This window comes from Urocitellus parryii, chromosome 8 (genome assembly GCF_045843805.1).
Source record: "Urocitellus parryii isolate mUroPar1 chromosome 8, mUroPar1.hap1, whole genome shotgun sequence".
Lineage (NCBI taxonomy): Eukaryota > Metazoa > Chordata > Mammalia > Rodentia > Sciuridae > Urocitellus > Urocitellus parryii.
In genome coordinates, this window is record NC_135538.1 from 114,555,619 (window position 1) to 114,679,145 (window position 123,527).

Sequence of the window (123,527 nt, forward strand, 5' to 3'; positions counted from 1 at the left end):
TAAACAACTTAGAGGAAAGGTTAATTCAACTCATGGTTTCAGTCCATGCTTGGCCAATTTCTTTGCTTTGGATCTGAGGTGAGGCAGAACATCATGGTGGAAGGGAGCGGCCAAGGAAAGCTGCTCAGCTCACTGGCAATAGGGAAAGGGGAGGGAGCGGGAGGGAAGGAGGAAGAACCAGGGACAAAATATATTCCTAAGGACATGACAGCCTCCCAAGGACTCACTACCTTCAATCCACTTCCCAGTAGTCCATTCAGCTATTGCTATATTAATCCTCTGATGATATGGGAGTCCTCATGACCCAGGCATTTCCCAGGAGCCCCACCTCTGAACATCACTGTATTAGAGACCAAGCCCACAACACATGAACCTCTGGGGGACAACCCAGATCCAAAAGGTAACAGCAAGTAATTCAAAGAGGGAGGTTTTTAATGCTATTGGGGTCACACAATCTCAGTGCTTAGAGGGGTCATAGGGATATCTAATTACCTACCTACTCCCTTATTATTAAATATAATTCAGGGGGCTGGGGATGTGGCTCAAGCGGTAGCGCGCTCGCCTGGCATGCGTGCGGCCTGGGTTCGATCCTCAGCACCACATACCAACAAAGATGTTGTGTCCGCCCAGAACTAAAAAATAAATATAAAAAATAAATAAATAAATATAATTCAGGCTGGGCACAGTGGTGCATGCCTGTAATCCCAGCAGCTCAGGAGGCTGAGGCAGGAAGATTATGAGTTCAAAGCCAGCCTCAGCAAACAAACAAACAAACAAAAAAAAGAGTCCCTAAGCAACTCAGTGAGACTCTGTCTCCGAATAAAATACAAAATAGGGCTGGGGATGTGGCTCAGTGGTTGAATGCCCCTGAGTTCAATCCCTGGTACCAAAATAAAAATTAAATTCAGCAAATATTTATTAGACTGCTCCCATATCTTAGATACTACAATTCAAAGTAATCTATTGCTGCATAACAACCCATCAGAAAATTTGGTGACTTAAAACAATAATCACGTTTTTATTCACGATTCTGGGTTTAACTGAGGTTATAGCATCTGGAGATTTAGGAGAGTCTGGAAATCAAATGTAGTTTTACTTACATGCCTGACACCTCGGCTGGGATGGTGGAGATCTGGAGGCTGGCCAGGCATCTCTTTCTCTCCACATGGTCTCTCCAGCAGACTCAAGGCAGAGTGTCCAGAGTGTCACTTCTATCAAATTCTACTCTTCAAAGTAAGTGACATAGATTTTTTTTTGATTCAGTGTAAGGGGGAAATACACTTCACTTCCTTTTTTTTTTTTTTTTTTTTGGTGGGGGATACCAGGGAATTGAACTCAGGGACACTTGGCCACTGAGTCCCATCCCAGCCCTATTTTGTGTTTTATTTAGAGACAGGGTCTCACTGAGCTGCTAAGCACCTTGTCATTGCTGAGGCTGGCTTTGAACTTGTGATCCTCCTGCCTCAGCCTCCCAAGCCATACACTTCATTTCTTGAAGAGAGGAGTAGAAAACAATTGTTGGAGGCTGAGGTTGTGGCTCAGTGGCAGAGTGCCCACCTAGCATGCATGAGGCACTGGGTTTGATCCTCAGCACCACATAAATATAAAATAATGTGTCCATCTAAAACTAAAAAATAAATATAAAAAAAGAAAAGAATTGTTGGCCATTTTTAATCCACCACATTATGGTCAGTATGAGGATAAAAGATCAGGAAGATATGATTTCCACCACCGAGGAGTTCCCCAACTACAGACAGACGTTAGAGAGGGAGTGTCACGGTCTTTTAAATTACTCAAGTAGAATATACAAAGGTGATAATTAGAAGCAAAGTTTTATGGAAAATACAGATGACAGGACAGGTTGAAAATATCATAGGTCAAGGAACGCTACTGAGAGGAAGGAACATTTGTGCTGGGGTTATGGCTCAGCAGTATAGCACTTGCCTAGCACATGTGACACACTCAGTTTGATCCTCAGCACCACATAAAAATAAATAACATAGAGGTATTGTGTCCATCTACAATTAAACAAAAAAAAATTAAATGGGGGCTGGGGATGTGGCTCAAGAGGTAGCGTGCTCGCCTGGCATGCGTGCTGCCTGGGTTCGATCCTCAGCACCACATACAAACAAAGTGTTGTGTCCGCCAAAAATTAAAAAATAAATATTAAAAAATAATTCTCTCTCTCTCTTTAAAAAAATTAAATAAAAAAGAAGATGTAGGAATTATCATATATGTTAGAAAAGGAAGTATATAACACCTATAAAGAAGTCTTGCCAACAAATGGAGTCTTATCAACCCTCTAGATATAACTCTCAGAACACAGGAAATATAGGGAGTAGAGCAACATGTTAAATGATACTAGGAAGATGCAATCAGCAACATCCAGAGAACTCAACAGGACAAATGGGCCAATTTCTTCAACAAATCAGATAAAAACCAAAACTACAACCACAAAAAAGACAAAGGAGGCAGGGGAAACCATAAACTAAGAGTCTCAGGAGTCATATGAACACTGGACATGGTGGACACACCTGTGGGAGACCAACCTTGCACGTGACTGAGTCTCACTCCCCGGCTGGGTACTGAGGCGCTCAGACACAGAAATGTGGCAGAGCTTTCCCCACCCTTCTTGGGTTCGAGGGTCGGAGTTCGATGGGTGTGTCTTGCTACAGCCCCATGGGTGGAGCTATGCTCACCTGTTCCTTTGTAATATAACCCCTTGCCCTGTTTAGGGTAGAATCTTCCATGGAAGTGCCCCTTATATGTGTCCCCTTCTCTTATGGTGCCCTTGGGTGTGGCCTACCCAGGTGTCAGTCAACCTGCTGACAGTGGACATCATGAAGATAGACTCAGCCCCCTGAAACCTGACCCCTTGCCTCATTTGAATAGCTTCTCCTCAATAAAAGGGGTCAGCACGTGTGTGTGCGCTCTCTCTCTCTCTCTCTCTCTCTCTCTCTCTCTCTCTCTCTTTCTCTCTCTTTCTGCAAACCCTTAAGATCAGAGGAGCTGCCACAGTGACCCCAAAGAAAAAGGTATTTGTGTCTCTTGTGGGGTTATTTTGCACAGCCCTGCTAGCCCAGTTCAACTGGAGTGACCCCTGAGCTTTTTAGTCGCAAGAACAGAAACCTGGGGCTAGGGATGTGGCTCAAGAGGTAGCACGCTCCTGGATTCCATCCTCAGCACCACATACAAACAAAGAAGTTGTGTCCGCTGAAAACTAAAAAATAAATATTAAAAAAAATTCTCTCTCTCTCTCTCTCTCTCTCTCTCTCTCTCTCTCTCTCTCTCTTTCTCTTTAAAAAACAAGACAAACAAAAAAACAGAAACCTGGCACACACCTGTAATTTCAGCAACTCAGGAAGCTGAGGACAGAGGATCACAAGTTTGAGGCCAGCCTCTGCAACTTAGCAAGACCCTAAGCAACTTAGAGAGACCCAGTCTCAAAAAATTAAAAAGGGCTGGGGTGTGGCTCAGTGCTAAAGTACTCCAGGTTTAATTCCCAGTATATTAAAAAAAAAAAAGTCACATGAACAAATGCAATGTGTGGGCCTAATATGAATCCTAGTTGAACAAACTAACTAGAAAAAAACATGAAAAAACTTCTACTTATGAGTAAAATGTAGCAGGAAGTGACAATTCGTCACTCCTTCTATGTCAAAAAAATGAATTATAAAGCTATCAGAGGATTGTGGAGGTAAAGAAGAATAAAGACACTAAAAGTTAAGAGGGAAAAGACTCTTCTGTATTTAAATGGAGATTACTTGTCACTTCCTTTTTTGGGGGTCTATTTGCTGAGTGTGGGTGAATGCTTAGGACCAGGCTTTCCTTACAAAGAGGTACTCTGCTAGAGGAAAGAAAAACCAAGCATTGCCATTTGGGCTGTCATGCCAAGCAGACTGCCGACCCCATAAAGGCATTGGCTGAATGTCAGGGCCACTCAGAAGACTAGGATTGGCCTGCAAAGGCAAAGTAAAATTTCCCATGGACTCAAAATGCTTAGAAGAAAAAATCCTAGTAAAGGAATGGGCTTTTAATAAGCATACACAGGTCTTGCCTTTAACACATTTGAAAACAGGTGGACTGAGGATAAACTAAAGTCAGAGCATAACTCAATTCCTGATAGAATCGATGATCAGTCCTTACTTTATTTGCTTAATAGAAATATGTGTCTCCTCTGGGCAGAAATAACATTGACTTCAGTTTATTTTTTTACACAACATTCCGCATATGATTTTAAAACAGGGGTCTAGCGATACAGTTCAGGATTAGAGCATGTGCTTAGCAAGCACAATGACCTGGGTTTGAACCCCGGCACTTAAAACAATCATAATCCATATGAAGAAGTAGGGGGGGAAAATCTGATTATCAGGAAACAAGGAATAGTAGAAGGGATCTCATGGATAATTCAGGTGTGGGAATTATCTGTCAAGGACTTCAAAAACAACAAATATAAATATGTTAAAGAAAATAGAGTAAAAGATGGACAAAATGAGAGAAAACATGGATAATTTCAAAAGAATTGTAATCTAAAAAAATAGACATTCTAGAATTAAAATACAAATATTAGAGGGCTGGGGATATAGCTCAGGTGGTAGAGTGCTTGCCTTGTATGCACAAGGCCCTGGGTTTAATCCCCGGCACCACAAAAATAAATATGTAAATAAATAAATAAATATTAGAAAATAAAAACAGAATGGACACACACAAAAAGATAGAATTAGATAACTCAAAGACAATGTGTAGAGAATATTCAAAATGAAGTACACAGGGTAAAAAAAATAAAGAAGTAAGTGTTCAAGACCTATAGGACAAAGGCAAATAATCTAATATATGTGTTATGGAAATTCTCAAAAGAGAATAGGGAAAACACTATTCAGAGACATGACTGAGAATTTTCCCAAAACATGAGAGATAGCATCCCAAAGACTTAAGATTTGGCAGCTCCCACGGAAGATAAAAAAAAAAAAAAAAGAAAGAAAGAAAAAGAAAAGAAAAGAGAAAGTCATAGATAAATTGCTGAAAACTGAAGATGAACAGAAAATCTTAAAAGCAGCCAGAGAAAATGACACAGGAAGCAGTAATGCTTATTGCTGACTTTTCAGTGAAACCTCTGAGCCAGAAGACCATGGGGGTGAAAAGGTAAAGTTTCTAAGCTGCAAAGCCTGAGTTAAAATGTAAAGGACCAGGCATTGTAAACCTGCTTCTAAACTGCAAAGCCTGGGTTAAATTCCTGTAGCTGTAAGGACAATGCCCGGAACTGCCCAGTAAATATTCCCCCTGACCCTCTGGTTGTTTAATAACCTAGGACCCTGTGTAGCCTGGCACGTAGGCATTCAAGGCCCAAACCAATCAGTTTGAATGTGTACCCCGCTTAGGAGTGACCAATCACACCCCAGCCCACCCTGTTCCTGCCAATGAATGTACTAATCAAGTCTAAGAATTGTTGTTTGATTTTCCCTGGTGTATGGTGATTTGTTAAAGGAGACTGTGATGTGTGTAAAATCCCTGCCCTCCCCAAAAAGTGTGCTTAAGCACTGCTCAACCCCTGCCCGGGGCTCTGGGCTGCTCTCTCTCTCCTTGAGTGGGCACAGAGCCCCAGCATGCTGGATCAATAAATCCCCTTCTGCCAATTGCATGAGTGGTCTCTTGGTGGTCTCTTCCTCCGACGCTTCGCCGGTCCCTTACAGGGGATATTGTCCTTCAAGCTGTAGAAGATTCGTCTATCTTCCAGATGTGAGATTGCTAAGAGTTGACTGAGCTTGAAGATGAAACACACATTGCTGATTCCTCAGCTTCAGGCCAAAGACTTCAAAAAGTTGTGTGTGTGCATCATCAAAGGAAAAACAGCAGCTAGAGACAGTGGTGCACACTTATAATACCAGTGATTCAGGAGGCTGAGGCAGAAGGATCACAAGTTCAAGGCCAGCCTGGACAACTTAGCTAGATGCCGAGGCAAAATAAAAAATTGAAAAGGCTGGTAGTTCAGTGGTCAGGTACCCTTGGGCCCAATTCCCAGTACTGCGTGGATGGGGGAAGTGGGGCAGGGGATGTGAAAAAATCGTCTGACTCACCACTCAACCTCTCTCTACCCAAATATGGTCCATTTATTTATCATCTTATTTATTCATCCATGGATGAATGGATCAAACATTCAAGGTGGTCTTTGCCCTTGAGGTATCCCACAATTCCAACAAGACAACAGATGGGTAGAAGAATAAAATACAATGTAATATGTAAAACTAAAAAATTAATAGAAGGAGGGGCTGGGGATGTGGCTCAAGAGGTAGCGCGCTCGCCTGGCATGCGTGCGGCCCGGGTTCGATCCTCAGCACCACATACCAACAAAGATGTTGTGTCAGCCGAGAACTAAAAAATAAATATTAAAAAAAATTCTCTCTCTCTCCTCTCTCACTCTTTCTTTAAAAAAAATTAATAGAAGAAAATAATACTAAGGAAGGAGGAGAGATCCTGGTTTCCCTAAAAAGGGTCTTTAACCTTTTTTTTTTCCTTTAGACCACATTTCACATCACAACAGACAGACACACATATAATTGAGATAAAAGTTCAAAGAAATAATACTTTTCCCCATATTATCTGATATTCTCTGAATTTTCTATTCTTTTCTATTTTACTGTATATAATGGTAGGGGGGAGATTCATTGTTGTTTTTGGTAATAGGATTGAACTTTGCTTTACCACTGAGATACATTCCCAAACTTTTTTGAATACGTTTTTGTTTTGAGACAGGGTCTTGCTAAATGGCTGAGGCTGGCTTAAAACTTGCAATCCTCCTGCCTCCGCCTCCTGAGTCACTGATATCACAGATGTGTGTTTCTGCTCCCAGCTGTGTGTGTGTGTTTTAATGGTCATATCCCATTGTATTGATTTCATGACTCTAAGTTGCTCAAGATCTATGGTTAGAAAAACTGTTCTAGGGGGCTGGGGATGTGGCTCAAGCGGTAGCGCGCTCGCCTGGCATGCGTGCGGCCCAGGTTCGATCCTCAGCACCACATACAAACAAAGATGTTGTGTCCGCCGAGAACTAAAAAATAAATATAAAAAAAAAAAAAAAAAAAGAAAAGAAAAACTGTTCTAGAAGTGGTTAAACCTGAACTGGATTTTACTTATTGCTTTAATAAAAATTTTTTTAATAGTAAACATAGTTATACAATTTTAAATACAAAAACTTAATGAATCTTGCTCCTTGCCCTGTTTCATCCAAAATTCCTTTTTTCTCATGCAGATAACCAGTATACAATAAATGTTTATTGTATTCCCTAAAAACTTTCTTTAACAAAAAACAAAACAAAACAAAAACAACAACAACAACAAAACAGACTGGAAGTATAACTCAGTTGGTAGATTGCTTGCCTTGCTTGCACAAGCCCTAGATTCAATCCCCAGCACCACACACACACACACACAAAAAAAAAAAAAAAAAACTATTTGGGATATTTCCAATATCAATAGGAATCTGAAGTTTTCTGTATGTTTCTTTGATTTTTTTTTTTTTTTGGTTCTGAACTTTAGGCCAGTTTTTATTTTAAATAGTTTTATTGAGAATACTTGGCATATAATGAATGACACATTTTAAAATACCAAGTATTCACTTTGATAACTTTTTAAAAATTTTTTTCTTAGTTGTAGGTGGGCACAATACCTTTTTATTTTATTTATGTGGTACTGAGGATGGAACCCAAGGCCTCACACGTGTGAGACAAGCGCTCTACTGCTGAGCCACAGCGCCAGTCCCACTTTGATAAATTTTGAAATATTTTGTATACACCCATCAAATTCTTACCATGACCAACACAACTAAGATATCCATCACACCCCAGAATTTCCTCAGGCCATTTCTAATCCCTCTCTCCTGGCCATCCTCAAACATACCTCCATTCTCAAACAACCACTGATCTTTCTGTTGCTATCGACTGATTTTCATTTTTTGGAGTTTTATATAAGTGTAATTTATTTAGAAAAGCAAAAATGGACTCTTTCTTTTCCATTCCTTTTGGAAATGCTTATAAGAACACAGTAATAAACAGAATACTTATTATCTATTGATTACATACTATGTGTCATTTCCTTGCTCATCTAATTGGCAGGACAGCTCTCTGAAGTAAGTGATATTTATCATTTTACTGATGAAGAAATAAAAGCACAGACAAATACCTTGTCCTAGGTCACAGAGTTAGTATTTGAATTTACAGTAGGAGTTGTTTATAGTCTGACTTCTGTCAGCATAATTATTTTAAGATACATACATGTTGCTGCACGTATCAAGGATTCATCACTTTTTCTTGCTGGTAGTAGTGTGTTTTATAGATATATCACAACCAACTAATCCATTCATCTGCTTACCGACAACTTGTCCTGTTTCCAATTTGGGGCTATTAGAAATAAAGGTGCTGGGCTGGGGATGTGGCTCAAGCGGTAGCGCGCTCGCCTGGCATGCGTGCGGCCCAGGTTCGATCCTCAGCACCACATACAAAGATGTTGTGTCCGCCAAGAACTAAGAAATAAAATATTAAAAATTCTCTCTGTCTCTCACTCTCTCCTCTCTCACTCTCTCTTTAAAAAAAAAAAAAAAAAGAAAGAAAGAAAGGTGCTATGAACAGTAATGTCAAAAATCTTTGTACGAATATACACTTCCATTTCTCTTCAGAATAGAATGCCCTGATACATAGGATATGTGTATGAATAACATTTTAAGAATTTTTTCCAGGGGCTGGGGATGTGGCTCAAGCGGTAGCGCGCTCGCCTGGCATGCGTGCGGCCTGGGTTCGATCCTCAGCACCACATACAAACAAAGATGTTGTGTCCGCCGAGAACTAAAAAATAAATATTAAAAATTCTCTCTCTCTCTCCCTCTCTCTCACTCTCTCTTTAAAAAATAAAAAAAAAAAAAAAAAAAGAATTTTTCCAGCCAGGTGTGGTGGTGCACCCTGCTGAGAGCCACAGCTTAGTGGGATTGATGCAGGGCATTTTTGCCAGAAGGGAGTAGTTGAGAGGTGACACCAGCGAGCCATTGAGATGATGATGGTTATGTTAAGCTATGTATTCAAATGTATATTAGACCCCTGCTGTCCACCTGGGCTCCCGCTACTTTGGCGGGGATTCCTGGAGAGTTCCAGTTGGTTGGGGAAGTTCTGGAGGAGGGATTTCCAGTTGGTGGTTCCTGGAAGGGCCACGTGGGTGGCGGTCCGGGAGTTCAAGCAATAAAGGACTTCCTGTTTTGAACCTACAGGTGCCTCCTGGCGGCTTGGTTATTTTGTGCCTAGCCAGACTGCAGCACATACCTGTAATTCCAACGGATGGGGAGCTGAGGCAGAAGGATCACAAGTTCAAAGTCAGCCTCAGCAAAACCGAGGCGCTAAGCAACTCAGTGAGATCCTGTCTCTAAATAAAATCCAAAATAGTGCTGGGGATGTTGCTCAGTAGTCAAGTGTCCTGAGTTCAACCCCTGGTATCCCCCCATCACCACCAAAAAAGGATTTTCCCATATAGTTGTACCATTTCATATGACTACCAGTGTAAAGGTAAAATTTCTAAGCTGATTCTAAGCTGCAAGAGTCTGAGTTAAAGTGTAAAAGACTGGGGATTGTAAGGTTTCTAAATTGAAAGGCTTGGGCTAAAAATAATAATAATAGGCCAGGTATTGTTAAAATTCCTCTGCTACCCCCGGAACCTGTAATCTCTGTAGCTGTTAGAACAATACCTGAACTGCCCAGTAAATATTTCCATTGATTCCCTGGTTGTTTATTAGCTAAGGGCTCCAAATAGCTCAGACGTAGGCATTGCAGGACCTAAACCAATCAGTTTGAATGTGTACCCCACTCAGGAGCACCAATCACCCCTGTCCAATCTGTTCCCGCCAATGTATGCACTAATCATGGCTCAGGGTTGTTGTTCAATTTTCCCGCGCCTAAAGATGATTTGTTCTGATGTATGCAAAGCCCCCCACCCTCTCCAAAAAGTGTACTTAAGCTCTGCTTGACCTCTGCTCTGGGCTCTGGGCTGCTCTCCCTTCCTGAGTGAGCCTTGAGCCCCAGCATGCTGGTTCAATAAAACTTCCCCCCCCTGCAATTGCATGAGGCTGGTCTCTTGTGTGGTCTCTCGCTCCGACGCTCCGCCGGACCCTTACACCAGCAGTGTATAAAAATTCTAGTTTCCCCATATCCTCAATATTTGTCATGGTAGACATTTCCTGATGAAATGTTTTAACTGGCATTTAATTACATCTCATTGTGGGTTTAAGCTGCTTATTTCTAATGACTAACAATGTTGAAAATTCTTTCATGTACTTATTCAATGGTTCTATATTTTTCAATTTTATTTCTTTCTTTCATGGTTTTACTGTTTTTATTTTCTCTCTGATGTTTGTTATTTCTTTGCTTAATTTGGTTGGGTTTCATTTTCCTTTCTTCTTTTGTATTCTCAAGGTAGAAGCTGAATTCATTTATTTGACTCTTTCCTTTCGTATATTGGCATATAGTGTTATAAATTTCCATCTGTTGGACATGATGGCAGTAATCCCAGCAGCTCAGGAGCTGAGTTCAAAGCCAGCCTCAGCAAAAGCTAGGCACTAAGCAACTCAGTGAGACCCTGTCTCTAAATAAAATACAAAATAGGACTGGGGATGTTGCTCAGTGGTTGAGTGCCCCTGAGTTCAATCCCTGGTACCCGAAAAATAAATAAATAAATAAATTTTCATCTAAGGATTGGGATTGTGGCTCAATGGTAGAGCTCTTGTCTAGAATGTATGGGGCTAGGTTTGATCCTCAGCACTATATAAATTTTTTTTAAAAAAGTATTGTGTTCATCTACAATTAAAAATAAATAAATTTTTGCCTAAGTATTGCGTTAGCTACATTTTGCAAATTTTGCAGTATTTCCATTCAGTTCAAAATACTTTCTGATTTCAACCTTGATTTCTTCTTTGGCCTCTGGGTTTCTTAGAAGTGTACTTAGCTTTCAAATACTTGAAGATTTTCTAGATATTTTTATTCATTTCTAATTTAATCCCGTTATGGAGACAAAACATACTTGATTCCTTTGAAGTGCAGATGTGTAAGTTTTACATGTTCTGGTGCTATGTTTTTAGATGCTTAATATTTAGCATAATTGTGTCTTGATGAATTAGACCCATATATTCACTATGAAATTACCATCTTTGTTCATGGTCATGTTTTTGCTCGGAGATTTACTTTATCTAATAAAGTTGACATTCCTCAGTTCTTTTGAACAGTGTTAGCACAGTATATTGTGTTCAATCCTTTGATTTCATCCTATTTGTGTTTTTATATTTAATATGGATTCCTTGTAGGTAGCATATAATTAGGTCTTGCTTCTTTTCCTTGTTTGAAAATCTCTAACTTTTAGTTATGAAATTTAGACCATTGACATTTAACATGATTGTTGATATGGTTAGATTTGTGTCATCGTCTTGTTATTTTTTAATTTGAATCATTTTGTTCTTTGTTCCACTTTCCCTCTTTTTCTGCCTTCTTCTGGTTCCTTGAGAATTTTTAGTGATTCAATTTTATCCCTTTTGTTGGATTAATAACTATAACTCCTTGTTTCTTTTATCAGTTGTTTTGGGGTCTATGATATACATCTTTAACTTTCATAGACTATTTCAAGTGACATTACATTATTTCATGTATAGTACAAAACCTTACAATGGTAAACTTCCATGTTTTCCTTCACAACTTTTGTGCTATTGTCATGCATGTCACTTCTTCATATGTTAGAAGCCCAAAGACATCACTGTTACTTTTCTTTTCTTTTTTTTTTTAAAGAGAGAGTGAGAGAGGAGAGAGAGAGAGAGAGAGAGAGAGAGAGAGAGAGAGAGAATTTTTAATATTTATTATTTTTTTTAATTCTCCGCGGACACAACATCTTTGTTGGTATGTGGTGCTGAGGATCGAACCTGGGCTGCACGCATGCCAGGCGAGGGCGCTACCGCCTGAGCCACAACCCCAGCCCTCACTGATACTTTTCAACAGTTATCTTTTTAGAAAATTTAAATAAGAAAAAATAAATAAATATTTACCTACATAGTTAACACTTCTGTTGCTCTTCATTCTTTCGTATAGATCCATATTTTTACTTGATATCATTTTCCTTCTGCTTAAAGATATCTTTTTTTTAAATATATTTTTTTTTTAGTTATACATGGACACAATATCTTTATTTTGTTTACTTATTTTTATGTGGTGCTGAGGATTAAACCCAGGGCCTCCCATGTGAGAGGTAAGCACTCTGCCACTGAGCCACAGCCTCAGCCCCTAAAGGTATCTTTTAACATTTATTATAATGCAAATCTTTCAGATTTGGAGGGGAGGCTGGAAAAAACATTTCATCTTTGTTTTTGAAAGATGTCTTCACTAAGTATAGAGTTTAAGTATTTTACTTAGTTTATTTTTAAAAAAATATTTAGTAAATATAGGTTTAAGTATTTTACTTAGTATTTTTATTTATTTTTTTAAATTTTTTTCAGAAGGCTGGGGATATAGCTCAGTTGGTAGAGTGATGAGCTTGTCTCACACATGCACAAGGACCTGGATTCATCATACACACAGACACACACACACACACACAAAAAAAAATTCAGCTGTAGATGGACACAATATTTTATATTTTATTTATTTTTTTAATGTGGTGCCAAGAATTAAACCCAGTGCCTCACACCTGCTAGGCAAGCGTTCTACCACTGAGCCACAACATTTTTTTTCCAGCCTCTCCTCCAAATCTAAATATTAAAAGATACCTTTAGGGGCTGAGGCTGTGGCTCAGTGGCAGAGTGCTTACCTCCCACATGCTAGGCCCTGGGTTCAATACTCAGCACCACATAAAAATAAGTAAACAAAATAAAGATATTGTGTCCATGTATAATTAAAAAAATATTTTTTAAACAGGCAAGTGTTCTACCACTGAGCCCAACCCAACAGTTTAAGTGTTTAAAAAGGTTATTCCACTGTCTTATGGCTTGCATGGTGGGTAATAAGAAAAATGATGTCATTCTTTTCTTTGTTTCTGTATATATATATATATATATATATATAGTATCTTTTATCCCCGGCCACTTTAAGGATTTTATATTTATTATTAGTTTTAACTAATTACATTATAATGTGTTTTAGTGTAGTCTTTTTATGTGTGTTCTGCTTGGGACTTATCAACCTTTTTGGTTTGTAGTTTTTATCAAATTTCTAAAAATTTTGGCCATTCTTCAAATATTTGTTCTGTCCTTTTCCCTTCTCCTTTAAGAACTTCACTTACATGTTTCTATGTCCACTTGAAGTTGTCCCATAGCAAACTGATATTCTTCATTTTCTTTAGACTTTGTTTCATTTCAGATAGTTTCTATACCTATATCTTCAGGTTCACAGACATTTTTACTTCTACATTGTCTAATCTGGTATTAATCCCATTCAGTGAATTTTTTCATTTTAGATAGTCTTCTCTAGAAATTCCCTTTGATCTTTTTTATATTGTTCATATCTCTACTTAACATGTTCCATATTTGCTCTAGTTATTTAAACATATAAAATAGAGTCATAAATTTTTAATGCTCTTTTTAACTAATTATATAATCAATGCACTTCCTAGGTCAGTTTTCAAGTGACTGGTTTTTCTTCCCATTAAGAATCATATTTTTCAGGGGCTGGGGATGTGGCTCAAGCGGTAGCGCGCTCGCCTGGCATGCGTGCGGCCCGGGTTCGATCCTCAGAACCACATACCAACAAAGATGTTGTGTCCGCCAAGAACTAAAAATTAAATATTAAAAAAAAAATTCTCTCTCCTCTCTCACTCTCTCTTTTAAAAAAAAGAATCATATTTTTCAAAAAAAATTATATTTTTCAAAGAGAACAAAATCATGGCATCTGCAGGTAAATGGATGGCGTTGGAGAAGATAATGCTAAGTGAAGTTAGCCAATCCCCAAAAAAACAAAGGCCAAATGTTTTCTCTGATATAAGGAGGATTACTCACAGTGAGGTAGAGAAGGGGAGCATGGGAGGAATAGATGAATTCTAGATAGGGCAGGGGGTGGGAGGGAAAGGGAGGGGGCAGGGGATTAGCAAGGATGGTGGAATGTGATAGACATCATTATCCAAAGTACATGTATGAAGACACAAATTGGTGTCAACATACTTTATATACAACCAGAGATTTGAAAAATTGTGCTGAATATGTGTAATAAGAATTGTAGTGCATTCAGCTGTCATTTGTTTATTTTTTTTCTTTTTTTTTTAATATTTATTTTTTAGTTCTCGGCGGACACAACATCTTTGTTGGTATGTGGCGCTGAGGATCGAACCCGGGTCGCACGTATGCCAGGCGAGCGCGCTACCGCTTGAGCCACATCCCCAGCCCGATTTGTTTAAATCAATTAAAAAATATTATATTTTTCAGCCGGATACGGTGGCACAGCCCTGTAATCCCAGTGGCTCAGGAGGCTGAGGCAGGAGGATCACAAGTTCAAAGCTAGCCTCAGCAAAAGCAAGGTGCTAAGCAACTCAGTCAGATCCTGTTTCTAAATAAAATACAAAATAGGGCTGCAGATGTGGCTCAGTGGCCGAGTGTCCCTGGGTTCAATTCCTGGTACCAAAAAAATAAGTATATTGTTCCACTCTTTTGCATAACTTGGAACTTTCATTGGATGTTGGACCTATCATGTGAGATACTCTCAATCTTGTTGAATATTGGATATATCTGTCTTCCTATAAATATTTTTTCCCTTTGGGTACCAGAGATTGAACCCAGGGGCACTCAGCCACTGAGCCACATCCCCAGTCCTATTTTGTATTTTATTTAGAGACAGAGTCTCACTGAGTTGCTTAGCACCTTACTTTTTGTCCTGAGCCACTGGGATTACAGATGTGTACCACTGCACCTGGCCTATAAATACTCTTGAACTTTGTTCTGGGACATGTTTAAATTATTTGGGAACAGTTTGATCATTTTAGGAACTACTTCTGTGCTTTGTTAGGTGAGACCAGAGCAACATTTAAACTAGGGCTAGTTATTTTCCAAAGCTGAAGCAAACTGTGAGTTCTCTACCAAATTATCTGAATATTGTGTTTAACATAGTCAAAAGAGCCTCATACTCTAATTAGTACACACATACACACACACCTATTGGGGATTGAACCCATGGGTGCTTTACCTCTGAGTTACATTCTTAGCCCCCTGCCCCTTTTCTTGTGGTGCCGGGGATTGAACCTAGAGCCTCACACATGCTAGGCAAGGGCTCTACCACTGAGCTACAATCCCAGCCCCAATCCTAGCCCTTTATTTGTTTGTTCATTTATTTATTTATTTAGAGATGGGATCTCACTAAATTACCCGGATTGGCCTCAAACTTGTGATCCCCCTGCCTCAGTTCCCCAAATTGCTGGGATTACAGACATATGCCATCATGCCCAGCATTAATTTGTATTATTTTTTTAAACCTGTAGATAAAACTCTTTTGAGCTCATGATATAGACTTGTTCAAATAAAACTTCTTATAAGAATAATACTTGTTCTTCAGTAAAAATCTATTAAATAGAGAAAAGTGGTGATGGGAGAAAGAATCTCCTATACTTCTGCTGCTTAAAGAAAATTTTGTTAATATTCTGGTGTTTCTGCTTTACTACAAAGCATGGGCTTTGTCCTAGTAAAAAAGATTCCCTCTCCCCTCCCTAAATGTTATAGAACTTAAAAAAACAAAAAACAAACAAACAAACAAAAAAAAAAAAACCCAGCAAACTAGAAGGTAACTTGGCTAAATCTAAAAGAAAAGAATCCATTTTAACATGCATTTCTTGTTTTCAAGATGAATATGATCTGGGAAATCCTGCTGGCTGCCTATACATGGCTCAAGCCCTCTTGGTAGCTCCTGGGCCTTTAGATTTATTTCTACCACCCTTTTCTCCAACTTAATAAACTTGAGAAACTGCCTGGGAACCACCAGAAACTATGGCCATTCCTTCACCTTCTCATTTTTTTATTTAGGAAACCTTGGTCTGTAGTTACTCTCCAGTCCTAGGGCAGACTGTTTGGGGGCCAGGCTGTGACATTGGTTTGCCTCTTTATTTGAGGGCTATTGTCATGTGCTGAGCCTTAAGCTCATCTGGGGTTGTCTCAGGAGGAGACCAGCATGTATGCTAGGAACTAGAATACCATGCACCGAAGGGGCTGCTTCAGAGAAGAGGGCTGGTAGTAGGAGGCAGGACAGGACTCCACCTTGCCTTGATGGGGTACCTGGGAAATCCTGAGGATAGGAGCCTGAAGGAAATCATTCTTCTGGCTGCAGATACCCATGGCTCTTTTTTTTTTTTTTTTTGGTGAGGGGGATGGGGGGGGCGGCAAACCTGGGATAAAACTCATGGGCACTCCACCACTAGCCACATCCCTGAACTCAGAGGCACTTGCCACTGAGTCACATCCCCAGTCCTACTTTATATGTTATTTACAGACAGGTTCTCGATGAGTTGCTTAGTGCCTCACTTTTGCTGAGGCTGGCTTTGAACTTATGATCCTCCTGCCTCAGCCCCAGAGGTGCTGGGATTACAGATGTGAGCCACCACACCTGGCATACAGATACCCATGGTACCCTTAACCCACTACACCCACTGAGGTTTGTCCACTGGTTTTCATGCCCCCTGGTATTTGAGTGTCTATGACATCTCAATACATTTAGTATAATGAGTGCTCAGGAGATAGCATCTGGAAAGATCCCCACTCTCCCAACTCCTATTACTTTGGGCTGCCCCTTGTCTCCCAGGTAATTCATGTGTTCACATCAGGGTCCTACAGACAAACCTAAGTAATAACCCTCATGTATTAACACTTTAATGTGCGTCAGACTCTATTCAAAGCACTTAATAAAAGCAGACACATTAATATTCACAGAATTCCTATGAGAAAGGGTGATCATTACCCCTGTCTTATAAATGAGGAAACTGCCCTGGATACTACCTGAGTTCCCTAACTTGAACATTGTGTTTACTGCTTAGCATTTGCTGCAGCAGGGGCTCAGAATGAGCCCAATAGTACAAATTTCTGGCCTGGTAAGAGGAAAAGGTAGTGCCACCAAAGGAGGAAGAGGCAGGGTTGGAATGAAAGATAACTCATATTTATTAAGTGCATGCGATGGTGCAGATACTTACAGGCACTGTATTTAATCTTCACTTCCTTCACTGCATGTCCTTTAGATAGGGACAATTATCCTGTTTATCCAGGGGAAGAATCCAAGACCAGAACTTCACTCAAAGTCAGACCTATTCATTATCAGAATTCAAACTGAGATTAGATTCCAAAACTGAGAACTTTTCTCTACTCTATGCTGCTTCTTCAAACTGGGGAAGGGTGGCCTTGTGAATGCACTATTTTAAGTTTTGCTGAGTGTTTTGCATGAGGGTCATTTTGTTTGCTTGGTATTAGGGATTTAAGCCAGGTGCACTTTACCACTGAGCTCCATCCCTCAGTCCCTTTTTTTATTTTGAGATTGTGTCTCACTAAGTTGCTGAGGCTGGACTTGAACTTGTAATCCTTCTGCCTCAGCCTCCAGAGTACTAGGAATACAGTCATGAGCCAACACTCCTTGCACATAAGGCTAGTTTTAAAATGATCATAGTAGTGGGTAAATCAGGAAAATGTTTGGAAGCTCAAATTCAAGTTTCTTACATGCTCTGTTCTTGCTATATCCAGTTCACTGGATGCCTCTGTCTCTCTGTCCTCTCTTCAGGTTCCCAAGACACATGCCCAGACACTGATAATTTTTACATTCCTTCTTGGTTTTTTTTTTTTTTTTTTTTTTTAAAGAAAGAGACACACACACAGAGAGAGAGAGAGAGAGAGAGAGAATTTTTTAATATTTATTTTTTAGTTCTCGGCGGACACAACATCTTTGTTGGTATGTGGTGCTGAGGATCGAACCCGGGCCGCACGCATGCCAGGAGAGCACGCTACCGCTTGAGCCACATCCCCTTCCCCGATAATTTTTACATTCTTTGATAACATTCCACAGATATTCATTGAGTACCTCCTATGTATCTAGCACCTTTCAAGATCTGGAGATACAACAATAGACAAAAGTCAAACATCTCAGCCTTTGTGGGGTAGACAAAATAAGCATGCAAACACAAAAACAAAGTCCTCTCTCCCTCCCCAAAGAGTATCAGGTGCATTGCCAGAAGATATGAATCTTCCATGGGCCCAAATAAAGGCACATATTGAAAAACTGGTGTCTGAATTGAGATAGTAACTAACGATAGGGCAACACAAATATTTGAAGTCAGATAGTTTCAAATTATTTGTTTTTTTACAAAATTGAATAAGTTCTTCCTGGATTTGTGGCCAATGGTCATTAAAGTAAGTTTTGATGGTTACAATGTGATTTTTTTTTTTTTAATGCACTAGGTCCTGTGTTCAATCTGTAGACCAAATAAATAAATAAATGGTTAATGGTGCATATCAAATTGCTGCGGTACTTAAATTCCACTGGATGGCATTCAAAACTGTGATGTAACAGTTTTATGTTAAAATTTCAAATTCCTTTCCAATCCATATAACTTTTAATTTCATTGCCCAGTGGCCCTGGCTAGAACCTCCAGCACAGTGTTGAATAGGAGTGGCAAGAGTGAACACCCTTTCCTTGCTACTGATCTTAGAGGGAAGGCATCCAGTCTTCCATCATTAAATATGAGGTCAGCTGAGGGAGCTTCACAGATGCCCTTTACCAGACTGAGGAAGTTCCCTATTATTTCTAGTTTGCTGAGTGTTTTGCACAAGGGTAGTTTTTAAACAATTATTTTAGTGGGTAAGGGAGCAAAGCGTTTGAAAGTTCCAAGTCCAAGTTCCTTATGAGCTCTGTTCCTTCTATATCCTCCATACCGGACACAGTGCCTGCACAAAGAAGGGACTCAATAAACATCTGTGGAGCAAACTATCTCCCACCCCATGTCCCCCTTGCTTTTAAACTCCAGTGATACTCCAGTGTTTGTGGTTCCCCAACCTCCATGTCCCAGAACTGGAGTTTCTTTCTTCCCTTCTGTGCAGATGGTGTCCATTCATATTTTCCAACTCTGCCCAGTTTCACCTCATTCAAGAGATGCCTCTCTCCTCATCAGCTCCTGAAATCTGAGCTGAGTGGGCCTTTTTTTTTCCCCTCTCATAGTACCTCATCCAGAACATTGTGCATTGTATTTCATTATTTTATTTATACATCCATCTACCACTAAACAGAAAGGTAATATAGTATGTGGTTAAGAGTCTAAATTCCTGAGCCCGACTGTTCAAAAACCTTCCCTTTTCCTAGCCTGTGTGATCTTAGTTGAGCCTCAGTTTTCTTATCTGTCAAACTATCATCTAGGGTTGTTTGAGGAAAGACAACAGTGTCTAGTAAATAGCAATTATTATATAAGAAGTTATCTATTAAGTATTGCAGAGTGTAACCTATGAGGGTGAATGTGGTAGAATGTTTGAAAAGAGAAAAGAAAAAAAATGAATTCAACATTGCATAGCAGGTAGAAATCAGGACTCAAATGTATAAGTCCTGTTGTCCATTTCTATATATTTCCTAAATTGATTTTACTTTTGACCCTGAGCCTACTGAGCTGGAGAAAGTTAATCCCAGTCATTATAGAGCTCCTTTCTCTAGAGTCACATAAGTCTGGGAAGTTTACACACTGCTTGGAAACCAGGGGAAAATTTTGATTTTCAGTTCATTGTTTTTATTGTCAAAGTCTGCATGGCCCCCTGGACATCCTAAGTACACCAAAACATCTTTGCCAGTCTGGGGACTCTCCTAAGGGCACTCCATCTTATGATGTTTATAATTTACCTTAAAAATACTTTGGCATTCATTTTTGGAATCCAGGCAAGGAAAGCATATTCTAGTTTAAAAAGCTATCCTGGTACTTCCATAGCCTTAAATGGAATTCAAAACATTCTGTTTTGGTAACTCACACAGAGGGGATGTGCTATAAATTTTTTTAAGCATTCCCCTAGTATTGGACTCCCAGCTTACTGCTTCAGCTTCTCCTTCCTCCTTCTTTTTTAATTGGCATTTGAAATCAGTAAATCTACTTCTTAAATACTTGGGGGCTGGAGGTATAGTTATAGAATACCTATCAAGCATGTACAAGGTCCTGGATTTGATTCCTAGTACCACAAAAATATCTCCACAAAAAAAGAAACACTTGAGAATATTAAACTTTTAGCATGATATGCCAGTAAAAATTTATACATAGGTACAGCTTAAGTTCTAATCAACAATTTCCATGTCAGGAGAGGTTAGCAATTTGCTTGTTTTTATTGTTGTACTGGAGATTGACCGTAGGAGCTGTCTACCACTGAGTCACTTCCCCAGTCTTTTAAATTTTTTTAAATTTTGAGACAGGGTCTCACTAGATTGTGAAGGCTGGCCTGGAACTCCTAATCCTTTTACCTCAACCTCCCAAATTGCTGTAGTCATAAGCAAGCATCACCACACCCAGTGGTTAACACTTTTTTTAATCAGAAAGTGGCTATCACAAAGTAATTCAGAGTAATCGGATGCCACAGATTTCACCAACAACAGCTCTTTTCTAACACCCATGACACAAATAACAAGCAACTCTTTTCATCAGTGAAAACCCATTTCTGATAATACTTTTGGCATAAATCAGTCTTGAAATAGCATAACAAGGTATAAGGCAGACTCCATCGCAGATTGCCTGTTGCTCCTGACGCCTGGTGACAGGGTTCTGACTCTGGGACTTGAGTAGACCTTTCATTCACACTTTGATCACAGCACCCAGAAAGACACAAAGTTAGGGCTTACAGAAAGAACTTACAGAACAGGCCATGGAGGCTATCTTGGCCCTGTCTACTAATGGATGTTTACCAAATGAGCCTGTAGCAGATTCTAGTCTGGAGCTTGTTTTCTTTATATCCTGAGAGTGAGGATCTGGGAGAAACAAATCCTTACCATTGTCAAGTTTCTTGGGCAGGTGTTCTTCCCAACAAAGAAAACAAAGAGGCTGGAAGAGGCTTGGTGAAATCAGCTCAAGTTACTTTGCAAACCTTTTCAGCCTCAGCAGAGCACTCCAGGGAGCAATGCAAGGACACAGTCTATCTCAGGGATCACCCATCTCTATAACTTCCTCTTTTTCCACATTTCCTGCAACCTACTCACTGCCTCTATTTCCACTCCCGCAAGCCCAGGCTTTCATTCTTTTCTCTCTTCCACCTCCTCCTCCAACCCTTCACTCAAGCACAATTTCCTTTGAAGCCGAAACTTTTTATAGACTGAAGCCAGAAAGGGGGTTATCCCAGAGCAGCTTCAGTTCTCAACTCTCTCTAGGGATCAGGGGCTCAAGAGGTAGACTTACCTGCTTGGAATATGCTAGCTGCTTTGGGTGTATCCACTGCCCTGACAGGCTATGCTGGATATTCTCCATTTAGCCCTCCAGATCCACTCTCCGCCCTCCTCCACCCTCCAGTGCCCTGGGGAGGCTGGATTGCCTTTCAACTGCCAGTGGGTTTTGTCAGCAGGAGACTGAGAAGATGAGAGAAGAAATTGGGTATTTATTTCTCTTGCTTTGGCCCTGCTTGGCTTATTTGTTGGGCAGCCCTTTCTTGCTGCTACAGCTTTATTATGTGTTGAACAGTGTGTCGTCCACCCCCCCCCCCCAAACAAAAAAAAAGGTAAGTTGGAGTCCTTAGTATACCTCTGAATGTCCTTAGTTGGAGACAGAATCTTTTCCAGGGATTGAATTCAGAAGCACTTAACCACTGAGCCACGTTCCTAGCCCATATATATATTTTAGAGATAGGGTCTCCATGAGTTGCTTAGGCCCTCGCTAAGTTGCTGAGGCTGGCTTTGAACTCGAGATCCTCCTGCCTCAGCCTCCTGGAGACAGAATCTTTACAGAGGTAATAGAGTTAAAGTGAGGTTATTAAGATGAACAACATTCCAGGATGACCAGTGTTCTTCTAAGAAGGAATGCAGACACAAGGAGAGATATGCACACAAGTAAAACAATGTGCAGAGACACAAGAAGATGATGGCCATCTACCAGGCAAAAAAAAAACTGAGAAGGTTCACTTTCACAATTCTCCAAGGGAGACAATCCTGTCAACACCTTGCTTTCAGACTGCTAGCCTCCACAGTGTGAGACAATACATTTCTATTGCTGTAGCCACCCAGTTGGTGGTACTTTGGTGTGGCAGCCCTAGCAAAGGAATACAAGCTCTCACTAAGTTCTGATAAAGTCTCCTTCCCCTGTCCCTTCAGGTCTAGGAGTGGTAAAAAACTCCCACTGTTGCTTGTCCCTGGATGCCTCTGCAACCCTTGTTGGTTTACCTTAACCCTATCCACACCTCCATCCCTTCATTAAATATGGGATTGCCATGTTTCCTGATACTCAGACCTAGAATATGTTATATTTTCCCAACATACTTCACAAAACTATCACAAAGGCAAGACAAAGTTCCACTGGGGTTTCCCAATTATGTAGACAGCTACTGGGAATCTTATTCAAAATAAAGCGATATGTTTTCAGTTTCTCCTGTTGTTTATTTCATCTGCAGGATGGAGGAGAAGCCAAAAGGGGAGGTACTACTTCGGATTTAATTCAGATAAAAATTTTGGACAGTATAACAGTTTGTGATAATCCAAAGCAAGGAATGTTGGACGGGAGGATCCACGTCCAATTTTAAACAGTGGGATTTCAAAAATGTCAATGAAACATTAGGGAAAGTTCATAAGCACAGTCTTAAAGATTAAGTTAGCTCAAGAGGAATAAGATCTTCTCAGAAAATTAAATTCTGACACTGCCCATGAGCTGCCCAAAATATGATGATTCATGTTCTTTGATTAATTATACTTTTAAAGGAACTTACAGAAAAACAACCTAAGGTAGGTATGTGTGTGTGTGTGTGTGTGTGTGTGTGTGTGTTGGGGAGGCATGTGTATAAAACAAGACAATGAACACCGAAGAAAAGCTACAACTTTTAAGAATAATTTCTGAACCTGTCCTGGTGGCATACAACTGCAATCTCAGTGACTCAGGAGGCTGAGGCAGGAGGATCATAAGTTCAAGGCCAGCCTGGGTTACTTGTGAGACCATTTCAAAATGAAAACTAAAAGACGTGGGGTGTAGCTCAGTGGTAGAACACCCTTGGGTTCAAACCCCAGGACTATACACACACACACACACACACTAATTTTTGCAAGGGTAAAATACATAAAAAAGGTAATTTTAAAGCAAGAAATAGGGGGAAAAAGATGGCTTTAGAATCGGGGAGAAAACCTAACATTTCTAGAGATCTTAAAAGAAGTGTGGGTAACTGAAGCACAGTGAGAAAATTGGAAAAAAGAGAAATGGTCAATTCAGAGAACTTAATCCAAAGAAAGCAAAAATCAGTGAGAAGAGGTCTGACTAAATGGTGGTGAGGCGAACACATCCCTTTTTGATGGATCTGCAATAACCATTTGGATTTTAGCCCAGTATTGTCCCAGTATTTTCTCTCTCTTTTCCTGATGTTTCTTATAAACTGCAGATTATTTATTCTTTTATTAGACAAATATTTGAGCATCTACTAAGCACTCAACACTGTGTAGATATTGAGGATAGATACATCAAGGAAAATGTACCCAAGCTCCCAAACCTTCCAAGTTTGCTTTCTGGTGGACAGTTCTTTTCTAATTCTGGAATTTTCCCTAGCCACCAGCCCTTCTCTATCTTCATTAAACCATCTAGGGTGTTCCTAAACTAGAAAAATCCTCAGACTCCAGGGTTTCCTTTTCTGCCCCAGCTCTCCTTCTGTTCTCAAATTTAACTTAGAAAAGAGACTGGACTACAGTCTGCCTTGGCCAAAAGAGGCTGTCCTGTTTCACAATATGCCTAGAAATATTATCATTCATGTTTCATGCAACAGATATTAATTATCTAAATTTCAAATTTGGCAAACCTACCTTTCCAGTCTCACCTATTTCATCCCTTCAATCATTACAGGTCCCAGCCCCCACCCAAGTTTCCATGTCTTTACCTTTTTGCTCAATTGATTTTGTCATTCGGGAATGCCTGACATCTCCTTCCCCACCTATGGAAATCCTACACATTGCCCAAGACTCAGCTCAAAAATTGCCACCTCCCTTACTGGACTTAAGTTATTTACCATCCTTGACTTGTACTTTACTATTACACTCCTATCTTCCTTTCTTAGTCAATTGATTACTTGTTTGTCTTCTCTGCTGAGGTCCCACTTCTTACAAAGCCAAGAGCTTCCACCTTGTCCACTTGTAGTACAATCATGTGACACATCATAAGATTTCAGTTAACACCAGACTGCATAATAAGGGTATTCCCATAGATTATACCACCTAGTGATTTTGTAGCCCCTTTAGTTTGTGTGAGAACTCTCTGATTTTCCCAGGACAAAATTGTCTCATGGTGCATTTCTCATAACACATCTCTGTCTTTAAATAAACATGCACTTTACTGCAGGGGTTGGCAAACCAAGGCCTGAACTAAGAATGGTTGAAATGCTTGACAAAAGATCAAAAGGAAAGTATTTCATAATGTTCGAAAAGTTCATGAAATTCACTCTCAGTTTCCATAAAGAATCTCTGTAGGAACCCAGATACCCCATATTTTCTATGACTGCTTTTAAGTTCCAGTGGCAGAGCTGATGAGTGGAGAAAGATTAAGATCCAGAAAGCCTCAATGTCGACTATAGTCCTTTTCAGAAACACTTTGCAGATACTGCTTTACAGTAAGGGTTTGATGATGGAATCATTGGGTAGGGACAAGATTCTGCATAGATATTCTAAGTTTTTTTTTTTTTTTTTTTTAAGAGAGAGAGAGAGAGAATTTTTTAATATTTATTTTTTTAGTTCTTGGCGGACAGAACTTCTCTGTTTGTATGTGGTGCTGAGGATCGAACCTGGGCCGCATGCATGCCAGGCGAGCGCGCTACCGCTTGAGCCACATCCCCAGCACCCAATTTTTTGTGTAATGTAGGTTCTAACCATCTTGCCTTTGTTATCTTAAATATAAAAAGAGATAATGCGTTTAGAAAAGTATAAAAACATCCTATAAATAAAACTTTATCATGTACTGAAAAAGACAATAATGCGGTAAAATGAGAAAATAAGCGTTTTTATTCTCCCTTCCCTTCTTCTTTTACAACTTTCACTTAAACTTGTAATTTAAAAAATTCACTTTTAAATACTTTTTAAATGATAAGGTAACAGGTTCCAGTCTCAGGTTGCTCCCACTTCCTTTTCTTTCTTCCATGTAATTTCTTTTTTCCATTTCCTTAAGTAGTGTCTTAACTGGGGCTCACATTAGCTCAGGGAAGGAACTGGGACATGCCTGATTAATCCATTTCACAGGCTAGAAAACTGAGGAAGATCTCGGTTGACTGCTCTGACTCAGCAAGCAGGCAGCCCTAAAGGATGCGTTCTGTGTCTTTTTCTAAGGGTTAAGTCTCGGTAAATAGAACAAGACTAACCAAGCCAGGTTTCCAAGCTTGGATCTCAAAACACCATTTAGCACCTGCCCTCCCGGTTCCTCCTTCTCCTCCACCCGCTCCCGCCCCCTCCCGCCCCCAGCAGCACCCTCATCGAGAGCAGGTGGTAGGCTCCGTGGCTAACGCGCAGGCGCGCGGCGCCGTGGGGCGGGGAGAGGCGGGGATTGGGGCGGGGCGAACGAGGGCTCGGTTTTGGGCCGCGGCGGGAGCCCGATTCGCCGCCACTCCAGTGCGCAGGCGCCTGGCGGTTACCGGTCTCGCCATGGAGCGGAAAGGTGAGCGGTGGAGCGGCCTCCGCCACGAGGGGCAACGGCCGCCGGGGCGAGGCCCGGGTCAGCGCCGGGAGCCTCGCCAAACCGCCGCGGTCCGGTCCTCGGGCGTGCGGCGCCCTTCCTCTGAGGTGGCGCCGACCCCCACCCCCAGTCTCCGGGCTGCGGGTCCGCGCCCCTCAGCCCGGGCGTCCTCCGGCGCTGGCGGTCACCGCCCCTCGTTCCCCGCCTGGCGGTCTCGCGCCTTGGGGCCACTCCTGAGCCCGACCCTGGGCGGGCGAGGCCGAGTCCCGCCCGCCCGCTCCCAGATCCGGCCCGAGCCCCCTCGGGCGCATCCCGCCCGGGCGCTGCGGTGCGCCCCGTGGGCCGCCAGTCCCCGGGCCGGCCGCCTAGCCAAAGCCGCGGCGCTCGCCCCGCAGCCGCCCCTCAGACAGGCCCTGCAGCCGTGCCTGGCGCCCCTGCTAGGTCTCCACCCTCACCTTGGTCGCCTCTTTTTCTCCACATTCGCCCTTCACCCATCCCTCTCTCCTGCAGTGCTTGCGCTCCAGGCCCGAAAGAAAAGGACCAAGGCCAAGAAGGACAAAGCCCAAAGGAAGTGAGTCTTGTACCCCAACGCCCCGTTCTTTGGATTTCCTCGCTCACCTCCTCTGCTCTAGTTTCGTGTCTTGAACGTGCACCGGGTTTAAGCACTCCGCGGCCCCCAACCGCATGGCCTCAGGGCTGCTTGGCGGGTCGCTCTCCGGCAACCATGTGGAAGGGAGCTTCTGTTGCGGAACGCCAGGCCTGAGCCTTAGCTGCCCCAGGCATGCTGGAAGGGCTGCTGCAGGAGGACCAGAGTCCGCTCGGAACCTCTCCTCCCCAAATCCACGGAGGAGTCAGAAGCTCCCCAAGTTTGGGGCCCCCTCCTGGAGCTGGTAGATCATTATCAGTCTGTCGGTGAACTCTGTCTCTTTCCTTTACTTCTCAGCGTCTAACTTGCTTCCTACGTCCGCACGGTAGGCCATCAGGAAATTCTTGAATGGATTTTCCGTATTTACTTTTGGTTCTGCCAACCACACTCTCCCTTTCCTAAAGGAGGGCATGGAGCGTGCCCCTGGTTAGTCAACTTTCTGAGCCTGCAAGGCGCATCGCCTTCTTTACAGTTTGCGGGCGGATCACTCAGTCGGTGTGTTACCTCTTTTCCTAAACCTGAGTCCTCGTGAAGTCCTTTTGGAGTTAATCACAGTAGTGCCGGGAGAGTTCTTCACCTAACATCGTTGGTGATTCTGGTTCGGGTGTATTTCAGTGCCACGGGTCCAGTTTCATTTGCAGGATGCGTAACAGTGGATTAGACCTATTGTGGGGAACACAAAAGTTGGTCACAGCCTGGTATAAATGCTCCCAGTGGATGGCAAGTGAGGCTTAGTCTTTTAAGAACTTTTATCTTGTATTAATGTTTAATAGCAAAGGCTTTTGGAAGTCAGCTTAGACAATCGTATGCAGAGAAAAATTTCTAGGTCTTAAATATAGATGTGTTATTTTCTGCACCATTTCCATTTGTTTGATTTCTTTTTTTTTCTTTCTTTTTTTTTGATGCTAACGTTTGGGGAGAGCGCATAATTACTTCTCTCTTTCAATAGAGCTAAAATAGTAGGTGACCTCACTTCTTGCTCCATTTGTATTATCTGTCTTATGAAATTTTTTCTTTTGTAAGTACTTGGTGACCAAGGCATATGTGAATGTGTTTGTTTACCTTTTGACTATCTACATGAAATTCAAAACCAGTTTTTAATCCCAGATTGACTGATGGAAAAAGCAAGGAGCTAACCTACTTCTAGAATGTAGGAGAAATTTAAGTGTTATACTTTTTTTCTGTTCCTTAGTTTTGTTATTCTATGTGAAACTGATAAGAATGTTATAAAATGTTAGTTTTTACTGGTGTAAGGAGGTGGAGATTATCATTCACTTTTTTTTTTTTAAAGAAATACTTATCTCTCAGGCCTTCTCTCTTTAACACTCATGCTATTGAGAATTTAATCTTGATAATTAGTCTGAATTATACTGTAATTTGGGAGGTGAGTGTATATTGTTGACCATACAACTTTATAAAAACATCAGATATTTGTTACTTTGGATTATCTGTATCAACCATGTGCTTTATTTGTAAAGCCTAGTTTGTATGATGTTACTCTTCACTGTTATGGGTAACCTAGAGTTATTTCTGTTCTTAATTATTTCCATACTGGGACTCTTTTGCAGATATGAATTATAGATAATCCAGTAGTTATTTTACTGAATATTGTGTTTTATACAACTTTGACTTCTGAAACTATAAGAATTGCCCCCATTTACTTATCTCTCAAAAATGCTTTATTTTTGCCTTCTATTAGTAAGTTTTTCTTTATAGTTTTACCTCTCTTTCCCTTCTTGTTTCTCCAGCCTTCTTTTAAGTAGCTGAAATTTCTAATTAAAGTTTGTTAGATTATTGTGTCAGAAGTTCAAGCCCCACCTGACTCAGGTAACTTGACTCTATTCAGTGACTCCTGACTACATTCCTGATAACTTTAGTTGTTTTGCAAATACTTACAGATTAGTCAGGAAAAAGTTCTGAGGAAGAAACATGCCATGGAGTTTGGACTTGGATGGGAGAAGATCTGGTTTTGAATTCTGATTTTGCCACTTTTTAGCAATCTGACCTTGGACAAGTTTGTTAAGGAAACAGTCTTATATACTGTTATGATTGGTGGCTAAGTCACAATGAAAACTGGTCAGGTCCTATAGGTTACAAAAACCAAGCATTCATTTGTAAAATTTTAGAAGCTTTTGCAAGTATATAACAGTAACTAGCATCCCTAGTAATTTAGTCATGGTAGGGTATAGGTGGAAAGGATTTCAGTCCATTGATTTCTTAGATCTTAAAAACTAGAACCCACATTATTGAGATGATATGCCTGGGGGTCATGGAGCTGGTTGCAGTTGAGTGTGGGCTCCTGCCTTTCAGTCCAGTGCTCTTTAGGGCATTTCCTTTGGGTTCTTTCACTGCCTTGAAAGGTTTGAATTTTGGGAATTGTTTTACTTGATCAATTCCTTCTTCATTTCACTTCTACAGAGTTTTTACTTACTAATATTAACTTGTTGGTGATAATCTTCATTTTATTTTATAGGTAAGGAAAATGAAGCTTGTTAGATTATACCTCTAGAAAATTGTAAAACTAGGATTTGAACCCAGTTCTTGTATGTTCTATAGCCCTGGTTATTAACCTTGATATCTCCAGATGACAATTCCTTTTGATGTGGCTGAGAGTAAATAAGGTAGAGGCTGAGTGAAAAGAAGTTTTTGAATAAGACACCTTGGGATATCTGGATGTGTAGTCACTCTTTCTTGACCCATTGTTTAATATCTCTGAAAGAGCCTAATGTTCTATCTCCCTTTGAGCTTTCAGTTTTCAATATGTGTACTAATTGCTATAAGGCCTTTATCTAATCATCATAAGCTTTTATGATTTAACAGTTTATAAATGCTTTTGAAATTTTTTGATGGAACATAATTTCAGAATGGATTTCCTACCTTGTAATTTTATTGCTTAGGAAGTTAGTTTGAACAGTGATTTTTCACTTTCTTTGAAATAAAATAATGTTACAGGTTTAGTATAAATTTAGTATTAAAATTATTTGAGCAGGAGAAGATCTTTTGTTCGTTTGAGCACTGGATGTGTGGATTTGGGAGGGAGATGGTGGTTTTACTTCTTAATTTTCCAAAGATATAAACTGTTATATTGAAAACTTAGAAGAAAAAAGTGTTTAAAAATTCTTAATACTTTTGTCTAATAGGAAGTAGAACCAATACACTTGAAATTATTTTAAAAATTAAATAGTATTGGATACTCTTTATATTTAACAATGCACCTTGAAAATTGATTCTGTAGTAGTTCCAAATACTTCAGCCTTACTATATTATACTAAAGTCCATATATTTTTTAAAAAATATTTTATTTACATTTTAGTTTTCGGCAGACACAGCATCTTTGTATGTGGTGCTGAGGATCGAACCTGGGCCACACCCATGCCAGAAGAGCGCGCGCTACCGCTTGAGCCACATCCCCAGCCCCTAAAGTCCATATTTCTAAAAAATTTTTTTAGTTGTAGATGGACACAGTACTTCTTTATTTTTTTTATTTATTTTTATGTGGTGCTGAGGATCAAATCCAGTGCCTCACACATGCTAGGCAAGTGTTCTACCACTGAGCTACAACCCCAGCCCCTAAATCCACCTTTTCCCCCCTAAATCCACCTTTTTTCTAAGTTTTAAAAAAAGAGACATAGGAAATAATCTTGGGTAGCATTCCATTAAATGGTTATACTAGTATTTATTTTGGTTCCTGTTAATAAACCTGTATACTTTTTTTGTTCTGAGACAGGAGTCACTATGTTCCCCAGGTTGGTTTTGAATTCCTGGGGCTCAAGTGATTCTCTTGCCTTAGCCTCTTGAGGGTAGATGAAACTATGGATGTGCCACTTGCACAGCTGAATATGTATATTCTTACTAAGACTTTTGTTTTGTTTGTTTTGTTTGTTTGTTTTGTGGTACCATTGAGCTACAATTCAAGCCATTCTTATTTTGAAACTGGGTCTCACTAAGTTGTTTAGGCTGGCCTTGAATATGCTATCATTCTGCCTCAGCCTCCTGAGTAATTGGGATTACAGGCCTTTGCCCCAAGTAAATAGTAAAATGAAGGCCACAGAGAGATTTGAAGGACTGCTTTAGGCAGAACAGTGGAAGTAGAAGTGTTCTTGGTTTTGCTGCTTAGAAACTACTCGCAACAAGAAATAACTTGAAAAAAATCTTTCCAAATGTGGCAATCTGTAAATCATCTTATTTTAATTTTATTTTGTTTTGTCTACCCTCATCCTTTCTCTTTTTTCTTTTTTTTGGTGCTGATGATCCATCCCAGGGTCTCACAGTTACCAGGCAACTGCTCTACCACTTATCTATATCCCCAGTCCTTTTTATTTTGAGATAGGGTCTCACACAGTTGCCCAGACTTGCCTTCAACTTGAGATCTTTCTGCATGAGCCCCCCAAGTGCATGGGTTTGCAGGTATATGCCACTGTGCCTGGTGGCTCATTTTTTAATTTTGGGTTATTGGTCCTGTTTCTTTATTAGGACTATCTCCTTTGTTACATGGCATAGTTGTATTTCTCATCTTGTTACTGATTTTTTTTAGATTTTGTATAGTGTTTTTTTTTGGTGGGAGGCCACTGGGGTTTGAATTCAGGGGCACTCTACCACTGAGCCACATCCCTAGCCCTATTTTGTATTTTAATTAGAGACAGGGTCTGACTGAATTGCTTAGCACACCTCGCTTTTTGCTGAGGCTGGCTTTGAACTCAGATATCCTCCTGCCTCAGCCTCCTGAGTCAGTGGGATTACAGGTGTGCACCACCACACCTAGCTCTTTTGTTTTTTTATTTTCAAAATTTCCAATATCAACTGTCAACTTTCTTTAAAAGTTGCATTTTAATTGTGTGATTTTTTTTATTGTAATTAAATATGTACTTACAAATTGCATTTCAAGAACTCTTGTCAGATATATTTTCTTTTATTCTTCCTCAGTAAGTGTATATCTTAGCAAATTTTATGTTTGTGTTTCTATTGCAGTGAGGTTCAGGCTTGCCAAATTACTCGAAACCTACAACTTATTAAAGTGCTAAAGTTCGGGGGCTGGGGATGTGGCTCAAGCGGTAGCCCGCTTGCCTGGCATGCGTGCGGCCGGGGTTCGATCCTCAGCACCACATACCAACAAAGATGTTGTGTCCGCCGAGAACTAAAAAATAAATATAAAAAAAAACAAAACAAAAAAATAAAGTGCTAAAGTTCATAGGCATTCCCTTGTTAAAAGTGAAGAAAAGAGAGATGAACTAGAATCAGTTTAGACCTTATAGAGTAACTGGCAGTCCTCTGCCCTGACCTTAGGTAGCTATTTGCCCAAACTCCCCAACTCTTCTCTACCACTAATGCTGGTTTGGGGACTAAATTTATTATTATTATTATTATTATTATTATTATTGAGACTGAGAAATACCACTTTACTTTCACTTATTAATTACTGAGAATTGTGAATAGTCATCATTACACAGAATATAATGTGAATATTACAAAGCATAATAATAAAATAATACTCTTTCAAAAATTGGGACATTGTCACAAGAATTGGTAGGAAGAGTAATTTGGCAGAAGTTAATAAATACTAGAATTCCATAAATCAGTCAATCAATAAAGGTTATCATGCATTTTTTTAGCATGGTTTATTCATTTATTTCTATGAATTTTTATTTATTTATTTATTTATTTTTAGTTTTCGGCGGACACAACATCTTTCTTTGTATGTGGTGCTGAGGATCGAACCCGGGCCGCACGCATGCCAGGCGAGCGCGCTACCGCTTGAGCCACATCCCCAGCCCTATTAATTTTTTTAAACAAACACATATAGAGCACTTACTAAGTGTCAGGCAGCCTGCAAACATTTCACTGAATTATCACAAATTATCATTTATTGTGAGTGTTATTCTCTACTTGGTTTTACAAAGAAGTAAACAGGCATGGAGAAAGCTGTAGACCAATGCTCCATAGCATGAGGTAGAGCCACCATTTGAGTCTGTTTATGTGAACCCAGACTTTTCACACTGTCTTGTCTGCCTCATTGTCTCTGACTACAAACTTGGGTCTTTTGCCTGGAACACAAATTTATTTTTGTATTGTCTAAATTTATTTTTATATTTTTTGGTGCTGGTGATTTTGCAACCTAATCCCCACTTCTCAATCCACCAAAATGGTAGTATTTTAATGCTTCTCTCAATGTAGTTGATGCTAAGGAAGTAAGAAAATTCAGATGCATGAGAGGGGATTTTAGAATTCTTCTCTTCAGGTGCTATGTAATAATGTTTTTATTAAATAGAAGTGTGTGTGTGTATGTATATATATATATATATATATTTGTAATCTTTTTTTTTTTTTTGTGAGGAGAGAGAGAGAGGAGAGAGAGAGAGAATTTCCAATATTTACTCTTTTGAGGAGAGAGAGAGAATTTCCAATATTTACTCTTTTTTAGTTCTCGGCGGACACAACATCTTTGTTGGTATGTGGTGCTGAGGATCGAACCCGGGCCGCACGCATGCTAGGCAAGCGTCCTACCGCTTGAGCCACATCCCCAGCCCCTATATTTGTAATCTTATAGAGATTATTTTTCTATTGAATTTAAGATGCTTTCAGTTTTAAAAGACAACATTTTATGTACTGCTAAGAAAAAATGCTATCAATTATTCTGACATAGCATTAACGATAAGATGTGTCTTAATTTCAGAGATGTGAAATAATATGGAAGTAATCCAGCTACAATCAGTGTTGTTTCATCTGCATCTTCTTTCCTAATTTCCTGTTTCTTATTTTAAAGCAAATCCCAGACACCATAAGATATGGACTCTTAATTTTAAAGACAACTTTAATACTAATAATCACACCTTGGAATTTTTAAAAACAAATCGTTGCTGAGTCCCCTGCTAATTTTGTTTGTATACTTCTTATTTTATTCATTTCTTTTTATGTGGTGCTGAGGATCAAACCCAGGGCCTCACATGTGCGAGGCCAGTGCTTTACTGCTGAGCCACAACCTCAGCCCCATCCCAGCCCTTTTTTATATTGTTTTTAGAGATAGGGTCTCCCTGAATTGCTAAGTGCCTTGCCAAGTTGCTGAGGCTGGCTTTGAACTGGCAGTCCTCTTACTTCAACCTTCCAAGCTGCTGGGATTGCAGACATGCGCCACCAGTTTCCATCATCTTTTAATCTATGTGTTCTCTGTGGTTCTTTTCCATCAGGAAGCATCTATTGTCTGAATTTATCTTTTGTGTGATGTTAATGGCCGTTGATCATTGCTTAGATTCATTAATTTATTTAGTGTTTCAAAATAATAATATTCCTTAATTTATTAATATAAAGAGAAACTTTACCTCATTCCTTTGGTTACCCAGAAGAACAATTTGTCATTGGTTTCCCTGCGTCCTCAAAATGACCAATAAAAATTAATTTGATTGTAAACCATGGCTCAATCCTTTGAACTTAAGTTTTTTCCTACAGTTTTACAGAGGTATAATTTACATATTACAAAACCCATATAAAACATGCAGTTTAATGGTTTTTAGTGTATTCCCGGACTTGTATCATAATTTTAAGATTAGAATGTTTTCATTGCCCCCAAAAGAAACCTTGTACCTATTAGTAATCATTTTCCATACCTGTCCCCACTCCATTCTGTCCTGCATCCAACGCTAGGCAACCACTTTCTGTCTCTTTGAATTTGCCTACTTGGGACATTTCATGTAATGGAATCATATATAATAGGTGATCTTTTGTGACTGGCTTCTTTTACTTGGCATTTAAAAAAATTTTGTTTTGCATGTGTAGCTGTTATTTTTATTGATCCCCTACCCCTTTTAGCCAGTTTAGAGTATCTTCAGGATGAGTCCTGAGTCCTTTAGACTCAACCTGAGGCATCTTTGATAGTTTTTTTGCTGCTTGTTATGACAGTAAATTCAGATTTACTTTGTATATTTTCTTCCCCAGAACATAGAAGAGCCTGTTCTAATAATCTTTTAGTGAGAAGGGCGTTTGGAGATCACAGCCTGGGAGTTTATTCCTGTTGAGCTTATCATTTCTAGGCTTTTTGTGATTATAGCTGGGAAATAAGTTGTTTTTTTCTTAACTATTTTGATTTTACGTCTCTTTCTTTATCTGATGCTTAAAAGCCCAGTTCTCAACAGCATCACTGTGATTACATTTTAAAAATTTTTTTTTTCCCCCACAATATATACCTAACAGTCTAGAATGACAGTGCCAGCACTGACATTAACAACATGATGTAGAGTTATATTGCTGAGTTTTATAATTGCCTGGATGCATTCCATGCTGGGTAATTATGTTACAACCTGATTACCCAGATTCATATATTTTTGTTTTCATTTTACATTATCTTTGGCTTCTTTAAGATTCCAAATCTTACAGAATTATTTGTGTTTATCTGTATTGATAACTTAAAATGAATATCATATGATCTTATGATTGTGTTGGTTTTTTTTCCAGAGTATGGCTAATAAAACATGCTGTTAGACAAAAGGGAATGGTGGTTGTTAGAATGTGTGGAATGGGCTTCCTTCTTTATATCTGAAGAAAGATGTCTTGGCTCCTGCTGCTTATCCTGTGAAAAAAAAATGAGTCTAGTTTTACCATTTCTTAAGAGAAATTGTTTGAGAGAAGCTGAAAATCTTTATGTAATTCTCCATATTGTTTAGTGTTCACAATTTTAGGGCAGGAGGTTACCAGAGATTGAACCCAGGAGTGCTTAATTACTGAGCCCATCGCAGACCATTTTATGTTTTACACAGTCTCACTAAATTGCTAATGCTGGTTTTGAACTTGTGATCCTCCTGCCTCAACCTCCTGAGCCATTGGGTAATTTACAGTCATGTACCACCACACCCAGATAGTGTTCACAATTTTTTAAAAACCCCTTGTAAACAGTGTGGGGACAAGATTTGTTTATAGCCAATGGTTTGTAACCTTAGAGTCTTTGGGTGAAAGTTAGGCATTAATAGACCTGTCTAAAGCAACCTCTCCCAAAGAGATAGTAGTAAGCATTGTTGTGGAGGTTCCCTGTGGTTCTTTGAGTCTTTAACTTGATAATTTTTGTAAATTTGATAAAGACCCACAAGATTAGTTGTGAAAGACCATAGTATTCAGCTTTCTAACCAGTTTAACAAGGAATGATTTCAGAAAGTTATAAGAAGCCACAAAATAATTTAAATATACTTTGTCATTTTTGGAGAAGTATTGTAGCAAAATATTCCTACTGGATACAAAAGTCAATTGGCAGGAGCTAGATAATAAAAATCATGTTTATTTTTTTCCATGGTGTGCCTTCTTTTGTATAGAGGAAGATTAAGTTCACATATAATTTGCTATTAGGTAACATGTCCTGGTGATTTAAATGCTTAAATAATGTTGAAGATTACATATATATAAAATGATAACATTTTATATATATTTTTAGCTATGTATGTTGTGAATCAATGCATGGAGATTGGTGTTAGTACCATAAAATATTATGCTGGTAACCCTTATTTAATTTACTCAAAATTCTAAATCCTTTTTTTAAAGCATTTTAAAGAAGTCTGCCAGTCCTTTTGGGGGTGATCTTTTGTTTCCTGGAATAGTAGATTATCCTTATTCTTTTTGTTTTGTAGTGCTGGCTTGTTTTATAACTGATAATAAATGTGCCTTATGGACAACCATCTTATTTATTTTTTTTATTTTTTTGGTACTGGAAATAGAACATATGGTCTTTATCACTGAGTATCACTGAGCTACAACTTCACTAGTGTTGTTTGTTTTGTTTTTGAGTCAGAGTCTTGCTAAAATGCTGAAGCTGACCATCCTTTATTTTTATATTTATTTTTTAATTATAGGTGGACACAATGTCTATTTTGCTTTATGTGGTGCTAAGTTTAGAACCCAGTGCCTCACGTATGCTAGGTGAACACTTTACCTCTGAGCCACAACCTCAGCCCAGGCTGACCATCCTTCTACTAAAAGTCTCCCAAATTCCTGGGACTAAGGAAGTACACCACTGTGCCCAGCCTTGTGTACTTTGCTTTTAATTGTGGTGTTGCTCTTCAGCTTATGGCAGTTTTCGAATGTCAAAATTTGATCAAAATGCCAGGTTCTCTCCCACTGGCTGCATATGAATTTGGTGGTTATCTTTCTTTTGTGAGTTCTTATGGCTTTGAGACTAGAGTTAACAGGAATTGTATTTTGCATTTTTTTTTTTTAAACTAGTGTGGAGAAAGGTAACCCATGCTTATGTTTGTAGGTGGAAGGGCAATAAAGACATATGTTCTCATATGCTATTTACCAAAAAGAGCCTGTCCTTTTGACACATAGTCTCAAGTTCCAACCTGCCTCTGTTAGTTGAACTTGAACAGTATCTTATTGTCATGAGTTACCTTTAGTTGTTGATGGCAAGGTTCTGAGGATGAAATGTATGTTAAGTGCTGAGCTGAAGTAAAATGCTCCCTTCCTCATGCTTTTTGTTCCTTACTTAAATGGGTTTCATTTGGCTTTGGGTAAATTAGGTAACCCATGCTTATGTAGGTGGAGATGATACCTTTTATTTTGTTTATCTATTTTTATGTGGTTTTGAGAGGATTGAACCCAGCACTTCACACGTGAGAGGCAAGCGAGCGCTCTACTGTTGAGCCATAACCCAGCCCCTACCTTTGGCTTTATGTGATGTTTCTTATTCCTATTCATGTATCAAACTCATCTGTTGGTATTCCACAGATATATATCAGGTCTGAAAACCAGATATGGATTATATTTAATTATATTACTTGATAAATTTTAATTTTGATTACTTGATAAATTTTAATTTTGATACTGCCAAACCCTAGCTTCAGTTCCAGGATTTTTTTTCCTTGCAATATTGGGAATTGAACCCAAGGAGCACTCTACCATTGAGCTACATTCCCAGTCCTTTTATTTTTTATTTGAGACAGAGTCTTGCCAAGTTGCACAGGCTAGCCTCAAGCTTGTTAGTTTCCTGCCTCGGCCTCCTGAGTAGCTGGGATTTCAGGTATGTGCCCACAGGAGCCTGGCTAGTTCCAGAATTTCTCAGTTGAGAAACTTAGATTACTTGAAGATGTTTCAGAAGTTAAGTTCAGATAAATTTAGGTACAAAAAGGATTATGTCAGTTTGCAGAAGAAAGTATCTTTCAGGAAAATATATATGGAAAAAGTAGTGGGAGAAATTTAGCATTTATTGAATTTCATCATGTGTGGGTGCTAGAACTAAAATAGCATCTAAAATAGCATCTCATTAAATCTTTGCATCAGTTTTGAGTGTGATACTCTAGATGGGATATAACGATGACTAGAATATAGCCAACCCCTCCTCAAGGTGCTTTTGATTTCTTAAAGGAAGTAAATATACAAATAGGATTTTCTTTGGTTTGCCATAACAAGCTACCACAAACTGGATGGCTTAAATAACAAATTCATTATCTAACAGTTCTGAAGGCTAGAAGTCTAAAAATCAAGATGTCAGCAAGATAGGTTCCTTCTGGGAACTGTGAGGGAGAATTGACTTTTTTTTTTTTTAATATATTTTGGTTGTAGATGGGCACAATACTTTTGTTTATTTATCTTTATGTGGTGCTGAGGACCGAACCCAGAGCCTCACCCATGCTAGGTGAGTGCTCTACCACTGAGCCACAACCCCAGCCCAGAATTGACCTCTTTTCCTTTCCTTTACTTGGTCATCTCCTTGGGTCCAAAATTTTCATTTTTTTATAAGGATACCAGTCATAGTAAATAAGGCCTCATCCTAATAATTTTAATTTCATATTTGGATTCTATATTTAAATAAGATCACAGTTTTAAATACTGGAGGTTAGCACTGCAACATTTTATAATCCATAACTAACCAACCCTAGAAAATACTTCTCAGTATTAGGAAATCCTACTGTTCCCCATCCCCTAAAGAAAAAAGAAAAGACTGAAGTTTACATGTAAGTAAACTAAAATTTCTAAAGAGTTATTTTCTTTTTATTTTTATTTATGCTTTTTAGTTATACATGACAGTAGAATGTATTTTGTCATATTATACATACATGGAGAATAACTTCCATTCATGTGGTTGTACATGATGTAGAGTTACACTGGTTGTGTGTTCATATATGAACATAGGAAAATCATGTCTGGTTCATTCTCTAAGTGTTATTTTCTAGTGAGTTTTCAGTTTATCTTTCTTTTTTTTATTCATTTGTATTTTTTTATTGGTACATTATAATTGTATGTTACAGTGGGCTTTGTTGTTACATATTTGTACATGCAACACCTCCTTTTCCCCTCCCAATTTTAGTGTGTCTTTTATCTAAGTTACTTCTAAGATTCAAAATATCTTCAAATCAGTTCTTCCTTATGATTTTCAGTTTTATTTTTAGAACCTCCGTTTTTGAATCATTCCATATTAAACTCTAGCATCTTTCATTTTCTTACTCAAATGTCACAACCCTATTTAAAATAGTGTGAGCTGGGTTCTGTGACACATGCCTGTAATCCCAGTGAGTTGGGAGGCTGAGGCAGGAGGTCCAAAAGTTCAAGGCCCTCAGCAATTTAGCGAGAAGTTGTTTTTTGTTTTAAGTGGATGTGGGAAGGACAGAGGCTGGGCATGTGGCCCAGTGATTTAGTGCCCCTGAATTCAATCCCTGGTACCAAATAATAAAATAGTATGAGCACACTCTGTGCCCTTATATTAATTTTTCTCTAGCCTTTTTCATAGCCTGATTGTTAAAGAACATGTATTTCCTGGAGAGACAATATTGAGTTATGATTCTGATATCCCAGCTTTTACTGTTCACCATCTGAAATTCAAGATAGTTTTAGATAAAATAGGCCTTTTTTGTCCCCTCATGCTAGAACGTAAACAAAATGAAGGCAGGAACATTTTTTTGCTCATACCTGTATTTTCAGTGATTAGAAAAGTACCTAGCAGACTCAGTAAAAATAGGTTGTAAATGAACAAATATTTGCTTCTTTTTCCCTTATTTCCTATACACATTGCTAAAATTTGTGTTCAGGCACAAATTTAAGCACAGGATTAGCATATCCTCACAAATCCTTATGAGAGGGTAGGTATTATTCCTGCCCTCATTTTACACATGAGGCAGCTGAAACACTGAGAACTTCTTTCACTAGTAGTTTATCCAAAGTCATGGAGCTCTTCTGGTAAACTACAGAGCCAGGATCAAACGCGAGTCTTCTAATTGCAGAGACCTTGGCTATAACTACAGAACCACTTCTGCATTGTCTCCTGCATCTTTGCTTTCCAGTACTGCTATGTTTTACCAAACCTTCTCAAGGAATATTTCTAAAGCACTTCTTTTGTAGGGTCACTCTGACCCCATTTCTTCTAGTTCCAGTAGGGAAGGTAGTTGGAGGTAAAGGTGTAATGGGCTTCAAGTGAAGAATGATGAGTAATAACTAAAGGTGAAAGAAAAATGCCTTGTATGTTCTGGACATTTCGGTATGGTAGTGAGCAAAGAAAAGTTGGCTTTGTGAAGCTTACATTCTGTGTGATTGTGGGGGAAAAGACAATAAAATGTCAAGTGTTGGAGAAAAATAGCAGAGTAAAGGAATGTCAGGGAGCCTGTGGCAAAGAGAGATGTTTTATACAGGAAGGTCAGCCAAATTATCTGAAAAGGTGTGACACTAACAAAGACCTGAGGAGATAAAAGAGATGGGGTTGGAGGGAAATGAAAAGTCCAGATCAAGTAAGACATTAGGGTCTTTGTGGGGGGGGAATATGTTTTGAGGGTCATGGTTGCCTAATATTTGTGCTTTATTAAGTATTATCAGTTTTGTTTTTATTTTAAGTATAATGGAGTCTAAAAGCCTGCTTCCTGTGAAAACAGGGCTGCTGGGATTAGGAGATGATAAACAGTGCCTTCTAGTGGCTCTTATCATAAATGTAGATAGTAAGCTTTCCAGAAAATAAACAGGCTCTACAAAGTGAGTTGCTAGCTGAGTCCTATAAATGGAAAATGTGGGTGCCTGGAAAAAAGCCTTAGAAATATTCAAGATCAAGTTAAAAACATCATGTTCCTTTACCCCCATATGTATTTCATGTATTCTCTTAGACATTCATTTACATAACCACATTATAATTACATTAATACAATATTATTATTTAATCCAGGTCATATTCATATTTTGTTGGTTTTGTCCCGATGCCATTGATATAGAAAAAAAAACCTTTTAATTTTTTTCTGGTCTAGTATCCAATCCAAGATCTCATATTTCATTTAGTTTGTATGTCTCTAAATCTAGAACAGTCTAGTTTTGTTTTTTTTTTTTTTTTTTTTTTTTTTTTTTTTTTTTTTTTGGTGAGGGGATTGAACTCAGGGACACTCAACCACAGAGCCATATCCCCAGCCCTATTTTGTATTTTATTTAGACACAGGGTCTCACTGAATTGCTTAGTACCTCACTTTTGCTGAGGCAGGCTTTGAACTCACAATCCTCCTGCCTCAGCCTCACGAGCTGCTGGGATTACAGGTACATGCCACCATACCCAGCTCTAGAATAGTTTTGTAGCCTGCCTCCTTTGTTTTTCCTGACATTGTCATTTTTAAAGAATACAAACTATTAATAGAATGTTCCTCAGTTTGGGTTTTTGTGTTTCCTTATGATCCAGGTTGTGATGTATGATATTACCTAATTAATTGCATTTTCCTTGGTGCATCATACCACTTAGAAGCACTTACCTAGTATTGGTGGTGTTATCTTTGATCACTTAGTTAACATAGTACCTCAAAATGGGGATTATTTAATACTTACATTTTCCCACATGATTATGGTCAGCATTCAGTTATTTGAAGGAACTTTGGCTTTTCACCATTAATATATTTTTCATCATAGTCACCATCATTGGTATGAGTTTATGGAAGTTATTGTATTCAAAGAGTTTTAATTCATTATACTCATTTTGATGCTCATTCATTTAGCTATTTAAAATCCCTTCAAGTTAACTCCTTGTCCTTTTTGTCATGTCTCCTTCATTTTTTGAGTACTTCTATACTTTCTGGCACAGCAAGATGGTCTAGGTTCATTTTTTTGTTGTTTTTGTGGATGAACCTTTATTTTTATTTATTTTTATGTCGTACTAACAACTGAACCCAGTGTCTCACGTGCTAGGCAAGCGCTCTTTACTAAACCGCAACCCCAGGCTAGGTTCATCTAGTACTTTGCCTGCCTCAACCCTGGGATCAGTCATTTCCTTGAAGAGCCTTGCTTTCTTATAGAGGAGACTTGTATTGAGAAAACAAGATTCAGGCATGGTTTTAATTAGAATTTTACGTTGGCATAGCAGTAGATTTTGGTGCATCCGATCTTTTTTTATCCAATGAAAATCTTATAAGGCAGAATCTGTGATAATTATTCTTGGGTTCATTCCTTGGTATTCTATACTGAATGGGCTACAAGAACAATGCTAAGCAATGTTGTAGTGAAGCTCCATATTTACATTTTTAAAAACTTATTGTGGAATGTGAGATTAATAAGTAATCTAAATAGTTGAATATATGAAGATATATACTGCTTTGGAAGATTCAGGTTTAATAAGTTGTTTCTAAATGTATAAATCTCACATTACACTAACAATATTTTGTAAAGAACCAAAGCAGATTCCAGACAGTATGAAAAAATTAAAATGTAGCCAGGCACAGTGCCTCATGCCTATAATCCCATCTACTCAGAAGGCTGAGTTCAAGGCCAACCTGACAACATAGTGAGATCCTGTCTCTGGAGTAGAGGTGGGCAAACAGAACATTCTAGAAAAATGTAATAATAAGGATGGTGATGTAAGTTTGCCCTACCAGATATTGAAATATGAAGTTCTAATAATTAAAATTGATTGGTTTTTAACCTTGAATAGCCAAAACAGTGAAACAGAATTAGAGGATCCAGAAAGAGAACCCAATGCATGGGAGTTTAGTGTTATTAAGGTTATGTATTCAGATGAATAGAGAAAATCTACTGAGTTCAAAACTTCTTTGTAGTTTTTTTTTTTTTTGGTACCAAGGATTAAATTCAGGGGCACTTGACTACTGAGGCACATCCCCAGCTCTATTTTGTATTTTATTTAGAGACAGAATCTGACTGAGTTGCTTAGCACCTCACTTTTTACTGAGGCTGGCTTTGAACTTGTGATCCTCCTGCCTCAGCCTCCTGAGCCACTGGGATTACATGCGTGCAGCTTCTTTGTAGTTCAAGTCTTCAGGGTATATCCCACTTAAGGGTTAACAGGGTACTTTGCCAAGATGAATTGTTTTTTTCAACTGCATTTAATTTTAGAGTTTGCTTTTCCTATTGTTTTTTTCTTTATTTAGTAATCAAAACATATTTTTTCAGTAAGTCCTCCCTATCCTTATCCTAATCCTACCCAGTGCCTAAAGGTAACCATTTCATTCATTTCTTTTTTTTTTTTTTAAAGAGAGAGAGAGGAGAGAGAGAGAGAGAGAGAGAGAGAGAGAGAGAGAGAGAGAGAGAGAGAATTTTTAATATCTACTTTCTAGTTCTCGGCAGACACAACATCTTTGTTGATATGTGGTGCTGAGGATCGAACCCGGGCCTCACGCATGCCAGGCGAGCGCACTACCGCTTGAGCCACATCCCCAGCCCCATTTCATTCATTTCTGATATCATTTTTGCATGAAAATAAGCAAGTATAAATGTTGTTTTTCCATCTTTCTTCAGTTATTATGTAGGAAGCATACTATATGTACATTATTTTGCATTGTGTATGTGTGTATTTTACCAGTATATCCTGAAATCCTGTCATAAGTTGGTTTTATTTTGTTTTGGTTTTGGTACTGGGGATTGAACCCAGAGGCACTTAACTACTGAGCCACATCCTCGTCCCCGTTTTCTTCTTTTCTCCCGCACCCCCTCCCGCCCTTTTAATTTGAAACAGCATCTCCCCAAGTTACTTAGGGCCTTTCTGAGGCTAGCTTTGAACTTATAGTCCTCCTGCCTCAGCCTCCTGAGCTGTTGGGATGCATGCACCCCTGCACCTGGTTTCATGAGTTATAAAGATCTTTTTTGTGTGTAGATTTCCAGCTATTTTCAAGTTCTTATTTTTAATAGAGACCCCAACAGGAAATGGTAGTTGATACATATGTCTTGTGTGTTAACGATATAAGAGAAGTGACTGAGAGTACAGCCATATGCAAAGAAATGGCGTGTTTACTTCATGTTTTAGCTTTCAATAAATATTTAAAATATAATTTTGTGGGATTTCTATAATTTTCTGAGAAGAGCTTTAGCCAACTTTTTTATTTGATAAAACTACCAGTGTATAGTCACCTTGAATTTATAGGACTTTTACCATTCTTTGAAATTCCATTTCTCTTTACCAGGTTTGCAAAGTTCAAAAAGTTAATATTTGAAATTGAAAAGGAAGTGGTTCTACATTGTTAATAGAGTATAAATTGGTATGAAAGAATTTAGTGAATATGTATCAAAAAGTAAATTGCACATACCCCTTGGCCAGTTTTCTCTAAATTTGTAATATTGATTTTTATATATATATATATATATATATATATATATATATAATGAAAATGGGCATGGAGAGCAAGCTATTTTTAAGAATATTTAAGAATACTTTATCACTACTAAAGTAATAATTTCTAAAATGTTACTAAGTGGAAAAGGAATACATACCTTGGACATTGTTTTGTTGTTAGCCATTGTTTAAAAGTAATTACGGAGCTGGGGCTAGGACCCAGCAATAGCATACTTGCCTGGCATGTGTGAGGCACTGGGTTCCATTCATAAATAAATAGAAATAAAGGTCTAATCAACAACTAAGAAAATATTTTTTTAAAAAGAAATTATGTATGCATGTACACATGCACACTCTTATATACAATAGTGAATAAATTGGCTTCTGGTCCCTTTCAGAAAGGGAAAATGAGGGATTGATAAACTGAGGTGAGAAAAAGACTCAATTTTTTAGAGTGAGCAACAATCAGTCAATCAATCAATTTTATTTATAACTCAAAGTAGTAGTTTATTTCTTCCTGATGTAAAATTCTGGGATATAACCTTAGCTGTTACATGACTCTGCTCCCTGAAGTATCAAGGACCAAGCCTCTTTCTAGCTTGCTTCTGCCATCCTAGATTGTGGTTCTTATCCTTAAGGGCCAAGGTAGCCTTTGTGTTCCCATCATGAAAAGAAAAAGACCAATTGCTAGGGTTCCAATTGCTTCTTTAGAGTTTTCCTCTTGCTAATCATGTGGGCATAAATAGCTTAGAGAGTTTGGGAAGTAGGTTCTCTCTGGTACAGTATCCATGTGCCCAGCTTAAAAAGTTGATTACTGTAGAAAAGGGGGAGAATGAATAAGCAATCTAAAGAACTAAAATGTTCTAATAATCTCTATGATTTGAAGATTAAACTAAATGGCAAACACATTTTAGTTCCCTAAGGTAATAAAGCTTACTGTACCTTAAAAACTCAGACATACATCAGTTTCTTAGAAATGTTGCTACTTTGAATTTACCTGAGATCATACAAGAGGATTTCAAAGTGATTAAAGGACACTAAATTTTAGATTTAAAAAGCGATGTATAAAAATTTTCAGGTAGGTTTTATTAAAAGGACTCCCTAAGACCATAAAAACGCAGAAAAATTTGAAACTTAAGAAATTTTCCAAACTAGTTTATGAAAAATTGTTCTGTGAAGTGTCCTCCTGAAGTAGAGGTTTTGCAGGATCTTAAGCTGACTCCTATTTTTGTTCTCACTGATCTTTTAGTTAAAGAGTTCCACCTATTGTCCTTAGGTAGGGGCTTCTTGCAAATTTAAGGGCTTTTCTCCTAGTCTGTTGCTATTATTGCTGCTTTCTTACTCCAGAAGAAAATTCCTCCTCTCCTACCCCTCTACATTTAGGGAACTCTTTACCTTACTTTCTAAAATTCCTTTCTCACCTTAATTACTCATTACTTTATAGCATTTTATTCTATTTGGAAATCAGCATCATTTTTCATATTTATGGAAGAGAGGTATCAGACCTGAATGAAAGGCCTATGCACACTTTTTGTTTAGGTTGAATAGGTATGGAGCTGATCATGATGCTGATTCTGACTAAATGCCAAAAACTAAACAGTTCACTCTGCAGTATCATCATCCACACTAAAAGCCCTTGTTTTCTCCAGTTTTGTTCACTTTAGAGAAAAGACAACCTTTTTTCCCCACTACAAGATAAATACCAGCCTGTCTACTGTGCAGGATAGGGTATCAACTTCATTTATACAGTCCTTTGGTTAATCTCTCTTTTAACCGTTCCTCTTCTTAAACTCTAATGCCATCATACCTATACTTTGAGTTTTATCAAGCAACATAAGTTGGTGGTCTCTCTCCTCTACTACAGTCTATACTTCTCTGTTTTGGAGACTGGGTCTTGCTGTGTACCCCAGTTGCTTGTCTCAAACTTGTGAAACTCCTGCTTTTGTCATCTAAAATAGTTGATATTACAGATGTGTCTCTTTTTCTAGGTTTCCAGCACTTGCTGTTTTTTTTCCCTCTATTTTTGTGGACTTATACCTTTACTCCTTTCTTTCCATTTTATTGGCTTTGAACAGGGAAATGATGTAAATGCACTTGTTCAGTCCATCATCTAACTTGTTTCTAGCTTTTTGCTATGGTGACTATCACTGTGTCCAAATCTTTGTGCACATCTTTTTTTTTTTTTTAAAGAGAGAGTGAGAGGAGAGAGAGAGAGAATTTTTTAATATTTATTTATTTATTTAGTTCTCGGCGGACACAACATCTTTGTTGGTATGTGGTGCTGAGGATCGAACCCGGGCCGCACGCGTGCCCGGCCGAGCGCGCTACCGCTTGAGCCACATCCCCAGCCCCTTTGTGCACATCTTAAGTTTTCTCCCTAATTAAAAAAATAAAAAAGATATTTTGAAATAATCAAGATTCATAGGAAGTTGCAAAGTTAGTACAAAGAGGTATCCTATATCCTTCAGCTGATTGCTCCCACTGGTACTTCTTAATGTATTGATATTGGACTACAGTATCAAAATCAGGAAACTGACATTGGTATAAAGTACATGTGTATATTAGAGTAAATATTTAGAAGTGAAATAGTTCAAACTTGTGATTATTGCCAGATTATGTATATGTCTTATTTAGAACACTTGTTATAAGTAATCAAATTCAATCTCAGTCTATATTCTGGGATTAATAGATAGGGAGCTGTCCATGATGCTGGGCTTCGAATATATCTCCATAGATTTGCCTTTTTCTACCCCTAGCCAATAAATGTTTTAACATTATTTTCTTGTATTTTTTTTTTAACTTCATTCTCAGACATTATCTTCCTTATTTGACGGCAGTCATTGTCTCTGACAACTCTGTGGTCCTTACTGATTAAAAATTCAAAAATAGAGCTTTTTCCAGCATTCATCTTTACCTTTGGAGGGATTCTAGTTGATCTTGTTGACTCATGGTGGGGGTAAGTTGGGTAGGGCCATGTGGTTGGCTGCCTTCCTAGATTGGAAGGAGGCAATTCCTGATAGGAAATAATGCCAGGCAGAAAGTAACAGTCTGGTCTCTTCTGCAACAATAAAATTTCCCAATTTTTTAAATGATGTGAGTTTTGTGAGCCATTCTCATTGGAAAATATTCCAGCAGTACAGAATTATACAGGACAATAAAGAAACTCACGTTATATTCCCCCATATCCCTTATACATTACTTTTTCCAAAGGAGAATCCTGTCAACAGTTGTTCATATCCTTGAAATTCCCTTGCATTTTATTTATATATGAATATATGTACCTATGTACTTTAAAGGGAAGGGTGATAAATTAACTACAATATTATTCAGCTTCTTGTCTTTTTCATTTTACTAGTGTGTCTTAGAGAGCTTTTTTTTTTCTAATGGTAGTACCTTTCCATTAGGATATGCCATAATTTACTGCTGTGGTTTACAAATTATATTCATATTTCCTGCTTAACAGAAAAAAATTGGAATTTAGATGTTGTATGACATCACAGCATCTTTCCAAGGCACTGTTAAAAAGTTCCTGCATAGGGCTGGGGTTGTAGCTCAGTGGCAGAGCACTTGGCCTAGCATGTGTGAGGCACTGGGTTCAATCCTTAGCACCACATAAAAATAAATAAAGGTATTTTGTTAATCTACAACTACCCCCCCCCCAAAAAAAAGTTTCTGCATAGAATTTTTGGGTTATTTTTTCTGTTTGAAAGAATAGATACAAAATTTAGCATATATGATTATACAACCTGTATAACTCTACATCATGTACAAGCAGAAGAATGAGAAGTTACACTCTATTTATGTATGATGTGTCAAAATGCATTTAGTGTCATGTATAACTAATTAGAATAAATGAAAGAAATAAAATCCAAAAATAAATATAAATAAATATATATTTAGAACATGGTTGCTTGTTATCCAAAATGTCTGTATATACTTTTCATTTATGTGAACTGTTTATTTCCCATAAAGTAGAGAAGTAAGTTAACTATACTTTCATGCAGATACAAGTTTGTTCAAGAATTAAAACAGGTAGTTGTATTCCCTCCTATATCCATTTTATAGTAAGAGAGGCCATACAAAGTAACTCTTTGTAATAACTTGATGGGTAATGGCACTAAGATTCCCACATGTGAAGTCTTAGTGTTGGGTTTTATTGAACCTGAAAACAATCATAGCTTATGTTTTAAATAACATACTTGAGATGTACCCCCCCCAAACAATTAATATAATATAAACATTTTAACTCATCACCCAGCTTAAAAAGTAAATTACCACAAAACTGATATCCATGTGTATCTCTCCTCTTCCACATAGCCTATATTATAGTTCCCCTATAGAATTAATAAATCCTGAGTTGTTTTTTCCTCCTCTTCCTGTGTTTCTATGGCCATCCCTAAAAGATAATTTTTATGTTTTTAAACTTTGATTTAAATATTCTTTAGCTTCTTGTTTTCAGTTAGTTTCTTAATATTTATGTAATTTATTCATGCTGATGCATATAGATCATTTATTTTTACTGTTGGGAATAATATTTCCTTGTTTCAGAATGCAGACTGTACTTATCCATTCTCCTGTTGATGGACATTTAGTTATTTCCAACTTTTGGTTAGTAAAAATAATGCTGCTATGAATATGATCATACAAACTACTTCTTGGTTGATTCATAATAACAAAAGTGAAAACAACATAAAAGTTCATAAATTGTTGAATGGTTAAATAAAATAATGGAATATTATTCGGCTATAAAAAGGAATAAAGTACTGATACATGTTCTAAAATGGGTCAACCTTGAAAACATTATCTAGGTGAAAGAAGTCAGTCACACAATACCACATAGTGTATGATTCTAATTATATGAATATCCAGAAGAGACAAGTTCATTGAGACAGAAGGTAGATGAGTGGTTGCTAGAGTCTGTGAGATGTGGATAATAGTGGCTGTTAGTGGTTTTGGGGTTCTTTGGGGAATGATGAAATGTTCTAAAGACAGATCATGATAAGATTGTGCAACTGAATATAGTAATAAAAACATTGGGCTATACATCTTAGATGGATGAGTTTATGTTGTTTGAACTATAGAAGTTAAGAATAATTTACAGTCTTTTTCAAAATCAACCCACTAGTAGATTGTAAGCCATTTTGGAGGGTCACTAATAGAATTTATTTTTTAAAAAAATAGGAGCAAAAGGGTAGCTCACAGATCTTATTTAGATGTTATCAATTTCATGAAACATATAATCAAATAAAAATAGTTTGGGAGAGGGTTGGTTCTGGGGATTGAATCCAGGACCACTCTACACACTAAGCCAGGTGTTCCCTTTGTATTTTGAGACAGAGGTCTCACTTAGTTGCCAAAACTGACTTCCAACTTGTGATCCTCTTGTCTCAGCCTCTCATAGCTGGGATTATAGGTGTATACCTGTAAGGTGCCAAGCTTAAATAACCATGCTCTTGATGATTACGAATGCATAGTATTTGCACACAAGAGGTCCTCAATAAAATTTTGATACTTAGGTTTTACTATTTATTTGGGTGACTGGTAATTAAGGTGAAAGAAGGGTAATTAGGAATGAGGATTATACCAGAAATGGAAACCATAAGAATCCATAAATATAAGAAACATTTGGACTAATTTTAAACTTTTCTGTGTCAGCTCTCTCAATGTTGCCCAGGCTGGCCTCAAACTTGCCGTCCTCCTGCCTCCTGAGTAGCTGGTATTGCTGTTGTGCACTACTGTGCCCATTACTTTTTTCCCTCCTCTCCCTTTTGAACAGGAATAGCAAATTCTTGAGGCATAAAATAGATAATGAAGGGTTTAAAAGCATAGACTGTTTTGGAATTCTCCTTTTTTATTCTAGGAAGAATAATCTTTAGTTTAATGTTAATTAACTTGGATTTCCAATAGCATTTTTTTCAGATTTTTATACAGTCTTTTAATGCTCATCAGAGTTTAAAGAGTGGTCTTGAATTCTTTAATGTTGTCATTTTATTTTTCTTTGAAGATCTAATGGTAACTGTTTCCTGAAATTTTCTTATTGTTTTTGTTTTGATTTTTTTTTTATGATAGGCTTTTTTCAATTGTTTGATTTTCTTAATGGACCTCATGTAAAAGGAGGCATTGCTTAAAAACCTGGTTAATTTTAAAAAGCTAAGACTATGCAAGGGTCAGAGGAAACTACAAATAATATCCTTAAGATTAAAAAAAAAAGGAGGCAATACATCATTGAAACAAAATAGGAATCTTAAAAAAATGTTCAAGAGGAAAAAATGATAATTTAAAAAGTTAGAAATTTATTTATTTATTTTTTTAAAGGTTTTTTAAAATTTTTTTTTTAAAGAGAGAGTGAGAGAGGAGAGAGAGAAAGAGAATTTTTTTAATATTTATTTTTTAGTTCTCGGCGGACACAACATCTTTGTTGGTATGTGGTGCTGAGGATCGAACCCGGGCCGCATGCATGCCAGGCGAGCGCGCTACCGCTTGAGCCACATCCCCAGCCCAAAAGTTAGAAATTTAAAAGACAAGTTAGGAAGATAAATCTGAAGAGTAAAACAAAAACTAAAGAGGTAAAGAAAAAAATTAATGGAGCATGCCAGAGGGTTCAGTAGCTGCAAAGATAGTTCTAAAGAGAATAGAAATAAACAAGAGGATTAAATTTTCAGTGAAATACGGGAAATTCCCCCAAATTGAATATGAGTCTAATTTGCATGGGAACACAAGGTACTTAGCAAGATAGACTCCCCACTTTTTTTAAGTTGCAGACGGACACATAGTATCTTTATGTGGTGCTGAGGATCAAACCCAGTGCCTCACACATGCAAGGCAAGCGTTTTACCACTCAGCTACAGCCCCAATCCTGCAGGATAGACTTTTAAAAAAACCATTCAGAAGGGCTAGAGTTGTAGCTCAGTGTACAGCACTTGCCTAATATGTGTGAGGCACTGGGTTTGATTCTTGGCACTGTGTATAAATAAATAAAGATTCATCAACAAATTTTTTTAAAAACATTTTAATTTCAGAAAACTTTAGACCATAAAGATAAAAGAGAAGATCTTTAAAAAATAACTTTTCAGAGAGAAAAACAAGCCCTCTTTCCAGGACTCAAGAAGCTAGAGGTCAACAGAGATGTATTTTATACTTAAACTAAAAATTAAGGATGAGGATAAAATAAAGATTTGATACATCCTAATAAATTTACCTCCCATGCACCTATTCCGCAAAGTTACTGATAAATATACATGTTACAAACGAGTAAATTAAGAGAGAACTGTGGGATCCAGGATTGGAAAATCCAAAATACAGGACAGTGGTAACTTTAAAAATTTTTTTAGTTGTAAAAGAACTTAATACCTTTTTTAAAAAGTATTATTTTGTTTAGTTGTAGTTGGACATCATGCCTTTATTTTATTTATTTATTTTTATGAGGTACTGAGGATCGAACCCAGCACCTTACATATGTTAGGCAAGTGCTCTACCACTGAGCCACAACTCCAGCCTCCTGCCCTTCAAGATTTAACACATACCACAAATAGAGGATGGTTACACTGACCACCAAAATCTAAATCATTAATCATGCTTGCCTACATGTTTCTTATTTCTCAATAGTCCGTATAACTGGTTTTGTATTTTTTTCTGCTAAATTGAGTTTTTGAAAAGGTAAATAAATATTTTTAAATGGGGATTAAAAATTTTTTCCCCAAAAATTTAAAAAGGAATGCTAAGCCACGAGCGCTGTTGCATGCCTATAATCTCAGCAACTCCATAGTCTGAGGCAAGAGGATGCCAAATTCAAGGCAAGCCTCAGCAATTTAGAGATACAGGAAATAAAAAATTAAAAGGAGAGCTGGGCATGGTGGCATATGCCTATATCTATATCTCTAAATAAAATACAAAAAAAGGGCTGGGGATATGGCTCAGTGATAGAGTGCCCCTGAGTTCTATCCCTGGTACCATAAACAAAAAATTGAAGGGACTGGGGGAGAAGCTCAGTATATCTTCCCTAGGTTTAATAGGGATTGGAGGAGAAGGTGGGGGTTAGAATATTATAAACAGAACTTAGTGGCATATGTCTTCCTGCTACTCAGGAAGCTTAGGTAGTTGGATTGCTTGAACCAAAAGTTCAAGGCCAGCCTGGGCTACGTAGCAAGACCCTATCAAAAAAGGAAGAAGAAGGAAGGAGGGTGGGAGAAAAGAAACAAAAATGCTGTATACCTTGCTTTTTAGATTTAGGTCGTTTTGCCTACTGAACTTTTCAGGGCATAAAAATCATGATAAAATTAATTGATGGCCTATAGAGAAAGGAATCAATAAATTTAATATATTATGAAATGAAGTGTTCTGAATTAGTAGCAGATAAGGGATGTACAACCCTTTTGGAAAGTCCTTAAAAGTATTCATGGGGCTCGAGTTGTAGCTCAGTAGTAGAGCGCTTATCTTGTACATGTGAGGCACTGCATTCGATTCCCAGCACCACATATAAATAAGCAAATAAAATAAAGGACCATCAACAACTTAAAAAAAAATAAAAATAAGAAAAAGTATTCATGGCCAAGACTTAGAGGGAAAAGCCCCAAAATGTTAATAGTTGTTCAGATTAGGGGTGCCTTTAAACAAGTGTTTTCCAGCATTTCTACATTTTATTTGTTATTTTTACAAATGAGGGAATATTTTGACCCCTATCTGGTAGTCTAACTTTAGGAAAATAATTATAGATACAGAATAAACATTATCCAGAAATATTCAACACCTTTATTTTTAGTAATGAAAAATCAGATAAAAGTTAAATGTTCAGGTAACTAGAATGTGCCAAAGTAAATGGTGGTATTTCTGAATGAACTGTGTTAAGATTTAAGAGATTACCTAAAAATAATGAAAGATAGAATAGAAAAAGCAGGAAACAAAATGTTTATGCAGTATATGATTACAGATAAATATTTTTATAAATTTACAACAATACTAGAAGAAAATCAGTAATTTCTCAGTGACTATATTTAGATATTAAGATTCAGGTAATTTTTCCTCTTTGTACTCTTGTATATTTTCCAAATTTTATTTAGTTATCAGGTATGAACTAACTTTAAAAACTAGTTTTTTTCCTAACACAAAGTAAAGCTATAGCTATGGTTTTTAGGCTCCTACTTGATAAGATTTTTTTTATATGTTATCTGAAAATTGGGGGGGGGTTTGCTAACGATATTTTCTTCAAGCCCTCTTCGGTTTATATGGAATAAATGTATTTGTGTCATTTCTTAGATCTGAAACTCAACACCGAGGCTCTGCTCCCCATTCTGAGAGTGATATACCAGAGCAGGAAGAGGAGATTTTAGGATCTGATGATGATGAGCAGGAAGACCCTAATGATTATTGTAAAGGTAAGTTTGTTAGGGGATACACAGTAAGATTTCCCATTACTCGTTTGGATATTTTGTCTATCAGAATAAGCACAGTTGTAATGCTTTCTGCTTGTTACATCCTTTTCTTGAAGATACAGGAATAGTGTTTGCTCTTGATTTGATATAAGGCATCAAAGTCAAATTTTATATTAAATGTTTATTTCTTTTTTAAAATCTTAGTACATATTGCCTTAGAAATTTTCAGACATATATTAAATAGAAAAGAAAAGCTGTGGGCTGGGGATGTGGCTTAAGTGTAGCGCACTCACCTAGCATGCATGAGGCACTGGGTTTGATTCTCAGCACCATGTAAAAATAAATAAAGATATTGTGTCCACCTAAAACTAAAAAAAATAAATAAAAAAAAGAAAAGCTGTTTTCAGTGCTGTAAACAAGTATAATATTTTGATGTGTGTATATGTATATATACATATATGTGTGTGTATACTTTTTTAAATACCTTATTACTTTTTTCTCATTTCATGATAACTACTTAGATAAGTTAAACTGGAATCACAGGTACATAAACTATGTCATCAGATTGCTTCTATCTTTTCTGTTTCTTGGTGAGATTTCTCAGCATCCTTGAGGTAGGAACTTATAATCAAATATATTGTACTATCTAGGATAAGAAGTTGCTTGCTTAGTTCATATTCTCAGCAAGCAAAGATAAATGTTAAAATATCTTGATTCCTGCCACTTTGGGCAGCTTTCTCAGGCCTTCCTGTTTGTTTTTATTTAGAAAAGTAGGTCCTTCTATTTTCTACTTTTCAGCTAAATTAATAGAATTCATTATTCTTCTCTCCTAAGAAATATCCTGAGGCTGCACCTCTAAATAGATTATGTTTAAGTAAATCTGTTGGGGTTTTATACACACATACACACACAAAAATGTGTGTGTGTGTGTGTGTGTGTGTATATATATTTATTTTAGTTATAGTTGGACATAATACCTTTATTTTATTTATTTATTTTATGTGGTGCTGGGGATCGAACCCAGTGTCTCCCATGTGCTAGGTGAGTGCTCTACTGCCGAGCCACAACCCCAACCCCAATCTGTTGGGTTTTTGAGTGGCAAAAATGATCTTATACAAAATCTTATTTTTGTTTGGGGATGGGGTTCTTTTGAAGAGCATCACTTGCTCAATTTAAAATCTTACTAAGATTTTATGGGTCTAGGAAAGATAGTAGAATGAATCAGACATTATTATCCTATGTATATATATGATAAAAACAACTGGTGAGATTCTACATCATGTACAATCAGAAAAATGAGAAATTGTACTCCATTTATGTATGATGTATCATAATACATTCTACTGTCAGGTTTCCAAGGAATCTGTATACTACTTTCCATATTGGCTGCACCAATTTGCAGTCCCTCCAGCCATGTATGAGTACTTTTTTCCCCCACATCCTCGCCAACACTTACTGTTGTTTGTCTTCATAATAGCTGCCATTCTGACTGGAGTTAGATAATATCTTAGAGTAGTTTTGATTTGCATTTCTCTGATTGCTAGAGATGATGAGCATTTTTTTCATATATTTGATGATTGTATAATTAAAACAAATTTAAAATCTTAAGATTTGTTTGTAACATAAACTCAATAATACTGTGACTAATTTGACATATAAGGTTTTCTTCTATTGAATTGATTTTATAGGAGAAACTTTTGATAAAAGGCATATAAATGTTCAAAAATGGGATATAAGATACCTTTTCTTACTATTTTATTCTCATCCTGGTTCTTCTTATACTCTTTCTCTTTTTCCTTCCAGGAGGTTATCATCTTGTGAAAATCGGAGATCTGTTCAATGGGAGATATCATGTAATCCGAAAGTTGGGCTGGGGACATTTCTCAACAGTGTGGTTATCATGGGATATTCAGTAAGTTTTACTGGTCCTTAAAAATATTTTAGTTAAATGATACCTCCATGTTTTTGTCTGATTTCCCAGAGATGGTCTGGGCTCCAGTCTGTCTATCTCTTGATGGGTTGGTTTATTTCTTTTCCATATATATGTGGTAGAGTTTAGGGGCGTTTTTTTTTTTTTTTTTTTTTTTTTTAAAGACTCATTTCTTGAACAGAATTTTATGGTTGAAAGTAATCGTTTTGGGGGACAGGGAGGTACCAGGGATTGAACTCGGAGGCACTCACCACTGAGCCACATCCCCAGCTTTATTTTGTATTTTATTTAGGGGGAGGGAGTCACTGAGTTGATTAGTTCCTCGTTTTTGCTAAGGCTGGCTTTGAACTTGTGATCTCCTGCCTTAGCTTCCCGAGCCACTGGGATTATAGGCGTGTGCCACCATGTCTGGTGAAAAGTAATCTTTATGTTCTTGGACAAATCATGTTTCTGGTCATCAAGAATCAGTAATATATATTCTTCCCCACCTTGGGCACAGGAGATTGATTAAATTACTATCAGCAAAATACTTGGAGCTCCCAAATTCAAAGCCTTGCCAAATATTCAATTGTGTATAAATTAATAATTGTCTTCTCACGCAAGTATTGTTAAATTTTTGGATAATGTTAGACCAACCTTTGTGAAATTATTTTTGTAACAGATTTGGTCAATTATGTACTTAAAATTTTTCTTTATATAAAAATTATAGATAATAAAAATACCTCTGTAACATTGAATATTTAACTAAGCATATATCATCTTTTATTTACTTTTATGACTTACAAGATTTTATTTTATAAATAAAGTGTTTTACATCCTATAGACCAAAACCAATTTTTCTTTTAACTGAAAGAAACTTGTCACATTTTCAATACTTAGACAAAACATCATTAGGGCAAAAAAAAAAAAAAAAAAAAAAAATCCCTCAGTATGACTACGCCTGGCTGAGGGATCTTTGATGAGACAGTAATTGCTATCTGTGTACCTTACTATATATATATATATATATATATATATTTGAGTTTGTGTGTGTGTTTGTATTTTTGTCATTTCTGGGCAACATCTCCAGCCCTTTTGCATATTTTATTTGGAGACAGGATCTTGCTAAATTGCTTAGGGTCTAGGTAAGTTGCTGAGGCTGTCCTTAAACTTGTGATCCTCCTGCCCCAGGCTTCCAGGCCACTGGGATTATAGGCATGAATTACTGCACACAGCTTGTCATTTTGTATTCATCCAAGTATTCCTTTTGGTGCGCGCACGTGCGCTCGCTCGCTCGAGCTCTCTCTCTCTCTCTCTCTCTCTCTCTCTCTCTCTCTCTCTCTCTCTCTCTCTCTCTCTCTTGTGCTGAGGATCAAACCCAGAGCTTTGTGCATGCAAGGCAAGCGCTTGACCAACTGAGCTACATCCCCAGCCCTCTTCTGGCTTCTTATAGGAAAGTGTGGTATAGCTTTTATCCTTTTAACTTTTGCCATATAGATGTATATGCAGTAATTCTGATTTGATGAGGTTTTTCCTCTTATTTGTTCTAGTTTCTTGGTTTTACTTGGAATTCAGGGGGTTATTAAGAAGGTAGGTTTAGCTTAGAGAAAAGATTCAGTGACAGGTTATCTGAGGATAGATTATTTTCTTCCTGTAAATGAAATCTGGGCAGTTTCTTTAATAGTTATAAGCAATCCACAGAAGTAGCTCAAGCTACTTTTGTCTACAGGGAAATATGAAATAAGTATTTGTATTTGTTTACTGTGTCTCAGTTATAATAAAATCTTAGCTTCCAAAAGTGAGAGTAGGCTGGGTTCAGTGGCACCTGTCTGTAATCCCAGTAGCTCAGGAGGCTTTGGCAGGAGGGTTTCAGAGTTCAAAGCCAGCCTCAGCAATGGTGAGGTGCTAAGCAACTCAGTGAGACTGAAGTGCCCCTGAATTCAATCCTCTATACCAAAAGAAAAAATTGAGGGCAGCATGTTTAGTCTTTTTTTTTTTTTTTTTTTTTAGAAAGAATTTTTAATATTTATTTTTTAGTTCTCGGCGGACACAACATCTTTGTTGGTATGTGGTGCTGAGGATCGAACCCGGGCCGCACGCATGCCAGGCGAGCGCGCTACCGCTTGAGCCACATCCCCAGCCCCAGCATGTTTAGTCTTAATTGCTTATGTTTGTTTCTTAGAGGGAAGAAGTTTGTGGCAATGAAAGTAGTTAAAAGTGCTGAACATTATACTGAAACAGCTCTAGATGAAATCCGGTTGCTGAAATCAGTGAGTATTATATTTATGAACTGCAAAAAGCATTATAAAGTTTTATAAGATACTAAGTGGTAGACTCTTTAACATGGCAAAATTTTTAGTGTACTTCTGATAGCCTAAGGAAGTTTAGAGGAAGAGGACAATATTTGCACATTCTAGTCATGTAGTTGGGAATTGTTAGGACATGCTGTTATAAGAATTCTCCCTACATAGAGAGACACCCCCAAAATTTTTCAAACAGAACTTTATTGAGCATGTTTTGTATACCAGATCATGGTAAGAATACTCCCTATACACACAGACACCCTAAAATTTTTTCAAACAAATAAAACTTTATTGAGCATGGTTTATATGCCATAAATATTTATGTCTTCTACTGTGGTTAAAAGGAAAGTTGTGTGATTACATTTGGAACATCTATTTTATGTTTTAAAATATGTAACAAAAAATAAATACTGCATTCATTAATTCCATCTTAACCTGGAAACTTGAGCAGATTTTATCCAAAAAAATTATCACTTTGTTACAAATTAAGAAGAAATCAGTGTGATAAAAATTAGAGAACCTAGATTTTGTTTCATCTTTATCCTGGTATCTTCTTTATCACTTCTTCTTTATTTTTTTTTTTTCTCTTTCTGCCCCTCAGTGTTTCATTCATTTTATGAATGTTGGACCAGGAAATCTCTAAGGCAGTGTGCCAGTTTATGATGAGAATAAGGAGCATGTCCCCAAAAGCAATTCAGTGTACTATATTTAGTTTGTTTGTTTGTTTTTCTTTTTCTTTTTCTTTTTTTTTTTTTTTTGTGCTGGGGATGAAACCCAGGGCCTTGTGCATGCAAGGCAAGCATTCTACCAACTGAGCTATATTCCCAACCCCACGGTACTGTTTATTTAAGAAAGTTTTTGGATTTGAATCCTGTGAAAGCTCCTTAATTCCTCACACTTGGTAACCAGCAGTTGATTTGGAGGCAGCACTTCAAGTCACAAAACAGTTGAATTAGAAAATTAGTGTATATATTTATAGGAGCCCATTCTTGGAGTTGGGTTGCTACAGGTATTCTTCCTCTACCATTTGGCTTATTTCCGTGCTTTTTCCCTCTTGATGAATATTGTCTCTTCCCTTTGTACAGGTTCGCAATTCAGATCCTAATGATCCAAATAGAGAAATGGTCGTTCAACTACTGGATGACTTTAAAATATCAGGAGTTAATGGAACACGTATCCTTTTAAGAACTTATTCTTAAATAAATCAGGAATTGACTTTATCTCAGAGAAAGGAACTGGATTTGTACAAGTTGCACTTATGTGATTTCTTAGTAAATAAAATATAAAATTACCTTCTTTTACTGAACTTTTCTGATTTATGTCTATTTTTGTGTGGCATGCTTTTTCAGGATATTCTTTTGGGTTTCCATCTTAGAAAAATCAAAGCAAATCCAAAGGAACCATTTTTAAAAAAAAATAGCTTTGTGTTACTAAATAAATATTCTATGATCTTTACCACCTATCACAGAAATTTTAGGGGAAGTAATTTTTTTGTGTGTGAAAACTAATAGATAAATAAGATTTTAAGTCATGATTTTATTTTTTCACCAGATCTTAATATTGAAGAGACTGCAGATATAGCTTTTGTTTTGAATATGATTGTTTGCATTCTGTTGTAATGGAAAAACTGACTTATTAAATGGTTTTATATAGATTTTTAGAATTTTAGTGTTGGAGGGAACCTTAACTGATTTTCTTTATTTATGTGTTTTTCGTTTGTTTGTTTTTAATTTTAAATGGACAACATGCCTTTATTTTATTTGTTTATTTTTATGTGGTGCTAAGGATCGAACCCAGTGCCTCACACATGCTAGGCAAGCGCTCTGTCACTGAGCTACAGCCCCAGGCCCCTGATTTTCTTCATAAGTTAACTGATTAATCTGATGTGCAGTGAGCTACTTGAAAGGTTATTAGTTAAGAAAGCCTGTCAGATTTTTCAAAATCTGAAAAATTCAGATTGGAGAATCTAAAATTATTTAAGTAGCTACCTAAAAATGGATAAGGAAGCCAAGAGTGATGGCTGCTAGGGAGACTGAGGTAGAAGGATAACAAATTTGAGGCCAGCCTGGGCAACTTAATGACACCGTGTCTCAAAAATAAAATTATAAAAGATTTGGGGCTATAACATGGTGGTAGAGTGCTTGCCTGGCATGCCTCAGGTCCCAAGTTCATTTCATAGTAATATATGCACACAAGCGAAGCATAAGGAAAGATGTCATACATCATTCTGTTTTTCATGTCTGTTTAGCTTTTCTGGACACACATTCTTATTAACTGGTGGGGGTTTTGTATTTGTTATTGAGATGGGATTCAAATGGCTGTGTAGTTTCATGTGCCTGTGGGAAGAGGTTTGGACAGATAAGCAGGAAGAAAGGATGAGGAAAGAAGAGGTATTAATGTGAAAAGGCTTATCATTCTGAAGTTTTGAATCAATCATTCCCTTGGAGAAGTACAAATCAGAAACCCACGATTGCTAAGTAAAATCCCTGACATTCATCTTAAAACAGTATATTACCTGTTGTGGACACTTTGTAGGTGGTTCCATGTGTGTGCGTGAGAGTGTGTAGATGGTTTGTGTGTGTGTGTGTGTGTGTGCCTGTGTGTTGTTTCAAAGTAATAAAAAGGTTATATAAAATCTATGCAGGATGTCATGATAGCCATTAGATTCTGTCTTTTTATTCAGTTTTATAATGTTTGTCAAATTGTGCCAGATTTCTTTACTTATTTGGTAAAATCACAAGTAAAACTATAGAAATATTCTACATATTCTCCTTAGTAATATTGAGGACCTTTGTTGAACTATAAGGAAAAAGTCTTTTTTAAGAAAATATTCATTTAGTTGTAGATGGACACACAGTATCTTTATTTTTATGTGGTGCTGAGGATTGAACTCAGTGCCTCACATATGCAAGGCAAGCGCTTTACCACTGACCTACAGCCCCAGCCCCAAGAAGAAGGCTTTCAAAAAAATCATCAATAGATGTGAATTTCAAGTTTAAGGTATTTTTGAAATATTACTATGTGATTTCTGTTCACTTTTTAATTATTTTCTCCCCTGTACTTAGCCATTTCTCTCTGCTCTTCCTCCTGCATATCTCCCAGCTGTCTTTGCTACTGCATTATTTGCTACTATTAGAAATTTAAAAAGATATTGATCAGAGCTGTGTTAAGGGTTAACTGATTATGTCATTCACCTGTCTTTATCTCTTTTCACAGCATAGCACACCTACAGATGAAGCTGTATAACGGCATTTTTCTTTGTGTCTGAAAACTGCTTTTTTTCTAGATCATTCTTCTTTCTCATATTAAAATATAAAAGATCCTGAACTAGATACTTAGTATTGACTTCAGTATTAAATAAGTTAATTCTATTTCCATGGCCATTAAGAAGAATTTATAAGGAATAATAGCTGGTATCTATATAATGACATTAAGCCAGTGAGTCATTATTGGCTACCTATACACCTAAGTCTTCAAGATGCCTTTTTTTTTTTTTAAACTATGTACTTAATCTCTATTGCTAACTCCTCTTATTCTTAGTGTACCCTAAACATGGCTCTTTTTCCCCAGTATTTCTTATTGGTGCAAATTGTTGGATATAATGATGGTATTTGTTGTTATATATTTATACATGCACACAGTGTAACAGTATAATTTGTGGGGGGAGGGGTGGGGTTTTCTTTATGCTTACTCTTTGAGTTTTTTGGATCACTTCTGGAGACTAGATTATGTACTCTAGTCATAAACATAGCAGCAGCTTTTGGAAACTTTTGATTTTTATTTAGCATCATCTGGAGAACGTTGAATAAATACAGAGATTTCATTCCCAGAGATTGATTCTATCTGGACTCCAGGATGAAGACTAGGCATGTATGTTTCAAAAAAAAAAAAAAAGTCCTCCAAATGGATCTAATGGGCAGCCAGGCTTGAGAACCACTGCTTCAAGCTGAAAACACAGGACCCAAGTCCAAGTAGTGAGATTGTGTAGAATATTTGGAGCAATCTCCAGAAATAACCCAGAAACGACAGAACATGACCCAAAATGAATCAGTCGAGAATATTTGTTTGTATGCTGTATTCATTGACTACGACTGAGTCGCCCAGACATTCTCCCGGAACCTCAGTAGGCTTGTGTCTGCGTTTCAGATGAGTCACCACCAGTGGCATTATCAGGTAGCAATCATCTCTGCAGCAATGTCCTTTCCAGTCACTGACAACAGGAATTCTCAAAGACATGCACTCCATTCAACCTTTTTGAAATTAAATCACATGCACTGTTAATATTCATATTGCGACATAATAAACTTACACTTTATACAAAAAAAAAAAAACAGTATAATTTGGCCAATATCATTCCCCAGTATTTCGAGTTTTTATCTCTCTCTCTCTCCCCTGGCCCCTTTCTTCTGCATTACTACTCTTCCTTTGATTTTCATGATCCTAACCATGGCTTTACTCAGTGATGTTATTAGCCTTTTGTTGTTTTTTTCACACCTTCTCCTCAATTTGGGGTGGGGAGTACCGGGGAATGAACTCAGGGGTAGTCAACCACTGAGGCACATCCCTAGCCCTATTTTGTATTTTATTTCGAGACAAAGTCTTATAGAATTGCTTAGCACCTTGCTTTTGCTGAGGCTGGCTTTGAACTCAGAGATCCTCCTGCCTTTGCCTCCTGAGCTACTGGGATTACAGGTGTGACACTCTTCCCAGCTCCTCAATATATATTATGTATTTTTAAAGATGGACAACATCTTTATTTTTATTTATTTATTTTATGTGGTGCTGAGGATCGAACCCAGTGCCTCACATGTGCGAGGCAAGTGCTCTACCACTGAGCTATAACCCCAGCTCCCTCAATATATTTTTTAATGTATTATTTTTGAGTTTAGTTATTACTGTTTCTTCTGACTTGTCATGTCAATCTTCTTTCACCCAAGTTATCTGACTAATCCATTTTGATCTATAACCAGTTATGACATTCTTCTATTCATTTTTTAAAGCTACTAAATATGTCACGATTTTTATTTCACAAAATTAAAACATGTCAAATTGTAATTTGTTTTTTCTCAACAAATAAGAGGACCGTAGGTGTAGCTCAGTGGTAGAGCACCCTTGGGTTCAAACCCCAGTACTGCTGGGGGTGGGGGTGGTCTTAAAATTTTTTTATCTTTTTTGTTTTGTTTTAAGCAGTTTGCATTTTTTAAAAAAACTTGTTTTGGTAAATTTCAAACATAAAATAAGTAGAATAGTTTTATAAATCCTCACAGATCCATTACCCATTACAGCATTTATCTCATAACCAATCTTATTAGAGTGTATCTCTAAAAGACAAGGGATCTCAGCATCCCTTTTGTGCACCCTGGCTCTTCCTGCAAGCTATGTGCAGGGCTACCTCCACAGGCAAATGGTAGCTGCTACTGTGCTGAAATTGACCAAAATCAACCACCATTTACCATCCAAGTTTTCCCTTGGAAGTTGAAAGCTTTCAGTATACTTCCAGAATTTCAAATAATTACATCAGAAGGAATCTGCCAATGCAACACCTAGGAGAGAAATAGGTTACTGGGGTGGATTCCTGTTCCACCAGAACCCTTTCTAGTTTTTTGTTTTGTTTTGTTTTGTTTTGTGTTTTGTTAGTTTCTTTGTTTTGAGTTAGGATCCACATGAGCTCTTTGGCAGTTTTTTTTTTTAATTATAGGTTGACATAATATCTTTATTTTTATTTTATGTGGTGCTGAGGATTGAACCTAGTGCCTCACATGCTACCTCTGAGCCACAACCCCAGCCCGGCACTTTCTTTATTATCTGGCTCATCAGGATGTTCCAGGCTTATTTTGTACATTTCCTCTAGAATCAAACATTTCTCTACTTCTGTTTTGTGAGAAATGGCATCCAGAATCTTAAGTGCCAAGAGTTATGCTTTGCTACTGAATTAATCATTGCCATTATTTTTTTTATGATTTCTTGATTTGTTGCAAAAAGTAGTGCCTTCCTTCTTCCCCTCCCTTTTTTGGGGGGTTGCTTGAGATTACTCTCACAGCTTACTCTTGTGGCTGAGTAAAAAAAAAAAATTTGGTTGTTTGGATTGTTTTTTCTCCATGTATCTCATTTTGAATGTTTTCAATTGCTGTAGCTTTAAACTCACTAATTTTATTTTTATTCTTATCTGCCATTTATCCCATTCATTTTTTACATTGTACTTTAATGAGTTATTGTAATTTTGGATATGTTTTCCTGCAATTCTAGAATAATGATAATAAGATAATGTAAAACATGTTTAAAGATAATGCCAAACATGTTGTTGACTGCTGGAAAGCTTGCATTCCTATAAATCTTGACCTTCATTCTTGGGTGCACAGTGCTTGATTTAGAGCTAAACATTCCTCTTTACTGAGTCAAGACCTTCCAGAATACTCTACCCAATGCCCTGGGACAGTTCTCTCTCTCTCTCTCTCTCTCTCTTTTTTTTTCTTTTTTAATATTTTTTAGTTGTAGGTGGACACAAGGCCTTTATTCTTTTTTATTTTTCCTCTCTGCCTCTGTTAGTTTCCTCACATACATGCACTTGTTAGTACTCTGCACAATACTTGAAGGGAACCCTCAAGTTCTCTTCTACAGCTTTCTCCTCTTTGATACCTTGTATAGCTTCCTTGTCTCCCCAGACTTTCAGCTCGATCTACTCAACTCATAGGGTGACTAGAGAGTGTCAAGGCAGTATAGTGGGGGCAGTCTTAGAATTTAACTCATTTGTTTCCTTCTTTTCAGGGATTGTTGCTCTTGTTCCCCAGTGTCCAGAGTTTTTTGCTGTTTTTTTATATTTTGTCTTTTTTTGGGGGGGGGGTTCATTACAGTAGCTTGAGATGTGATCATGTTGTTTTGATTTGTCATGTCCCATTAACCATCCTTTCATGTCATTAACCTTTCTTTTTTTTTCTTATTTGGTTAAGAATTTAGGCTAGTTATTAGTTTGTTTCTTAATTCAGATTTGTCTGATTATTAGTTCAGTTAATCAGTTTTGTCAAGTATGATAGATAATGTCTTATTCTTCTCAAGTGTATTGTATCAGAGGGCAAACAGTGCAGATTTGTGTTTATCATTGGTAGTGTAAGTTTGATTATCTCTTTGAGGCAGTGCCTTATTGAATTCACTGTTTTTTTTTTTTTAAAAGCACTAGTCACATAAAATACATTTTTTAATTTTATTTTTATTTTATTTTTTTGAAAGAGATAGAACGATAGAGAGAGAGAGAATTTTAGTATTTATTTTTTAGTTCTCGGCGGACACAACATCTTTGTTGGTATGTGGTGCTGAGGATCGAACCCAGGCCGCACGCATGCCAGGCGAGCGCGTTACCGCTTGAGCCACATCCCCAGCCCCTGAATTCACTGTTGTAAAAAAAATACCTCGTTCCTTTTATAATTAATCTGTGAAGTGGTATTTTGATACTGTGACAATCATTTTCCCAATAGTCTTTTACATAGTAGTTTCATTGATTTTTACCTGAACCTGTTATTATTATAGTGATTATAAAAATGATGATTTTTCTGTTTCCATCATATTTTGTATATTTATCATTTGACTGTCTTTAAAGAAGACATTTCCTTTCTGCCCCTTTCACACTAAAATAACATCAGTATATGTACTCTTTTGTGGGAGGGGCAGGCAGTCCTGGGGATTAAACTAGGTGCTCTACCACTGAACTACATCCTTTTGTTGTTGTTGTTGTTTAGTTGTAGATGTGAACAATACCTTTATTTTAATTATTTACTTTTATATGGTGCCCCACCCGTGCTATGCAAGCGCTCTACCACTTAGCCACAACTGCAGCTCACATCTTTTTATCTTAATTGTGAGACAGGTTCTCGCAGAGTTGCCCAGGCTGGTCTTATATTTGCGATCCTCCTGACTCAGTCTCCCAGTTTTCTGGGACTACTACAAGCTTATGCCACTGCACCTGGCTATTTTTAGCTAGTCTGTTACTCATAACTTTACTCTTCAAAATAGTCCTCATTTTGGCAACTGCATTCTCTTCAAAATATTTCCTTTTTTTTTTTTTTTAATTCCCTTGTTTGGCACAGCAAGGTGTCCTAAGCTCATCCTGTATTTTTCCTGTCCTGTAGCCTTGCATCTGGCCATTTTTCTAATCAGTCCAGGCTTTCTTTTAGTTGCAAATATTATTTAAAACAAAAATCTGTGCTGGGGTTGTAGCTTAGTGGTGAAGTGTTTGCCTTATACACATGAGGTGCTGGGTTCAATCCTCAGCACCATATAAAAATAAATAAAATAAAGGTATTGTATCCATCTACAGTTTTTAAAAAATAAAGGCATTGTGTCCTTCTACAACTAAAAAAATTTTTTTTCAATACCTGGACAGTGGGTTATTACTATATTATGTTTATGTCTTGACTATATAATGTATGTTGAAACTTATGAGGATAGAAGACATCAACATAAGCCTAGTGCAGTGGCACACACCTGTAAGCCTAGTGGCTCAGGAGGCTGAGGCAGGAGGATCACAAGTTTGAAGTCAGCCTGGGCAACTTAGAAAGACCCTGTCCTGAAATAAAATAGGTTGGGGTTGTGGCTCAGTGGTTTAGTGCCCCTGGGTTCAACCCCTAGTACCCCCCACCCACCAAAAAAAAAAAAAGATGACAACAAATGAAACTATCAAAATCTCTATAATGCCATGCACACTCAAAGAGTAGGCTCAGAGTATTCCTGCTCTGTGGTGTGATGAGAATGTTTGAATATAAAGAGTACACATGGTAGCACTAGGATGAAGGTTAGTTTATAAACTATAAAGCATAAATCAAGTCAGTTTTCTATTTTTTTTAAAAAAACATATCGAGGGCTAAAGATCTATAGCTCAATGGAAGTGCTTGCCTGCACTGGGTTCAATCCCCAGCATTGTAAAAAAACAAAAAAGAAAAAAAGGTTGACATTTTTTTTCTAGTTTTGATATCTAATAATGCCTTGGAATCATTCAGGTTTTGTTTGTTTTAATTTGAGACTCTGATAGTAGGAACTTAATATTAACCCTCTATATTAGGGGAAAAACTGCTTTGCCTAAAACTCAATAGCTTTAGCTTAGTGCTTGCACTGTGTGTGTGGGTTTTATTTCTTTTTACCACTGAGTATATTAATATGTATAGTTTTTATCAAGAAACTAGCTCTTTCTCTTTTCATGGATTTTTTTAGCAGTAGACCTTGGAATTTCAGAATATTGACAATCAAGCTCTATAACTTTTTGTATCAAAAGAAAACAATATGTAACATTTTCATTGTGGTGGAATCTTTTGTTTTGCCCTTTTCTCTTGTGCTTCCTTTTTATTCCTTAATGAACTCCTAGATATCTGCATGGTGTTTGAAGTTTTGGGACATCATCTGCTCAAGTGGATCATCAAGTCCAATTATCAGGGGCTTCCACTGCCTTGTGTCAAAAAAATCATTCAGCAAGTATGTCTCTTTCTCTTTGCTATGTGGTCATTTTTCAAATATTGCTGAAGATCAGGTGTTCTTATTCCCAATAGAATTTTTATTTTAAAAATCAGGGTTTTTTAATTGCTAAAATTAAGGTTTTTTTTCCAGCCCGTGGGGTGTATTGTGTCTATCTTGTTTGTAATTATTGAAAATATCTAAATCTCCTTTACCTATACTTAAACACTTAAAGGGTATGCTGAATATTTGTTGTCAGTCTTTATAATTTACCTAATTAAAGATTATGTCCAAATAGAATTAGCTTTATAAAACTTGGAAATCTAGACCAATCTTCTATATCGTGTTTACAAATTTGCTGTATTCCCATTCAGGTGTTACAGGGTCTGGATTATTTACATACAAAGTGCCGAATCATCCACACTGACATTAAACCGGAAAACATCTTGTTGTCAGTGAATGAGCAGTACATTCGGAGACTGGCCGCAGAAGCAACGGAATGGCAGCGATCTGGAGCTCCTCCACCTTCAGGATCTGCAGGTATATTGGGCAAGGAGGGGCTTTGCTCTCATTGGAAGTTTAGATAAATTTCTACCATTGTTTATTGCCAAGGTGTTAATAAGACAGTATTTGATCATTTAACTGTAAAATATTTAAGAAATAGATCAACCTTCAGGAGACTTTTTTCTCATTATTCCTCAGAGATTCTTACAGACATGTTATATATTAAAATAGCTAATTTGTATTATTGTATAAACGTGTTATTTCTTTTATTTGATGACCATTTTTGCTGTGCTACTGCTTACCATGATCCTACATGATCACTTGTGGATTAGTGATCTGCAGAGGAACAAGATAACATTAAGAACTTGGGGGGGGGTGGTAGAGGGGTGGTACCGGGGATTAAATTCAGGGGTGCTTGACCACCGAGCCACATCCCCAGCCCTATTTTGTATTTTATTTAGAGACAAGGTCTCAGTTGCTTAGCACCTCACTGTTGCTTTGAATTTGTGATCCTCCTGCCTCAGCCTCCCGGGCCACTGGGATTACAGGTGTGCACCACTGCACCCAGCTAAGAGCTTGGGTTTACGCACTAGGATGAGACTTTGATCTTAGTTTCACCATTGACTGGGAGACTTTGGCTGGCTGACTTGATTTCAAGAGTTACCATGATTAAATTTCACATTGATACATTTATGAGCATGCCACATAATAGTATATGTTGAATAAATTATGGTTGTGAACATTTTTTTCCATTTTAGTAGCTCAGTCATATTTGAGGAACTTTCTTGATATGCAGGTTCAAACAATAGTTATCATAAAGTTTCTTTAAAGGAAGGGCAAAAAAGGAGGAAACAAGTTAAAACAAGAGTTTAGTTTTGCACAGTGAACAAGTTCTAGAGTTCTTTTGTACAACAGTGTGGGTATAGTGAGCACTACTGAACTGTATATTTAAAAATGATTGAGGATATATTTTTCATTATGTGTTTTTTACTGTGTTTATAAATGTTTTTTTAAAAGAAAGACTAAATATCCTACCTAAATTAAACTGTTATTTATAATATGTTCTATAGCAAATTACTGTAGTTCTTGGTGTCACCTAGGCCCCTCTCCCCCACTCTTAAAATTGACAAGTTCCAAGGGGGAAGAATTTGGAGGTGGAAGTGCAGGTTGGGGATGAGGTGCTTGTTGCTTGTCACTTTATATTTTAAACAGTGTGTGGGAATGGGAAAATAGATGATTTTAGCAGCATTAATAGTGGAAACCAGAAATTAGGACTTGGCCCTTTGCGTGTTTTAATGCTACCTGGGGAAGGATTCATTTTAACTTTTTTAAGGTTTGACAACTTTTGTATGCATTATTTGTTTTCTTTAAAAATAAGGATAATGTGGTTTCTACTGAAGTCCTTAAAAACAATAGACTGTTCAAGAAAAGCTTTTCATTTTGGTTGGGTATCTTGCCTGCTAAATACTACTAGAATTCTTACTTGGTTTTCTTTTCTTTTCAGTCAGTACTGCTCCCCAACCTAAACCAGTAAGTATAAGGGGTTTCTATATTTAATTCTGATCAATGGGCTGTAGGCATGCATTCTTCTCTTATGGATAGTCTCTGTTTAAACAGAGTTTGGAAACCAAGGGAGAAAATATTCCTGCGCTTCTGTAATTTTCTTCAGCAAATTCCCATGCATCTTCAGCAAATCTGTACTGGTGATGCTTCTTTAAATTTGAGTGTCCGAGAGTAAACTAGCCCCACAGACCACTCAAAAGACCAAGATTTGTTGTTTGGTTTCATAAGAATATCTGCTGGTGGTTTTCTTTTCTTATCTTTTCTTTCTTTCTTTCTTTTTTTTTTTTGGTCCAAGGATTGAGCTCAGGGCTGCTTATAACCACTAAACGACATCTGCAGCCCTTTTTATATTTTATTTAGAAATAGGGTCTCACTAAGTTGCTGAGGCTGGCTTTGAATTCGAAATCCTCTTGCCTCAGCCTCCCAAGCTGCTGAGATTACAGACTTGCACAACCACTCCTAACTGCAGCTTTTAAGTTATTGGAAAATCTTAGGGAAAGAATGAAATATAATTAGGAAATATTTAAAGTTAACAGTTATCTCCAACTAGGGATAATGGATTAGCCACCTGAAGGCTTTATCTGTTTGTAATCTCCGCCCAGGCTGACAAAATGTCAAAGAATAAGAAGAAGAAATTGAAGAAGAAGCAGAAGCGCCAGGCAGAATTACTAGAGAAGCGAATGCAGGAAATTGAGGAAATGGAGAAAGAGTCGGGCCCTGGGCAAAAAAGACCTAACAAGCAAGAAGATTCAGAGAGTCCTGTTGAAAGACCCTTGAAAGAGAACCCATCTAATAAAATGACCCAAGAAAAACTTGGTATAAATAGAGCATCACAAAAATTACTTTATGGCACAATTTAACATTAATATATCATTGTTATATAATATAGTGGTTTCATATATAAGTACATCTCTGGGAGTGTCCTTATAAGGATTTAGATCTTTTCATAAACGTTAGGCAGGTGACATACAAATGTAATTTCTAATTTTTCTCAGGAATTAGAGCATAGACTTTGTTTAGTCATTGGGTAAGGATAAAAAGATCTTTGTTCTTCCATAAATAGGTTTTAGATATTTAATCATGTTTTTATGTCACTCAGTATAAGTTCTAGAAATGTTTAATCTTGTGAGAAATTGTTGTTTCACTCACATACATACACATACGTCCTGTTTTGTTTGTTTGTTCCTTAGAAGAGTCAAGTTCCATTGGCCAGGATCAGACACTTATGGAACCTGGTGTAGAGGGTGGTGCAGCAGAAATTAATTGCAATGGAATAATTGAAATCATAAATTATACTGAGAACAGTAATAAAGAAACATTGAGGCTTAAAGAGGATCTGCATAATGCTAATGACTGTGGTGTCCAAAATTTGAAGCAGGAACCTAGTCTCCTAAGCTCCCAAAATGGAGACAGCAGCACAAATGAAGAAATAGACTCTTGTACACCTGTAACTTCTGAGGTGTCAGATACCATGGTGTGCCAGTCTTCCTCTAATGTAGACCAGTCATTTGGTGAACAGGACATCAGCCAACTTCAAGAAAGCATTCGGGCAGAGATACCTTGTGAAGATGAGCAAGAGCAGGAACATAATGGACCACTGGACAATAAAGGTATCCATGCAGATACACCAACACTTCTCCCCTGCACAACGCATTCATGATTTCTAGACTAAAAAGTACCATTGTTTTTGTAACTACAGTTTTACAGCAGGTGTCCAAGTTCCCTTTAATATGTAAAGCACTAGCTAACTTTGAATTTTATTGGTTGTGTATGGGCTTCAGAATATTTCACTTGGTGCTCTGATCACAGAGGTTTTAATTGTAAGAGTTATTGCTGTGTTCTTTTTGTCTTAGAAAACTTATTATAGGTTGCCAGTTGAGGGCCTGTTTAACTCTTACCTTGGAGAGAATCATTAGAGCCCTTTGAGGTTTTTTGTTCATTAAATAGTTTTATTGACAGAGCCTGTTGTCTGTAGGAAAATCCACTGCTGGAAATTTCCTCGTTAATCCCCTTGAGCCAAAAAATGCAGAAAAACTCAAAGTGAAGATTGCTGATCTTGGAAACGCCTGTTGGGTGGTAAGTTAAACTTGTCTTCGTGCTATGTTTTGAAGTGACTTGGAATGAATAAGAATTTAGACTTAGTTATGGGAAAATAAAACATCTGTATTCATATCATCACTTAACATTTTAGTAAATATAGTTTTACATTTTTTAAACCTTTTTTTTTTGGAAAGTTCAGATATATCTATGAAAATAGGAAAAATAATAAAATAATGAACAATCCACCCTCAACCTCCACCTGTTTACCCATCACCCAGATTTAGTAAGATGAACTCCTGGGCAATCTTGTATTATCACTATTATTCTCTTTTCATACCTTTAATGGCTGTGTTCATAACCTCCCTCCACCCAACTTCTTTTTTCAAGACTGCAATCTAACTTAAAAATTGTGATCTTTTAATTCACTTAATATGCTTTTTATATTAAATCAGATGGTTACATAGTATTCCCTATGTCTTTAAGCATTTTTGACAGCTCTTTGTGATTGATAATCTTTTTGCATGAATCTGTTTATAGTTATCTTTAGGACATGTCCTAAAGGTAGAATTGCTAAGTCAAAAATTAGGTGATTTTTTTTTAAAGGCTTTTAGATATATAGTGCCATATTACTTACAGAATGGTTTCAAAGTAAATGAAGACTAACCAAAAAAGAAAAGAGGAAATGATCCAGAGTCCAAGAGGATCCCATTTCCAGTCTTTATTCTAGAATATTGTTAAAACATTTTAGAAGAAATAAAGCAAGAGCTGAGTGCTGACTGATAGGAAGATTGAACAGCTTTCCAAGTAATTAGAATCACTCTTCCATACTACTCTTGTAGTCACCCAGAGGTTCACCTGTATGACTGGTAGTAACTGCTATAACCTCCCTCACTTTCTTCCTCCTGCTACACTTGCCTTCTATGTTGTTGGTAGCACAGCTATCAGAGTAATCATTCAAGTTTCAGATAGTCTCCAACTCTTCATTCTGAGGTCCTACTCAGAACGAATGCCAAAGTTCTATGTCCAAATACCACTAAGCAAAGAGCACTTACTGTCCCTCCCACCTGAAATGCTTTCCCCAAGACACTGTGTTTGGCTTTCTCCCATATTTTCCTACACAAACATAATTAGCAAACCACCACTCAAGAGTCGCTCTTCCTCTCTCCCTTCAGTTTCCCCCAGTAGTACTTAACACAACCTGATACTCTGTATTTGTCCCTTTTCCTGAAATATATGTCCTATCACGACAAAGATTTTTTGGAGTCACTGCTGTATCCATAGGACTTAGTGCCTGATACATAGTAGGTGCTCAATAAATAGTAAATGAATCTTAGCGAATAATTTTGGTTCTAACAAATACCACACTCTTCAAACATCAAATGTTGTCACCTTTCTGCCCGCCTACCCCATTTCAAGTTTTTTGCCTTTGTCTTTGGAACACTTTCTTGGCATGCTTGCTTATTGATGTATAACACTTCTTTGTTCTGGTACAATGCTTCCTGTCCCTTTTATTACAGAAGAATAAATCTCTTCAGCTATTACATGCATATCTTCCTTTTTATATCATCTTTACTAAAATGACCTTATATTCTTTTCACCCATTTACTCATTCAGCATTGGCACATACTCTGAACTGGACACTAGGACACAGTGTTCTACCTTGCTGGATTCTGCTCAGCTCTCACTTTTCAGTAATCTATTCAGCATATCAGTGACTGGTACCCAGTAATGAAATTTTACATAATTTTTAAAGAGCTTGGTGGTGGTGGTGGTGGTGGTGGTGGTGGTGTTTTTAAGAAATTATTACACCTTTTGTGTTTTGGTTATCAGGTATGCATGAACACAATTTAGAGACAATTATAAAGACTTTGATTTTAAAATGTGTTATTCTTTTTGCCAGTTTTTCACTCTCCTGATGTATTTACCTTTATATAAATAATAAATGACACAGTTATAGTAGGTCTTCCCCCCTCCACCCCCCAATTCTAGCTGTTATTTCTTTCTGGAAAATAGGACCCCATCTATCACCACTACCCCAGTCCCCATCTTGCAAATGTCATATCATTTTTTCCTAGATGAATATTCTATACTTAAATTATTGGGATTCCTTTTCCTTTCTGCATTATTTGGCTTGCTTAATTTTCTTTGTAATATTTATCACTTAATTCAACTCCATAGTTTTACCCAGTGATGTAAAATACTCATGCTTTAATATGGACAGATACATTTGGATATTATTTCAGCTTAATTTTCCTAAAGAGCTCTGTCCTGGAACCTGGAGTCTTAATCTGTGTTCATCTGATTGGGTTGCCCATTTGGATTTCCCTTCACCATCATCCTATATTCTCTGTCTTTATAGCCCCTGTTTGTCAGCTGTCTGCTATCCTTTTTTTTTTTTTTTTTTTTGCAGAGGACTTGAGACCTCTTCAGTACCATATTTCATTATACATTTTATGGCAAATTTTTTTGTAAAAAAATGAGGTTCAGGGCTGGGGTTGTGGCTTAGAGGTAGAGCACTCACCTAGCATGTGTGAGGTCCTGGGTTCGATCCTAAACACCACATAAAAATAAAATAAATATATTGTGTCTACCTATAATTAGAAAATAATTTTTTTTAAGTGGGGTATAACCAGTATGTGAAGCTTCTTTTTAAAAAAAATTGTGCTGGTATTACTTAAAAGTCATTTATTACTAAATGATTATACATGAAATACTTGTGAATATATGTAAATGCAGCAGTGACAATTATGTGGTAGAGTACAATAGCTATAAGAAAGAGTATGAGATTTGGGGGAGACTTTGAATGTCTCGTAGTCTTTATTCTGGTATTACATTCAGTTGACTATGTTTAAAGAATTCTAGGTTAAAAGTAATTATCCTTCAGAATTTGTCAAAATTTATTCATTGTCTTTTAGTTTCCATTCTTCCTGCTAATGACCAATGCCACCCTGATTCTTCATCTTTTTATGAAAGCTTTTTCCCTTGCAGAAGTCTATAATATATTATTTCATAGTGATGAGCCTCACTAGAAAACTATTTTCACCTGTTAGGCTAAAGATTTGGTGTGTACTTTGAATTTTGAGACTAATTCTTTGGGTTTGAATCTTTCTTAATTTTTTATATTATATTCTCCTCTTTAGTGTCCATTCTGTACTTCTGAAATACCTTTATACAAATATTAAAACTCTTACATAGGTCCTCTTCATCTCTTACCTTCCTCTCCTATTTTCTTTCATTTCCTCCCCACCCCCCTAAAGATTTTTTCTTATAGATCTCATTATTTCTTATTTCTCTTATTATACTTCCACTCTACAAGAGTTATTTGGTTCTCTTGTGTCATTTGTTCTGTGTGGGTTGCTTAGTGGGACATGTTCTACCACTGAGTTATATCCCTAGCCATTTTTTTTATTTTGGGACAGGTTCTTGCTAAGTTGCCCAAACTGGCTTAGAACTTGCAATCCTCCTGCCTTAGCCTCCCCAGTCAATAGGATTGCTGGAATTATAGGTGTGCACCATCTTAATTCTCTCATTTTTAAAAACAACATCCTGTTCTTATTCTAATATTATTTGAATTTTTTTCCTTTATATAGGTGAAACTAAGAAAACTAAACTTTTCTTATTATTCATTTAATTTTTAATTATGAAAATTTTCAAACATGGACAGAAATAAAATAGAATAATGAACACTCAGGCCAATCATTTTTCTTCTGTATCTCAACCTTGACCAGATTATTTTGAAGTATAGTCCTATATATATTTTTTCATTCATACATGACTTATTGAAAGGTGGGGTTTTTAAATATCTCAAAGAATGTATCAAACCCTGGGCCTTATGCACATGAAGGGATCACACTACTCTGTACCTGATCCACATTTCCAGCCCTTTTTGGTTTTTGAGACAGGGTCTTAATAAGTTGCTCTGCCTAGCCCTGAACTTGGGATCCTCCTGCCTCAAACTTCTGAGTAGCTAGCATTACAGACATGTGCCATTGTGCCCATGTTTGTGCCATATTTGATGTTATTTTGAGGGAATGAAGAATTCTTTACAGGTGGTATGAGTGGTTATAAATGTCTTAAAACCTACAACTTTTAGTTGTTGTTGGTTTTTTAAAAATACCTTTCTTTTTATTTATTTATTTATTTATATGTGGTGTTGAGGATCAAACTCAGGGCCTCACACTTGCTAGGCCAGTGCTCTACTATTGAGCTACAACCCCAGCCCAACTTTTAGTTTTCATAATGAAAACATAGCTAAGACAGTTTGAGTTGAATCTGAGTTTCATTTGTTGAAGTAGTCTGTTAATTCTAGACAAATGAGCAACATAATTTTTATTTGGAATAACAATTTTTCATTTCTTATAAAGCTATTGTTATTTCCTAAATCTGTTTGTCTATATTAAATTTATTGTCATCTGTTACAAAAATAATTTGGAATAGCATGTGGTAAGGCTAAGGATTGTTTGGTAATAGCTTCAAAATGATACTTGAAAAGTTAGCTAAATGGAAACTTTGGGGAAAAACTTAAAGAGAATTTATTTTCATCTTCATTATTAAGTAATCCTGACTTGTTGCTTTTTAGAATAAATGAATTTTAAAATACTCTTTCCTTTCTATTTGTTCAGCACAAACATTTTACTGAAGACATTCAAACAAGGCAATATCGCTCCCTGGAAGTTCTGATAGGATCTGGCTATAATACTCCTGCTGATATTTGGAGCACAGCATGCATGGTAATGTTTTGTATCCTTTGACCTTGTTTCATACCTGGCCCTGTTTCAGCAGACCAGCAAATTAACAAGCAGAAAAAGAACTTATCATAGGTGACTTGTCATGGGAACTATAAATCCTGTGTCTGGAGGGTCTAAATTAAAAACAACTGCTGTGAGGTTGATTTGGATTAAGTTACAAGTACTCTCACCCTTATAGCATTGATCTATTTGCAGGTAAGGCACACCTGGAAACTTTTATTCTGTACAACTCAGCAACTTCTCAGACATTTTTTTCATCTTTGGAACTCAAAATATGAAGCCAAATCAGACATAGATTCATAAGTTGCGTCTTTGTCCCTAACAAGCAACTACTCAAGTAGTCAGATTTAATTGATATTAAAAATTTCCCACAAATAGACTTACATTAAAAGGTATTTTATCATTTCCTGAAATGGAGTATACTCTTTGAGATCTTTTATCACTGTTTGTCCTATTTATTTATGTACTTCTCTTTCACAAAGTTATAAACCCCATGCTGAAGAGAATAATGTTGGTTATATGTGGCTGGCATGTTTTCTGTGGGTACTTACAGTGCAGTTCTGATGATAACTACCTGGAGTTCTTGTAGACTTGACAGGTTAAGGGCATAGTTATCCATAAGACTGCCCTTATTTCAGACTCCTGCCTCAAGCCAAGTGTCCACAAGCCACCTGCTCTTCAAACCAACTGGCTACAATAAATTCAGGGATTCTCATTACCCCTTCAGAAAACAGTTTTATGGTAAAGGATACAAAATCAAGATGAGACATAGGATGAAGTGAGAGGGTGCCAAACATGAAGCAAGTTTTATTGAGATTTCATTAATTGGGCATGATTGAACCATTGGCTATGCCTTCGAATACGATCTTCATTCCTCATGGATGGATTCTAAGGTTGAGAGTGCAGAAAGCCCCAACCCATTAGTCAAATAGTTGGTCTTCCCAACATTTCCAGCCTCCATTCTAAAACTATCTAGGGGCCTGCCATACCATAAATTTAGGTAAGGTCCAGGAGGCCCACTTGGGAATTCCAAAGCTAAAGGTCCCCTCCCAGGAAACTAGGACAAAGACTGATGTATTTTTTATATCACAGGGCTTAATATTTGTAAACCATCAAATGAATGAACAGAAGCATACTAAACTCACTTCAGGAAGGATAGATTGGAAGCTTCAACTTCTTTCAAGTCAGATTACTTTCATCCATGAAAAACTTGGTTTTCAAAAATAGTTAAAGTTGGGGCTAGGGCTGTAGCTCAATAGCAGCATGCTTGCTTAGCATGCCTGAGGCACTGGGTTCGATCCTCAGCACCACATAAAAATAAACAAATAAAGCCATTCTGTCCTTCTAAAACTACAAAAAAAATTAAAAAAAAAAAAAGTAGTAAAAGTTGCCAGGTGTGATATGTACGCTTTCAATTCCAGCAACTCAGGAGGCTAAGGCAGGAGGACTGCAATTTGAGGCCAGCCTCAATAACTTAGGAAGCTCCTATCTCAAAAATAAATTTTAAAAGTCTGGGTGTGTAACTCAGGTAAAGCACCCCTGGGTTCAATCCCCAATACCCAAAATGGTAGAGTTAAAACCATTAAAATGTTAAAAAGAAGAAGTAATAGTAGTAATAGTAGTAGTAGTAGTAAGGTAAAGGATACACTTAAATGCTACAATTTTCTTGACCAAGGGATGGAAAGCACTTATGAATCAATATCATGAAAACTTTAGCCCTACTTTTTTTCCCCTAAATTTCTCTCATTCTGCCAATAAATATAGGAAATGTTGCCTTAAATTTGTCATATACTAAATAAGTATAAATCTCATAATTTCAGAAGTGCTGGAAAGATGGATCATCCTGCATCAAATGCAATTAGTTGATAAAAAGGTTCTGACCCTTTCTGAGAGGCTAAGAAACAAGTCTAGAAGTTGCCTTACACATTATTGATGGAGATAAAGTTAGACGGGCAGTTATATAAAGGGTCAGGACAAAATATCTGTGAAAAACATTAAGAATTAACAATCTCTCAGGGCATAGAGGAAGATCACTGGCAGGATGAAATTCTTCCTTGCTGTCTTTTAAACATCCTTTCCCCTTCAGCTATGCGGAAAAAAGTTTATAGTTTCCAGTTAGATCTTTTCTTGTAGCTGTTTTTTTTTGTTGTTGTTGTTGTTATTTTTGTTTTTTGTTTTGTCTTGGTTTTCAAATCTTTTTATCTCTGAAATTCGGGACAGAATTGGTGGGAAACTGAATGTGCCTATACATAGTAAGGAAAATTGCGTATTTTTATCTGTCCCTGAAGTTACATCTGACTGACTACTGGTATGTTTAGGGGGAAAAATACTAGAGAATATAACTTTATTTCCCCTAAGATGTTTTATTAAGCAAGGGAATGGCTCTGGGAAATGGAAAAAGGGTTTCATCCTATTTTTATGTTTTGAACTCTAAGGCTGCTAAAAGGCCCTAAGCTATCAGAATCCAAAAGTGATGTATTTGATCCATAAAGTTTTTCCTGTCATCCCCATCCCTAACTTGAGCTGCCTGAATGAAAAAGCAAAAAAATGACCACATTGCTCAATAGTTATTTATATTTCACCAATGATGGTCACCTTTATTCAGCAGCAATAAGTCATGGTGGTAGGGATAGAATACCATTTTAATGAGTAATATTTTGAGTTATTTTCATGTAATTTCATATCTTATACAATGAAGCCATGGGTTTGCTATTTCTGTTGTTACTATTGCTTCCACTGCCAGTTTTTTGATAAACAGATATTATAACACTTTTAAAAAATAGAATACCTTGGGGCTGAGGTTGCATGCAGCTCAGTGGTTGAACATTTGTCTTGCATGCATGAGGCATTGGGTTCAATCCTCAGCACCACATACATACATACATACAAACATACATAAAGATATTGTGTCCATCTACAACTAATTATATATATATAATATATATATTATATATATATATTTTTTTTTAAATAGAACATCTCAACTGGGCGCTGTGGCACACACCTGTAATCCCAGCAGCTCAGGTGGCTGAGACAGGAGAATCACAAGTTCAAAGCCAGCCTAATAATCTAAGATGCTAAACAACTCAGTGAGACCCTGTCTCTAAATAAAATACAAAATTGGGCTAGGGAAGTGGCTTAGTGGTCGAGTGCCCCCTGAGTTCAATCCCTAGTACCAAAAAAAAAAAAAAAAAAAAAAATCTTGCTTCTCTCACAGGTAGAGAGAAGATCTTTGTAGCTAATGTAAGCAGGGGTATTTGGATTCCCAGACATTGCTATTAGTGAAGGGGAAGAACATGGCATTTTTTAATAGGGAAGAAAGCCAGGGGAATTGAGAGAAGCAAACATTTGCTCTCCAAGGATGATAGAGTCATAGTTGGTTGATTATAGGTCCTGCATTTTCATTGTAGACCCTGCAAATAGCACACAATTAAGAAGGAGGGCCCTAGATCCCTGGGGCAAGGTAGTCTTCTTTTGATCATGCATAGCTTCAACAAGTCAGTTCACATAGTTGTATGTTAGAATATTTATTTTAGGAATACTTTTATTATCAAAGTTATCAAAAGTTTAATTCCAAATCTATAGCAGTATTTTATCCTTATTGTTTAGCTTGTGTTTGTACCAATTAATGTCAGACTTAAGTCTATTGACTTTCCCTACTAAGGGGAGAAAAAAAAAAGACTTGGTTCTTGTCCTTTTTCTATTTTCCTGGGAGATCCCATGACATCTCCAGTCTCACTTACCTCTATATTTCATCTGGCTTTTTCTGTCCAACTATATCCTGGGCAACTCCATTTGAATATCTAATAAACAGCTCAAATTTAAATTTTTAGATCAAAAGGTTTGATCCATATATTCAGTTTTTGTAAATGACCCTTTGTTCACCCACTTAAAAAGCTCAAATCCAAAACTTTTAGGTTAATTCTTAATTCTTTTCTCCTTTTGCTCTATACACCTAGTTCATCTGCAAGTTCTACCTCTAATATATATCCAGTACCAGTCACTTCTTACCTTTTCCATTAACCCATTATGTCAAGTCATCATTGTTAAATACATAGACCACTACAGTGGCCTCTTCTTTATTAGCTTCTGTTTTTCTCTCTTTGGGGTACATTCTCTCATAATAGCCTGAGTGATCTTTTGGGGGGAGGCGGTACTGGGGATTGAACTCAGGGACCCTCAACCACTGAGCCACATCCAGAGCCCTATTTTGTATTTTATTTAGAGACAGCATCTCTAAATAAAACAGTGACACACTGTTGCTGAGGCTGGCCTTGAACTCACGATTCTCCCATCTCAGCCTCCCATGGGATTACAGGTAATGTGCCACTGTGCCCAGTCTGAGTAATCTTCAGTATTAATCAAATCATGTTATTTTCCTGTTTTAAATTCTTGAATTGCATCTATTTTAGTCAATTTTTTTTTCTTTAGTCACATTAAGCTCCCTCTTACCTCTTACTCTTTCTCCTTCTACCTATATAGGTCTTGGCTCAACGTAATCTCCTGACCATTATGATCCAATGGTCTGTAACTGAGCTATATCCCCAGCCCTATCTGTGTTGTTTTAATTACTGTAACTATCAATATTTTAAAGTTTTTAGTGTACAGTGTTTCTTTTTTAAGTGGAATTGTTCTCATGATTTATTTATCTTTCTGTTTATTTGTTGGTACTTGTAGATGGACAGCATGCCTTTATTTTATTTGTTTATTTTTATGTGGTGCTGAAGATCAAACCCAGTGCTTCACACATGCTAGGCAAGCGCTCTGCCACTCAACTACAACCTCAGCCCCTCTCATGATTTCCTTCTCAGATCGTTCATTGTTATTGTTGTATAGAAATACTAATGATTTTTGTGTATTGATTTTATCCTGTAATTTTACTGAATTTGGAGTCTTTAGGGATGGAGATACACACACACACACACACACATACATAATGTTAACTGTGGTTTCTCATATGTGGCCTTTATGCTCTTGAGTTATATTCCTCTTGTACCTAATTTGATGATACTTTTTTATCATGAATGGATGTCACATTTTTTTCTTCACCTAATTGGTTTTTGTCCTTTGTTCTATTAATGTGTTGATTCACATTTATTTGTCTTTGTCGAACCATCCATGCATCCCAGGAATATGGTGATGATCTTTGTTTGGTTTTTTTTAGGTATAGATGATTTCTTTATGTTGTGCTGAGGATTGAACCTGGGTCCCGCCCATGCTAAGCAAGCGCTCTACCGCTGAGCCACAATCCCAGCCCCATGTGTGATCTTTTTAATTTGCTCTCAAATTCAGTTTGGTAGTATTTTGGCATCTTGATTAGTTCTTTTCAGTGCCGGGGATAAAACTCAGGGCCTTACATGTGCTAGGCAAGTGCTATGCCACTGAGAAACATCCCCAGCCCAGTAATATTTTCTTGAAGAATTTTGCATATACCAATTTTGCATATACCTATATGTTCCCCAAGGATATTGGTCTGTAATTTTCTTTATTGTAATGTCCCTGTTCTGGGTTTGGTATCAGGACAATGTTGGCCTCATAAAAGGAGTTTGAATATATTCCCTCTGCTTCAGTCTTTTTAGAAGAGTTTAAGGAGGACTAGTATTGTTTCTTTTAATGTTTTCTAGACTTCAGCAATAAAGCCATCAAGTTTTGGGCTTTTCTTTGATGGGAAAAACTCTTTTGTTACTGATTCATTGTCCTTACTTGTTACTGGTCTGTTTCAGGTTTTGTATTTCTTGATGATTCAGTCTTTGTAGGTTTTATGTATCTAAGGATTCACCCACTTCTGAGTTATCCAGTTTATTGGTATATAAATTATTCATAGTAGTCACTTATAGCCCTTTGTATTTCTGTGGTATCAGTTGTTAAATGTTCCTTCTTTCCCTTATTTTGAGCCTTCTCTCTTTTGGTTGGGGGGGTGCTGGGCATTGAACCCAGGGCCTTGTGCATGCAAGGCAAGCTACTCTACTAACTGAGCTACATCCCCAGCCCAAGAGCCTTCTCTTTTTTCCCCTTAGTCTAGCTAAAGATTTGTCAATTTTGTGATCTATTTTTTTAAAGCCAGGTTTTAGTTTTGTTCATTTTTATATTATTTTTATAGTCTTTTTCATTTATTTCTGCTTTAGTGTTTATTATTTCCTTACCTCTCCTAACTTTGAGCATAATTTTTTGTTCTTTTTCTAGCTTTCTGAGTAAATATATTATTATTTGAAATCTTTCTTATTTAATGTAGGCATTTATTGCTATAAACTTTTTCTTTTTTTTTTTTAAGAGAGAGGGGAGAGAGAGAGAGAGAGATTTATTTTCAATATTTATTTTCTAGTTCTCGGCGGACACAACATTCTTGTTGGTATGTGGTGCTGAGGATCGAACCCGGGCCGCACGCATGCCAGGCGAGCGCGCTACCGCTTGAGCCACATCCCCAGCCCCTATAAACTTTTTCTTAGGACTGCTTTTGCTATATGCCATAAGTTTTAGTATGCATCATTTTTTATTTTTAAATTTTATTTCTGTTTATTTTGTCCTGGGCATTGAACTTAGGGCCTTTCAGCTGCTAAGTATATAGTCCACCACTGAGCTACACCCCCAGGCCCCATTAAGCACTCTAAATAACATCATATCTATTTTTTTAACTTTAATTCCACTATATTTACTGTATGAGACTTGAGATTTTGCAAAAGTACTGGTTTCAAAAATTTTTGTTTCTGTGCCAATTTTAAACTATAACCCTTAGGTTATACAAGGTAGAACAGGTATCTGTTCTGTTGGTATGACTTAGTTTTATAATGAACTGCTAAAACAAGTAATGCCTAACAAGACACCATTGCATTCCTGACATTATGGAGACAAACACTACATCACCAGCCCCTTTTATTGTTTATTTTGAAATAGGGTCTCTGAGTTGCCCATGCTGACCTCAAACTTATGATCCTTCTGCCTCAGCTTCCCAAGTTGCTGGGATTACAGTACCCACCATATGTGTACCACCATACACCTGGCTTGCCCCTCCGTTGAGATTATCTTAGTACCATTGACTCAATCAAAATTGACCTATGTCTACTGTTAGCTTATAATTATACTTTCACATAAGTAATGCCATTTTAAGAAACTGCTAGTGTGTTGGTTATTTTTTGAGAAATCCATTTGTAATCAGTGAAAAGTTCACGTAACCTCATTATCCAGGTGTGCTGTCCTTCACGTACTGCTTGACATTCCAAAAGAATTCATCTCTTAAAAACATCCCAATGTTTTGCAAAAGGTTTTCAGTTCACAGGAGATATGTGCCTTTCTTTTCCTAGTTGTGAATGCTGACCTCTACTGGTTACATAAAATAGAGGGACTCCCTATACCCTTGACATTTTAACTTTTTCTGAGTTTCCGTAGACCTAGAAATTGGAAACTCCATCTGGGTCTATTTAGGGAATATTTTCCACACAAAAGTTAAGAGTAAACTTTTTGTCAGTGACTAAAGAGTCATTGGTAGAAATATGTGAGTACTTGATTTTGATTTAGGGTACAGAATTCAGTTTCTAGCTATGTGAAATTATAATGTAAAAAACACCTGCTCTTATGAACAATTTAGTAACTTAGAATTACCTTAATATTCAGGTATGCCCTTTCCTAACCAAAAGTGAAACTCAGGAGGACTGAATTGCTGTTTTTTTTTTTCCCCTGACACATAATAATTGAAGCAACAAATATGTATGTGTGTATGTATATATAGAAACACACACTGTACCCCATAAAATGCACAATTATTAGGTGTCAGTCGTTCATTTTTATGGGGTACAGTGTGTTGTTTCTATATACAGTGTATAATAATCAAATTTGAGTTACTGGCATATCCCTCACTTCATTTATAATTTCTGTGTATTAAGAATATTCAGAGTGGTCTGGGGATATAGCTCAGTTGGTAGAGTGCTTGCCTTGCATGCACGAGGCCTTGGGTTCAATCCTCAGCACCATAAAAGAATATTTAGAGTCATCTCCGATAGCTATTTTGAAATGTACTATGTAACAATGTGTTATTGTTAATTATAGTTACCCTACTGGGCAGTAGAATACTAGAATTTCTCTTATATGTGACTTTGTACCTGAGACCTTCAAGATTCCCATCCTCCCTCATTCCCTGCTTGATTATTTTTTTGTTTTTTCTTGTTTGGTTTTTTTTTTGTTGTTGTTGTTGTTGTTGCTTATTTTTTCCCTGTGGAACATCAGTCCAAATAATTTTGTCTTTTTTTTTCCATTTTATTAAGATACAGGTGTGGAAGAAAAGTTCTTTAGGAGTAATTTTAAGACATTTTTTAAAAAATGGTCATCTATAGATTTTTTCCAAGAATAAAATTTCTTGAGTCAAATAGCAATAAGCCCTTACCAAAAGCCCTCTTTAATGCTTTGTATGCTATCTTCTTTTTCTTAGGCCTTTGAACTGGCCACAGGTGACTATTTGTTTGAACCTCATTCAGGGGAAGAGTACACTCGAGATGAAGGTGAGTCCCCTTAGCCAAATTTGTCTGTGCATGGCAGTTTACTTTCCACATGTGGCTAATATCATTTGCCCTAGTAATCTTGTTAGTGTGCCAAGTATGTATAAGTACCACAAAAGATAGAAATTTAAGAAATATTTCATATTAGATGCCAGATATACTAGGTATTTTATAAAAAATACTAAAAAGCTGTAAACGGATGGTTGGCATAAGGCCACAACTGGTAAAATGAAAATTTTATTTGACAAGTAGTTTTTTATTCAACATCCAATTACCTTTCTTTGTAGGTCTGTGACTTGTTCTTTACCCAGTTTAAATATACCTGTTCATAAACCTGTTCCCAGCTGTGCCTTCAACTTTATTTGGAAGTCAATAATCATCTAGAAACACTACTTGACTACAGATACCATCCTATTTACATAAATTCTATGATACTTTTCTGAAATCTAAAGCTTTAATTTTTCTTTTTAAATGATATTCATGTTTAAAATGCCACTTAAAAACAAAATAAAATGATTGTAAATTTTTAAGTACCCTGTAAGGAAAGCCCCCACTTGTTTGCTTCATCCGTGAGGCTAAGGAAGCAGACATTGTACGAGTCTGATTTTTGGTGGTGACATCCAAATAACTAGATGAGTTAATAAGCTGAGTGAAAAAATGGTTAGAAGTTGGGCACAGTGGCACACACCTATAATCCCAGTGGCTCAGGAAGCTAAGACAGGAGGATTGTGAGTTCAAAGCCAGCCTCAGCAGTTTAGTGAGGCCCCATACAACTCAGCAAGATCCTGTCTCTAAGTAAAATATAAAAAGAGCTGGATATGTGACCTAGTGGCTAGTGCCCCTGGGTTCAATCTCTGGTACCAAAAAAAAAAAGGTGGTAGGGGTGGGGGGACTAGGGATATGGCTCAGTGGTAGAGCACTTACTAGCATGCCCTATACTCTGAGTTCAGTTCCCAGCACTAAAGAGAAAAAAATGATTAATGTTTTGCTTTGTTTTTATACTATTCAATTAATGTTTGTTTTGTTTGCAGGTTTAATGAGGGTTAGTTTAAGGGAGTATTTACTTAGCACAGCCCAGTGGGAAGAACATGTGCTTCACTGGCTATGCTTTCCTCCAGATTTTGGGAAATCACATTTTATGTTCTATGGAACCAAGAATGTTCTCTGTTCCTTAGTGTGGTCCCCTCAGGTTTTAATAGGCAGTGTTAGTACAGCCTGCTGATATTCCTAACAAAGCCCAGTTGGGAAAAGATGTGTTAATTCCCATAGCCAGCTACCTGTTTTGATTGGTGTAGTTTGGATACTTTCTTAAAATGTGTGTCCTTTGTAAGAAAATACTACAACAATTGCCCATGTACCCACTTTTCTCCCCTGTTCTTTCCTTGTCTTTTATTTTTTTTTCCCTCCTCTGAGTTGTAAGTTATATGTTATACGTTAACAAACAGGTTTTTAAAAGCCTTATTATCTATTTCTAGGGAAGTAATTTTTTTTTCTCTTTACTTTCCTAGAGTCTTTATTAATACTAGTGTTTAGTACAGAACACACATACTGGCTAACATCATATTGAGTGGTACCTTAAGTTATTAACCTGAAAAATTAAAATATGTATGTGAGAAAAATCTGATGAGAGAAAACCATCTTGCCTAGATATTTAGATTGTAACTTATTTCCTCCTATACAAGTCAATACTGATAATTTTTAGGTCAAAGCCTTGCCTTTCTGTTCTATTCTACTGCAGTTTGCCCCATAAGAGCAGAAAAAAAAAAAAAAACCTTAATCCTGACTATGTATGTATAGTTTGTTAATAGTCATGCTATACTGGGGCCTAAAATAGAATATCCGCTTATTATTACATTCCACAGACCTAACTCCTGGGATAATACTTGATAATTTTGCATATTGATATGTCAATCCTGTGATTAATTAAAATGCAAGAGATAGGTTGCTAGAACTAAATAATAATTCCAAGGGAAAAATAATTCCATGGTATAGAACTAGTGCATAAAAGAAACTATAAGCTATTCATTCATTTGTATTTTCACTTTGGTTGTTGTTAAATTATACATACAAAGACATTTATTTGCAGGTTTTGCCTAAAATTGGCAGAAATTTTAGGCAAAATTTTTTGACAGCCAGGTACTTATTAACCAGACCATAAACTCAGTCAAAACTGCTCAGAGGTTGTAGTGAATTGATCAATGTAAAGTCCTTTTTAAATTACACCAGTAGATCTTTAATAGGAGAAAGAGATAAAACTTGAGACTTTCAAGATTTCCAGATAATATTGTCTCTAACATGTTATGATATTTATAAAAGTGTTTTTCTAGTTATGAGCCATTGGTCTATTAAATCTCTTCATATTCTTAGTTTCTGTCACTTGAAGAATGAGAACAGTAGGATAGCTGATTTTTTTTTTCCATTATGGTGACATCCAAATAACTAGATGAGTTAATTACTGGCTAGTACCAGCTTACCATCCCTGTTAGCAATCTGCCCACCTCCTGGCAGTGCTCACTCTAGGACATATTAGTAGCCTGCAGTCAAGTAGCTATATTCTTTAAAACGTTTGTGCTAATTTAAAAGTGATTTTGGGCGGGGGTGGGGGGAGAAAAGCTCTGGGTTAGATAAGACAAGATATGAGTTGTCATTTTAGTTTTAGCTCTCAAACTTTAAGTAGGCCATTTAGTCTCTCTGAAGTTCCACCTTTAAAATGTGGCATTAATCTTAGCCTGTTTTTTCAGGGTGACTATAAATACTCAGTCATATGTGAGGGCTTTGTCGTGAACATTCCTAGATAAGGTAATGTTTTAGTCCTTGAAGCCCAGAATAGTGTTACAAATAAATAACAGTTCTAAATTCCTAAAGCAAATTGGCATTTTGTTTTAACCTTACCTGAAGAACCTACCTAAACCTAGATAGAGACAAACTAAAAAGCATAAAGTTATAGATAGTCTGTGAGATCCAGAATGAGACTTGCCAGCTATGATCAGGTAACCAGCCACCTGAAAAAATGCCTGGCCTTCCCAGTCTTGCCTTGAATATCATTGGTTTTACTTGTAGTTACTTTTAAACACGTAGTCCTTGAAAAAGCTATTCATAGAAAAAAAATCTCTTTAACAACTTGTCCTTCATCCTGTTCTTCTTACCCTTCTATTTTAGACCACATTGCGCACATTATAGAGCTGATAGGCAGAATTCCAAGACGCTTTGCCCTCAGTGGGAAATATTCACAGGACTTCTTCAATCGCAGAGGTAGTATTGCTAAAATGAGTTTCCATCTAGGCCCCAGGGATACAACTTCAGGAAACAGAGCATTCACACCAAGACTATTTTTAGTTATCACTCAGGTCCCACTGGAGTGGGTACCCAATGTTTTTATGATATTCTGGATTCTCCATTAGATGGATAGAGTCCACCTCTTCCCATTTAGGACAGAAAGCAAGCTGAAATGCTTTACAAAGAGGTGTGCATGCTACTCTTTCTGCCAGTGTATAGAGCTGCATTTGTTACTCCTGTTATGTATGTCTTTTTTTCCCCCCTCTTGAAATGTTTGAAACATACAGATCACATTGCATTGATCATAGAACTTCTGGGGAAGGTGCCTCGCAAGCTCATTGTGGCAGGAAAATATTCCAAGGAATTTTTCACCAAAAAAGGTAAAACCAATGTGTTTGTTCCCAGACATTAAGGGGGCAAAAGTACTTAAAAACAAAAAGGTAAGTACAGCTGGTTACATATTTCCACTATCCTACAAAATGGTTAGCCTACCTTGAATGCTAATCTGTGATTTAGCAGAGGGGTGAAATAGTCAAAAGGAGAGATAAAGCTGAGTATCCAATCTCAGCTTTCCCACTAGCTGATTTCTACTTAGGGAAGATAATAATTTATTCTTTCTGTTAAATTAGTTAATATATGATTACTTCTACTGCAGCATTGCTGGGAAATGGACAAATTTTTGCTGGTGTTCTGTTTACAAACTGCCTCTACCAAAGGCCAAGTGGTTTGGTTTAAGCTTCTTAGGAGTCGGAACTACATCTCAGTCATCTTTGTATCCCAGTGATGCCTAACACAATCACCCAGACACCTTGTGGGTTAGCCGTACAAACTGATTTAGTACTTTAGTTTCATAATTTGTTATTACATATTAATGAAAGAAACAGATAAGACTCTCACTTTAAACTTTTGACTTGATCATGTATCTCTTATGCATTCCTAATAAAACTGAAATATGAAAAGCTAATCTAGAAGGATCTAGAAAACTGTCTGGCCTGTTTTTCTACATCGTGTCGTGGTTCTCCTTTTCATCACAACTGCTACTCAAATGCTTAGAAAAATTATTTTTCTCAACCCTTGACAGGAAGCATTCTCAGAATCATCATTCTTTCTTACACAATTTTTTGGGCATGAAAATGGGGAAATGCTTGTAAGGGTTCTTCCTTGTATGCAAAGTAAGATTAAGGTATGCAAATATAATTGAGCAGGCAACTCTCTGCCCACAGAAAAGACTCCAAGTAAGTGTCATATATGAAAAAGTGTTTAGTAGCACTTACTTTAATAAGTCATTGATAATTGACTATACTTTCTAAATTGTCACTTCAGCTGGGTGCATAGGTACATGCCTATAATCCCAGCTTCACAGGAGACTAAAGTAGGAAGATCACTTGAGCCCAGGATTTTGAGGCCAGCTTGGGTACCACATAGTAAGGCCTCCATCTCCCAAATAGACAAAATATCTTTGAAACATTGCCACTTCAAGGTTGCATGTGTAGCTCATTGGTGAATGCTTGCCTATCACACACGAGGCCCAGGGTTTGATCTCCAGCATTGCAAAGAAAGTGTCACTTCAAAGAAGCAATTAATTAGATTGAAGTTTTAGTATGGTGTTGCTATATATGAAATCTATGTCAGGTATGTTCTTTTAGTTTTGCTGCTTTTTATACATGTTGCCATGGTATTAGCTCCTTATTTTAAAATCACATTTGTTTTACAGCAACATTTTCTAGAAGCAATATTTTCTAGACTTGTTTGTACTTTTTCTTAGCTCAAATTGGGTATAGTGGCACACACCCGTAATGCCAGCTACTGAGGAGGCTGAGGAAGGAGGATCATGAGTTCAAGGCTAGCCTGGGTGACTTAGGGAGACCCTATCTCAAAATAAGAAAAATCAAAAAGAAGTAGAGGTGTGGCTCAGAGGTAGAGTACTTGCCTTAGCATGTGTGAGGCCCTCAGTCTGATTCCCAGTACTGCCAAAAGAAAGAGTACAAGCAAATTGTTCTTAATGTGTAGACCTGGATATATGAGTATACAGACATTTAGTGAATAACTAGTTTCTGTTGAGATGTATCCAGTTTGGGACCAAAACAAACCTGAGGGGAGAAAACAAATCGTCTTATTAAATTTTTAGTACCTTATGAAAAATAGAAGCACTTCATTTCAAGAGAAGTGCTTTTTGAATGGAACATTAGATTCTGATTGCAAAATTTGATTCTTTGTAGACTACCTGGATTGGTTCCTGGATTGTCACTTGTCAATGTTGGTCAGTTTCTTTTGTACTGTCTTCATCACAGGTGACCTGAAACACATCACGAAGCTGAAACCCTGGGGCCTTTTTGAAGTTCTAGTGGAGAAGTATGAGTGGTCTCAGGAAGAGGCAGCTGGCTTCACAGATTTCTTACTGCCCATGTTGGAGCTCATCCCTGAGAAGAGAGCCACTGCTGCCGAGTGTCTCCGGCATCCTTGGCTCAACTCCTAAGTCCCTGCCCAGCACTGCAGCAGAGATCACCACACTGACCACCCCCCACCCACTCCCTTCCAAGCATTTCCCTCTTCTCTTTTCAGGGCAAAGCTCTTTCTTCAAGGGTTTCTAGATTTTTCTTCGTCTTTTTTTATTCTTTAATCCAACATGTTCATTTGGGTTTGCTCACTTGAACCTGTGGAGGTCCCCACAGCCATTCCGCATCCTAGGTGAATTTGGCCTTGGTAGGGCTCTGCCAAAGACTAATGGACTAAAAATGTGAACAGCCTCTTGGCCTATACCTTTGCCTTTCCATTAGAGCATCCTTCAAATTATAATAACCCTTTTTAAAAAGAGCCTTTAAGATATATGAGCCCATCTTTTTATTCATGGACTCTACGAGTCAAATTTTCTAGTGAATATCCTATTGCCAGCATAAGGATGAGGAGGGAAAGGGTGTTCATTCTGTGTACAGCAGAGACATTAAACTTGCTGTATCCAGGCTGCATCATCTACCTGGATTGTTTCTGTTGTTTTCTATGTTATTTTTCCTCCGACTTTTAATCTACTACCTTTTTAAATGAGCTGTATAAACACCAAATTTGGGTACCATATTATCAAGATTCAAAGCACTATTCCTTTCATCCTTTAATAACTCCAAGATCCTCAAATCTTCTGATTTTTAAATGTAAACAGAAATGGAACCATTGTGTTAATAACAATTTCTTGAAAACCTCAGATGTTCTGCAAGTAGCCCTTTCCTATGTGTCTTCTGTTACCCTAAGAGCAGAATTTACTTTGATTGGCAGTTAACATTTTTGGGTTTGGTTGGTGTGTTTGGTTTGTTTGGTTTTTTTTTTTTTTTTTTTTTTTAATTCCTATCTGGCACCTGACTCATTGTACTTGAGTTTATTGCCCTATAACTAAAGGATCAGGGTGACTAGAAACAAGATCTGAGTTTCAGAGCTTTCCCATTTAAAGAGAAAATGCCTTAGAGTTCTGATTCTTTACCAAATAGTTCTCTGCTTTTATTTATAGCTTTTTCTTTACCTTGCCCAAAGTTCTGGCTTTGAGCAGTTTCCCTGTGTCTTTGCTGTTCTCGTTTCTCAGATGCTTGGGGTCTCTAATGAAACCCTGGAGGAAGGAACCAAGGGGAAGGGTGGGATGGCACTTTTTCAATGGCTTCTTTTTTTTTCCCCCTGTTGGATTTTTAAGATTAACCATTCTCTGCTGCTATTTCCTTGCATAATGTAAGTTTTTAACTGCGATTTTGAGATGATTGAAATGTACTTGAGGCTTTTTTTTTTCTCCCCTCAATTTGAAAAGGCTTTGTGAATTTTATTTTAGGATTGACCTCTCCTAGACTTGCCCTAAACATCACATATTCCTTGGGTAATATGAGCAGCAAAAGAGGGAGGATTGGGGTCAAGCCACTTATTCAGCATGGACCAAGTAGGCCTTGGGGATTACAGCATTCTCCAGAAGTGGCTTTAGAACTCTAATTTGCAGAAAGTCAAGGAGGTGCAACTCAAGGTTCTACTAGCAAGCAACCTATGAAAATGTCGAACATCCGCCTTTTTATATGGAAGATTGTTTCAGTCATTTACTCACCAACAATGACAAAGGAAAACATGTCATTATGCAATCCATTTAACCCATAACCATATTATTCTGAGGAACTATCCAGCTACTCATCGGATCCTTGATTGGTTACTCCTGAAATCAGACATGTTCCTGTAGAAAGAATTTTAAGTCATGTCTATGCACATATCAAGAATAAAGAACTTGTATCAAACAACGGCAGGGAAATCCTTCAGCAGTTCTAATCCACTTTCGGTTTTCAACTATATTTACATCTAAAGCAATAGCAGACTTACCTGAAATCTTCTACGTTGTAAAATCAATTGTGGAATTCAGGAATTCTGGTGAAATAACCAAAAAACACGTAAGCGAACAGAAGGCCCCTTTTTAACGATGGGAAATTTTAATAGGAGAAAGAACATGTAACTTTGTAAATGTTTCCCAGCAAATAAGGGCTTTCCCCCCCCCTACTATTTAAAGAGCCAGATAAACTAGAAGATCTGGAAAGTGGCAGCTGTAGAACTTGATCTTCTAAGTACTTCACAAACTTTTATTGAGCTTAATCATAATACTGTCAAATTACTATGATCCCAGGAAAGGATTTCTATTCGCTGTTAAAAATAAAGCCCTGATACATTTTTATTCTTTCTACTGAGTGCATTGTCTGTTTTCTTAATAAATGCAGTACAATAAACAAATTATTTAATAACCTACATGTTTCCAGAAATTTCTGTTTGTTTCCCAAGTTGGTCTGATCAAAAACAGTTGGAGGAAAAGATTGCTTAAATGTGCTTATTGAGTTTAAATTTGCACTGAAACTACAACTTGAATACTTGCCATTTGTGGGGTTTGTAGTTTTGCTTCTAGCTTTTAGTTGTGGAATTAAAGCACATTTAGGAGAATTAATTATTTCCTGCATCCAGTAGTGTTTTCCCATAACATTTGCAGGGTTTTCCCTCAAATTAATAATTCAGTATGTGCAAAATTTGGTAAACTCTAGTCATTGTCATGATGTACGTTATTGTTATACATAGGTTTTAAAAAATTTGTCTGATTTACTCTTTAGGATCAAAATTCTTAGAAATGAAATGTCTGGGCCAGAGAATGAACACATTGCATTCCCAGCCCCCACTGGGGATCAAACCAAGGGTGCTCTACCTCTGAGTTATATGCCTACTGCTTATTTTAAGACAAGATCTTCCTAAATTGCCCCGGCTAGCCTCAAACTTGAACTCCTCTTGCCTCAGCCTACTGAGTCAGTGGAATTACAGGCATATGCCACTTCACTTAGCTGAGTAGGCACATTTTTTAAAGTCTTTAATAAAAAGCCTTATCACGAAAATTCTTAAGACTGTTTCTGTATACTAACAATTTTTTGAATGGGCCTGTTATAGTCTCACTTATTCCTAATAGATAGTTTGCCCCCAAAGAAAGAATATCTTGTTTTATGCACACTGGATTATCGATGAGGTGAAACTTGTTTCATGGTTTTACTGACCCTTTTACATTTTTTGTGTATCTGCATATATTTTCTAGCTTTACTTTGGAGTGCTTCCCTATTTGATGACTTGGTAGGGATTTGTTGTATACTAAAGCTAATGGATTTTTGTTATTTTTCCCTTATATGTTTATTGAGGTTTTAATTTGCCTTATGTTTTTATTTGTAGTCTTACTATTGTTGGTACTGCGGATTGAACCCCCGAGGTGGTTTTTTTTTTTGTTTGTTTGTTTTGGAGTCCATGCCTTACCAAGTTGCTTAGAGCCTCAGCCTCCCAAGTCACTGAGATTAGAGGTGTACACCATTTTTATGGTCTTTTTTTAGTGTTATTGTAGAAAGCCCTTTCCCACCTACCCCTATACTGCATAAACTGTTCTGGTTAACTTATTTTAATTATGCAGTACTTAAGACATAGTATGTTTGTAAGGTTGACCAAAAATAACCTATTTGAGGTTAATTGTACCAAGATGTTTACCAGACTGACAGACCAAGGCAGTGACTCTAATCCTGGGTTAAATGTATGAACTTCTAGATTTAGGGAAACCCTTTGTGCTGTTTTACAAGAACCTATAGCTGGGCTGGAGATGTGGCTCAGCGGTAGCGCGCTCGCCTGGCATGCGTGCGGCCCGGGTTCGATCCTCAGCACCACATACCAACAAAGATGTTGTGTCCGCCGAGAACTAAAAAATAAATATTAAAAATTCTCTCTCTCTCTCTCTCTCTCTCTCTCTCTCTCTCTCTCTCTCTCTCCCTCCCTCCCTCCCTCCCTCCCTCCCTCCCTCCTCTCTCACTCTCTCTTTAAAAAAAAAAAAAGAACCTATAGCTGTCCAAAAAAAAAAAAAAAAAAAAAGCAGCAAACCAAGGGTCCACAGTAAGTGTAGTTCTCCAGAGCCGGCTTCATTATTGTCCTTTTTTCCCCTCTACTAGGGATTGAACCCAAGGGGAATTAACCACTGAGCCACATCCCCAGCCTTTTTTTGTATTTTCAGACAAAGGGTCTTGCTAAATTGCTGAAGCTGGCTTTGAACTTGCCATCCTCCTGCCTCAGCCTCACAAGTCTTTGGAATTCCAGGCATATAGGGTTTTTTTGTTTGTTTGCTTGTTTGTTTTTTAAACTTATGAACCATGTAGAATCTTCAAGGCCAGTGCTAAAGTGCTTATGTGAAAGTGCTAAAGTGGTGATTTACTGATAATACATCTATATTTCTATTCACTTTAAAATAAAGCCTTAGATACAAGAGCTCAAATAATCAATGTCTTGGGAGTTGGCAAAGCATTGGTAACAATCTAGAATGTTGATATAGGAAGATAACTATAAATCTCAGAAGGAGACTGGGGATATAGTTCAGTTGGTATAGTGCACAAGGCCCTGGTTTCAATCCTCAGCATCACAGGCAAAAAAAAAAAAAAAAGGAATCAAGTTTGATTTTTGTGTCACTGAAGGTGTTGAAAGTTGATATGATATGCATTTATTTCCAAATTCTTGGAGCAATATTAATTCAGACATTCCAGTTTAAAAGCAGAAAGTTTGAGATCATGTTGTATTTAGAAATGTTAGCCAAGGAATGAAGTAAGTTTACTTTAGTATCTGGTGCTGTCTATAAACTGCACCATTCCTTGTAAATGTCCAGTTTATCTTCCCAAATTCAGTCTTCATCATTATCTCCTTTTTGTCTTTAATTCAGATCTGGTCTTTGCCCATTTTAATATAGTGCAAAGTTTTGTCCTCCAAATGGCAGAATTGGACATTTATAGAGGTGAGTGCATTAACAGCCAGCAATTTGACTTGTGTTCATAGTTGTGTCACAAAGATGACATTACACTAGTTGCTTTGGATTTACTAGGTATTGAGGAGAGTAGTGAATGTTGGAAATCTAGTAGATCCTATTATAAGTCCTCTGAAGATGAATAATAGTAAGTTTTCAGAATTTGAGCTCTTATGCTTTTCATCTTTATCAGCTTATTACCAAACAAATACATAAAGGCATGTCAAACATTACAATGTAAGGCTACCAGAAGGTAACCTTTGTTCCAGTAGAGCATTCTGATAAATGCCTATGTAGGCAGAAAATTAACTGAATTATTGAAAAACAACTTTTCAAAGAGCCCTAGTGAATCCTACCTTCTGTTTCACATACCCTGTTTCAGTGGGCTTTCCTGGAGTATGGGCTTGCTTTTGACTGTTAGAGCTACTCACTGTGAAACAGGCACCACAACCATCTATACACCCGCCTCAAACAGGCAAACCAGAAGTGAGAAAGGAACAAGATAATTTGGAAAGAAGTACAGATTTCACTGATTTTTATTCTATTATAGATAAATAAGGTTTGAGTTACCTTTAAAAATTTATTTAAAGATAAACCCACTTAGAGAACTGAAAATCATTAATGTTATTAGTAAAATAGAATTTTTAGTTCCCTTGGAAGATAAAAGGTGATACATGTGTCGTATGATGATAAACAGATTTGCAGGTCCTTTCCCAACATTGGCCATAAGCCAAACATGATTCCTGTTTTGGTGAAATTCAGTGTTGGTTAGAGCAGAGGATGGCCTGTAGGCAGCTGCACTGTAAGCCTCCCAGGAGCTTCTGTGGACCACCAAATGAGAAGAAAAATAATTTGACAATGGAGAACTTTTAGAAACTTCTCTTGTACCTCTTTTATGAGAAAAAGTCCCTAAGCTACAGGATTTGTTAAATGGGTTTTAATCAAAAGGAGTGCCTCCTGTGAATTAAATAATTTTATCAGCAAAAAATATGAATGTGATTATTATAAAAAGACCAAGTGATGAGGTAAACTCTGTTATAGTAGTTTTATCACCAGCTGTTTAACTGGATTCACACTAGGATATTCTTTCTCAGCTGAACCAGTGTAGACAGCAGAGTGAGCAAGTAGTACTGTACAAGAAACAACTGATGGCCGAGAATAACAAAATTTCCATGTCATTTGATCAAGCAACAAGATTCTTAGTTTTATTCAGCATTTATCCCCTCTCCCCCTGTGAGAATAGCATACCCGGGTAGTTTCTTTACTGAGTCACTCAAAATGGACAAAGACCAGATCCTATTTCAGTATCGCTCAAAAGTTTTTGACAAGAAGTGCCTTCTATTCCTGTAACAAATGACTTGGATACAGGTAACAAATTTCTGAAGCTGGTATCTGGTTCTGGTTGGGTCAGTGTAGGTACTGTGAGGAAATATTGAGGAGATAAGTGTGAAATTAGTCTCAAAGGGTTTTTGGTTCACTGTACCAGGGATGAACCTGAGGTCTTGTGCATGCTAGATAAGCTTTATACTACTGAACTATACCTCCAACACCTCAGGAGTTTTTAGGTCCTACATATATTTACCCAATTAGACTAACTGATGGATGTTAAAGGATTCAGATTCTGGTGGTTCCACCGTTCCTTGCCTCTCTGAACATCAGTAAGTATGCAAAAAGCGGGGAGAAGCAAGAGACCCCCCTGCCCCCACAATCAGCCTCAATTAATCCAACATACTTTCAGCCACCTCTTCTTCAGTGACCTTTTAGAGCTGTTAGCATTTGTTTCTGCGTGTGCCATGAAATGATTGTACCCTGCGTGAAGTAGTTGCCAGAGACTGAGGAGAGACCCCTAGAGAGGACTTGCCAGGCTTCTCATTTTACAGAAAAGCTGGTGTTAAAGGATAGGAATGAAATTCAGACTCCACCATGGCTGAGCAACTCCCATGCCACAACTTTGATAAGGGTCACTGCAGTTCTGCTTCACCTGGAAGAGGTCTCTGTGCTGCAGGAATCTTGTCTTAAGAGATGGTCAGCTTCCAACCAGGATGCACGACTTGAGCCAGGGACAAGGAAGCTGGAGGAAAGAGTTATATCTGAAGAATTAGATGCCCTAATTTTCCATTGTCTGGGAAATAAATGACCTGTAATGTAAGAAAAACAAGACAACAAAAGATTTCAGTATTATAAGATTTGACATTTTTAAAATTTTTTTTAGTTAGTTGGACACACACAATACCTTTATTTTATTTATTTATTTATTTATTTATTTATTTATTTAATGTAGTGCTGAGAGGATCGAGCCCAGTGCCCTGCACATGCTAGGTGAGCGCTCTACCACTGAGCCATAACCCCAGCCCCTAGATTTGACATTTTTTTAAGTAAAAAAAATAATAACATTTATTCTCGCATTACAACTTCAGTTCTACCCAGATGTAGGAATTTCCTCATTCATGTGTAAGATAGTATTCATTGTCCCTTGTATGGTCTTTGAAAATGTAGTGGGGGAAAGGGAGGCAAAGCGATATAGTTGCCCTTTGATTTAGTGATTTCATTTGGAAATTTATCAACAAAAGCAGAAAGTTATTCGCTATGATAGCAACCCTAAATGTCTAATAACCAAGGTGTGGTTTAGAAAGTAATGGTACATCAATGCTATGGAACTCATGGCTTCAAAAAATTTTAATAATGAACATTTCAAAAACATGGGGAAAAGTGTTTGATTCTCTAATACTTTGCTACTCAAAGTATGATCCCAATTCACGATTCTGGTTAGAAATGCAGTGTCTGCGGCCCCTCTACCAACTGAATCAAAATCTGCATTTTATTTTATTTATTTATATGCGGTGCTGAGAATCTAACCCAGTGCTTCACACATGCTAGGCAAGTGCACTACCACTAAGCTACAACCAACCCCAGTCCCCAAAAATCTGCTTTTTAAAAAAGTTTCCAGGTAACTAAATGCACACTGAAGTTTGATTATGCTCTAATGGGTAGAGAGGTGTTATAATTATTCATAAGAGTATAGATAGTCAAGGATTAGAAGGTACTTTGCAACATAAAAATAATGTAAATGGAGCCAGAAGCGGTAATCCCACAGGCTTGGGAGGCTGAGATAGGAGGATCACGGGTTCAAAGCCAGCCTCAGCAAAATGAGGCACTAGGCAACTCAGTAAAACCCTGTCTCTAAATAAAATATAAAAAAGGGCTGGGGATGTGGCTCAGTGATTGAGTGCCCCTGAGTTCAATCCCCTGTGCCAAAATAATAACAATAATAATAACGAAAAAGGAGATAATTCCTCTTACCCACACAAAGTACCTGGCCTGCTAAGTACCTGGCCTGCTTAATAAATGGCACTTTTAGATGACAGTGTTGTAGGTTTTTTGTTATTGGTTTTACTCCTTAACAGTCTTCTTATGTCACATTTTGTGAACTAAAGAAAATAAAGAAATTATTATGTTGTGCTTCCTTTTGAGTCAGACATTAAAACTGGTTAATTCATTGTTTTTCTTTTTGCCTCAGCTATCAGGAAGCATACAGCTAAACTTAATATAGTAATTTTATTAGACTAGCTTTCTTGAATATTTGTTTTTCTCTCTATGACTTTTATTTCCTATTTTATTAGGTTTTCTACTGTGTTTCTTACAAATCATTTAAAAATTTTTTTTCCTGAAAATAAGGGTCCAAATGATAATTACAACTTCTAAAAACAATCTGTTCTTGTTTGCCAGGCTCCAAAAATAAATAAGTTTAGGAAGCTAACCCCATATCTATTTTGAAGTATTCCTTTTCTTGTTCTTTTCCATATCTCAAGATTCAGGTAAAACCAAAGGCTTCCTGTCTGACCCCACCCCACACCAGGGAAGGTCTCAGGTGCCAGTTAGCTCCCACACTGGTGGTCTGCTCCTCCTCTGTCCCAGGCTGCATCATAGTAGCCCCTACACTCCAACCCCAGGAGTCATTCTGCCTAAGAATTCAACAAGAAAGCTGAAAGGCCCCAGCTCTTCAAAGGCATGCAGACCACCTTCCAATAAAGTTACTCACCGACCCTTCAGCCGCTTTAGACTTCCTCTGTAATGAAAGAACAGTATGTGTTTACAGCCAAGCCTTGTTTTTAGGGTAATTCCAGCACATTACCCCATCTCCAAACTAAATCATATCCCTCTCATTCACTCTCAAGAAAGCTTGCACTTTTCTGTACATAATATTTATCAGTTTATAATTCTGTACTTAATGATTGTCTCCCTTACCAGACTGTAAGCTCCAATTTAGACTTCTCCAGTCACCACTTTACCCCCCAGTGCCTAAAGATGTTGGTAGGTAACTGGAGCACAATAGTTGTTATTATTGGATGGAAGTGTGATAAAAAGTAGAGATGCTGGAAAGACCAGAGGGAAGAGAACTAATATTAATCATTTATAATATGCAGGCTTTATTAGTGCTTTATGTGTATTATTGAATCCTAAGAATAATCCTTTTTATTAATATAATTCAGTAACAAAATCCACTCATTTAAAGTATAAAACTCAGTGGTTTTTAGTATATTTACTAGTTGGTGCAACCATCATCACTGTCTAATCCTAAGACGTTTTCATCACCCCAGAAAGAATGCTATGTCCCTTAGCAGTCACTGTCAATTCCTCCCTCTTCCCCCCCACAGGATACTACTAATTTGCTTTCTGTCTGTATGGATTTGCCTATTCTGACATTTTATATAAATAGAATCAAACATATCCAAATGGAAGCCAGTCTTTTGTGTCTGGCTTCTTTCATTGTTTTCGAGGTTCATCCTGTTATCCTTCATTCCTTCTTAATATTCATTGTATGGATAAACACATTTTGTTTATCCACTCATCAGATGGTGGTCATTTGGATTGTTTTTACTTTTTGACTATTATGCAGCTTTCAACATTTGTGTGCAAGGTTTTTATGAATATATGTATATTTTCAGGGTTTTTTAATGAATTTTTATACCTTTATTAACTTATTTTTATATGATGCTGAAGATCAAACCCAATGCTTCACCCATGTGAGGCAAGGTCCTTAACACTGAGCCACAACCCCAACCCATGTTCTCAGTTTTATTGTGTATATACCTAGGGGTAGAATTACTGGATCATATGATAACTATGATTAACTATATGGAACTGCTAGACTGTTTCCATTGTCTAAGTGTTCCAATTTCTTCACATGCTAACCAACACTTTTTTGTTTTTTGTTTTTTTTTAATATGTATTTTTTTAGTTGTAGTTGGACACAATACCTTTATTCCATTCATTTATTTTTATGTGGTGCTAAGGATCGAGCCCAGGGCCCCACGCATGCTAGGCAAGCGCTCTACTGCTAAGCCACAATCCCAGCCCCCTAACCAACACGTTTAATTGTTCATCTTTTTATTGTAACCCTGCTAGTAAGTGGGTTTTGATTGGCATTTTCTTAATAATTAATGATGGTGAGTATTTTTATATGCTAATTGCCATATACATATCTTCTTTGCAGAGATGTCCATTCAAATTGCCTGTTTTTAAAATTGAGTAAGTAAGGGCTGAGGGTCTGGCTCAGTCATAGAGCACTTGCTTAGGGGGACTAGGGCTATGTCTATCTGCCCACCTAGGATCCCCAGGCAGGTGACACACTGTGGAGGAGGGTAATTTACCTTTTCCATCTGCCTTGTAGTCATCAGGGAGGAGCTTGTCCTGCCGGTAGCCCAAAACAAAAGCCAAGAAGGAGAGGATGAGGGCATCGCCGATGCTGAGGATGGCCAGCATGAAGGCCCAGCGGATGGTACAGTGGCCCAGAGTGTACTTGCCTGTCTGCTCCCCACACATGCGTCGCACTTCACTTGAGTCCCAGCCGTCTGGGTAGACCAGGCAGCCTATCATTAAACCTGTGGCTAAGGGGGAAAAAAAGGGTAAAGATGATGTCATGCTAGGTGTCTCAGCTCCCTACCTCCCACTTTGAATTACTCTTATCTTGTCACCTCCCTGGTCTTTGCATTAGCCTTGAGAGGAACATTAGGCAGCTTCTGCCATTCTTCTTGTAAAACACAAGTGAAAAAAATGGGCTCCAAAATCTAAAAGCAGCTGGTCCCTGAGACCCAGCAGTCAGAGGCAGAGGCAAAGAACTGAGCTCTTTGGCCAGGGTGACATCTGTCACTGCATTAGGTAGTCCTACCAGCCCCTCAGCTTATCTCTTCATCTTGGACTCAAGGAGGCACTGCTTGCCCTGGCTCCAAAACCCTCCCAAATCTAGTCCCAGTGGCTTAGGAGCTTGAGTCAGTCAGATCACAAGTTTAAAGCCAGCCTCAGCAACTTAGCAAGGCCTTGAGCAACTTAGCGAGGCCCTGTCTCAAAATTTAAAAAATAAACAAATAAAAATGGGCTTGGGACGTAGCTCAGTGGCTAAGGACCCCTGGGTTCAATCCCTGGGAGGATGGGGGTGGGGGATCCAGCCCAGAGAACTTATCTCTCTGAAAATATATATTGTTCATATTTCAACATCTCAATATCTTGGAAATAAGTATAATAAGAAAGCATTAGTTCATAGTTTTGATTAGCAGTATTTTCCCTTTTTACAGTATACAGCATAATAATGTGTCCTATATCTCAAAGATATTAGATTCAGTGACTACAAGAAGGCTTTCCAAGCCCCAATGCATGCTTTCTTCATGAACCTTCCATGTGAGCAAACAGGTTCCTCCTCCCCATACCTAGTACTGCACAGTGGAGCTGCTCACACTTGCCTGAATTTTAAAATCCCCTGGAATATTCATTTTAAGTGCTGGAACTCAGGCCAAGGTTGGGCTCAAGAATCTTTGTTGTTAGAAGCACTGTTCCAGGCAATTCTTTCCATAGGAGAGGTGGAAAACACTAGACCAGGCTGCCTGGATTTCAAGCCCACTGGTTTTTGCTAATTAGCTGTGTGACTTGAAGCAAGCTGCTTAAACTTTTTTTTTTTTTTGCCTGAGTTTCCTTATCTGTAAAATGGAGGTAATATCACCTATGTGTTGGGGTTATAACAAGCTTAAATTTAGTTAATAATGGAAAGGAACTTGGGCCAAGCACAACATGAGGCATTCCATGAGGGTTAGCTACTGGGCACAGCTACTCAGTGTCCTACTGACTTGGCATTGACAAGGCAGCCTAACATTAAATTTTATTTTCCCCTTCCTCCCCCAATTTCTTCCATACCTCCCATGAAACCACTTTTCCCACATTAGCTTCAATAGGGTGAAGCATAGACAGGTGACATAATCCTAGAATGTGACCAGGGTGATCCCAACCACAATTGCCATGCAGGCAGGGCCTTTATCTGTGCCACTTTCCCACCCTTGACCCTCTTTCCACAAGCTCAGGGGCCCCCTAGTCCCCAAACCATACCCTACCCAGAAGATGCTCAAAGAAGTATCCCATGCAAGCAAAAGTTACATTCCTTGGATCCAGCTTGTTCTTACAAGGAAAGTAAGTGGATCAAACATATGATGTAAAGACCAGGGTCCCCCCTCCTCACCTAAATATATTAACCTTCCTTCGATTTTTTATAAGATTTTTAAAAATAATTTATACAGCTCTTAAAGGAATCACAAAAAAATTCATGTACTATCTTGATCATGACAAAAATTGCATAAAGTAAGCCAGATATTAATATCCCCCCTTTTACAGATTTGAAAATTGAGGTCTCAGAGAAATCAGGCAGCTTTCTCAGTTATCCAGCTATAGTACTTCCTTCTGATTTTCCTGACTTCTTTTTTCTTTTTGGTACTGGGGATTAAACCCAGGGGGACTCAACTACTGAGCCACATCTCAGCCCTTTTATTTATTTATTTTTTAATAAATTTGAAACAGCTGGGGCTGGGGATGTGGCTCAAGTGGTAGCGCGCTCGCCTGGCATGCGTGCGGCCCGGGTTCGATCCTCAGCACCACGTACAGACAAAGATGTTGTGTCCACCGATAACTAGAACATAAATATTAAAAAATAAATAAATAAATAAACAAACAAACAAACAAACAAATAAATAAATTTGAAACAGGGCCTTACTACATTACCTAGAGTGGCTGGCTTTGGACTTGTGATCCTCCTGCCTCAGCCTCCAGAGCCACTGGGATTACAGGTGTGTGTCACCACACCTGGCCTGACTTCAAAATTAATTCCCTCCACACTAGATTGTGATATTTATCCAAAGGGCTGAATGTATTTAGTGGTGAAATTTCAGACTTCTTGACAAACTGAAAGTGTTCAGGAAGACACTTAGGGTAAGGGAGAGGGAATCCTTCCACAGCAATTTGGTAAAATGTATAGCCCGCCCTTGGCTGGTTGGCATGGCCTCTAGTTTAAGCAGCATCCTACAAATGCTGAATGCACAGGTGAAAGTGGAAAGAAACTGCTCTTTTAGACTTCTCTTTCTCCCCAAAACTCTCCCCACAATCCCCTTCCCTGTCTATAAAATTTCCTATAGGGGTTCTGTAAAAGAATCCAAAGCTTCTGGCTTGGAAACAGGTTGTTGTTACTGTGTATGGGTGGGTTGCACCCCATCCATCCACCCCTGGTTCTGTGCATAGTTGGGGGACTATCCCATTTGTGTGTCTCAGAGCTCTAAAGAGACTGATACCTGACTCAAAGCAGGGTTGTGAGGAATAAGTATAGTCATGTAAAGAAAACACCAGTGTCTGGTACATGGTGAAAGGCCAATGATGTTAATTCTTGCTATTGTTATTGGCAATTCCTTCTGATGGAAGCTATCTTTCAGGATGTGGGCATCATAAGAGATATTCACAAATATTCCCAGTATGAGGTAGGATTGTACTTCCTTGCCCCCACTCTCTTGAGGTTATGCAAGGCCACATGAACTCCTTTGATCAATAAATGAGCAGAAATGTGTACACTGCTAAGCTAGAGAATTTAACTGCTGGTGGGAGACTTTCCAGAGCTCTCTTTCCCTCTGCACATGTCAATGACAAGTGATGCTTTTTCAGCCTGGGGTTCAAAAGGAGAGAAGAACAATAAGCATAGTGCCCCCAATTGATCCTCCGTGGGCAGGTAATATAAGCAAGAAATAAACCTTTGTTTCAAGCCACTAAGACTTAGGAATTATTACTGTAACAACATTTCCTATCTTACCGAAGAGGTTGTTTTCTGTTTTGCACATTTACTGAGTACCTACCATGTACTAGGTACTATGCTAGGTGTATTGCATGCATAATATCATCTCACCTGCACAAGAACCCCATTAAGTCATGGGGGCAAAAAAGATGGTGGAATGAGATGAGCATCATTACCCTAGGTCCGTGTGTGTCTGCACATATGTATGTCTACATCGTGTACAACCAGAGAAATAAAAAGTTGTGCTCCATTTGTGTACAACGAATCGAAATGCATTCTGCTGTCATGTATAACTAGTTAGAACAAATAAAAAAATAGAACCCCATTCCTGTTGCTACATTCTATGGATGAGTACAATAGACTGAATGTCTATGTTCCAAAAATCCATATATTAAAATTCTAACTCCAAATGTAGCAGTTATTACAAGATGGGGCTTTGCGGAAGTAATTAGATCATGAAGATGGAACTCTCATGAATGGGATTAGTGCCCTTACAAAAAAAAGATCTTGAGAACCTTCTTGACCTCTTTCCATTTTTGAGGACAAGGACAAAGTTAGCATTCTGCAATGGAAGAGGGCTCTCACCAGAACTAGGCTGGGTTGGCACCCTGATCTCAGGCATCTAGCTTCCTAAACTGTGATAAATAAATTTCTGTTGTTTAAGCCCCCTGGTCTCAGATGATTTGTTGTAGCAGCCCAAATTGACTAAGACATGAGCTTACCAAGACCCAGAGAAGACAAGCAACTTGACTTGCCTATGGCTTTAGGAGCTAGGACCATACTCAGCCTATACCTGGCCTCCAGATGCTCAACTAATATTATTAAGCTACAACCCCACATTGCCTCATTAATCAGATCTTTTATCCCTGCTATAACACTTCCCTGCTCCCAGCCTAGTGGGCAAAGTTAAGCAAACTTGTTTAGGTTTCTGTAAATTAATGTGTCTCCCAGCTGCTTGCTGTTGGGTACACCCCCTCCTTAGTCTCCTCTCTTTGGCTCATCCTTCCTTCTCCAACACAGCAGAATGGAACACGATACCACCTTTGCCTTCTCCAAAGATAAATGTTTCATACGATTGCAACTGGCTACCTCTGCTATCAGTGTCACTAGTTCTGTGACCCAGATAGGGTCTGACTCAAATAGCCTGCTGACACCTCCCCCACCCAGGCCTTCCTGGTACTGCTCAGCAAATGGCACCTGTTGCAGACATTGGGGTGAGGGGTGGGCAGCACTGGGAATAAAAGAGGAATGGTGTGTCTCCAGCATTCCATCACCCTGATGGAGAACCAGCTGGCAGGCACGTCAGAGTCCATGCTACTCCTCTTTGGCACAGAACTGCTATCTATATCTTCAGTCCTCTCTTTTATCTTTTCTTTCTTTCCATCTTTCTTTTCTCTTCATCCGCAACCCTTTTTTATTTTGAGATAGGGTCTCATTAAGTTGCTGAAGCTGGTCTCAAACTTGTGATCCTCCTGCCTCAGTCTTCCAAGACCCTGGGACTTCATGTGTATGCCATCATAACTGGCTCCCCTTCTTTCTTGATATGACCACCCTCTATTCTTGTCTCCATTACCCACCAAATTTTGCCTCACTCCTGTCCTGATCTCTCCCTTATCATATAAAGAGACTACAGAGGAGAGGGAGAGAGTGGGGATATCTAGAAGAGGTTCTGAAGTCAAGTTAGTGGCCTGGGTATGAGACTGAGAATCAAGAATCTACCCCCAAAGACAAGTTACCCACCAGCAGTCTTAACTGTTAAATGTAAAAATATTCACTTCTGGGTTGTGATGAGGCTCTCCAGATGAAATATGTGAAAGTATCTTGTAAATCATTTTACTTATATAAATATGAGTCTCAAAAAGAGTGTCATTAGGGGCTAGGGTTGTGGCTCAGTGGTAGAGTGATTGCTTAGCATGCTTGAGGCCCTGGGTTTGATCTTCAGCACCACATTAAAATAAATAAATAAAAATAAAGATATTGTGTCCATCTATAAACTAAAAAAAAATGTATTTTGGAGTATGTCTAGTTTTGGGGGACCTGATGCTTTACCTCTCCTACTTCTCAGTTGCCAGCTGATTGCCAAGTCTGACCCTCTCTCTCAGACCCCGATTCCTCATCTGCAGTTGCTGGTGGGATATAGCTCTCTGGGGACCCCCTCTAACTCTGCACTATGTGTTTGGTGGTCTGGGATTCAGATTCCTGTTTCATTTTCTCCTGAGATAACACCTCATCCTGTTCTAACCAAAGATGTTGGGAGTTCCGCTCTAGTCTGCAGTCCCCTGAACATCCAGCATGGACAGTCTGTGCCTTGGGATAGACAGGGATGAAGGGACCAAAGGCTACAGAAAAGATCTTGGTCCATCTCTTCCTGGGCTCTAGAGGAGAAAAAAAAAAAACACAGGTGACCCAGAGGAGAAAAGCACCAAGAAGCCTGCATGGGCCAGGAGCAGGAAAAAGGGGAGTAAAATCCTTGTCTCGGTCACCACAAATGGCTGCCTATCTCATATAGTTTTAAAGGACCCTGGACAGCCTCCCTCCACCTCACAAAATATTGCTCCATTTGCTGCCTCAAGTATGAAATCCTATACTGAGGGAACAACGATTCACTCTACAGTGAGAAAGGGGAGTTTTGATGCAAGTTTCTACGGGAGAGGTCACACATGGTGTAATAGCTACACTCCAAAATACATGGCTGACCTTAGAAATGCCCATCAGTACTATTTAGGGTTGGAGAGAGGACAGGAATGTGAGTACTGATAAGTGAGATAGAACAAATGCCCAGAAGTGGGAGATGAGGGCATCTAGAATGGTGACCCACATCACTATTTTGCGCCAGGGCTGAGTCCTATTCCCACAGGGCTGACAGTGGACACTTCCTTCTTTCTTCTTCCTGGAGCTGCAACAACCTCTCAAAGTATGGTGTCCTGGGAGTCAGGACACCTGAGTTCTCTTACCAGGAGCTGTGTGCTCTGCTCAAGTCACTGCTGTCAGGAAAGATAAGACCATCTTTGTAATATATGAAGTTTGAAAAGTTTGGTCTCTGAAGTCCTTTATGCTTCAGTCATTAAGATTCCCTGTTCAGAATCTAAACAGATCGTTAAGTAGAAGACCCGGAGCCTCCACACAGAGTGGGATGATGTAGCCATGGCTGTGGCCTGCCCTCCCATAAACCCCGCTCGCTCACCTGCAGCCAGCTGCATCCACGCACAGATCTTGTAGACAGTGGCCGAGTTGCAGATGAAGAATAGACTGAAACAGATGATGGAGCCAATGATGAGAAACATGGCCAAGGCCACGAAGAACATGGCTGTCTTGAAGGCTCTGGAAGGGATGGAGGAGAAGTCCAGAGGGCCGCCCTTGCAGATGAGCTCGGAAGAGAGCACGTTGCCCACGCAGTAGGAGAAAAGGCCGAAATAGCCCGCCTGGGGCGTATTGACGCTGTCACCGATCCAGTAGGGCTGGATGAAGAGGGCCATGACCAGCACGGAAAAGCAGATGGTGAGCGTGCCCCACATCACACCCACCGCCCGTGAGTTCCGCACATAGTTGGTGTGGTAGATCTTGGCTGCCTCCTGGGCGGGCAGCAACTTCACCATGGTGAAGGCAGCAGGCCTTGGACCAGGGGCTTGTGAGCTGCCAGGCGGAGGCTATGTGGATGGAGGCCCAGAAGTGAGTCACTCCTCAGCGGGGCTTGGAAAGGAGGCTGAGGTCGGGGCACAAGGTGAGAATCCTTCCAGCACAGGCGGGGAAGAGGCTCAACAGGACAAGGATGGCCTTGGCGTCCTCAGGTGAGGTTTGCCAGGTGCCTGTCTCTGCTCTAACCCGCCTATCTCGGGTCTCCTGCCTCCTCTCAAGGTCCTGCTGGCGCCACCCTGTCCCCTCCCGTTTTTCCAGTTCAGAGCTCCAGGGAGTCCCGCTCCCTTCGCCGGGCCGGGCCCTGCCTTCCTCCCTCTGCGGAGAGCGTCGTTTCAGCACCGCGGCCAGCGCCCCGGGGCTCCGGGAGGGGGCGGGGCCGGACGGCCGAGTTGGGGGCGGGGCTGACCCCGCGGGGTGGAGCCGGGAGCCACCCGACCCCGCGCGCCCCCTGCGGGGACCTGGGACCCCTCTCACCCACCCGCAGCCGACAGGAATTGGGAGGGCTGGGCTGTGGCTGCCACGTTTCTCTGCTCAGTTCCAATCGCAAAACGGCTTCTCCCACAAAAAGCCCCGACCACACACTACCCACCCCGGTCTGGCTCCCCGTCGCCCTCCCGGAGTCCCCAACCCCCACCGCCAGAGGTCAGCAAAATCTTTCCTGGTTGTGTTTTCTGGTCCCTTTCGTTCAGTCAACAATTGCAAAGAGTCTAGTTAGTATGCGTTAAGCTTGTGTTGGAGGATAACTTCCAAGCAAAAGCCACAGAGATAAAAAGGCAGGAACCCTGCCCTCAACGGCAGTGAGACACGTACGCTGATAATGCATGTAGTGTGTACGAAAATACCACACGCAGACCGAGGACAGAAGGGACTAGAAAGCGCAGCAAAGAGCATTCTTCATGAGCCTTCTCAGACCTTAACATATGCTCTTTGTTCAGTGCAATGCCTTTCTCCCTTGTTTATGTATTTTATATATATATATATATATATATATATATATATATATATATATAATTTTATATATTTCCCTTTTAAAAACATATTTCTCTTAATTTTATGGGTAACTACATGGCTACTGTAGAGAAGTAGGAAAATTTAGGAAAGTATATGTAAAAGAATAAAAATCCTTCCTATCCTCCACATCAAGAGCTCAGGAAAGATAAGACCATCTTTAAAACACAAACTTTGGCTTTAGATCAACCTGGATTTGAGTCAGCCACTTACTAGCTAAGTAACCATCCATAGGTTGAAACTTCCTGAGCCTCAGTTTTTTCACCTTTAAAACAGGGGTGATGATTTTATCCATCATGGAAGGCTTAGGTAACTGTAAAATGTTTAGCCCAGAGTATCACATATGAAGTATTCAAAAATGCTGATGAGGGGGCTGGGGTGGTAGCTCAGCAGTAGAGCGCTTGCCTTGCATGTGCAGGCCCTGGGTTTGATCCTCAGCACCACATAAAAATAAATAAATAAATAAAATAAATAAAGGTATCATGTCCAACTACAACTAAAAAATAAATGTTAAAAAAATGTTGATGAGTATTGCCTCTGTTAACATGGTGCATTTCCCTCCTGCACATACTGCTTCATACAGATAATAATGTATATACAACTTTATATACAATTTTTTCTCTTAGCATTACACCATATAACATTTTGGCATAGTACTTTCCCCCAAAACATTATTTTAATACTTGTGCAATGATGTAACATTTGTTGTACGTACCATAATTATTTAATCATTTACCCGTTGGCATGTTTGGCAATTTCTACTTTTGCTCTGTTCAGAACAATTCTGCCTTGAACATATTTGTGCTATTTCCCTCTTTCTCTTAATCTCTTTTTTGGTTTTGTGACCATCTTCAGCATCAGACTGAAAGTTCATCAAGGTCACCACTCACATCTCTACCATCAGACTGGAAACTTCCCTAGAGCAGGGGCTGAGTGTTTCCTCATTCCAAAAAGGCCTTAGGCTAACTACAGCCAAACAAACTCTTAGGAGTTGGTGGATACCCCTCATTTGGCCACCACGTACACCCTTCCCCTGCCTCCCCAGCTTCCTGAGGTTCTGGTCAGTCAGCCAAGCACAAGGCATGCAGACCCTTGAGTACTGATCTGAGTGGCTCATCCAAGCTGGATCAAGTGGCCATCAGTCTTTCACTGTGAAATCTGAATTGGTGGTGGATGGGCATGAGGGGAAAACACTGGTGCTTTGTTGGACCTTGGCAACATCCTCAAGAAACAATCCATGAGCTCTTACTACTGGTCCTCAGCACCACTCTGATTCCTATGCCACCTAAGGAACAGGTTGTCCTGTTCCTTCTTCAGCTCTGTAAGCCAACTAATTTCAATCTATTTTCTTCCATTTTGCTTTAATTAGCCAGAGTAGGTTTTGACTGTTGTCACCAAAGAGCCGAGCCCTATATGATCCAAATATTGGCACCAGAAAGGAAGTTTCCTGCCTAGGCAACAGGCTCTGAGATGCCTGTTTATGTTCAAACTGGGAAAACAGCAGGCCGCCGTGCACAGAGGAGAAACACCTACTCAAATATCAGCTGTGAACACCAGGGCCATGTGCCTTCTAGGGTCAATTTCTGAGAACTGAGTGACTTGGGCCATAGAGAGGTAGAAAGGGAATGGAAAAATCAAGAACACTGAATGAAGTGACTACTTACAATGGCATTGAATAATGTCATGCAAGATAAGCTCAAATGTCTAGATCATTGATTTAAGAGATAAAATGAAATTCAAAACCTTTATGTAGTGTGGCTCAAAGAATCAGCTAGGACTTGTTGCTACAAAATATAGGATCATTAAAGTAAGATCCAGGGATATGAGGGTGCTAAACTGCACAGCCTCAACTCCCCGCCCCATGTTCCTGAGTCAGTAAACCAGGTCACCTCAGGAATGGGCAGACCCTTGGGCTAAAAAGTAATGTACTAAGAAGATCTGGGGTCACAAGTGTGCTCCACTATGCCCAGCTTCGTGTGTCTTTTATAATAACACTTCTCATTGGATTGAGGGCCCACCTAGATCATCTTGTTGGATCTCCATTTTGAAAAATTCTTAATTTACTTACATCTGCAAAGAATGTTTTTTCTTTCTTTTTAATATTTCACTAGTTATTGATGGACCTTTATTTATTTGTTTACATATGATGCTGAGAATCAAACCCAGTGCCTCACACATGCAAGGCAAGCACTCTACCACTGAGCCACAACCCCAGCCCAAGAATATTTTCTCTATAAAAGATAACGTTCATGAGTTCTTGGGAACAGAATGTGGATCTTTCCCTGTCCCCTGATTCTTGGCTAAAAGTTAATGGACTAAGAAGATCTAGTCCAAAACCTCTGGTGCTCAAAAGAATAAATCCCAAACAGTATTATGTCTCAAGGAGACCTGCAGAAATTAGTTACTTGCAATGACTTGAAAGATGAGGGGTGGTGACTCTATTTGTAATGGATGTTTGCCACATCGTTTGGTCCTGTTTTGGGCTGACCTGCATCTCAACCCCCTTCTTATTTTAGGGTGATACTCTGCTGGAGGAGAGCCCTAATGTACCTTTGCTTTCACTGTGGAAGCTGAATGGGCAGGTCCCCCTTTCCCTGCCTGCTTGAGAGAGCTCTGCTGGCATGCTAGCTGGTAGAAGAGGGCCATCGCAGCATGACATCCCCACGCAGGAAGGCCCTTGGGACTTCAGGGAAAGGAAAGCTACATGGAACACAGAATTCCAAGTGCTAGTACAATCCCTGAAAGATCCACATCCATTTCCAAGAACCTGTGAACATTATCTCTTTTTTTTTTTTTTTGGAAAATATGCTTTGCAGATGTAAGTAAATTAAGAATTTTTCAAAATGGAGATCCAACAAGATGATCTAGGTGGGCCCTAAATTCAATGATAAGTATTTTTTTTAATTTGTTCTTTTAATTTTTTTAATATTTATTTTTTAGTTGTAGTTGGATACAGTACCTTTATTTTATTTATTTATTTTTATGTGGTGCCGAAGATCGAACCCAGGGCCTCACACATGCTAGGTGAGAGCTCTACCGCTAACCACAACCCCAGCCCTGTTCTTTTAAATTATACGTGACAGTAGAGTGTATTTTGGCAAATTATACATAGATAGATTATAACTTAGTCTATTTGGGATCCCATTCTTGTGGTTGTACATGATGTGGCATTACTCTGGTCTTGTATTCAAATACAAGGCTAGGAAAGTTATGTCTGACTAATTCTACTGTCCTTCCTATTCCTCTCCCCTGACTTTCCCTTCATTCCCCTTTTAATGACAAGTGGCACAGTGAAGCACACTTCAGCAACCTGCAAGGCTGAGGCAAGAGAATTACAAGTTCAAGGCCAGCCTCAGCACTTTAGCAAGTTCCTGCCTCAAAATGAAATTAACAACAATGATGCTTGCCGCCAAAAGACAGAGACAGAGAAACAGTCAGATATTAAAGGATATAACAGGAAAAAAAAAGTGACAAGACCACAGAGTTAGATGGGGGAGTTGTGGCTACAGCCAAGGAAGGCGGCAACCACCTGAAACAAGAAGAGGAATGGGGGGGAGGGGGGTGGGTGGGGGGGTGGTGTAGCTCAGTGCCGAGCTCACGCATAGCATGTGCCAGAGCTGGGTTCAGTCCCCAGCCCAAAAAGATGGAAAGAGCAGGAGGAAGAGAAGAAAGAGAAGGAGGAGAGTGACCAAGTGGATTGTTCCCCAAATCCACTGCAGGGAATGAAGACCTGCCAACACCGTTATTCTACCGTTGGCCTCCAAAATTGTGAGAGAGGGGGACTGGGGTAAAATCGTTTGCCTAGAATGTGTGAGGCTCTGGGTTTGATCCTCAGCACCACATAAAAATCAACAAATAAAAACAAAAAGGTATTGTATCCACTTACAACTAAAAAAATGAAAAATAAAAAAATTGTGAGAGAATAAACTTCTGCTGTTCCAAGCCACCATGTTTGGGGTAATTTGTTATGGCAGCCTCAGGAAACTCATACAACACCTACTCAGTAAGGAGAAAGGGCCTGAGGCACCCGTGACACCATTTTGTGGGCAGTGACTGATGGACCAGCTAGATGATCAGCATCTAGGAGGGGTAAGTTTGAAAAATTAGGTTGAGGGGGAGCGTGTGGTTGGAACTCTGGGAATAGGGCAGAACTAGAGTATGTGGGTCTTATGGGAACGTTCTCCAGCAGATTGGTACTGCAGAGGAGGCTTTCACGTGGCTCACGACAATACCAACAAACCTTGTGACCCCTGGTATGACATCCACAGCTCTCAAAACTCAATAATAAGAAAACAAACAACCCAGTTTTAATAATGGATAGAAGATTTGAACAAACACATCAAAGAAGATATATGGGTGCCAAATATGAAAAAAAATGTTTGACATCAGGAGTTAGTAGAAAGGTGTAAATTAAACAATGACACAGTGATATACACCTGTTAGAAAGGCTAAGTTAAAAAACAGCAACAACCTGGTAACTCCAAGACAGTGAGGATGTGAAGCAACCAGAACAAATACTTTGCTTATGGGAATGTATATTGGTTCAGCCACTTTGGAAAGCTCTTAACAGACTCTCCTAGAAACCAAAACAAACTTTTGCCATATGACCCAACATCTCACTACTAGATACTTGTCCCAGAAAAATTAAAACTTGTGTTCACACAAAAACCTGAAAGTGTGTACACACTATATGTGCAGCAGCTTTCTTCATGATTCCCCAAATCTTCTGAGAAATAACATGAAGCTTCTTCAACTAGCGAGTGCATAAACACACTGTGTTTCCATCCATACAGTGGACTGTTACTGGGTGATATAAAGAAACAAACTTGGGGGGCTGGGGTGGTGGCTCAGCGGCAGAGCGCATGCCTAGCACGTGTGAGGGCCTGGGTTCAATCCTCAGCACCACACAAAAATAAATAAATTATATTTATTTGGGCTGGGCGTGTACTCAGTGGTTGAGCACATGCTTAACAGGTGCTTTGCCTTGGTTTAATCCCCAGCACCAAACAAAAACAAAAACAAAAAAAACACAATTGTTTTTTTCTTCAAGAAGAAAAAAACTATTGATATCCACATCAACATGCATGAACCACAAAAACATTATGCTGAGTAAAAGAGAAGAAGTCAAATCCAAAAAAAGTACATGCCATGTAATTAAATAGGAAGAACATTAAACTATAAGAAATGAAAACAAGACTGGGTGTGGTGGCGCAGGCCTGTAATCCCAGCAGCTCAGGAGGCTGAGGCAGGAGGATCACAAATTCAAAGCCAGCCTCAGCAAAAGCAAGGTGCTAAGCAACTCAGTGAGATCCTGTCTCTAAATAAAATACAAAATAGGGTTGGGAATGTGGCTCAGTGGTCAAGTGCCCTTGAATTCAATCCCCCGGAACCCTCCCTTCTCCCCAAAAAAGAAAACGAATTTGTAGTTTCTAGGATCTGATGGGCATAGATTAGTACAAAGAGGTGGTGTGAGGGGATATTTTAGGGTGATGGAAGGGCTCTGTAGTTACATGACTGCATTTGTCAAAACTCATAGATCTTTATACTTTATATTTTATACTAAAATGGGTGAATTTTATGATATTAATTATTCCTCAATACTAAAAAGTGGGGTTGCTTTTGTTGGCGGGGTCTTCAATCCTGATTCTTAAGAGGGGAGAGGATGCCAATGTATGGAGGCAGCTGGAGTATGTGCTGAATTCAAGAAATGCCTGTCCTGACTCCCATAACTGCCAGAGTAAAATTAATGAAAGGAAGAAAATAATTCAGTAGCCTAACACAGGGTCAGGACGATGAGGGGAGAGTAGGTCTGAGTCAATGAACAGCATAAAGAACACTAATGGGCGGAGGTGCTGATTGAGAGCAAAAGAGACAGGAGATGGGAGTAGAGGATCCAAGTTGTAAGCACCACTTCTGCCACCAGGTGGCGCCTGCAGACGCGACTCCAGCATCTACCGGGATTTTCTTCTTCGCTGTGACGTGTATACATTTATGTATCTTCCTCTCTTTTTCATTCTTTTTCGACGTGGATAACTTTACAGTTTGGCCCCTAAGATGCACAATAGTGAGATATGATCAAGACGAAACTAGAAGAAGGCATCGCACCGAGATCCTGGACTTAGAGGTGAGCCGTACCTGTGAGACCTCAAGCTGCCTCCCGCACCTGACGGGCTCACAACCTAGTGGCTTGAGCCCTACTCAGAACTGCGATGTGTTTGAAGGGAATACTGGCAAGGAGTGGAAACTATAAAATAAAGGGCAAAAAGAGTTCAGTGGATAGTGATCAGCCAGAGATATGAACTGTCATATGAGAACAGAGAGCACACTTCAGTATCCATAACTTCAGCAGGACCAGAGGATGAGGTGAGATAAGCAGCCCCTGGGAACCCAGGAGATCATAAAGACCCCTCCCTTGCTGCCTTGAAGCCTCCGAGGCTCCACACCACACTTGATCTAATCTTGGTCAGGAGAATGGAGGGGAGGGGGCCTAGAAGGAGAAAGGCAATCTTATCACACATGCTTCACTTCCTGTCCCCACCTAAAGAAGACAGAGACTGGACAGTCAGAAAAAATTTACAAGCTGCAATTGTTACAAACCCCAATTTGTCACTTGACCCTTCTTGGGGAAGGGAATTTGTGGGCTAGGTAACCAATGGAATGGATGGGGCTCTCTACTATAGCTGTTTGCCCAGAATCTTGTGCCCTTCTTTGGGTAATAAAACCCACTCTGTTCAGAAAGGGATCACTTCCCAATCATGAGACCCCGGGTAGGGCTGTTCACCCCAGAGTTCCACCCAGTACCGGTCCTGGGCAGGCGACTGAAGGATACAAGCTCTGTCAGCCTAAGTATGCATGTATGTATGTAAGTATGTAAGTATATATGTAGTAAGTATGTATGGGGGATTTGTTTGGATTTGGGTTTTGTTTGCTTGGGTTTGGGGGGTTTATTGTTGTTGTTTGTTTGTTGTTTTTGGTTTTGAGACAGAGTCTCCCTCTCCTGCTGGGCTTAGGAGCTTCTCCTGCCTGGGCCTCCCAGTGCTGGGACTGTAGGCACGTACCACTGCCCTGGCCTCTCTCTGGGGAGTTTGAATCTTGAGTGGATCCCTGCCTGCTCTCTGCTCTGGCTCCATGGTTGTGGCTCCTCTGACCCTGATCCAGGACTATGAGCCCTTTTGCAGAATCGAGATGTCTATCTTTGTGACTTGGACAAAAGTAATACATTATAGAGATACAGGAGATTTTCAGGCCTTCAGGGGCAAGAGTACAACCAGCTGAGGGGAGTGAGTGTGCATGTGTGTGTGTATGTGTGTGGTGTATACCCAGATCTGAAAATCCATTGGGAAGTCAGCGCATGGCCATGCTTCTCTGTGACTGACTGATCCATCCTTCCATCCCTCTGTCAACTCAGTCAGTTTCTTCATCAGCACAAAGAAAACTCCCTCCAGGGCTTCCCCACTTCCATGTAACAGACAAGCTTGAGAGGGGCTGTCAGACACAGATCTATGTCCCAGGAGGGACCTTGGCTCAGATGCCATCCCTTCCCCTGTCCTTTGTGGTGAGGAGCAGAGGTGGCTTATTTATTAGCATGGCTGCCAGAGGCTCACCCTGTACGACTGGAGTAGATCATAGAGAAGTTAAATGGCAGTCACCCAGAGGAACTCCAAGGTCACTGTGCCTCAGCCCCCCTCAACAGAAGGCATGACACCACCCCATGAATGGGAAACTGACCAGGAGAAATCTTACTTTTTTTTTTCTCTTTTTTGTGGTCCAGGAACTCACATGTGCTAGGCGAGCGTTCTACCACTGAGCTACACCCCTACCCTGCTTTTTTTTTTTTCTTTTTGAGATACAGCAGCTACATTATATAGACTCGAATCATAAGCATACAACCAGATGGATTTTGCATCTGTTTTCAGTCCTCTAGATCAAGGCTGAGAACAACTCCAGCACTCTATGGAGGGCTCTCTCAGGGCCTCCTTCTCATCAATAGCCCCCAGAAGGAGGATGAGAAGTGTCCCACTTTCCCAACTTCCCTCACTATCAGTGAGTTTTGCTTCTTCTTGACCTTCAGGTAGATGGATCATGCAGTCTGTGTTCTTTGTCTATGATTTTTCTTTTTTTTATCTTATTTATTTATTCTGATTAGGTATATATGACAGCAGAATACATTTAGATTCATTGTATATAACTGCAGCACAACTTTTCATTTCTCGGGTTCTATGACTTTTCATGTTCAACATGATGCCAGAAAAATTGTCCCATATGATTGAAATAAGCTCAGTTTTAATTTTTTTTAAAAAATTTAAATTAAAATAATTATCTCTTTAAAGACAGTCTCACTATGTGGACCAGGCTGGACTCAAAATCCTGGGCTCGGGCTGGGGTTGTGGCTCAGCAATAGCGTGCTCGCCTAGCATGTGCGAGGCCCTGGGTTCCATCTTTAACACCATGCAAAAATAAATAAATAAGATAAAGGCATTGTGTCCAACTACAACTAAAAAGTAAATATTAAAAAAAAAAAAATCCTGGGCTCAGGTGATCCTCCCACCTCAGCTCTGAGTAACTAGGACTACAAATGTGTTACCGCACCCAGTTCATTTTTGGGGTTGTCTTTTGTTTTGGTTTCTTGAGAGGGAGAACCCCAGAAAGAAACTCTATTCATTTATCTAGCAGTGTTATGGATCAAAGCCTGGGCCTTGGGCATGCGAGGCTAGTATTCTACCACCAATCCACACCCCCAGCCCCCAATCTCTCTTAGATTAGAAGACTGGCTAACCTTATGAGGTTTGGGTACAAAAAGTATCTAATTTTTGCTTATGTTTTGAAAGCACATAGATCTGTCAGAGCTCTCTTTGCTGTTCTTTGCATTTGTAATGGCAAAACCTCCAGTCTCGATCCTCTGGGAAGTTGGCGGTGGCCAGTTGGGGACAGGACTGGTGCATGCTCACAGCTCCTCTGGTTTCTTCTGCAGCCTCCTGCCTTGACTTGGGAGAAGGCACCATGATTATCTCCCTGTGGCTCCCCTCCCACTGGCAGGGGGTGCAGATGGGAGGCAGCGGGTAGAGGAAAGAGGGGCCAGGCTGGGCTCAGGTCAAAGTGGTTTCAAACACTGACTCCCCTAAAGTGAGAGGACAGTGTTCCTCTCTGTAAGCAGGTGGGCTTCTCTTATTTGGAGAGTCTCCTGGCTCACTCCTCCGTGTTCCATGTCGCAGGGATGGGGAGTGAGGGAAGCAGGTGGTGTTCCAGGAGCTGAGCCCCTGACATGTAGTGGGAGCCTCCACAGGGGTTCCATATACTTTAATTTACTTGATCCTGACCTTAAGAAGTAGGAGTCATCATCACCTTGAGGTAGGTAAGGGAAAGAGGCTCGAGGAGTTTGCAAAGTTTAAATCACTCATCCAAGGTCAAGGAGCTAGTGAGTGTTGAGTTCCGAAGCACAGAATGGAAGCCATGCTCCAGGCAGCCCAATCTGGGGCCTCCCAGAGGGGCTGTTTTCCACCCGAGGATGGGGCAGGAAGGAGGGGGTGGTGTGTGCTCTGGCCGCTGCGCCTTGACCTGCAGGGAAGCTGCTCTGTTTGTACACCTGAGTCCACGCGGGCAGCTGCGCCCTTCCCAGCCTCCAGCCCTGCTCGCCCTGAGGTTCTGGAGACCTCCTCATTCCCATCCAAAACTTGTGACTGCTCATGCCAACGTGTGGCCTTGGGGTGGGAGGACTGGAGCCTTAACTAGAGGGATGTTGCAATTGCAGGTGGGGAGTGAGGTGAGAAGGGAAGAGGAGAGGTTGCTGGAGAAGCCCCTCCTGAGGGCCCGAACTGCTCCTGTGGGCAGCCCTCTGGAACGAGGGCAGAGGTGGTGGGCCAGACGGAGAACAGAGACCCTGGCCAGGGCTGAGGAGCTGGCCGACCCCAGGGACCTGTGCCTGCATTAGAGGCCTGGGAGGACAGGAGGCTGTGACTCCTCCTTACCTGAGCCAGGCACTGCCAAACACTGGGTTTGAGTGGGGCCAAAGGCAGGGCTGGGACTAGAGTGGAGGAGGAGAGGCACCTAGGACACAGAATGCCATCAGGCCCTCGCTCCCAGGTGCCTCTCATGCCCCACCCCAGTCCCTGCCCTGCCCAGGAGCTCAGGGTCAGAGGGCAGCTAGGACTCAACCTCCTTGCAAACCAGACCTGTTCCAAGCACTGTGCATATGGTCATATGTAACATAGGTGGAGTTTGCTAATTCTATAATTCTGTTACTTCATTCAACACATACCTGTGTGTTAGGTTGACCCTCACAGTTCTTGAAATTATCCCCATGGACAGATAAAAAGACTGAGCCAGAACGGTTAGGTAACTTGTCCGCTAACAACTTGTGCACCTAAGTATTCAAAGTCCATTATTTTTCTTTCTCTCTTTATTTATTTATTTTTTCAGGACTGAGGATTGAATCAGGGTCTTGCACATTCCTGTACCACTGAACCACACCCAGAGTACACGCTCTTAAACATAATGCAACATCGCATGTGTGCATTCCCCCCTCTCTCTCTCTCTCTCTCTCTCTCTCTCTCTCACACACACACACACACACACACACACACACACACACACACACACACACACCAGATGCTGTCTAGCCACCTTATCAGGACCTCCCCGCCCCCAGCAGATTGGCCACAGCTGTGCTTCTGCTCACGGAAGGCCCTGGGGCATGCAGAAGAAGGTGGGTCACATGTGGACAGGGCCCCTTTTAAGGCCCCACCACCCCAGCTAACTCCGTCTTCTGCCACCTGACCTGCCGGCTGCTACCCACACCAGCTGTACCACTCACCATGAAGGTTCTTGTCCTTCTGCTTGTCACCCTTGCCGTGGTCTATGCAGCTCCTGACCCCCGGGGAATCCTAATCAACCTGGTAAGGGGGTGTGCAGGGGAGGCACATCTGAGCCTCCAGGCGGGGATTTTGTGAGTTTGGGTCTTGGCCTCTGATGTCCTCAGCTGGAGCTGCTCAGGGGCTCTTTTCCTTGATGGCTCGGCCCCCTCCTGCACCTCTTCCCAGGGTGCCCCAAAAAGACTTATTGACAGTTCAGACTCAGGCTGGGATATGCTCAGAGCAGGGTGGTGGCAGAGAAATGACCCTGGGCTGGGGTTGGGACCCATGGGGTCCAGACAGATGAAAAGTCTGGTGTGAAGAACTAACAACTTGAGCCAGAGCCAACCCTATGGATTCTAGTACTGACTGTAGCCCACGCCCTGGCCCCGTGTTCCCATCTGGAATGTGCCCAGTTGGCCCCAAACAGGGTCTCCCCGTGGCTCCAGCTCCCACACCCAAGGCTCCTATGAAAGCTGAGACACCCTGCGAGGCTCTCCTCCCCCGACAGGCTTTTGCATAGTGACCCAGGGGCATCCAGGACCCTCCACACCCATCCCGTCAAGAGGGAAGAAGTGTGGCACTGGGTGGCTGCTGCACCCTGGCTGTGAGGAAGCATTCTACAAAATCAGAGCCTGGAACCCTGGCTCAGAGGATCCCATGCTCTAGAAAGCTTTACTTGTGCATGGCATGGTGGCACATGCCTGTAGTCCCAGTGGCACAGGAGGCTGAGGCAGGAGGATCACAAGTTCAAAGCCAGCCTCAGTAATTTAGGGAGGCTGTAAGCAACTTAGTGAGACCCTTTCTCTAAATAAAACATAAAAATGGTTGGGATGTGGCTCAGTGGTTAAGCACCCTGGGTTCAATTCCGGGTACCAAAAAGAAGAGAGAGAGAGGGAAAAAAAAAGAGAGAGAGAGAAAGAAACAGAGAGGAAGCTTCACCCGCGATCCTGGCTTCTGACTTACAGTGGCTCACTCCTATGCGCCAGATACTGTTCTGAATGCCTGGCAATAACACCGGGAGACTATTCTTATCCACCACCCTCACATGGAGAGAAGTTAAGCACCGGCCTGAGTCACACAGCTGGAAAGGGGTGGCATTGGAATTGGCGCTGGGGCAGGTGAGCCCCAGGTTGTCTCACCTCCACAGGTCACAGCAGGGCAAGTCCCACACGGCAGCCACCCAGTGCCAAGGTTCTTTCGCTCCTGGCAGGGACATGCTTGGAGGGTCCAGGATGCCCCTGTGATGCTATGCAAAAATCTGTGGGGGGAGGGGGAGTCTTGAGGGGTGATGGACTTCAATTTTCAGACTCCTCAAAGGAATGTGGGAGCCGGAGCCACTGGGAAACCCTGTTTTGGGGTCATCTGTGCAACCTCCAGAGGGGATCACTGAGGCCCAGGGAGTTGGTAGTTACAGCCAGTACTAGAAGCCTTGGGTTCCGACCCAGCCCAGGGCTGCCTCTCTGCCACCACACTGCCCACTCCTCACGTGGGTGGAGTGCAGAGAGGCCACCAGACCCAGGGGCTGGACTCCTTCACACACGCTCCTTCTGAAGGAGGTAGTGTCGGGGATGAGTGGGACGGGGGCTGGTGGCGAATGGCATGGGGAAGGGCGCTGGGCTCACTGTCTGTCGCTGCAGGAAGATGGCGAGATCTGCATGAACAGTGCCCAGTGCAAGAGCAGCTGCTGCCAACACTTCAGCCCCCTGGGCGTGGCCCGCTGCACACGCAAGGCCAGCGAGAACAGCGAGTGCTCACCCAAGGTGGGGACTGGGGAGTTGGCAAGAGGGGACGGAGGATGGTCCTTGAGGCTTGGGATGGGGTCAAGGACCTTGAATACTGAGGGTATGAGCAGAGAAAGGTCAACAGGTGTCAAAACACAGTCCCATCTGCCACACCTCAACCCTCCTAACTGAGATGGGTGGGGCAGGGAATCCTTACTTCCATTTCATGGGTGGATAAGTAAAGACTCCCCAGAGAAATCAAGTTAGTAAGAAAGCCGGGTGTAGTGGCGCATGCCTATAATCCCAGCGGCTTGGGAGGCTGACACAGGAGGATCACAAGTTCAAAGCCAGCCTCAGCAAAAGCAGGCAATAAGCAACTCAGTGAGACCCTGTCTCTAAATAAAATACAAAATAGGGCTGGGGATGTGGCTCGGTGGTCAAGTGCCCCTGAGTTCAATCCCCAGAATCAAAAAAAAAAAAAAGTAAGAGTAAGTCACAGTGGAGACCAGACCTGAGCCTCTCGGGCCCACAGCGCCCCCTAAGGAAGCCATCGGGAGAAACACCCTCTGAAAAGGGAGGGGGCTGCTGGTTCTCCCTCCAGGCAGGGGGCAAATGATGCCCAAAGCAGCCCCCCACAGTCTGTGACTCCACTGGCTCTGGCTCTGCAGACACTCTATGGGATTTACTACAAGTGTCCCTGCGAGCGGGGCCTGACCTGTGAGTCGGACAGGACCATTATTGGCGCCATCACCAACACCAACTATGGTATCTGCCTTGATGCTGGACGCTCCAAGGAGTAAGACCACCCCTGACTCCTGCACCTAGCCCGGCAGGCTGCGCAGGACCCTTCTCTTGTTTTCCATCTCTTATCTTCGGCTGGCCACCTCCTTGACCAGCACCTCTGTCACCTGATTGGGTTCTTGGCAATAAAACCTGCCTGCAAAACTTCCCTGCTCCTGTGTGTCCTTGCTGGGTCAGGGTCTCCCTTGATCCTGCATCAAGCCTTTGCCCACCACGTCGGGTGTCCAGCAGGCCAAAGATGGAGGGAAGGGTCCAGGACCAGGAAGGATGTGCTTGAACAGATTGGGGACTAAAGACAAGGCCCCGGCGGGCCAGGAACTTCTTCATTTCTGGGAGCAATTATTCCGCTCTGGGAAGATAGGCAGCAAGAACTTGTGCGTGCGCACACACCCCCTCGGGCGCAGAGTTCCCTTGGCCCATATTTCCTGCCCTACATCGGAACTCTCCAGTCCCTGTCCTGGTTCTTACCTCCTCCAGGCCTGGCTTTCCGATGTGACAGCTGACACAACCACGTGTCAGACCTCCAGCACAGGGGTCAGATCCCAATTGCTCTGGACTTACTCTCTGTCCTAGAAAGTCCTCACAATGATCCTGGGAGGGAGGTTTTATCATCTCTATTCCACAGATGAAGAGACTGAGTTTCAGAGAGATTAAGGATATTGCCCAACATAACATAAATAGACAAAGGTGGCACTGTACCCACCCAGCTCCACCCCGACCCTTTCTATGATTCCCTAATCTTTTAAAAAAAAAATATATATATATATATATATTTTTTGTTTTAGTTGTAGGTGGACACAATAACCTTTATTTTATTTTTATGTGGTTCTGAGGATTGAACCCAGTGCCTCACACATGCTAGGCAAGCACTCTACCACTGAGCCACAACCCCAGCCCTCCCTATTCTTTCTCAACACACAAAATGAGAAAAATGATCAGAAATTGTAGCAAATTTAATTTTTGGTCAATTCAAAAATAGTAGGGCTGAGGATGTGGCTCAGGGGTAGAGTCCTTGCCTAGCAGGCACAAGGCCCTGGCTTCAACCGCCAGCACCACACACACACACACACACACACACACACACACACACAAATTGTATAACCCCCCAGAGCCATCAAACATGAGTTGCCTCACCACAGTGTGCAAGCAGAAGTTCAAGGATCCGCGGGTGGTGGGAACACTGGAGAGGAGATTCACACAAAGAATAGTGGATAAGGGACAAAATAAAGTTTAGATGCCCCCCAGCCCCAGGATTTTGTAGTTCTGTGATCAAATGAATCTCCTAGTAACTGAAAGCAAATGAAAGGGAATACAGAAAGAAAAAGAAATGGAGACAGACTTCAATGGATCAGTGATGCCTTATTAAAAGCAGCAGAGGGACACATTTTCAAGAGGGAAAATGGTGACAGGCAATAATAAGGGTCTGAGTTTCACAGGGTTTAGAGGGGCTGAGTCCTGGCAGGAAGTGTGTTGGTTACAGCTGGAGGGAGACCTTGGGCAGGCAGGGGGACAGCTGTAGAAAGGGAAAGTCAACAAGTTCAGATC

The 123,527-nt window shown here is 39.0% G+C and overlaps 3 protein-coding genes across 4 annotated transcripts; 2 read left to right on the plus strand and 1 right to left on the minus strand.

Moving 5' to 3' along the window:
• Positions 1–25,754: 25,754 nt before the first annotated feature.
• On the plus strand, positions 25,755–92,321 carry Srpk1 (SRSF protein kinase 1). 2 transcript variants are annotated; one of them, XM_026383493.2, is made up of 16 exons: positions 25,755–25,791; positions 26,320–26,380; positions 53,190–53,308; positions 55,109–55,217; positions 57,397–57,484; positions 58,603–58,690; positions 66,867–66,973; positions 67,327–67,492; positions 68,961–68,986; positions 69,622–69,835; positions 70,210–70,629; positions 70,995–71,095; positions 75,682–75,789; positions 84,227–84,296; positions 87,857–87,949; positions 89,861–92,321. In XM_026383493.2, the coding sequence occupies exons 1-16, from the start codon at positions 25,779–25,781 to the stop codon at positions 90,043–90,045; spliced, it is 1,968 nt and encodes a 655-aa protein (XP_026239278.1). In that variant the 5' UTR covers positions 25,755–25,778; the 3' UTR covers positions 90,046–92,321. The 2 variants fall into 2 exon arrangements, with proteins under 2 accessions (XP_026239278.1, XP_026239277.1); XM_026383492.2 differs by having other exon boundaries at positions 25,779–26,380.
• Positions 92,322–100,425: 8,104 nt separating this feature from the next.
• On the minus strand, positions 100,426–107,562 carry Lhfpl5 (LHFPL tetraspan subfamily member 5). Its single transcript, XM_026383517.2, has 2 exons — positions 107,151–107,562; positions 100,426–100,760 (listed from the first exon to the last, which is right to left on the minus strand). Exons 1-2 carry the CDS (start codon positions 107,560–107,562, stop codon positions 100,426–100,428), a joined length of 747 nt encoding a protein of 248 aa, XP_026239302.1.
• Positions 107,563–119,421: 11,859 nt separating this feature from the next.
• On the plus strand, positions 119,422–121,981 carry Clps (colipase). The gene is made up of 3 exons (XM_026383727.1): positions 119,422–119,502; positions 121,098–121,220; positions 121,850–121,981. The coding sequence occupies exons 1-3, from the start codon at positions 119,422–119,424 to the stop codon at positions 121,979–121,981; spliced, it is 336 nt and encodes a 111-aa protein (XP_026239512.1).
• Positions 121,982–123,527: the final 1,546 nt, after the last annotated feature.

Excerpts from the sequence above, each read along its gene's own strand:
- Lhfpl5 (XM_026383517.2), bottom strand. The coding sequence starts at position 107,562 with ATGGTGAAGTTGCTGCCCGCCCAGGAGGCAGCCAAGATCTACCACACC. Across the intron at positions 100,761-107,150 it reads GTGGATGCAGCTGGCTGCAG|CCACAGGTTTAATGATAGGC; the intron begins GTGAGCGAGCGG and ends TTTCCCCCTTAG.
- Clps (XM_026383727.1), top strand. The coding sequence starts at position 119,422 with ATGAAGGTTCTTGTCCTTCTGCTTGTCACCCTTGCCGTGGTCTATGCA. Across the intron at positions 119,503-121,097 it reads GGGGAATCCTAATCAACCTG|GAAGATGGCGAGATCTGCAT; the intron begins GTAAGGGGGTGT and ends CTGTCGCTGCAG. Across the intron at positions 121,221-121,849 it reads ACAGCGAGTGCTCACCCAAG|ACACTCTATGGGATTTACTA; the intron begins GTGGGGACTGGG and ends CTGGCTCTGCAG.
- Srpk1 (XM_026383492.2), top strand. The coding sequence starts at position 25,779 with ATGGAGCGGAAAGGTGAGCGGTGGAGCGGCCTCCGCCACGAGGGGCAA. Across the intron at positions 53,309-55,108 it reads CCCTAATGATTATTGTAAAG|GAGGTTATCATCTTGTGAAA; the intron begins GTAAGTTTGTTA and ends TTTTCCTTCCAG. Across the intron at positions 58,691-66,866 it reads ATCAGGAGTTAATGGAACAC|ATATCTGCATGGTGTTTGAA; the intron begins GTATCCTTTTAA and ends ATGAACTCCTAG.